General features: G+C 46.1%; 2 protein-coding genes and 1 pseudogene across 2 annotated transcripts; 2 read left to right on the top strand and 1 right to left on the bottom strand.

Annotated features, from left to right (window-relative positions):
• Window positions 1–41,842: 41,842 nt before the first annotated feature.
• LOC8030557 (UPF0547 protein C16orf87 homolog) lies at window positions 41,843–65,852 on the bottom strand. The gene is made up of 3 exons (XM_029984236.4): window positions 65,640–65,852; window positions 49,471–49,789; window positions 41,843–45,675 (listed from the first exon to the last, which is right to left on the bottom strand). The coding sequence occupies exons 1-3, from the start codon at window positions 65,715–65,717 to the stop codon at window positions 45,527–45,529; spliced, it is 546 nt and encodes a 181-aa protein (XP_029840096.1). The 5' UTR covers window positions 65,718–65,852; the 3' UTR covers window positions 41,843–45,526.
• A 41-nt stretch (window positions 65,853–65,893) lies between these two features.
• On the top strand, window positions 65,894–104,689 carry LOC8032220 (fatty acid hydroxylase domain-containing protein 2). The gene is made up of 8 exons (XM_029984235.4): window positions 65,894–66,090; window positions 77,374–77,536; window positions 79,599–79,702; window positions 86,212–86,333; window positions 88,064–88,269; window positions 94,801–95,073; window positions 96,520–96,690; window positions 98,764–104,689. The coding sequence occupies exons 1-7, from the start codon at window positions 66,066–66,068 to the stop codon at window positions 96,677–96,679; spliced, it is 1,053 nt and encodes a 350-aa protein (XP_029840095.2). The 5' UTR covers window positions 65,894–66,065; the 3' UTR covers window positions 96,680–96,690; window positions 98,764–104,689.
• A 3,956-nt stretch (window positions 104,690–108,645) lies between these two features.
• LOC115314483 lies at window positions 108,646–110,046 on the top strand (annotated as a pseudogene).
• Window positions 110,047–144,179: the final 34,133 nt, after the last annotated feature.

The following is a 144,179-nucleotide window of genomic DNA, read 5'->3' as shown; positions in this document are numbered from 1 at the left end:
GAGCAGAATTTTAGTATGCTTTTATGCAGGCCTTTAGTACTATAAATTGTACCCCGGATTAAATTTGGAAGCAGGCTTTCAAATATAATCGGGGGTACACTTAATAGAACTTTTAAAGCATTTCACCAATTTATTCCTGACCAATTCCAGATAAGAAAAGTAGAAAATTATATTGATTTAGCAATTGCAGTGGTTTGCAGTTATCGAAACTGAAATGCATTATGTTACAGGCTTTAATGTAGACGAGTTCAAAGTGATGACAAATTAAAGTAAGAACTTTTTATTAAACAAATATTTTTTTCAATATAATGAACATATGTTGCCTAAAACAAACACTTACGATGGAACAAAAAACGTAATACTTTTAGTGGCTTACAAATATCACAGATGCACTTAAAGCTTTATAAACAAGCTCTTATTAGAAGAAAAAAATAATTACAAACTATCATGATGAAGAAAAACGAGCAAAAATAGTATTGCACCTGTTAATATAAAACCTACAATATTTATCATCTACCATGACTGAAGTAACATCACCTACATGACTGAAGTAAAATGAATGAAAAAAGTTAATGCACTTGTTAAATAAAATCTAAATTAATCGCTAATCAGATTTAAGAGAAAAAAAAAGCCAATGCGCAAAATAAATGAAAATGAAAGCTAATTTTTTTTTTTTTTCATTCTGCAGTTTTCTTTTGTGTGTTGGAGGCTTTGTTTTGAGTGTAGGAAGCATTGCTGCACTTCCTTTACAGGTATTCTTTCACGGACTTCCGAGTTTCTCCAGGGAATTGGCAGTAACAAAAGCTGAAAAGAGAAGACAATAGACAATTAAGGAACTTGCCTTAAGACTCCATATTTACTTAATACTACTTAAAATTATACTTCAGGTCCACATAATTTTAGAAAATTTCACAAAAAGAAACCAACAACAAAAAGTTAATCATCTAAATATATTGAGCACGGGGACCAATGACTATGCTTATTGGCAACTGTGAAATGTTGCTGCTGTGAAATAATGTAAAACAAGGCATTTCGTCAATTTGCAATGCATTAAAGGGATCATGAAACAAGTTTACTGTGGAAACAGTCTGGAGCTCGTTACTTTTATTTCTTTTACCTTATCACAAGTACGACAAAACACACCGTGATCCCTCAAAATGTCGCGAGTGCACTGCGTAATCAGAAAGGAAAAAAGGGTCCATTTTTCATCATGCAGCTTATGGTGGCCACAGGAACTACTGGCTTGGCGCCAATAGTGGTTGAGTTTACGGGTTGAGCAGGTATCTGCCCAATTTGAAGCTAAGGTTTTTATAAAAGTTGTCATTCACTCATTTGGCCCCCAATTCATGTCACACGCACGTGACCTGGAAAGGACTCTAAAGGTTGAGGGGCCCCCCAAGCTTAAGTCTATTTAATTTTTTTAATAAAACTAGTGCACCTTGGAAAAAATTGTTTTCTGATCTTCACTGCACATGCGATGGTGAGATACTGCCACACTTACTTGGCCGAAGTCTGAGGACTATTTCATAACCCCTTTAAAAGCCTGCAAACATAACATTCTTTGTGACAGGGACTCTCAAACTTTCCGACATCAGCGAACAAAAATTTACTAATGTTATTGTTAGCCGAGGAGCCCCTTCCACTCTTGGCATTGTTGCAATTGAGTGTATGACAATGGTATAGGAACGATTGAGGAAGTTCAGGTGCTGAAAGAACCCTCAGTATACTGTACTAGGCACCCTGTTCAAGAACCAGTGCCTCAGGATATTTGGCTAGAAAGTCGGAGATAGCATAGCTAGACAATAATTTTAAACACACAGATGACCACATTTTTTTAATTTTGATTCTGACATCTATTTTATATTATAATTCAGGGTTTACTGATATAAAACCAACTGAGGCCATACTGTACCAAACAATTACTTTAAGAACAACTGAACAAGCTGAAAGTTTTTGAAAGATTCAGCAGCCTAAAGCTGGGGTAAACAGTCAGCTATCTTCAGAAAATTGTACACAAAAGTAAACAATACTGAAGTTTCGTTAAGTTTAATCGCTGATATAAATCGACGATCAAAATTAAGCAGAAGGAACATCAGAGCGAATTATAATCTAGGCAAAAATTAAAGTATGCTAGAACTGGGGCACATTATTGCAAACCAGAGGTGTAGCGCAAGACGTAATGACACAAAAAGACAAATACCTCCCCCAACATAAGCCAAAAAGAAACAACCATCCATGAGTACCGAGACACAAGTCCAATGGTGACCAGACAAAAGCTCACCGGACAGAAGCTCACCCGTTTTTTTCTTAGACCCACACAATAGCTCACCCCCTTTTTTTTGGCTACCCGGTGAGTCACGAGCTGGGCCAAAGTGCGGACGCAATGGACATTGCACTATTTTTAGAAGAAGTGGTACCCCATCTCATGCAACGGTGTCGACAGGTAAGCCATAACAGGCGCAGAAGCAACGATTTGGGACAAAAATTTAGGTCACCAAAATGAGTGGAGCTGAAGCTGATAAGATCAATCTGGGTTGACTCAAGGTATGCCACAACCGTCTGGAAAATATTTGCAAGGGGCTCCAGGTACACCGAGATCTACCAAGACTGCTGGAAACAGCCTGTACGGGACTGCATTTCCTTCTAACCAATCGAAAAACTTGTTTCCAGTCTAATCAACAAACCATGTGCCTATCAGATTTAATTCATTGTTGTGTTTTAGTGTCGCACGCATGCACCTAAGTTGTCTGCACTCGTGTTAAGACCAACATGAAATTTTCACGTGGTGAGCTTTTGACCGGTGAGCTTCTGTCTGGTGAGCTTTTGTCCAAGATTTAAGTCCAATATATGTCAAGAGTAAACTTAGTATTTGTTCCTGTTAAGTTTGATTGCAATAGTGCCTTGCCATTTCCTCTTTATGGCAATTTACTCACCTATCAAATCCTTAACTCCCTTTTTAGGAAGCTTTCCCTTCATTGCCGACCCCGTAAGGCAGCAGTTTGTCAGGGCCTCAGTTTCAAATACCATGACCGCGAGTTCCTGAACGTAAATGGATGGCTGCTTCGTGTCGACATGCTTCAACTGCGCTTCAGGAAGCGCAATGTCTCCAAAGGTTATCTGAAACATAAAAATAGAACCGAATACGGTCATTACATCCCTATGAATGCCTTTTAGATGAGCGCATGTGCACGAATGGCCGTGACATGCTGGTGGTAAGGAAGTGTTTGATGAAGAGAGCTAGCTAATAGTAAAGAGGGTAATAAGGCTAGTTTGAACATTTACTATATAAAGTCCACTGGTCAGGCTAGTCACCATCACATTGGCGCAAAGCATTTTTGTTTAATAGGGCGATTGATGCCTCACTCACACGCTTTTTCCCTTTTTCCCAAATTTCATATGCTTCATGCAGTTCTCTGCTTGTTCTGTCATTGTATTTGCGAGAATCTTAACATAATGCAATACCGGGGAACAGAGGCATCTGCTGCAGTGAATGGCGAGGTGGCCAGACAGGCTGGCTGGCATGGCAGCCACATGCTCACGGGCAGGGTCATTCCCACATCTGGCCCATATACACTGCCCCTCACAATATTGGTATCTGATACACAACGCCCAAAACTCACCCAGCAATTTTATCCTTGTGTTTTATGCTGCAAGGCTAAGACGGCGGGGCTTGGGCCTGTTGATTCTGTGGCAGAGCCAAGCCATCCTATTGTGTGCCGAAGACATCACAGTAGTGCGGTACCGCTGACCGACTTCCTTGAATTGTGTGACACTGAGTGTACATACCTGCCAACCTGTGGAATTTCAAATTTATAAAAGTCGCGCGGCTGCGGCCGGGGGGGGGGGGGGGTTACGCGAAGCGATGTGCAGCTTAATGTCAGCCTGGCCAGCGTGCGAAACGCTTACATCACACGTGTACGTGCTACACAATCCAAACTTCTCTTGCTTTTTGGGCGGCATGAAGCACGGAAATTTCGACGTGTAGGACTTCAGGAACACCTGAAAGTACCTCTTTTGAGGTTTCGAGTTCGGCATTGCGCCGCGAAGCCACAGTGACAAGGAGAATGCTACAGTTACACGCGCAACAAACACAGACGCCATACTTTTTGCCTCGAAACTGGCCGAAACAACGAGGCCCCAGCAACGTCTGAACACGCCGAACCAACTTGCACCTCTGCACCGCCGAACACACGAACAAAGGCTTTGAGCTTTGGATTGGTTTTCGATTCGTGGCCACCGGATAGACGGATAGTAAAAACCACGACGCTGCTGTGGACGGTACCTATCGCCCTCTTGTGGCAATACAAGATACCACCAACAACGGAGTTACAAAAACAACAACAAAAAAAATAAAAAAATTTTTTTGTAAGATTTGAAGCAAGATTCGTAAAATCGTAAAATTAGTCCCAATTTGTACATTTTACGAAAAATTCGGAAGAGTTGGCAGGTATGAGTGTAGGTACGGTACCACATCTGGTCTCACATTGGGCCTCTCACGAGCAGGCTTGTTTATGCCTCAACTTTATTTAACAAGCTTTTGGCGACCTGAATTATACACATCTGCAGGTAGCTTGCTTCTGGATAAACAAACCCACTCGTGAGAGGTCCAATGTAAGACCAGCTGTGATACCATACCCTCAGTTTCACACAATTAAGGAAAGTCGGTCAGCGCCACCGCATTCCCGTGGTGTCCTTGGCATCCAATAAGATGGCTCGGCTCTGCCACAGAATCAACATCATAGAGCAGCCGTCTGAGCCTTGCAGCATAAAACACAATAATAAATTTGTGGATGCATGAATGAACGTGCCCATGAGCACGTGGCTGCCACGTGAGCTAGCCTGTCTGGCCACCTCGCCATTCACTGCAGCAAATGCCCCTGTTCCTTGGTGTTGCACGATGTTAAGATTCTTGCCAGATACAATGCCAAGACAAGCAGAGAACTGCATGAGGAATATGATATTTAGGAAAAAGGAAAAGAGTGTGTAAGTGGGGCATCAATTGCACTATTAAACAAAAATGCTTCGCGCGAAGTGATGATGACTAGGCTGGCCGAAGAGGCCTACATAGTAAATTGTCTTTCCAAATAAACAACAGTTGCGAGTGTGCCAAGGCTAATAGTAATCAATATTATTGATTATTATTAGCTATATTCCTAACAGCCATGCAAGTGTCCCTTTAAGAGAACATGCACATGGACTGTAGTAAGTGCCTCCAACTATAATTACGCTTCACTCTGTGATTGCAGCCTCCGGAAGTTCTGAATTGGCAATCTTGCAGCATGCAGCAGTCGACTGGGGAAGTGTTATCGAAGCTGAAGAAAACATCCGCTGTCGAGCACATTCCAGGCTTAATCTGCGTCGTTTATTAAAGCAGTTTTCTGATTGTTTTTTTTTTATTTTGAAAATGCCAGTCCTTAAAGGCAACGCCCAGAAATTTTTAAGAAACTTCTACACATTATGCGATCGAGAATGAAATGTGTCCCACAGTGGATACAGTAAAACCCCAATTATGCGTCCCCGGTTTATGCACAACTGGACGAGTCAGCAGAAACTCACTGATTTCTTTTGAAGTTCCAATGTGATAATAAAGATTGATTGGCACCTCTATTACACAATTTCTAGGTTACATTCATAGTTGCATGAGGGTTCTAGCTTCTTCAGATTCCAGCAGATTATCAGCTTAAAGGCTGTTTGGAAGTTCTGTATGTCTTTGACCCGTAACTGTTGTTTTTTGGATTATCCAATGTTGTCGCGCAGTCTCCTGAAAGTCACATAATCGAGGCACCACTATATCCTCCAGCTTTGAAAACGCCTCAACCGATTGAATGCTGCGCGCCCTACAGTGGCTGAATGAGAACTTCCGCTGGCCGCATTCGTGGAGTGTGGCAGCATCACTCGGAAAATCATCGAAAGATAGTGGTGAACCTAATACACTATTTCCATCCAGTTCCCAGAATTTAGAAGGCGTGCGTAGAGGCAATGAGGGATATATCTGTTGCAAAAATTGTTCCCTGGGTTCTAACTGAATTATATTTAGGTTATGAAAATGATCAGCAGAAAGCAGTCCTGACATTGTTGGGATGGCCTAAGCCTGCATGAACAGACACCCCATATACAGCATCTAATTAAAAAAAAGAACCTTTTAAAAAAGAGGACGGGTCTGCTGAAACCTTGCAAACCACGAACAAAGCAAATCACTGAGATTTAAGGACACGACAGAAACAGAGACAACACAAAACAATTCAGAAATGAAACCAACAATACGGTTAGCACTGTTTGAAGAACCATTACCTTTCTATGCCTCAACATTGCTAAGCTTCTTCCATAGATTCCAATGCTTACCTCTTCGCACATCCTGGTGGAATGTGGAAACTTAGGCCTCACATTAAAAGGTCAGTAAGTATAGCTATGGTTCTAATAGTTGAACCTCTCTAATAGACACATTTTTTGCTAGAACATATGGTTCGTTCACACTTTTAAAAAGCAGTCTTGCTGCCGACCGAATTTGGTCACCAAAAAAAGACCGAACTGTTCAGGCTTAGCAGAATGGACAATTGGGCGAGTTTACGGTAGAGATCATTATAACTTACAGTGCGACTAGGACAAAGAGAGACAGAGGAGAAAACACAGGCCAAGTGCTTAACGAGCAACTGATTCGATTGAAAAGGAAATACATATGATGATGCTGCTGCTCGTCCAGGCATGCCCCTCCGTGGTCCTGGCGCTTTTTCTTTCACTTAACACGATACCAGCCGAATTATCCGAGATACAAAAAGCCGATCTCGCTCTTTATCAAAGTCACTGTGGGCTGGCTCACACACAAGGATCCGTTTTGTGTTATGTAGTACGTCTGCATCATTTCTCGGGGTAGTTTCTGGTTGTGTCGGAACATCACTGTCGTGTTGTTCAAAAGGGGTTGGCATCCGCAATCCCGGCAATGCATTGTGAGATGTGTGTGAGCGGTTCCTTTCATAGAACTGTGGTGTTTTCGTAGTCTTATGTTGAGGCAACTCCCAGTTTGTCCTATGTAGGCACGCCCGCAGGAAAACGGGATCTTGTAGACCACACCTTTTATGCAGGCGACAAACTGCATTCCGTGTTTGATGCTGCAGCGGCTGTGAGATGTAGGATCGTCATTTCTCGCACGTTTGTTGACTGTGGAGCACACAGATCTAAGCTTGTGGCGGGCGGAAAAAACAACATTCACATTGTATCTCGTGGCAGCTTTCTTGAGTCCGTGGGAAAGACGGTGGATGTACGGTATGACTGAAGTTTTCCTTTTCTCTTTCTGCTCGAGGTCACATTGCTCGATCTCTGGATCTGTTTTAAGGGGGGACATGGGCCTAAATTTTAAATTTTTTTGAAAAAATTCATTTTTCAATTTTAATGTTTTCAGTTATATAAACTTATTATACACCCTTACACCAAATTTGATAACTATACGCCAAACAGTTATGTTGATATAAAATATTTTCAACACATTGTGAGGCAGTAACAAAGTAAAGGAGTTCAATGTTCGAATGCATTTTTCTCAGTTCCACTTTTTGCAGCAAAATTCATACGAAGGAATCTTTTGTTCGAAGGTAAAAGTTTTCTGATACCACAATCAAGATGTTTCTGAACTGAAATTTACTGGGGAATCGGGCTATCTACTTTGTTTTGTTTTAAGTTGAAGTCCTCAGTGATAAAAAACTAAGTTTTCAAAAATTGACATAGGACAGATATGCATCTCATATTTTGAGGTAATAACTCTTCCTGAAATATTTACATTTAAGTTATTAAAACTAGATAGCCCGAGGTCCCATATCCCCCACTTTATATTCAAGCAGTCAAAGTGATGCTTATTAGCTTCATTTCAATGTCATAGATTTCTTAATGAAAAGTGACACATCATCTTATGCAGGTATGTAAATTTGTCCTAGAGAGCTGAGAGTTTTCACAGTACACCTACATCTGAAGCTAAATCTCCCCTGAAAATTTCATTTTGATCACTTGAGTAGTTCAAAAGTTTGACCTCTAGCCAGTGTCCCCCCTTAAGGTATTTCATGATTTTTTCGCAAGCTGAAGTAATGACCGAATTAGGATACCCCGAATCCTTGAACCGTTGAATTTGGGACATGAAGCTGGAACTCAATTTGTGGATGCATGTGCTTGTTAAATCTGTCCTCAGACAGGAAAATGCGATGCCTTGTGTGACGAGTTTGGAGTGGGCTGAAGTCCACATTCATCGGATGGCAGGACAAGGTGTACCTACAGAAGTCCGGAGTATGCATAGGGTCGAGGGTAGCCTCTGTGCTCAGTAACATCTTCCTAGGCAAGATCCATCGGGATCTGGAACCTTGCTTGGAGAAAAACACCAAAAAAGTGTTTAGGTACGTAGACGATTATTTGGTCTTCGTTGAGAGGGCTAATTTCCATCAGAAGCTTGACGATGTGCTGAAGATCTTCACGAAAAAAAGGCAAGGACTTTGATTCACCTATGAAGCCCCAAAAAAGAACCTTATTGAGTTCCTGGATCTCCGCATCAAAGAGGGGGATGATCATGTTTGCTGGTGTTACAGTCCCAGAACAGCAAAGGCTCTTCTAAACTTTCAGTCAGCCCACTCTAAACTCGTCAAACAAGGCATCGCATTTCCCTGTCTGAGGACAGCTTTAACAAGCACATGCATCCACAAATTGAGTTCCCACTTCATTTCCAAAATTCAACGGCTCAAGGATTTGGGGTATCTTAATTCGGTCATTACTTCAACTTGCGAAAAAATCGTGAAATACCTTAAAACAGATCCAGAGATCGAGCAATGTGACCTCGAGCAGAAAGAGAAAAGGAAAACTTCAGTCATACCATACATCCACCGCCTTTACCACGGACTCAAGAAAGCTGCCTCGAGATACAATGTGAATGTTGATTTTTCCGCCTGTCACAATCTCGGCTCTGTGTGCTCCACAGTCAACAAACGTGAGAGAAATGACGATCCGACATCTCAGCCGCAGCAGCATCAAACACGGAATGCAGTTTGTCGCCTGCATAAAAGGTGTGGTCTATAAGATCCCGTTTTCCTGCGGGCGTGCCTACATAGGACAAACTGGGCGTTGCCTCAAGATAAGACTACAAGAACACCACAGTTCTACAAAAGGAACCGCTCACACACATCTCGCGATGCATTGCCGGGATTGCGGATGCCAACCCTTTTTTAACAACACGACAGTGATGTTCCGACACAACCAAAAACTACCCCGAGAAATGATGGAGACATACTACATAACACAAAACGGATCTCTGTGTGTGAGCCAGCCCACAGTGACTTTGATGAAGAGCGAGATCGGCTTTTCGGATCTCGGATAACTCGGCTGGTATCGTGTTGAGTAAAAGAAGAAGCGCCAGGGCCACGGAGGGGCATGCCTGCCTGAGCAGCAGCAGCATCATATGTATTTTCTTTTCAATAGAATCAGTTGCCAGTTCAGCGCTTGTCCTGTGTTTTCTCCTCTGTCTGTCTTTGTCCTAGTCGCACTGTAAGTTATAATGTTGAGGCTTACTACTCCCTGCCGTTCCCATATGATGTATCTGGGAAATCAGTTTCCTTAGTACAACCCTGCCGTGCCAGTGTGCGTCGGCGGAGGAGGTTAGGAGGTCAACTTTTGACAAACACCATGCATTACTTTGAGTAGGTTACCTATGCTCATTGCTCAGTGACAACCAAGAAATATGCGAGCACCGAACGAAAGCTGTCCACAGCACGGGGTCTGATTTTCGTCTTGGCGAGAGTGAAGGAGCTAAAAGACTGTTTGCAAATATGTTGCCTGTCAGTGCGAGAAAAAGAAGAGTTTGGGAAGTCAACGCACTGGATTTTCTGTGACCAAAAGGGGGACCGAGCAGAGCACAGATTTAAGATTAATAATTAGTGAAGCATCATCAATCAGGTGCGACTCGTGTTCTCACCGAATGGGCAGTCAAGGCTGACATGACACTCGTGTTCAATCCGCGCTTCACACTGACTCCTTTTAGGTAACATGGAAAATCGGTGCTAAAACCTCAAGTTCGTCTAAATTGTGTTGGTTTCGCCTGCCATGAAGTGTCAATCACCGACGAAAACAGAACAAAAAAGACATTGATGTATCGTCTGCTAAACGAGATTTAAAATGATTTGTGAACGTCTGCTATATCACAAAGGATGCAATAGACCTTTTTTAAAAGCTGCATCTACCTACCCTGGCACCAAAAGGCAGTGTGCTGTCGCAAACCAACTGTAGCTGAGGACAGAAAAGGCCGAGCAAGACAAGGAAGGCAAGCGGCAAGGCCATTGCAAGCTGAGGAGGCATGTGACAGAGCCTTGCACGAGACATCCTCGCGCCGCCGAAATTCATATTCTTGCTGCACATAAGCTGACATTCCCTGGTGTGACATATGGCAATAGAATTCCTGCTTTTTGTTCTAATTAAAAAGTTTTCTCCAGCAAAAAAGAAAAAAAAAGATCAAAAAGGTCTTTGATCGATCCGCTTGCCACAGGATATTCCACAGAGTTCTGACACCCAGCGTCAAAAGTCTGCGATTGTGGTTCGAGCATCAAAATAATCTGATCAAATTTGGACGCCCAGCGTCAAAATTTCGTGTGAATGAGCCATTACGGTTAGGAAAAAGACAAGATAAAAGATTCACACCTTTAACTGCGATGTGAAGAAAAAAAATTGTTACATACCATATTCTACACAATATCCTCTTGAACCACAGGGCCTGCCACTCCACGAGTCTCCATAGCCGCAACAAGGGGTGGCACACCTGCCGGTAGGAAGCATCAAATTATAAGAAAATTACTGGTTCAACAGTCAACACTGAAATCACAGGCGCTTTGAAGTTACACACATGTGACACCTGGTTTAACATTAAGGAAAATTAAAAGTGCACACGATTAAAGCAAACACTGCACCAAACTTGCTCCTAGACTTCAAACTTTTAATATGAATGGTGGGAAAGCATGAAGCTGTGAAATCCAAGCCTGAAATCCCATGCTGGACATGTGTATACTCACCATAAAGAAACCATTTGTGAAATTATCCGAGCCCTTTAACTTGCACTAGAAATATTGCTCTCCCTTCAGACTGCTTCGCCACCCCAATACCCCTCAAATCTCATTCCCTGATCTTAGTCAGCTCAGTTCAGAGGCTGTCACTTTTATTTTCAAAATTTCTCTCCTAGTGCACATTCAGTATTTTTGTGCATATTTCACTGCTTTCGACACGGGCACTCACTGTCAACACGCCGCTTCACAAACCACTCCCAAATCGAGTAAGAATGCTGCTGCCACTCTATATCATACTATGAGTGGCCCCATTTCACCTATGTACAGCTGCAACTTTAAAGAGAAATGCACAAGCTATTCCTGTAAGGAGAACAGCAAATTGAGGCATGAAAATTGACACTGTGTGTAAACATAGAGACAGTCAAACTCCAAACCCAAGCAGGGTCAGCTCTCGCATCACGATTCAGTGCTTTACCATCACAGATATTGCCTACCCTGATTTTGAAAAAGTCTCTCCTGTATCAGCATTCAGTTTAACGAAAAAAACTTACAGAATCACAAAGAATGGTAGCAGCAGTAGTACTCATTTTGGGATATGAAGAAGCTTGTTGACCATTTAACGCAGGGAATTAAAGCAAAGTGTAGATAAGAAAAATGTTTTAAACTTTATTTTTTTTGCTTTGTATACATCTTTGTAAGTATGGCCTATGGGCGCCGCCATCTTGCTTACTGGGGGGTACTTAGGTACACTGTGGGCCGCGCCATAATCTGACTACGTCTTCTTCTCAAGGCATCGTAATTAGGTTATGGCGCAGCTCACGCGCTCTCCAGCTAGGAAGATGGCGGCGCCCAGGGGACGTACCTGCAAATGTGTATATGTAATCGATCACTAAAGTTATTTTTGGTGCAAATGAACTTCTAAGCAAAAAATCTTTTAGGTTGCAAATTTGCGACATCGAGCAGTTAGGCCTGGACAAATAGGTTATACTGTTTCACCTTACATCCGGATGCAGAGGACGCTACGTTACAACCTCGACCTCCTGTGCTCTGGCCTCGGCCGCCCTAGCCTCAGCGTCCCCCAGTCAGGTCGGTCCTGGTCTCAACCTGCTCCATGCTGGCTTCAGCCTCGGTGGTCCTGCCCTGGTTTCGGCCTCGTTGGCCCAGGCTTTGACCTTATTAGCCCTGGCTTCGGCCCCGGTCTGAGGCTCACTGGCCCTGGTCTCGACATTGTTGGCCCAGGTCTCGCCCTCCTTTATCCGGGACTCCTTGGACCTAGCAGAGGCCTCTTCAGCAGAGGCCAGGGCAGGTACAGCGAAGACAGGTCCTCGAGCTTGTGATGCAACGTCCTCAGGATCCCCAGAAGATGCACGGAGCTATAAACAGAAAATATAAGCAGTAATGATAGATTATCAGAGTTGTACAACAAAGTATAACATTGGAAGTCCTAAGCAACTGCTTCCCAGAAGTGACCTCTGACTGACCCGCAAAGCTGCATTCCCGTTGCCACCAACTTTTTCTAATGCTGAGGAAAATAACATCATATGTCATCTGCCCTCACAGTGCAAAGGTTACTGAAACAGTATATCTAGTCTCCAATTACTTCAGCATTCTGAACAGCTTGCAGTTTGCATGAATGAATAATTGATAAGTACACTTGAAAAAGCAATAATGACATTGATTAAAATATATCTAACCAAGCACCAAAATGGCAACATTATATAAATCTGATGCGCTCTCCATAAAGCTAACACTTTCTAACAAAAATGTTGTTATACATACCCTGTGACCTTTCAGCTCCTGGCGAAGCTTTTTGAGAAGCTTGTCCTCCACAGTGTCTTTTTTTTTTTTTTTTCTTGTGGGCTGCTTGTTCTGCAACGAGTGATTTCAAGAAAAAAAAAATCAGCAAGTTTTTGCAAAATTTCGAAAGACGTTGCGAACGTCGCTGTTGAAGCCGCAGAATCACAGCGTGGTTCATGTTCCGAAGTTCCGCGATTATAAGCTGCGCCATTGTAAACTCATTTCCTTGACGTCACACTTCGAGCAGAAGAAGCTCTTGTCGAAAAAATAATCAGCGACGGACTCACCCGGTCTGTGTCCGCCGGAGCATCATCTCGTAGAGTGCGAATCGTCATCATCGGGGAACACCATCTGTAGTTCTTCAGCCCATTTCGACCAAGTTTCCAGTCGCTTCCCGGTCGTTGGATGCCACTCAAGCCGTCCCGCTCACCTTCGATGAAGCAACAGCGAGCGTTATTTCATCGCTCCACCCGGACTGCGTTGCGCCGCCACCGTGTTGATATGCGCCTTCCAGTCCCGCGCACTTCATGGCGCTCGCTGCCGACGACGAGTCAGAGAAGGCGGGAATGGACGCCGTCAAGTCTGGCATCGCGGTCACCGATACGAAGCCCGATTGCGACGCCAGGGTCCGTACGAGCTCACGGTCCGCAGCCATGGCTGTGCTTTCTCGTCGAGTCAACGGGAACACTGAACGGCCTCTCGTCGGTGGCGGAAACAATGGACGCGCACCACCGCCCGCGAAGGAGACTCACGTTCGTCGGCGTGAACGTGGCTGTCGCAGCCACCACTGTTCCGGGGAGGCTCAGCGGTAATCCCACTTCGGAATGCTAAAGTTTTCGAAGTAACATCATCGAACGTTCATAAAAAAAACTGGTTTATTTAAAGACAACAAAACTGACGGCTGATCAATCCGGCACCATCTGGATGATCTGGATGATTGTATGGGTATGGATACTACTGCGGCACCTTGCAACGCACTTTGTAACGGGCGGTAGCTTGCGCCACCTAGCTTAAGTCTAAAAAGCGACGTATTTGCAAACGTGGTCGGTCACGCTCGCGACTGATAGAAATACCAAGAACTCAAACGCGTCACGACAGCAACAGACCCCAAATCATTCGAATTTTAACACTGCAATGAAACCACGCGGAGCTCTCAGACGCAGACACGATGAAGCTTGTTTTTTCTGCGTCGACGAAACTCAGGAGCATCGATTTCGCGACCCGGTGCACCACTACACAAACTGCACTGCTTTATAATCCGACTGAGAACTATCGACGACAGAAGATTGCTCGTCGATGTTGGTGGGGCAAATAACACGTAGCACTGATGATTAAACGATGGAATCACAGACGTAGTCGGTCATGCTCGCATATTTGTTGATTGTCACCAAGCAATCACTTTCTTTGTACGCGGTGTTCGGATTCATCCGCCAAGCGCCTGACTTTTGCGGGTTGCGATGTGATATCAGCCTCCCGAAGCTGGTGGATCAAACGGTAATAGCGTATCTCACTCGCTGTTGCAGGCTGCTCACCGCGTCCGTGTAACCAGAACGAACTGGAAACGACAACAACTACGCTGAGACTGCAGCGGCTACCTTTCATATTCCTGAAGATATCAACTAAACGTACCTTTCACAGTTTTTCTTGCGCTCTTGTGAGGGGTAACCACTGCGTCAACGCAACTATTGTTGTCGTTTCCAGGCGGCTCATTTCTTGATCGCCACGCCGGGAAGCTACGCGTCCACAGCGTGTGCGCAACTTATAATGGTCACTACACTCATTCTGGGACGGTGCAATCGCAGACGTAGTCGGTCACGCCTGCCACCGGAACGCTGAGAACTTGATCAGGGGGCTCACGTACAGCACTGAAACGCCACAGCGCTCGAAACAACGCGAGCTGCTGACGCCATTTCATGACACAGACACAGCGACGAAGCACAATGTTGTCCTCATTTCATGGTGAGCGCAGCTAAGCATACTCGGTGCATGCTCTGATTATCCTTTCAGCGCACTTCCATAGTAAACTTTTCGTTCACTAAAAGAAACCTTAGAGAGGCAACTGATAAGTCACTGCACGAATACTTACAAGATCCTTCCAGCTTACTTCCATAACATTCTTCTAGTGCACTAAAAGATACCCAGGACAGGCTACTAGTAAGACGCTTCGCATGAACTTAGAGGCTACTTAGGTCTTAGCTAGTTTACTAAAAGTATACTATTACAGTACTTACTTCAAGCATACTAAGAAAGGACACTAATAGTACAAGCCTACTTCTGGCTAGCATCCTTTAAGGACAATTTTAGTATACTTCTTGAGAATGAGTATCTTAAAAGACCGTAAAGTATACTTAAAGTAACCTAGTTTTCGCTAAGGGTAGTAATTGAATTACGTGCAACTCTGCCCTCAGGGCCAGCTGGCGGCGTCGCCGGAAGAGCCCGTGGATGAGGATTGGCTCAGATCCGATGAGGAGGCTCCCCTCTCGCACTCTCAGAAAAAAAGGTGTATTATTACACCCCTTGTCCCATATAATACACCCCAAAACTTCAATTCGACGTACAGCTCCCCGTAATCGAACAGGCGGCCCCAAAGTTTTCGAGGGGCTTGATAGCCGTGTGGTACAACTTATTAAGATAGCCTGATGTCCATATTATTGACTACAAAAAAGATTACCGGAGTTTTCTTGGCCGTACTGCAAAAGCTCCGTGTTTTCTTTCTTTGGTCTTTGATACGTACTTTAGCAATTTAATAAATTATATCGCGCCGTTATCAAGCCCCTGGTAAAATTTGGTGCCGTCTGTTCGACTATAGGGCGCTGTACGTCAAAATGAAGTTTTGGGGTGTATTATATGGGACAAAAGGGTGTATGGTGATACCCTTTTTTTTTTAGAGTGCGGGATCAGAGTCCTCTCTTGCTGCCCCTACTACATCTAGTGGGAAGCAGATAGATCACGCGAAAAAAGAAAAACCAGCAACCTGTTATAGAGCGCAGCTCTCTGCCGTTTTCGCGTTGTCACATGTTTCAATCTGTTTTTATTTTGTTAAAAAAAAAGAAAAAAGAACTAGGGCACGTATCGAAAAACGGTTTTCTGTTCCGTATTCCACGGGTGGTATGGGATTAACTCCCACGCCTATCGACCTGAGGTCCAAGAATTGTTACAAAGCCCCTTTAAGATCGACACCTCTGAAACACAACAGTCTAGCAAAGGTTATCCCATCATCAGTGTCGCATACTTCATAAGTGGATATGTGCAGATTTTGGTGTCTTCCTGTAACCTCTCCAGTTGTGAGTGGCAGTTACAACTTACAATCAATAGGTTGTGTAGGTGGGCAGATAAATATGACCACATTTTTCTTGGAAAAACAGCGTTCCTTTTTCGTTGTGCCGGGGATTGTCTCTTGATCCTTCCTTGCACCTAATAGCATTGATATATACGGCCAGCAAGAACACAAGCTTTTTTGTGTGATCTTTGGCGAGAAGCTTACCTTCGTGCTGAATGTACTACTTTTTCAGGTCCTCCATGAGTTCTTCGCTGGTTCCCGCGTAGGCGTGGAGTGTGCGCGTCAGTTTCTGCTAGACTTTACTTCTCAGTTGATGGTCACATAGAACGACCGGAGGCTAAAATTTCGTTTGAAGATTTCTCTGGTGAGAGCTGATCACACCGCGGTGACAAGGTTCTTCCGCGATGATTCAAGAAGATTGGACGCGGCTTTTCGGAGGAACCGGAATGACGGGTGGGACGCGTTGTATACGGAAGAGAACGGGCATTTGTTGTGGCAGGATCGTCCCCATTAGGCATAGCTCTTGGGGCACCTCCCTCCTTGAGATATGTATAATTCTGTAGCTTGAAGCCCAGTTGCGGCAACGGAAACCTAGCATAGCTACCACTCCGGGGAGGGGGATGCCTTTGCGATTGTTCCTCAAAAAAGCTGCATCCAATTTTCTTGAATCTTCGTGGAAGAACGTTGTCACGGGTGGTATCAGCTCAGCTGTTTAACTAGAGGAACCTCCAAACGAAATTTTAGCCTCCGGTCGTTCTATGTGACCATCAACTCAGTCCTGGCACCTTGGATCTCCTTTCCAAGGGACCCAAGTTTTCTCTAGACATTTTAACTACAAGGATCGGCCAACTGACTTCAGTTCATTGTGGTGCGACTCACATTTTAGAGCAAGACCTGCAAGCATTTCTTGATGCTGGAGTCTGATCCGCATGCTTCCATCCTCCTCCCCATACAGGCAATGTTCGAATCCGGGGCTACAGTAGAATTGCAGAAAGTTTACCTGAAAATTCTGGAATCAGATAAAACCGGTATTTTTGCCATCTTACCTGAACGCAGACTTGTACAAGTTACTGAAAAAAAGTAACCGATTACAATTACAATTACTTCGCTGCAAAAGGTAACAGATTACAATTACAATTACAGCCTCAAGAAAGTGATTGAAAAATTACTCTAAAGTAATCGATTACTTCCCACGTTACTTTTCATGCAACTTTTTTTAATTACGGTAGCGTAATCCTTGGGACCTCGCGCTCTGTTTTTCTGACAAAAAAAAACAGAAAACCCTTGACTGTTTATGTTTAGAGCTGAGTGAGTGACGCCAAAACACCCGATCCCGCTTGCGAAAAAAAAAAAAAAAAACTAAAAAGAGCACTGTTTAAATACATTACTCACAAGAGGCTGGGTAAGGTCATTTTTCATACCCAGACGTAGTCTCCGGTGTACCAAAAAAAAAAAAAGTACCCAGGAGACGAAGCCTAGTGAAGTAGCCTATTAACTTACGAGGCCCCGTGCTTAGTGGTTTCGAAAAAGAAAAAATATATATTTGCCCACAGCTGAGTGACTCCAGCAGATCTACTCCCCCCCCCCCCCCCACCACCCAAAACGAAAAAAAAAGAAATCGAGAAAAATTATAATGGGTAATTTGTAATTGATTAGAGAAAAAAGTAATTCAATTACAAGGATCGTTACTCCTTGAAGGAAGTAATTGAAGCGTTACAAAGTTACAGTAAAATAGAATCGATTACAAGTAATCCCGTGCTTGTAACCCGTTACGTACATGGCTGCCTGAAGACTCCTATAGACCAAAGGTGAGGCAGGCTTTAAAAAAATGTTTTGATACTCTTAAGACTAGGCCTTCAGGTTCTCTCCGCTCAAAGGCAAAAATAATTTTGCAATTCCCTGAACCTCCCGGCTCTTAAAGCTGACATGGGGGCTCCTGCCAAGCAGTATCTAAATCTTGTTTTATGGCAAAAACCTAAAAAGAAGGAAATCTTCTAAGAAGCATCATTTCAGAAAATGGATGTTGGCGGAAGCCTCTTGTCCTTTTTCTACAAAAATATCTCTCTTCGATTGGTCCAAACCAACGTTTACGAGTTGTCAACTCAACAGAACTAGACTCTAGTTTCCATGACCTCTATTCCACTTCCGAGGTCTATACTATATTTTCTTTAGATATTGAGGAGTTATATTACCAATTCGATCCATACAGGAGTATGGATATGGTGTCGTCTCTGGCTTGTCAGTCGATATCCAGGATATGTATTACTCAATACCACACTGAGACCTTTTGCTAATTCTTCGAGCAGCCATCGAAGAGCAAGGAACAAAAACATTCCAAAACGCGGCTAAGATTAGCGTGGACACATTCCTTGAACTAACCAGTGTGTACCTGGCAGCGACTGTGGTGGCCCATCAAGGGCAACACTTCGCTCAAAAAAGCGGCGTGTGTATTGGCTCCCGGGTCTCCCCTTTGTGATTTGTTCCTGGCAGCATCCAGCAGGAACATCCACGAAGAACCTGAATGACGCGCGGGTGAAGGCCATCTTTAGGGTCGATTTCTTTTTGGTGCTATGCGACACTGAGGTAGAAGATCCAGGGAACGGATGTAAAGAGGTGGTTGTGACGTGTTTCCAAGAAATTTGCTCGGAATTTGGTTTACCGTCAAACTACCACTGGATAAGTCAATTCAGTTTCTGGACCTCATTTTTGAGTTCAAAGGAAATCACGTTTGTTGGCGGTAAGAACCCCGATCATGTAAGGAGTTTCTTCCCTACGAGTCAGGTCATTCGAAGACCATCAAAAGAAGTGTTGGCAGTACTGCTCTTGTCTTTGCGCTAAGCAAGTCCTGCCATCATCAAGTTGAGACATGTTTTAAAGAAAAGATCACCCGACTACGCGACTCTGATTACCCGAGTGCTCTTCCGGTATGTGAGAACATCTCTAAGAAACTAAAGCGTAAAACAGCAAGCGGCGAGGAAGCGATGAATCTACCAACGCGATGCAAAATTGCAATAGTGCCCTACATACATGGAGTGACCCACAGGCTAAAAAAAGATAGCAGGCAGGCAAGATATTCAGGTCGTTCGTTCGGCAGCCAACAAAGCCTACTTCATATGCCGCAGGGTCAACAAAGGACTTGACCAACAGAGGATATGTGTCACAGCCCATAGAACATACAATGCCCCATGTGAAACAGGGGTCATGTATTATATTCCTCTCTCTTAAGGGAGGAATTACATCGGTCAAACTGGCCGATGTATACACGAAATAGCAAGAGAACGCAGCGTCCGTGAAGGGTACATCAGCGGGACATCTGTCAGGCCATCGCCGGACCTGTAGATATGATGCAGAGCTTACCGTCCTTGATGGGAACAACTTTTTCGTACGTGAAGTGTTGGAGCCCTTGGCCATTGAAGAAACAGAAGGTTGCGTGAGCACCTCATTGATTACGGTTCACGAAAAAGAACGACAATATTTGCGGTTTGTCACAAATCGATGAGTGGTAGGCCAAAGGTTATTTAATCGTTAACGCATACCCCTAGGAAGAAGAACAAAGTGCCTAGGCTGGGAAGAGGATGAAGTAAAAGCCATTTGTTAGTCAGCCGTGAGTTTGTCCACTTTTTTCTCTGTGTTCTCGTCTTTTCGTGTTCAGCTGACCCAATTGTCAACGGTATGCACCAACTAGCTCAACTAAAACCAGTAGCTAAATCCCTCTTTCCTAATGGATTCTGTATCAAGTGCCATTCACAAACATGGTCCACGCGACTTTCAACGCTTATCTGGTGTATGTGAACGGGGTTTTCTAGACCTTTCGGCCCCCTATCTGCAATGTACACTAATCGAACATAGAAGGCAAATTTACAGGCAAAAGAAAGGTGTTCGTATAGACTCTTAATTGCTTGCACCGATCCTCAATGAAATCTTTCTCCTATATGTTGACCATTTGATAAAAGCACGCCTTGAAGAGTTGACACACATCTACCCCATTTTCCGTTATGCGGATGATTATTTATCAATCACCCAATCTCCGCTTCTTCCTACTCGGTGGTTAACGCCTTTACCTCTTTGTCTTCAGGCCTGCATTTTACAAAAGAAGACACTTCAGCCGACGGTCTTTAGTATCTTGATTTTCGTCTCCGTCTTCTTCTCTCCGACATTTAGTGGGCGCTCCAACAACGCCCCTCCCCCCCCCCCCAAACCCCCTCTCCCACCAAAAAAACAAACAAAGAAATTCTTCCATTTTGCAGTTTTCATTTCACACTGTTCAAACATGAATTTATCCGGTTCCTCCTTTCCTCTTCTCGCTCCAAATCTTGTCACTTAGTCAACTTAAGTATTGCAAAACAACAAGAACGCCTTCTCAATTGCTTCACATCCACAAAATCTACCGAGTACCATACTTGTTCAGCTAATTGTAGGTCCCAAAAGACCCCGTGCTCCCTGAAGTACAGCTTCACATGTTATCACCATTCTATATGTGCGCAACTCTTCACCCAGACTGAATGGAATAGCATCAAGCTTCAATGCTTGAGTTGTTATCTGTGCACGTTGCGCCTAAGACAACTTTGCAGAAGAGTTAAAAACACTAAAGCCCACAAAGGATGTGCCGTGAAACATTTCAATCTGACCGTTCCCTGTGAAGGGCGGGTGGTATACTCAATCCCCTTTTTATTTGATTTTTTTTTTTTTTTGCTGCAGATATTGGTTATTTACATGTGTTCACCTTCTCGTCAGAGACCCCTTTGCTTCTGAATTCCGTTGCACCACCTGTGTGGTAGGCTCTCCATGCCGAGCTGGTACTACTTTTTGGGAGTACACACTAAACACCATTACACCCTTCAGGGCGTAAATGGGTTGTCCTATAACTAACACCCTCTCTGGTGCAGCAAAATGCCCTAAGGGTGTTATTTCTAACACCCCTAAAGGAAAGCGTCATTCCGAACACCCTTAAATTAAGGTGTGATACCACTGTACACCTTTTTATTAGGGTGTTATGACGGCGCAGTACGCCCTCTAAATTGGGTGTACCACCGCCAGAAAGGGAAGTAAAAAGGCGCAATGACGAACACCCACAGGATAGGGTGTAATAACACAAAAGACTGCACGAAGAAATGACTGCAAATAAGTCGAAACATGCCTGGTTCACTTTTTATTTTTCGATCAAGATTCTACTAGGTTCTACTAAATTTTCTATAGACGATGGCAAGCAGATATCTGGCCGCAGCCATGTCTCTGCTTGTGCAGGCAAGTGCGTGCATTTAGAGGCTTGCAAAAGGGCAAAACTGCGTTCACGCGCACGTCATCAAGCTTGGCGACAGCGAGACTGAAAGAAATAGTTCCCTTTCATCCTCGCAATTTCACCATGACCAAGACGCTTCTGAGTCGGTGGCAGTCCGTGCGAGTATACTTGGGCCAGACTAGGACCAGTTAGGGTGCCTTCATGTGCGCTTCACATAGGGTGATGCCAACTGCCTGTTTCCCTTTCCCACACCCTCGTCCACCGCCATTTTGTTCCTCTCATTGTTTTCCCGTGCGCCGGAAAGTGGCCTTTGTGTCCATCGGTAATCCCATCCGAGGGGGAAAATGCTAATCCTCCCTCCGTGGGTTCCACAACGCTGCTCCGAACTTCTGAGATAAGGCGTTTGTTTCCGGGAGGGTTATAAGCCCCACGGATTATCGCCGAGGAACAAAATGGCTGCTGGTTTGTCGGCGAGTGGTATTACAAAGGATGGCATCACCCTAGCAAAGCGCACATGAAGGCTCCCTAGGACCAGTACGCCTCTGTAAGGTCATGAACATTCCAACCTGATATTGTCTCACGACCCCTTTAAATTTCACAACCGAAGGCCCTAGTCAAATCTCCAACTTTACTTTTCGTGCAGCATTTATGCTTTCTAGCACTGGTGACGTAAGCAAAACTCGGCAGGCTTGCAGAGACGGAACGACCGGGAGTTGCTCGAGACGCAGGCGGTAGTTCATGTTTGTAGACAGTAAAATGGCCTATTATGACGGAAGAAGGACTACTATCAGAAGTATGCTTGCAAAGTTTTTACAAATAAGAGAGCGATCTCATGTAATCCGTGATAGATGCATAATCCGATTCGGGCAGCACAGAACCATTCGCAAACACAATGTCGAGGATGAAGGCGGTCGCTCAATGTATTCAACGGATGTCTCGCGGTCGCCGATGAGCCGCTCTCTGTCGTGATAGATGCATAATCCAATTCGGGTAGCACAAAACAACGCAAACACAATGCCGAGGATGAAGGGGGTCGCTCACATTCAACGGAGGTCTCGCGACCGTCGCTGAGAGCACGAAACAAGACGCTGAGAGCACGAAACAAGAGACGCGGTTTCAAGCGTTCCAACGAAAAAAAAAAAAAAAAAAAAGAAAGCGTCGAGGCGCTGGACATTTTGGTGTCAAAACGCAGAGATAAGAATCGCGTACCCTAACGGGGGTGTCATGGATCCGGCACTTTCGATTGTCTTGCGGCATTGTTTCTTTAGAACTACACAGAACGATAAAATCTCAGTAAAGATGCTATAAGTAGTGCGAGGCCCAGTCAGGTGAGTTTGGAGTACCCGAAATGAGGGGCGTCACAGTTTGTTCAAAGCTTCATCGCAGGAGGTCTTTCTCGGGTTAAAAGTAAGCAGATTCCATCTTGTTTAATGTTTTTTTTTTAATTTCGTATTTTAAGCGGACAAGAAATATAAATACCTCGCCGGCATAGCCGATTCACGCGGGATACTTTTGACACTCAACCAAAAACGGCGTCGCGAACGGTATGTCAGAATGGCGTCGGCACGACCCATCTCATGCGTTAAATATTGGCTAGACCAAAATGGTATGGGCACAATCTTTCTGATTATGTCCAATATCGGCGCAATAGCGGTGTGCTGCTGGGTTGTATATTTACACGTCTTCATTCACCTTTTGCGAGGGGAAATGTTCTTTGTTGTTTTTTTTTTAACCGAAGTCGAGCTGATAAAACTGATGCACGCGTGACACATAATTTTCGGCTGGTGTCGGACGGAGAGTACAATCGGAGCTGCAAAAACTATTCTCTAGCACTTCCTAATCATTCGCGCCTTCGTGTGGCAATTATTTATACTGGATGTTTGTACCGCCGTACATCAGCAACAGTTTCACCAAAGCAATAAACAAGAACGACTATGAAATCATGGCTAAATTCGACAGCATCAACATTACGCCCCTTTCACACCGTGCGAATGAAGGGCGTAAAATTCGCCCGTACACCCTTTTTACACGATTTCAAACACCATCGCTACAAGTGTGGCGTAAAAAGGGCGTGTAAGGGGTGTAAGACGTCACCACACACCCTTTTTACACCCACTGATATTCAGAAATCGTGTAAAAGGGTGTAAAAAGGGTGTTGTTTCTAACTTGCACCCTTTTTACACGATGATGGGTGTTACAATGTTTAGTGTGTACCCTCGCCTGGACAACTGTTTCCAGCATCTCGATCACCGCGAAATGGCGTCCTCGCAGGGTTTTCTCCTGCCGCCGAACAGGTGATAACCACTGGGATTTCGGTCGGGCCATACTCATGTACGATCGAACGACCGACTGGTCGTAACTACACTCAAGAAAAAAGGGTGTAAAAGTGTGTATCTTTACACCATTTGTCCCATACAATACACCCTCGACGTACAGCGCACTACAGTCCAACAGACAGCCCGAAATTTTACTAGGGGTTTGATAGCCGCCTGGTACAACTTATTAAAATAGCTCATGTACGTTTTACTGACTACAAAAAATTATCGGGGTTTTCTTGGCCCTACTGTAAAAACTCGGTGTTTTCTTTATGTGGTCTTTGATGCGTGAGCCATAGGGCTCACGTCAAACTGAAGTTTTGGGGTGTATTATATGAGACAAAGGGTGTAACGATACACCCTTTTACACCCTTTTTTCTTTAGAGTGTAGTGTGACAACCGAACCCAATCAGGCGCCGGTCAATCACGGCTACGCGTGAATACACACGACGCAATGATTGACCGGCGCCTGATCGGGATCAGCCGTCTCTCTGACACGTCGTACAAGGAGTCGGTCTTTTGGCAAAGGTCCGGGTAGGTTCTATTTACAATATGTCTTAAGAACGCTCGAGAATTAATCATAGCGTGACACTAGGGAATTGTAGTAGACCGTTCCCGCAGCCCGCTAAGCACCCGGATAGCGCTCCGTAATCCGCCACAAGACCTTGAACTATGCAGAAAAGGCTGGCGGCGCGCATGCGCAGTTGCGGCGTTTTCTTCGCGGATACCGTAGCGGAGGAGAAAAACGATCTACTACAACTCCCTACTTAAATCGGAATAAAGCCGCTTCACCTTTCAGTTTTACACTCTGTGGTTTACTTAGCCCGTAAATAGGCTTTCTGAAATATTCTACGAAAAACCGGCATGTCAGCTGAAATGACCATCAATAAAAATGCATACCTCAGGTGTCAATAAGAACCTACCAAACTCAGGACTTTAATATCATAAACAGTAAAAACAACTAGACGGTGGATCTGAAAGCGCAAAAGACTGAGAAGAGGAGGGGACAGGACAGAGCGCTTACTTACAACTGTCAAATTTAATAGAGCATCTTGAGAACGACAAGGTGGAAGTGAAAAGAGAAAAGGAAGAAAAGAAAGATGAAATTAAAGTCACTGCTGCTAAAAAGAACATATTTAGTATTATAAATTGAAATAAAATTATTTTAACCTCAGCCGAAAGCAAAGTACTTGTCACGTAAAAAAACCCAAAAAACTCTATACTACAAAAGCGAAAGAAAAAGAAAAACATGAAATAGAAGAGAAAAAAATTACGCTGCGCAAACGGCTAAAACGTCTTCAGATAAAACACCGCTAGAACTGAAGTTCTCTCTGTGTTTCAGGTCTTCAGGGGAAACACCGCAGGAACTGAAGTTCTTTTTGTGTTAGGGTCACTGATGGCGCGCTTATGCACTTATGGCCACTGGTGAGGATGACTTGAGCTTCGTACAGTTCTCTGGTGTTTTTATCACGGAACCGCTTTAGAACTTTGGTGTGGTTGAATGTTGGTGAGCATTTGCAGTCTCTGACATGCACCGCAAGATGTCCCGATGGTGCTGATTTTAACGTTTGGGCATGTTCTCTTAATCTGGTATTAATACATCGCCCCGACTGACCTACATACACTTTGCCGCATGTAAACGGTATTTGATATACTACTCCACTTTGACATTCCACATACTTGAGTCGATGTTTTACACTGCACTCTGCCTGTTGATGCTGTTGGCAATTGATCTTAGGGCAGAGCCTTTTTAGTTTGTCCGGAGCTGAAAGCACAACTTCGACTTGAAACTTCGCAGCTGTTCTCTTCAAGTTGTGGGACAAGCGGTGTATATATGGAAGAACAGTCGGTCGGTGTTTCTTTCGTTTTTCAGTGTCACGTTTTGTATTTGAGGTCATCAAGGATTCTGCGACGTCATATATTATGGAATTCGGATATCCCGACGCTTTCAGTCTTTGCACTTGAGCATCGAAGCTTTCCCCCGCTGAGTGCATGCAAGATTTTTTAAGAGCTGTATTCAGGCAATTTTTTGCGATTCCTCTTTTTATAATTTTGGAGTGAGCCGAATCATACTGTAAAAGACCTTTCTTCGATCGAGGGGAATACATCCAGCAAGCGTGGTTGTCGGAGAACACCAGTCTTAGATCTAAAAAGTGGAGTACGGAGTTCACTGGTGACTCTTGGGTGAACTTGAGACCTTGGCCATTTTCTAAAAAGTTAGATTGGATGTTGTTGAATATTTGCGTCTCATTCTCACTTGGGCGATGTTGAAGGAGAACGAGGTAATCATCAACATATCGAAAAATATGAGACACATGGCTGTTAGAAAGTGTACTGTCTATTGCCCGATCACATTGGGACAAGTAAATATCACATAGTATAGGTGCCACACAGGAACCTATACATATACCTTTCTTTTGTAGGAAAGAATTACCTTCAAATGTGACGACTGTAGCAGAAAGGTAGAACTTTAAAAGTTCTAAGAAGGCCTCTACCGGAATGCCGCACTTGTTTTGAAATGAAATAGTTCCATTGGCTTCAATACATTCACTTACTGCTGCAAATAACTTTATGTGAGGTACTGAGTAAAACAGATCCTCCACATCAAGTGAGAAGCCGAAGCGCACTGTCATTGCATTTAGTTGCAGATACCTAATAAGTTCCTCTGAATTTGTTATTAGGAATGGGTCATTCAGCTGGAGATTCGACAAATGGCTTAAGAGGAACCGTGACATTAAACCCTGCCAAGACCCTTTTTCAGTGACCACAACTCGGAAAGGACATTCGTCCTTGTGTGTTTTTGCGGTAAAAAACATCTCCAAATGGTCCTTTTTCGTAGCAGTAATTGTCTTCCTCAATTGCTCCAGCTCAAGCCTGTGGCACAGTTGGAGCGCTTTAGCCTTCACTCTCTTGGTTTTGAAATCATGCAACTGGTTAAAGTTTTTCTCTAGGGCCTTCCCTGCTTTTTCGAGGTAGAGTGACCTAGGAGTGACAACGAAACCTCCTTCTTTATCAGAAACTAGAATGCTTAGGTTATTCGTTTTGAAATAATTGACAATAGAAGGAATTCTCATATTCTTGTCATTAACTTGACCAGTATGTAGCAGCACATCAACACAATCGTCCACACATCGAATTCTATCAGTTTCTTGGGCATTAGCCGCTATGTCGTGTATCTTAGACACCAGCTGTACGCCCTGCATTTTTGGTGGTGTGCAAAACTTCGGACCTTTCTCGAGTATCTTGCCTATTATATATCATATATTTCGCATATTAAAAGTCTCCGTGCCCAAAATAACCTACGCAAGGGAGAATATGTAACCTTGTTGGGGGATGCTACGATACCTACAGATATAGGCAAGATACTCGAGAAAGGTCCGAAGTTTTGCACACCACCAAAAATGCAGGGCGTACAGCTGGTGTCTAAGATACACGACATAGCGGCTAAGGCCCAAGAAACTGATAGAATTCGATGTGTGGACGATTGTGTTGATGTGCTGCTACATACTGGTCAAGTTAATGACAAGAATATGAGAATTCCTTCTATTGTCAATTATTTCAAAACGAATAACCTAAGCCTTCTAGTTTCTGATAAAGAAGGAGGTTTCGTTGTCACTCCTAGGTCACTCTACCTCGAAAAAGCAGGGAAGGCCCTAGAGAAAAACTTTAACCAGTTGCATGATTTCAAAATCAAGAGAGTGAAGGCTAAAGCGCTCCAACTGTGCCACAGGCTTGAGCTGGAGCAATTGAGGAAGACAATTACTGCTACGAAAAAGGACCATTTGGAGATGTTTTTCACCGCAAAAACACACAAGGACGAATGTCCTTTCCGAGTTGTGGTCACTGAAAAAGGGTCTTGGCAGGGTTTAATGTCACGGTTCCTCTTAAGCCATTTGTCGAATCTCCAGCTGAATGACCCATTCCTAATAACAAATTCAGAGGAACTTATTAGGTATCTGCAACTAAATGCAATGACAGTGCGCTTCGGCTTCTCACTTGATGTGGAGGATCTGTTTTACTCAGTACCTCACATAAAGTTATTTGCAGCAGTAAGTGAATGTATTGAAGCCAATGGAACTATTTCATTTCAAAACAAGTGCGGCATTCCGGTAGAGGCCTTCTTAGAACTTTTAAAGTTCTACCTTTCTGCTACAGTCGTCACATTTGAAGGTAATTCTTTCCTACAAAAGAAAGGTATATGTATAGGTTCCTGTGTGGCACCTATACTATGTGATATTTACTTGTCCCAATGTGATCGGGCAATAGACAGTACACTTTCTAACAGCCATGTGTCTCATATTTTTCGATATGTTGATGATTACCTCGTTCTCCTTCAACATCGCCCAAGTGAGAATGAGACGCAAATATTCAACAACATCCAATCTAACTTTTTAGAAAATGGCCAAGGTCTCAAGTTCACCCAAGAGTCACCAGTGAACTCCGTACTCCACTTTTTAGATCTAAGACTGGTGTTCTCCGACAACCACGCTTGCTGGATGTATTCCCCTCGATCGAAGAAAGGTCTTTTACAGTATGATTCGGCTCACTCCAAAATTATAAAAAGAGGAATCGCAAAAAATTGCCTGAATACAGCTCTTAAAAAATCTTGCATGCACTCAGCGGGGGAAAGCTTCGATGCTCAAGTGCAAAGACTGAAAGCGTCGGGATATCCGAATTCCATAATATATGACGTCGCAGAATCCTTGATGACCTCAAATACAAAACGTGACACTGAAAAACGAAAGAAACACCGACCGACTGTTCTTCCATATATACACCGCTTGTCCCACAACTTGAAGAGAACAGCTGCGAAGTTTCAAGTCGAAGTTGTGCTTTCAGCTCCGGACAAACTAAAAAGGCTCTGCCCTAAGATCAATTGCCAACAGCATCAACAGGCAGAGTGCAGTGTAAAACATCGACTCAAGTATGTGGAATGTCAAAGTGGAGTAGTATATCAAATACCGTTTACATGCGGCAAAGTGTATGTAGGTCAGTCGGGGCGATGTATTAATACCAGATTAAGAGAACATGCCCAAACGTTAAAATCAGCACCATCGGGACATCTTGCGGTGCATGTCAGAGACTGCAAATGCTCACCAACATTCAACCACACCAAAGTTCTAAAGCGGTTCCGTGATAAAAACACCAGAGAACTGTACGAAGCTCAAGTCATCCTCACCAGTGGCCATAAGTGCATAAGCGCGCCATCAGTGACCCTAACACAAAAAGAACTTCAGTTCCTGCGGTGTTTCCCCTGAAGACCTGAAACACAGAGAGAACTTCAGTTCTAGCGGTGTTTTATCTGAAGACGTTTTAGCCGTTTGCGCAGCGTAATAATTTTTTTCTCTTCTATTTCTTGTTTTTCTTTTTCTTTCGCTTTTGTAGTATAGAGTTTTTTGGGTTTTTTTACGTGACAAGTACTTTGCTTTCGGCTGAGGTTAAAATAATTTTATTTCAATTTATAATACTAAATATGTTCTTTTTAGCAGCAGTGACTTTAATTTCATCTTTCTTTTCTTCCTTTTCTTTTTTCACTTCCACCTTGTCGTTCTCAAGATGCTCTATTAAATTTGACAGTTGTAAGTAAGCGCTCTGTCCTGTCCCCTCCTTCTCTTCTCAGTCTTTTGCGCTTTCAAATCCACCGTCTAGATGTTCAACCAACTAGCCCCCCAATTAATTCTGAAGTAAAAACAACCACCGCCAAATACAAAGTCTACACTTAAGTTTGAATTCTAACATTTTTAAGCGGCGTTGGAACCAAACTAGAGTAAAAGTTTGCTGCCATATTGACCCTCGCTTCTTTTTCTTTCTCGGCAGAGCTTTTTTTTTTTTTTTTTTTTTTTTGAGGAGGAGGACATTTTTGACATTTTAGCACTGAGCATAATTGCCGAGCCAATTAGGCTAATCCAGGAGCACCCCCATGTCAGCGGCTGCTCCTAGCACTCCGGTGCAATGCGGTGAAGCTCGACACGCGCGTTCTGGTGAGGCAGTGTTGTGCCAAATACTCAACAAAGGTATTTTTAACAGTTTTGGACGAGCCTAGCTTGTCCACCTAGAGCTGTCCCCAAACCGTTTCGGACGAGCCTAGCTTGTCCACCTAGAGCTGTCCCCAAACCGTTTAGGACGAGCTTAGCTCGCCCGCGCACCCTCGCTCGCCTCTTCGTTGTTTTGGACGACCCAGGCTTGTTCAGAGCATGGTTTGCGGCGCCGCCGAGATGGTAGCACGTTTTTTGTTTTTTTTGTTTTACTGTACACGTTTTTTAAAAATGGTGACCAATGGCGGAGACACGTGCGGCCCGGGCCGCACGTGCAATAAAACTTCAAAGAAGCTGTCAAAATAATAAAAAAAAATTGACAAAAAGAAAAAAATACGGCTAAGGAGTTAAGATAAGGTACTAAACAACCATGCGAAAATTTATTTATAGTAGTATTGAAGTTACTTTTAGTGCGAACTATCTCGAGTAGAGTACAAATACTTTGAAAAAGTAACTCATTTACATTCGAAGATACTTGCATGTTGCAAGCTGGTAATCAGACTTGAGCCTATCTTAAATACTTTGCTCGGTATACTGTATGTCATAGTCGTTCACGGAGAACTGAAGGCAAGGAAGAGAGAAAAGCCACGGGAGAAGTTCGCGTGAGTGGGGGCAGCGACGAAGCCCGGAGTCACAGCTGTATGGTGCCTGGATCGCGTCTCTGACTGATCTGTTTAGCGTCCTATCCCGCCCATACATCAAAAGTGGTCCCGAAGTGGCAACAAATGACGTCACAGAAGCCGGAGTGTCATGTTGTTGCCTGTCGTGATCCTGGCGGTTGGTCGTAGAAATGCTGGCGAAAAGCACGAGCGAACGCAAGTGTCGCTGTCGTCATGGCGTCCCAACTTCCGGCTGCTTTAGCTTCCGTGGACTGTCACAGTGGAGAGCGACCTGAAGCAGAAGAGGCGTCTGCCATATACACCACAACTGTTGGGACGCCGCCAGGATCGCGATCGGCGACAGCATGACGCATTTATGACGTCATCAGGCGGAAATCGAGGGACCACTTTTTTCGACCCGGTAAACACACTAGTCGGAGACGCGTTCCAGGCACCATGCATAGCTGTGACCTCCGTCGGGGTGCCCAGACCCCGAGAGTCTCACCATCGCTACCTCCCAAACGGTTTAAGCGCCGACCTACGAAAGGTCGACTCGATTGCGCGGGATGCATTTGTAACGAAAGCCACCGCCCCTACCAGGCACCTTTACCTCATCACATTTCAGTTTATTGACCGCCTGACGTCTGGCATCCCGATGACACCTCCATCAAGTTGCCGTCATCATCATGAAGCAAACTGTCAGCATCCTCCAACCGGACTCTAAAAACCTCCAACCCGTGAGCTTCTCCGGTTCGAATCGTAAGGGCTAATACCATATTACCCATTCTTTAACTGACTCATGTATATAGTCCCTTGTAAATACGCTTTCTATATTCTTCTCCTATATTGCACACTGAGTATTTCCCTAACGCTTCTAGGTGTCTCGCACAGTTCATTCCATTTATAATCACAAGTATCACACTGTATTTCAAATATACCTTTGGTAGTACCTTGTAGATATATTTCGTGTAGAGTATTTGCTACTCTATCTTAATTACATTACTCAATATCGTCTAGTCAGAACCAAGTACATTTTGCAACCTTGCAAAAAATATGCCGTCAGAACAGTTACTGAACTAGGGTTCATCATACTCCATGTCAAAGCTAAACCGATTGCAAAATTGAAGCCAGGCGACCGAACACACAACAGGAAACAAGGCACGAACAAAACGCAGTCTCCAAATTCCAACAAATGATCAAAAGGGCAGCCCCAAATACGCCCACCTCTATGTGTCCTCTTTTTTTTTTTTAAATTGTTTTTGAATGACACTTTACAGTTGGGGCTAGCAAAGTGCTGATGACGTCATCCGGATTCTACACTTAGACGCCACCTTTTGTCAGAAGTCTGGTTCCGTCAGGCGTCAGCGTAGGATTCTGATGCCAAAGCTCGGTATGATCACAATTAACCCTTTTCAGAAATCGCTGGTTCAGGAGGCTCTGGCATGAAAATGCGCGAACATGTTTTCATGCGAACACAGGCACTCCCTCGGCCAAGAAGGCTAGATCCCACTAGCTTTATCGAGCTGCAGTGACCTAGATTTGGCTTCCCCAAAACCCCTTGTGTGCTTATTGTTGTTTAACCTTTTCGTCCAAGCTAGTGCAAAAGTGCTCCTTTCACCTGCTTACGAGAGCGCGCATTGTTTCATCTTCAAAATCTTCTAAACCAGTTTTCCGACAAGTGGAGTCAGTTCTTCCTACACAGGTGGATTCTGATTCTAGGATCTTGACCAGTGTTGCCGTTGCTGGCTACTTTGCGCCAAATTGGCTGCTATTGAGCAAGGTCAGGCGACAAAAATTTTAAAATTGACTCCTTGTCCTTTTTGGTTACTTTTAATTTATTCTGGAGAATTTTTGGAACAAAGAATATTTATACTAGGGCAGAACGATGACAGAATTTCTGACATTACAAATACCTTTAAAAGAAAATTATGAAAAAGACGCGACACGTCCTGGTCATCATACTGAAAGTGTGGCCAATTACAAGTCCACAAACATAATATAAGCGGAAGCAACAGCTGCGTTAGAATCTGTCTCTTTTGGCAAACTTACTTGTTTACTTTTGTTTTCTAACAGGCCCAGAAATGATACGCTATATAATTTCTAGGCATTTCCACGGGCTTTAAAAATGGTAATAAAACTCGAGAGTCCGGAACACAGAAAGGACGAACACAACACAACGTCTCGTCCCCTTCTGTGTTCCTGAGTTTCGGGTTTTATTACCATGAATCATCACCAGCTCGCTTGTTTATTATTGCTTTAAAAATGATAGGGAAAATACTTGACACTTCCCGGCTATTACGATACTGAGCGGTCGCTTACAGGAGTGTTTTTGGAGTGTGCCCTTTTCCACATCTCGCAGACGGTGCGCTGAGACTCCTGTCTCTTTCAGTATCGAATGCGGATTCTGAGCGCGTGTTTTCTCACGTTTAACTAACAAAACCCCCATTGAGAAGCATGAAGCTGGACGTCCTTGTGGCGATTCTGAGTTCGGGCTGCGGCTGCAAGGCCACATATGACGTGCCCATTGAGCTCCTTAAAAATCTTACCCTCAATTACTCTAGATGTGGGAGCATTTATTCACGTTGATTAAGGTATACCCTCATTTTATCACTTCGTATGACGATTCCTTTTAAGAAAAACCGGTGGCGACATTTTAGGCGCCAAGATAAATAAAATGGCTCCTTTTGACGTGTGCTTTGGCTACTTTCACCAACTGCCCAACGGCAACACTCACCTTGACCATCCTAACCTCAGTTACTCTCTAGTTCACTGTACCTCAGTGCGTCAAGAATGGTTTCAGTTGGTGCAGAAGAGGGCGGGGGAAGGGGGTTCAGACGCGGTTTCGTGGGCACTCAAGTGTTACCCCTGTTTCCCTCTTCACCTCCTTATTTTTATTTTATTTTTTTAACAGTGTGTAGGTACAGTTTCTTTTTCTCGCCTTTGACTGGGGGGAGTAAAGTACTCGCTCTTGCCATGTTTCTTCTGAGGATGCGTGAGTTAAGTATGTAGAAATCATGCTTATTTATTAAGGTCTTTTCTTTTGTTAGAACTTTCCAGAGTTGCGTCGGCATTGTTTCTTTTTAGCTCTCTTTGCGGGTGTCGGCGTTTTGGAGGGAGCGTTTGCGTGGGCAGAGCGGCCGAGATGCGGGAGAGGTTCCCCTGCCGGTCGTTATGAAACGTCTCGAGTTTCGGGAGTCTGCTTGGACCAGGACTGAAACAGCCCGCGCTGGAAGATGCTTGTGGCTTATAACCGAATGTGCGTGTATGCAGAGGGTTTTGCCGCTTAGTGTAAAATTGTCCTTTTTGCCCGATGCAATAATTTAGCGGTTGGCGCCAGTCAGGCTGGGAAAATTGCAGAGAACAACTCTACAAGGAATTTAGGTTTGGCGGTTGGAACGCCAGGATGACAGCTCGCCGACCATTGGAGAACAGTGTACCACGTGTGAGTGGCGGAATTTGAAGAGATTGGTCGGTTCCTGAGGGGAAAGGAGGCCCCTACGGGCCTACAAAAAGAGCGCGGAGAGGATTTTGAGGGATTCGGACTTTGGATTTGATGGAGAGAAATTGGGGACGGGGGGTCGAGACTTTAGACGAGGCGGGATGGTCTCCCAAGTTGGGACTTGTAACTAGAGTGTAAATAAATGAACATAGTTCTCTACAAGCAGTGAGTCGACCCGTCACTCAGCGACGTTCGTGCCACCACGCTCCAGACCATCGAAGCGGAACCTGCCTCCTACACCACCGGGAGGAACGACAACACACAACTTTAACTGCGTGTGTCGTTCACTCGCGTACTCATCAACAAGTATGGCTGCCTGATCGATTTCTAGTTTTGTTATAGGGGTATGCAATGCCGGACTACAAGTCAAGTCCCCCGAATCGCGGCGAGACATATCGCGAACTTTTTGCGGAATGCGTCATGATCCGAGCCTGTCTCCAAACTAAAGCACGGCAGGTGCCATGTGCACAATACTTGAGTCCCATTTGTTCCTAAAATATTTCTGCGTCCTTCATGATGCACCCCCCCCCCCCCCATCCCAAATTATTTCAAAATAAACTTTAATTTCAGCAGCTAGCTAGGGCGCTTCCTGAAAGTCATAAAGATCACAGCAAAATGTGATTTCCAGCGAATTATCACAAATAGAGCACCCCTTTCTGAGATTTTATTTATTTGTATACGTGTATTACCAGCTGAACCTACGTGCCAAGTATCTTCGAATGTAACTGAGTTACTTTTTCAAAGTCTTTGTACTCCACTCAAGATAGCTTGTACTAAAAGTAACTTGAGCACTACCCTAAATACATTTTCCAATTAGTATTTAGTGTATCAGAATTAATTGGGGGGCTAGTTGGTTGAACATCTAGACGGAGGATTTGAAAGCGCAAAAGACTGAGAAGAGAAGGAGGGGACAGGACAGAGCGCTTACTTACAACTGTCAAATTTAATAGAGCATCTTGAGAACGACAAGGTGGAAGTGAAAAAAAGAAAAAGGAAGAAAAGAAAGATGAAATTAAAGTCACTGCTGCTAAAAAGAACATATTTAGTATTATAAATTGAAATAAAAATTAAAAATTATTTTAACTTCAGCCAAAGGCAAAGCACTTGTCACGTAAAAAAACCCAAAATAGTCTATGCTACAAAAAGCGAAAGAAAAAGAAAAACATGATATGGAAGAGAAAAAAATTACGCTGAGCAAACGGCTAAAACGTCTTCAGATGAAACACCGCTAGAAACACCGCTAGAACTTCAGTTCTAGCGGTGTTTCATCTGAAGACGTTTTAGCCGTTTGCTCAGCGTAATTTTTTTCTCTTCCATATCATGTTTTTCTTTTTCTTTCGCTTTTTGTAGTATAGAGTATTTTGTTTTTTTTTACGTGACAAGTACTTTGCCTTTGGCTGAAGTTAAAATAATTTTTAATTTTTATTTCAATTTATAATACTAAATATGTTCTTTTTAGCAGCAGTGACTTTAATTTCATCTTTCTTTTCTTCCTTTTTCTTTTTTTCACTTCCACCTTGTCGTTCTCAAGATGCTCTATTAAATTTGACAGTTGTAAGTAAGCGCTCTGTCCTGTCCCCTCCTTCTCTTCTCAGTCTTTTGCGCTTTCAAATCCTCCGTCTAGTATTTAGTGTTTCTTATAGTTTATAAATGTTAAGGAGTAATATTAAGCTGTAAGTATATTAAGTACAATTGTTGCGTCGCCCTTTTAAAGGGCCCCTGAGAGAAAAAAAAAAGGAAAAAAAAAAAACGTTTTTCTTTAACACTCTGGTTAACAGTTTTTGACACGCGTGTCAAAAAATTAATCTTACGCGAAAAAACAAACAAAAAACTTTTAGAGCAATATTGACGGCGCGAAACGCGATTTAGTCACCAGTCACCTACTTTCCACCTGTTTTCTCTCTTCATTTCGGGCGCGTGGAGGGGAAGAGGTGGATCGGCTTCGCCTTCACTTTGAGGTGGAAAGAGTGAATGCCCCAGATGGTCATTCCAGAATGACAAGTGACGTCATAGAATTTGCGCGCAGAATTTCAAATAAATCTTCCGCCGTCAATATTGCTGTAAAAACATTTTCTTCTTCGCGTAAAATTTATTTCTCGACACGCGTATCTTAACCAAACTGTTCAAAAAATAGTATTTTTGTTTCTTTTCAGGGACGGGCCTTTTAAGGTTGTCAAAAAATCATTTTTGTCCCATTGTTGGTCCCCACTCGGCGCACATGTGGCGCGATTCTTAGCAAAAAATGGCATTTTGGCGCAAGACGTAGCAAACTTTCGCTCATGGCGCAAATGGCACGGCACTTCTAATCTCAAATTAAACACAAACAGCTGCCCCCCCCCCCCCCCCCCCCCTCCCCCCTGAAAACATTTCCATCCACCTCTGCGTGTACGTTAATACAACGGAGGTTTACGACACATGAAGTGAGACCGCACGGTGCATTCAGACCGACTAATGAAGGCACAATATTAGAAAATACGCGATGCTGTGGTAGTTGTAGAACATGGAAGTATTCTACGAAGAAAATGTGTAGTTCTGTGCAGCATACAAGCCTGACAAGCTCCATCGCCTTTACTGCCCGCAGTGATAGAAGCGGCATTTGACCTTTTGTAGAAAATTCTGTAGCAGGCCAAATCGTGGTTTTGAGCAGCCGTGCACTGTCGCTTTTGGAGAAGATGCCAACATCTGTTTGCAATTGAGCATTTACTTATTATCTTTTAAAATAAAGATAGTGCGAAAAAAAAAAAAAAACAGAGCATGTTTCATTTGCACTGCATATTAAAAAATTGTAAAGTGAATCATAGCTCAGCACTTTATTGGAATAAAATCTCGCTCCCCTCCCTATTTTACCCTCGGTAGTTTATTTACCCTGTAAATATAGTTTCCGTAAAATGCCAAAAAGAATCAGCATATCCGCTAACACGTCTATCAACGAAAACGCGTCCCCTAAGTTTAACGACCATACCAAACTCAAGACTCTGATTAATATCCATGGGCGTACCAACCGGGGGGGCAAGGGGGGCACTTGCCCCCCCCCAGTTCTCAGAGTGGGGGGGGGGGGGGGGGGGCAAGGCATGCGTTTTGCCCCCCCTGAAACGGCCGCCACTGGGCAGAGCAGACACAGGCCGGCGGCGCCCAAGGAATACCAAGGGCACTGCCCCCCGAACCGCGCGGGCATATTTTTAACGCGCAGGCGATACAAACCCTAGCAACGGTGCTCACGCACGCCGGATTGGCTGGTTCGTAAAGTCTTGCTCCACGAACAAGGCTACATGGTAACCTTACGGAATCCATCCGCGAGACATGGGCCGGACGGGCCGTCCAGACCAGGACGTAGGCCCTTACACAAAATAAAGTTTTGCTTGCTTGCTTGGAGATAGGCGCTGCCGCCGTCAACATAGGCAGCGGATGCAATGCGAGTTTCCGAAGAGGTAGCGTAACTTAGTGGTGAGATGTCTGCCTCATACGTGTCAGACCCGGGTTCTATTTATGGTGTGGGCCGGCTTACTTCTTTTTATTTTTTTTTCTCGAACATTTTGTTTTGTCGAGGCATTTGGCAATATTTACATTTCTTTTTTACCATTAACACTAAAAAAACGAATGTTGTTGACGAAACATCGCTAAACTAAATCGTATCGACTCTATTTACGGAAGTGCATGGGGGGCAGCGGGGCTTGGGTTGCCGACCGGACGCCGCAAAGCGGCGTGTACGGGGGTGGGGGGGGGGGGGGGGGGGGGGGGCTAGGTGGGTTAATAGATTTGTAATTAGCAGCCGCACACCGTCACCGCGAAGCGACGTGAACGCAGGCGCGGGGGTGGGTTAACGCGCTTCGAGTGATACACTAGCAGCCCATCCGGCGTGAGCGTCGTTGTTAGGGGTTCTATCGCCTGCACCGTAAAAGGAGCAGTGTGTGCACCTCCTGTAGTGGGCAAGAATTCCTACATTGCAGAGAAGCGGGGACAAGCCCTTTCTTCAAATGCGTCAAGTCTCCTTGAGCTTCGGAATACAAAGAAACGCCACTATTTGGAGCTAATCCCACAGTTACTCGACCTCTCTTGCGTCGTGTCTGTTCGCTCCCCGCGCCTCGTAGCAGTGTTGTTGCAGTGGGGGGGCTCGTTAAAATTTTGGGGTTTTTTGGACTATCTAAATCACTTTCTTCCTTCCCATCCCCCCCTTTTCTACTCCGCATGCTTCCCCCTCTGCAAATATCAGCTGACCTTCCGACCTCTGTTCTCTGTTGATAGGCAAAACAACCACTAAAATTAGAAAGTAATTTGTAATTTGAGTGGAAGTCACTCGGAAAAGTAGTTAAAGTAAACTACTGATTACTAGAATAGAAATGTAATTAAAAGTTACTAAACTACCCAGAAAAGTAGTTAAACTACAGGAACTTGAGTAAAGTAGTTGAACTACGTACAAGTCTGGCCTGGCAAGCGCTCTGCGTAAGTGTTTTCACTGATCTGCCTAGCCCCGCACACCATCACATGGGCCAAGAAAGGTGTAGTTTTACTACAGAGGAGAAATCAGCAGGGTCCAAGATGGTGACAATGGAGGATGGGGGACTGTTCCAGTGGCTGATGGCTTGAGAAAGGAATGACCAATTGAAAGCGTTCGTAGAGCCAGAAGTGTGTTTGATGGTGCAGACGTTGTTGAGGCGAGAAGATGTTCGGTCGAGGGGTAATAACAAAGTGGTTTTGAGGTCGGGAATGTGGTAGTAGATTTTGTGAATAAGGCACAGCTGAGAGACTTTCCTGCGAAGCTGCAAAGAGGACATGGTTAGTTCAGTTTTTAGCGCCGAGACACTGAAAGAAAAGTCATAAGTGGATGAAATCAAGCGAGCAGCTCTGTTCTGAACTGCCTCTACAGCGTATTGATGAGGTACAGTCGATGGGTATTCCAGATGGTTGAAGCATATTCTATTTTTGGTCTGACGTACGTGTTAAAGGTTAGCTTAGGGACAAAGGGTGGAGCGATTTTTTAAGTTACGTCTGCTTAGTCCAAGAGTTCCAGATGAATCGGCGGTAATGACTTCAATGTGGTTATTCCAGGGAAGGTCAGATGTTAGTCTTACACCAAGGTATTTATACACAGTAGCGGTCTCAATCAGATCGGAGTCCAAGAAGTAATTAAATGACAGAGTGTTTTTTTTCTTGTTGAAGTGGATTAGTTTGCGTTTATACTTGTTTAGTGACATAATCCACTCTTTGCACCAATTGTTAATTTTATCTAGATCTTCCTGAAGCTGCATGGTTATTATTTTGCACACAAGTTACTTTGTTATGGATGACGCAGTCGTCGGCGAAAAAGCGTTTTTTTTGAAGAAATCCCAATGGGAATGTGATTAATAAATATTAAAAAGAGTAAGGGCCCAAGTACGAACCCCAGGGGAACACCAGGAGATACATTTATTAAGGAAGATTCATGATCATCATGGACGTGACCTGTACACGGGAAAAAAGAAAGTCACGAATCCATGCAAACGGTTATTGGTCGAGGCAAAAAGATGATAGCTTAGAAAGAAGGCGTTGATGGAGAACACGGCCGAACGCTTTGGGAAAAAAAAAAAAAAAAAAAAAAAAAACTGCGTCACTTTGGACGTGACATTCAAGGTTAGTGTGCAAGTCATGGATGAAGTCGCAGAGTTGCGTTTCGCAGGAAAGTACCTTTTGAAAACCGTGCTGCTATTTAAAGAAAAGAAATGGGATGATAGGTGCCTCATGATATTGGAGTAGAGGATATGCTCAAGTAGTTTGCAAGAAATTGAAGTCAATGAATTAGGGCGATAATTAGATGCGGAAGAGCGGCTGCCCTGTTTAAAGACTGGGAATTACCCTTCCCACCTTTTGGTCAGATGGAAGGCAGCTTTGAGATGAGGACTGAATGAAGATGAGTTTCAAATACTCACTAGAAATAACACGGGTGTTTCTTTTAAATTTTAGGGTTGATGTTATCGGTTCCAGCGGACGAAGTAAGTTTTAGTTTATCAATCAATATTTTAATACCAGCGGAGTTAACGTTAATAGGATGCATGCGCTCGTAAAGCTCTTCAGGGAGAGCGGGGACGAAGTCCAAGCACTCGTTAGTAAACACTGATGAAAAGTATTCGTTAAACACAGAACTATCATGCTCGACGTTGCACATCCGACATTCCTAACTCTCCCCATCTTCCTAAACGTCCGTGTGTGTCCTAACACCAGAAACCGGAATTTTAAAGGTTAAAAACGGCACGTTGCGAATATGGAACGCGCACTTTCATGCAAAGCTGACGTCAAGTGACTCAAATCGAAAAACATGCATATTTACAGTATTGTTATCTCTTCTGGTGAAGGCTAAGCAACCGTTGCATCCATTTTCGCGCACGAAACGGTGACTCCCAGAGAAAGTAAGAACGCAGTGATTGTCTTTATTTTAACAATGTAAACACACTTGCAGGCGTGCGCTGATGAAGCCTCAAAATCAAAACTCTCGTGGTGTGATTCGTGACTGCTCCGGCTACTACCCAACCTTGTTGTCACGCCACTTTCTGCAAGCAAACACTAAAATTGCCAGTAAACACACAAAAGCGACATCGATACAATTATCTTGTAGAATATCACCTTATTTAATCATAACTGTTTCAATAGGCACTACAAGTTGTATTTATTTTAAGAAGAAGCAAAATTTTTTTCGTGAGAAAAAACAAAATATCAATGTTAAGTCTGGTAACGTTGTAATTTTGCCGAATCATTGCCATATCTTTAGAAAACTTCGACAAAAGTTGCGCCGAATTTTCGATTAAGGGGGGGGGGGGGGGAAGAGGGTCGGGTTTGCCCCCCCACTCAAAAACAAGTTGGTACGCCACTGTTAATATCGTAAACTGCAAAAACAACCATCCACAAATATTATGAAAGCGTACACTTTCCCTTTAAAGGTGACACTGTTCTTAATTCCCTGCTCTTTCGATCGACATCTGCGCGGGAACTACCGTGACACCCAGGACAAAGAAGGTGGACTTGTAACAATCCTGAGCATAATTTGCCTGCACTATCGCGATAAAATCTAACCCAAGCGCTCCCCCGTGTCAGCCGCTACTCCTAGCACTCCCGTGGAAAGCAGTGAAGCCCGTCGCACGCGCGCTGGTGAGAGGCGGTGAAGGTTCACGCTAGCGGCGCAAGCGCCATTGTACCCTGCGGCCACGCCACCAAGACACGATAATCAAGTGATCCCATCAGTACTACTACTAGGCTCCGGTTCTGTCTTATCACAGTAGCAGTAATCCTACCATTTTGCAAGTTTTCTCTCGATTCTTTTAGCTTCCAACATCGCCGCCGTCACGTCTGGGAATTTAGACGATGTCGGCGATCGACCGGCCAACGGAACCGGCCAGAGCGGTTGAAGCGCAGTGGCTGATTCGCAACATTCGTCATTTCCCTGTACGTGTATTTTCATTGGCTAAATTAATCAAGTGCAGCAAATGTCCCCCGACTAGCGCTTTTGTTGTGCGTGTTGTATGCGCCGAGCCTTCGACTGTGCTCCGTCCCAAGAAAACAAACTGTATGGTGAGTACATATGCTGTGAAAGACATATTTGAACCATTTTCCTTTTCTTCTGCTTCACTGAATGCTAGAGTAGACCAATTACAATTTTTCTAAAGCCCATTTCGGCGCAACTTTGAGCAAAAATGGCATTTTGGTTCAAAATGTAGCGCTTTCATTCATGGCGCAAACGGCGCAGCACTTTCATCACTGTGCCAGTTTTAACGAATGGTTAGGAGAGTCCCAAGCACGTTCGCCGGCGATTCTACTGTATATTTCGACTGGAGCGCCACGTCTCACCCTTGCGGCATTTTACGTCGTCAATCTTCACGCGGGGCATTATGAGCTGCCTCCGCTCTTTTCCCAACAGCTCCTCTGGAACACCGTAATTTAGCTTCTTCCGTAAAGCCCTTCACTCTTCAACAGAACAAATGCTGGAAAGGGGGCGAGTCCGTCCTCATCTCCTCTCCACCCCTGCAACAGTCGAAAGAGTGGAGGGCTTTCCTGGGGACAATTTGTCAGATGCATATTCTCAAAGAAGACAACTCACAGAAAACAGTATTCTGTTTATGTGCTCACAGTATTAACAAAAAAAAAAAAAAAAAAAACATTTTTGCGACCATTTGTTCTTGTAGTCAACCGAATGAGGCAGAGCAGCAAAAATCAATGCACACAAAATATGTATCAAAGATAAGGCTCCACACACATTGTTTAAGCAACAGCAGTTCTTTAAGCTAAAACACACTGAACGAGGTACACTGCACAGTATTGTTAATATAAAAAAAAATATCCGAAGTTATTGACACTACAGTAATGACTACGAGGACAAAGGAAAGCAACTGAAATGTTGCGCGTCTTTGCGCTATTGTTACCGAACCCAATGATATCACAAGGAGCGTATGCACCCGGCTGCACTTCGAGCCTGTCAGAGCATGTGCCCTATTCTAGTGCAACTAGCCAGGAAGAATGTTGCGGCTGAACCAGTAGTGCTGTTTAGTCAGATTGTTTATCTAGGAGGATAAAATGTTGCAGACTTGGAGTGCATGATGCTAATTATAAGAAAGGATAAGAGGGGAAAAGAGCCCCGCAGGACATTCTTGGCACATAGCCAATATAGCTGACCAAACAAATCCTAGCATGCTGCTAACCCAGGTAGTCATTTGAAATGCACATTGGTAAACAAGACCGTTACCCTCCATCTACCGATTACACTTTTGCGATAGTGCTGCCACGATTCACCAAGACGAGCTCCATGACACTTTTTGGATCTCGCAGCAGTTACAGCCTTTTAAACATTCTTATTAACCTCGAAAATTAATTAGACAATATGAGGCCACGCACAACTCTGGAACAAAATTTTGTATGAAAATTACCACCATGTGCTGTGCAGGCATGCAGTTTTATCATCGCAGCTTTACAAAACAACAGACAATGCTGGGTTAGTTGCAACATTTCTTGCCATTTTCATCTGCCCTTGGACAGGATGTTAGACATGGTTAAGATATTATAAATGAGCATTAGTGAACTTTCTACTCAAAATACATGCAACAAAATCAGCCAGACCCCAAAACACTGGTGTTTAGAAATGATCAATCACATATGCAACGAGAAAAAAAAAAAAAAAAGTGCCAAAAGTGGCAACACATGTGCAATGACTTTACAAACATATCTTGCATCACACATCACATCAGTGTCGCACTATTGCACAAGTCATCGAGTCTCTCTGACCTAACTCCTACCAAGGCCACAGCAGTTTTTTCCTTCTCAGGTTCTCACACCCAAAGTAGACACATGTCGGTTTCTAAGGTAAAGACAAATTAAAACGTGACTAATAGTTGGTTTCACTTTGGAGCAACCAAACCTACTGCTTGGTTATGCAAACACAAAGGTTTAGAACTTAAATTCACCCCCAGAGAATGCAAGAGGGCACAATAAAATGCATCACAGGTGTTTTTTTTTTCTTTTTTTTAACGTTTCACTCTGCTACATACAGGATTAATTAATGGACTTTAATGTCAAGATTTATTTTTAGACAATTTATGGGTCTATCAGAATTTCTCGGATATTGTTTCACCTGAACTTGAATGTGCCTTACTACACTTTGTTGGAACATTTCTAGTTCCATGCACCATCATTTTCCCACAAAAGTTCACCATTCACCATGTACCAAACTCCTGTAATATTGTCCACAAGTGGACACATTAAATCTCTCACCAGGAAAGCCGTTGGCTCACTCCACTCGCATACATGTTTTGCTGCAATGCAGCCTCACCAAGATTGTCCCAGATATTAGGAAACATTCTTGCATTTGTTTCCTACTACACTCTGCCTCAGTCCAAAGCCCATTTCACATGGTACAATATTTGTCCAATCGCAGCGAGATTCCTATCATTTTGCGATTGAAATCGCAGTCGCGCTGCCAATGTCGCTGTGCTGCAGAGAAAATTTTGTGGAGTGTCACTAAAATGTACGCTGCAGAAAAAAAAGAAATGTCCAAATTTTTTTTTTTTTTTTTTTTTTGCAGTTGTTTTGTGTGAATTGGGTATGTCATTGCAAAAGGCTAACGCTGAAGAACGAAACTCGCGACAGCTCTGCACATAAGTACACTACGACGGTTGCTTGCATCGCTTCCGACGCCAACTGACTCACGGGGGCTGTGACCTTCGTCTTTTCCAAAGTCAGACCGAGACAAATTATAGCAACACTGAAATGGGGCGACGTCACACACAATTTGTTTGCCAGGTTTAAATCAACCCCAACTGGCCGTTCGCACCAGTCAGACAGAGAAACAAACATTCCAGACTAAGTCGGCCTGCCATCCTGGCAACTGTGTGCAACCAACTTGTCTCGTCAAGGTTTGTACAGGGAAGCTTCTCCAACAGACACTGTCCATCGATCCTCTGCACTTCACTGAAATGGTGAAGGGAAAACTCACCGTGGCACACCAGGCAGTGCAAACACAGCTCCCACAAGACAGAACAAAAAACGGTACAATTTCGAGAATGTAAACGTGTGATGTGAACCGGCAAAAAGAACGCAGTTTCAGACTGTCCACTGCGACTATGTATGGTAGCGCTTGGCTGCTCCTGCCAATGGAAGGATGTAGGAGTGCCAATGTGATGCTGGATCATACTCGGGAAAGGTAGCTCTCACATTCCTGCTTACCTATTTCCGTACCAATCCAAAGGTAATACGAGCCTGTTTGCGATGCAGGGACAATCAAATTAGTTCACTGTCATAACGACTTTACAGATGCAAAAGGCCAAGGCCCACATTTATCATGCGAGTACTAGCAATTAGGTTCTTGTTCTCCCTGGTCGGCACTGGTTGTTTTGATTTTTTCGCCGACGACACGATTGAGCAAGCGCGTCAGAATGGTTCTGTTGGACTTGCTCCAAGGCTCGTGCCCCATGGACGCAAACGGCGCAAAGAATCACGCGCAACGAGCACTGACCTAACAAACTGTTTGGTGCAGGGAACCCATCTTCGATGCCAAGTATAAGCTGCGCTCTACAAAGCAAGTGTGGTGCTTGCAGTCAAAGGTAATGAGTGAAATTCAGAAGCAGCTAGTCAAGCCACTTCCGGAATTGTTGGTTCAAGCCACCTTCCCACAGTGCCAAAACAGCGTGGAGTGCTCAAAATATATAGGACAGCGAAAGCAGCTTGTACATACATGACTGCAAGTGTGGCCTAAGGGCGCCACAATTTTGATCAGTTGGGGTGCACTTGGGCGCGGCTACGATCCAAATATGGCGTGATAATCGGATCGTAGCCGCGTCCAAGCGCATCCCAAGTGAGCAAGATGGCGGCACGCTGAGGCCAAGCTTGCAAACGTGTCTAGCAACATACGCACACCACTGACAATTTCTCTGGTTCAAGAATGGCTCGGAGGGCAGATGCAAACATCAAACTGAAACCTCCTTAAAGGGCGTACTGCGTCCGAACGTTGTCAGTGCATTGCGGGTGAAAAACAAACATTGATCTGGATGCAAAGTCGGCGCAATAAAATCTACTCTACTCAAGTTTCTCCCTTCAGTGTTTGTGTTGAAACTCCAGGACACGCTTGTCGACTGAAAGCAACGGTTTTAAAGGCCGTTTTTGTTTGTCTTCGGGAAAGGCAAAACCTGGTCAATGTCCTTCCTCCAGGCAACCGAGATGCACAACCACAATGCGCAACCGGAACTGTGATGCACAACCATGACTTGCAGTGTGCTCGTCTTCTACGGGTGCCGCCTTCAGAGCGCCAGTTGCTGCTGGAACATCTGTGAGCAGATCTTGCGGTTGATGTCCGCCAGGATGTCCGAATACAGTTCCAGCTTCTCCTTCGAGGCTCCCGCAAACATGTCCTCCTCTTCCTCGTCCGGCATCTCCGGTTCCACCGGGGCTGAAAGACTGGTTATTGTCAAAACTGCGGTGCGGAGCCCAACCAAAACCAAAAGCCGAAACCGTGCCGTCATGCCCAAACATTGCTTGCAAAATGACAGGGAGCAGCACACCAAGTGAGCACCCTTCCCTTTGTTTTAAGGATGTCCCTCAGCTTTTTGTGCGCAACCAAATAAATAAATTTTTAACAACGAGTAATCTGATTAGTATCCCCCAAAAATGAGGACGCTGCTGGCAGAAAAGTAAAAAGTCCACGCTATTAGAAGCACGAAGACACACTCATCTTCCTAAACAGTAGTTCATTCCGGCGGCCAGCTGTCCAATACAACCAGACACAAAAAACCGCCCCCAAGTTGGGCAGGGCTTTACATACAGTCAAACCCGTTTATAACGAACAGCAAGAAACGCTACGATCAATTCGATATAGCAAGTAGTTCGATATAGCAAAAAACACTTACAACGAACTTCCACGATGAGTTTGTTGTAAGGCGAGAGCTTCTCTTTTTTTCTCATCTCTTCACTTCCGTCTTGTAACAACGTGCTATATAAAAAGTTTTTTTTTTTCCTTTTTTTTTTTTTTTTTTTTGCATGCCTGCAGAGTTTGTTATTTTAGCTTATCTCCCCTTCTGAATTGCTTCTCTTCGTGGGCAAACGCTTTGGAAAGTTTACCATTTTTAGACCACCTGAGACTGGGTGGAAGAAACACGACGACGTTGAGACGTCGTCGTGTTTCTTCCACCCAGTCTCAGGTGGTCTACCAAAATGGTAAACCTACACCAGCTCGCCTGCACCCTAATTGGTTTTTGCTTTGGAATGAAACTTTTTTTTTTTTTGTGCCTGCGTGCAGAGTGGATCTTTAGCTTCCTCCCTTTCTGAATCGCCTCTTTGCTCAAATTCGTTTGCAACTTGAGCTTTTGGAATTTTCTTTCTTTCCTACTTCTTTTTTTGGGGGAAGGGACAGGCTAGGAGACGATTGTTAGCGCTTTTTTGGAAGCCTTCCCGGGGGGAAAAAGTTTGATATAGCCAATATGTTATTCGTTATAAAACATACTTTTTACACATATTTTTATTTAAATCTTCCGTGAGTTCGATATTGACAATAATTCGCTGTACATGGGTTCGTTCTAAACGGGTTTCACTGTACACATATGCACAGTGTTGCTAGACTAAAGCTCTATCGTAGCCCCCTACCAGGCAGCATAAGCAACACATGCCGCTTAGATTGTGATAAAAATCGTGACTTAGATTATGATATAGATCACGTCCATTTTTTCTTTCCGCCCTGCTACGAAGTACCATACCACAGGCAATTAATTGGTGGATGGTAACCAGCCCACTCAAGGGTATCCTTGTGGGCAGTGCAGTCTGTGCAGACTCCGAAATTAGGGCATACAGGCTGCTATACGAATCGAGGGGATTGACGCAAAACGAGCCGGAAAAATCGGCGCTTGCAGGTAACGAGCTCAAACTTCCATCGAAGGTATAGACAATTCCACTATATAGAGCGTGGAGGGAAACATCCACCCCTCTCACTCTGGAGCGCCATCTACTTTGCAGACTGGGCAGCATCCAACGTCTGGTTGGCGTGCAAACACGGCTGAAAATCGTATCGTTTTGGCAAGATTATGAGCAAATGATTTAGACGTGCAAGTTAATGTAAAATGTTATACTTAACAAAGAAACGAACCGGGCAAAATTTTGCCGTCACCTGCCACACAAATAAAAGAGAAAAGGGAATATAACCCTGTAAACAATGTGAATGATCCGTCACCTCCGGCGAGTCGTGAATGCGGTTGCAGTAGTTTCTTTTGAGATAGTGTTTGTACCGATTTTTGGGCCATGTGTGAAAAGTCCAGATTAAAAAAAAAAAGTAACCAAATATAACCCAAATGTGCTCCTTTTTTTTTCTTTTTTTACAAACAATGAATTTGCACATATTTTATTCCCTGCTAGCTCTGGATATGAAGACCCTTACATTATCGCAGATTTTCGTGGTGGTCTATTTGAAACCAAAATAGCTTTTCTTTATGTTTAACCATAGGTGGTACCTAAAAAGCGACTAATGAGAACGCAAGTGACTTTAATGCATCGCCAAAAACCCAATGACGGGTGGCGCTGGCAGCGGCATTTGCAAAAGGTCGTTTATACTAATGAATAAAAAATTATAAGCCAGCTAACCTCGACAAAACGGCACTTCCTTGGTTAGCGAGATTCGTAAGGGAAACCGCTCTGGGTTTTAATGTTTCTGACCCCGGAAGAAAAATTTTACGTCTGCATGGTGTTTCCCAAAAACCAAGCAAGGCTTTTTCCAACTCAGAACTGTCAGGATTCTATTTTCTGCTCATGCAATAGATGCAGCGGTTGAGAGTAGTACTGCTGGTGAATGACATTGCTATTAAATTTACTAAGTGAATGAAGCTACGCTAGCTAATTATTTCCTGAAATAAAATAACAGAGCGCAATAGACTGCTTGTGGAGTAGTCATAAATGTTCATGAGACGTGAACCACTTCACAGCGGCAGGAGAGAGCGTGTGTTATACGTTCGGTCATAGCCTCCTCTATATTCCCAAAGCCTGGCAGTTCGACGACGGAGCCATAGAGTGCCCGGCCGCAGATTTGGAGTGCGAGGACCTGGTAGTACAGAGCATCAAAGAGTCACTTCTCGGAAAACCTGGACGTTAGTGCACAGCTTTTGCAGCGGCGAGGACCCTAAACACACTTGTTTGCTCGGGAGAAGTGTGTTTCGACGCTTCGCCGCAGTGGGGCGCCGGTGACGTGGCTCTCCTCTCATCTGTTATCTGCCGTTCCACCCATTCCATTTCAATGGCTGCTTCTCATGGTGATCTGCCAGGGTTTGTGAGTATGTAGGAGACAATGGTTCAATACAGCACCCAGGTATAGCCCAAAAATGGAGACTGGACAGTTTGTCATCTGATATCAGGATCAAAATCGGGCACGTGCCCTCTCCCTCTTTTGCCTCGTCAAATTCTGGCTCCAACCTGAGAGTGCCTAATAGAATGCAGAATTTCAAGCAAAGTTTCAGCGCGTCACATTACCCCAAAATATTTGTAGCAACTTTGACACATAATTTCCCTTTCGTAATGCCCCTGAATGCGTGAGGGTCACTCACGAAAACTTTTTTCTTTGTGGACATAAACAAAAAAAGTATGTACAGTGAAACCTCGTTATAACAAAGTTGAAGGAGCGGTCGTAATTATTTCGTTATAACCATTAGTTTGTTATAGCCAATGTCCATTTCTTCCCACTATTAGCAAGCAAGGGGAATTATGATTGCTTTGTTATATCCATTAGTTTGTTATATCCCGTTTTGTTATAACGAGGTTTTACTGTAGGTCAAAAGGATGAAGGCACAGAAAAGGACAAAAGACACACAGAAGTGCCGTTCCTTTTCTGCGTCTTGGTCCTTGCGTTCTGTTTTCCTCATCACATACTACGAGGAAACTCGTTAATTTGAACCCGAGGGGGACCAAAACTTTGTTTGAATAATGCAAAGTTTGAATTACCGGGGATTTTCCTTCCTCGAAACACATAGCACAAGACCTGCATGTTAGTTTGAATTAAGAGAGTTTAAATTAACGAGATTCTACTGTAGCTTCGTTCGATTTAGCTACACCTCCTACGCCGGTGCAGAAAAGTGTAGGGCAGTGCACTTCCGGTATGTGCGTCGAGATATGATTAAAAGTATGCTGCCCTACACTTTTCTGCACCGGTGCAGGAGGTCCAGGTAGATCGAACGCAGCCACTGTCTACCAAGTTGCTCGAGTCGCTACCCACCCGGGGGTGGCTTGGGCGGCCGAGCCTGGAGCTTGGCCCTGCCCTGCTGTCGGCGGCCTTCCTCGCTCGAGTCATCGTGAGAGGAGGGGTTGCGGGGCCGGCCCCTGCGGTTCGTGCCCAGGCGCCTGCGCTGGGCCGCTGCCCGCTGCCGGGCGCGCTCCTCCAGCACCAGGGCGGCCAGGTAGCTCTGCCGCTCCTTGCGCACCCGCTCCGTGCGGCGCCGGCCCCCGGGAGGGTCTTCCGCCGCACGGGACGCCTGGGTCCGCCGGCTGGCGAAGAACTCGTGCCCGCACGGGCAGCTCTTGCACGCCACGGGCACCTGGAGGGGAGGGGGGAGGGGCGTCGGTACGCTGCCCGAACGTGTCTCGGATCGGCGCGTTTGGCGTCCTATTCTGCCCGTGCGTCCCAAAGTGGCAGCAAATGACATCGCAAGAGCCAGAGCGTTGGGTTATCCAGGCATGGGCAGTCAAAAATACAAGTATCCTTGATACTATCCTTTTTTTTTTTTTAATACAATTTGTGTATCAGTATTTATTTATTTATTTAAAATATCCTCAGGGCCATCGGCATTACAGACGGGAGTGGGGGTTAGTACACTTTGATAATCAATCGGAACAGTATATATTATTGACGGCCGTTTTAAATAGATGATCAATGGCAATTGTGGCTATCGGTGCGGGAAGATGGTTCCAGTCCACAGAAGTGTAGGCATTGCTTGCCGGAAATTAAGGCAAAATTGCTTTTCAGTTCTTTATTTTAGATGTGACGGAGATAAACTCCCACAATCATATGACTGCGGTCTGAAAAAATGTACAGTCGCTGTAGCCACATCATCTGCAGTCCTTACTGAACAAGCTGATTCTTTAGTGAGAGACCGTTCAGGCAGCGAGCAAAGCTCACTGGCAAGAAAAGCACTGGGCGTTTTTAGATAAAATTTAACAGCCATGTCCAATAACCATTTTTAATTTGGATAAAAAAAAATATTTTGCTGGCTCCATGCCAAGAATAAAAACAATCCTTGTTTTAAAGAAAAAAGATTTGTCTTTGCGAAAAAAATTTGTAAGCACCCTCTCAGTCACGCATGCGTTTTGCGTATCGCGCAATGTTGGCTCTTCGGGCGGCGTCCCCCAAAAAACTGTTCTGGCTATGGGTCTAGAACTATTCACTGACAAATTAGGCATAGGAAAGATTGACAAAAAGTATTAATCACCGAGTATTTGGGTCGTTATTTTGAGAAACGAAATCGCAAATATGGCACATTGCGCAATAACGCTCTGGATTAAAGTTTTTTTATTTGTATCTATGAAAGCTAAGGTCTTCAAACTTTACCGGTGTGTTGCCCTGTACTTAGTTAATCTTTGCATGAAATGCCGTTGTCCTGGTTAGCGGCAGAAATTTACAAGAATTGCTCAACTAAAAATGCATTATTGTGAAAATCATTTAAAAAAAAGGCAATCTTTAATTTCCTTTAAACTCTCCCATATTAACATTCATAATATGTAGTAATAGAATCTGCAAAAACATAATGCAATATCTGTGTGTCTTTGAAGTTATAAAGCGAGAAATATGGCCAAATTCACGCTAACGCGGTTGCCATAAATAGGGCGTGCACATACCCATTCTTCACAATTTCATAATTATTAAAAAGCGTAAAAATGCTACGGCTAAACTGACAGCACAAAGGTGGACGGTAGTTTTGAAGGGAAAATGCCCAATACATTTTCGTACAACCGACTCGAAAAATGCCCATGAACCCGAGCGAACGAGAGGTGCCACCCTGTAACATGCTTCGCGGTGCCTGTTTCAACATCCTGCGCGAGACATCTGTCTACACAACGTAATTGTGCAGAGACTCTACATAAAATAAAAGGAGGTAAACATGTATTATCGATTACTAAGCAATTCAGAGCTTTATGGATTCGGTTCTTAAAGGGACCATGAAGGCAGTTTCGAAGTTTTATTCGACGATTGAAATGGATGTCAGGCACGTCTCAGATACTGTTGACCAAGTTCTAGCCCGAACAGAAGTTTGGGTGCCGCACCAATCGAGCAAACAGGCGCAGTAATAATAGCGCCGAGAACGATGCCTGAGACCCCACCGAGGCGGCGGCAGAAAGGTGAACTAAAGTGCGCCGAAGCGTGACGACAACGGGCTCCTCGTCTGGCGATTGGTTCAAACGATAGACGCGCTCTTGGTTTCGATTTCGGTGGTGAGATGGGATGAAAAAAGTTTATTTGAACGTTGGATAATCTTTTGAAGTTGTAGTTGGGAATTAATAGGTTTCATACCGTGTATAAATGCATAATCTGAAGCGATCCCTCCGTTTGTCACTGGTTGAACGCATCCCGCACTGCTACCTCGGGCGCGTAACAAGCATTGAGCAACCATGGACAAAAAAAAAGAAAAAGGTACGAGCGCCGGGGGCGGTAGACTTTTGGTTTTGGTTTTGTGCGTCGTCTCGTGTTCGCTTTGCGATTGTTGTCTCACCAATCATGCCGCGTTTATGTGCAGTAGTAGGTTGCGCGAAAGGTCGGCTAAAGACGTGCGGTCGATCGGGCGACGTTAGTTTGCATAAACTGCCGACCGATGCAGCAATGCGCAGCATTTGGTTGCGCGCCGTTGTCTTGCGTAGAGCTGTGGACAGCGGTGTCAGGATTTGTTTGTTGCATTTCCGACCAGAAGACTGAGCAGCACCTTCACGTCAGCCGGAGTCTGGGTAAAAGTGGGGCGGGGAGTCACTCTGAGGTGGTGACCAAGGAGTTGGTGGTAGGTCTAGGGCGCCCTCGTAAAGCGCCAATCCAGAGTTCTGCGTCCTTAGCAGCATCTCCCGTTCAGCCGGCATGAGGACGCTGAACGGGAGCTCAAACTCGTTTGCGAGCGCGGCGTTGTCGTCCATTTCTTCCAGGTTTTCTTCACAGACCGCCGTGCACTAGAGCGAACCACGGGAACCGCACTGAGTGTGCACTAAATCCTACCGATGCCGACAGTGCTCCCTGACGTCACTTCTCTTTCCAGAGGCGAAAAAGGGAAGAAATCTGGATGTTTGTTTCGGTTTCGCAAATTTATTTGCAGGTACAAAAATAAGAGTCACAATGTTCTAGAAAAAATTGTGTGGCATGCCAGGACCCCAATGCTTCCAAAAACACCTTTTTTTAAAAAAAAAATTAAATTGCCTTCATGGTCCCTTTAAAAGACTGGAAGTCAAATATTTTTAACATGATTGTGACACATTTGTTTCATTTAAAATAAATTGTCATTGAACCTGAAAACGATAACCTTTCTAAAAAAATACCCTGAAACGGAGACATGTTACCGATTCTGCAATGATTGGAAAATCAGTTTAAAATGAAGGCCATCTTAATTTTTCTTCTGCTTTTCACAAATCAAGGCTCATAATGTGTCCTTTCAGGCCCTTCAAAATTGCTTTGCAATATTCTTGTATTTTTGAATTTACAGAGCGCTAAAATGTACATAATTGTCATAACGGGAGTATAAAAAGATAGGACATTGCCGATTTCAAACAAGGGCAAGAAAGTAGTCGAAACATGTAGGAAGTCTGAAGAGAAAGCACAGCGACAGGAGTTCGTGAAAAATAAGAACTTCGCTAGCATGTTGCCCTGTATTTTGCTAATCATTGAGCTAAATATTTCTGTCCTGATCAGTGGGACAAACTTACAAGAAATAGTCAAATTGGACCATTTTATAAATATGTATAAAGTTGAAAATCAATAAAAAAAAGGGACACCTAAAATTTCTTTTTTCATCTTCTCCATTTTAACTTTAAAGGGCCCTGAAAAGAAAAAAATATTTTTTTTTTAAACAGCCGAATTGGGACACACGTGTCAAAAAATAAATTTTAAACAAAATTTTTTTTTGTTTGGGGGGACTGTTGAATAAATTGCGAGACGCGGTTTAGTTTGCAGTCACCTCCTTTCCACTTGTTTTCTCTCTCGGCATTTCGGGCGCGTGGAGGACAGGTGGAACGGCTTCCCCTTCAAGACCGAGATGGTCATTCCAGAATGACCAGTGACATAATGGACTTCGCGAGCAGAATTTCAAACAAATCTCTTGCCGTCAATATTGCTTTAAAATTTTGCGTAAAAATTGTTTTTTTGACATGCGTGTCCCAACCAGACTGTATTAAAAAAAAAAAAAACTTCTTTTGAGGTTTTTTTTAATGATATGTACGAACATAATCTGCAAAAACAGTGTTGCATTAGCTTTTTAAGTTATAAAGAGAAAAATCTGGCCAAATTGAGGATAATGCGCTGCCGTGATTGGGGTGTTTACATATTCATAGCCGTGAAGTTCATTACTTTAACACAGCATAAACATGCACAGGCACTGTCAGAAAGAAACAAATTCACGGCACAGGAGCAGACGGGGGATTTCAAAGCGAGAATTCTGGGTGCATTTTTGTACTAGAGTCTCAGAAAATGCGCTTCGCAGGACCTGTTAGCAATCGTCTGCGTGAAGCGCCTCCGTGCACGCCACATTAAAAAAAAAAGCATCCGGAGTGGCCCTGCTTCGCACGTGTTTATCTCGGACTTTTGCAGCGTGGTAACACGATATGGAGCGGCAGAACCGACAGTGCCTCCGCACGGCAACAGAACCGCCGTTGCAGTGCGTTGCAAAACACAAGAATGTTCAATTCGGCCAACGGAACGTAGGAAGCACTATACTGTTCCCCCCCCCCCCCCCCCCCCCCCCCAAGCCGGCAGTGTGGCGAAAGCTATGTGTCCGCTGATATCTCCATCTTTTGCCATGTGATCACACTCCCGCTTACACCACCGCAGAGAAAGCGGGCACAGCTGACGAAAAAGAGGACTGGTTCCACGAGCACCTAGCTCACGCATGTGGTACTCACGGACGATGCTCGAGATGAGTTCACCATATGGTCCCCGAGAAAGATCAGAGAAAGCAGTCATTGTTTCCAGTGGCGTACCAACTTGTTTTTGAGTGGGGGGGCAAACCAGACCCTCTCCCCCCCCCCCCCCAAATCGAAAATTCGGCGCAACTTTTGTCCAACTTTTCTAAAGATTTGGCAATGATTCGGCAAAATTACAACGTTACCAGACTTAACATTCATATTTTGTTTTTTCTCACGAAAAAATTTTTGCTTCTTCTTAAAATAAATACAACTTGTAGTGCCTATTGAAAGAGTTATGACTAAACAAGGTGATATTCTAGAAGATAATTGTATCGATGTCGCTTTTGTGTGTTTACTTGTAATTTTGGTGTATGCTTCCAGAAAGTGGCGGGACAACGAGGTTGGGTAGTAGCCGGCACAGTCACGAATCACACTACGAGAGCTTTGATTTTGAGGCTTCATCAGCGCACGCCTGCAAGTGTGTTTACATTGTTAAAATAAAGGCAATCACTGCGTTCTTACTTTCTCTGGTAGTCGCCGTTTCGTGCGTGAAAACGGATGCAACGGTTGCTGAGCCTTCACCAGAAGAGATAACAATATTGTAAATATGCATGTTTTTCGATTTGAGTCACTTGACGTCAGCTTTGCATGAAAGTGCGCGTTCCATATTCGCAACGTGCCGTTTTTAACCTTTAAAATTCCGGTTTCTGGTGTTCGGACACACACGGACGTTTAGGAAGATGGGGAGAGTTAGGAATGGTCGGATGTGCAACGTCGTGACTTTTTTCCCGTGTACAGGTCACGTCCATGATGATCATGAATCTTCCTTAATAAATGTATCTCCTGGTGTTCCCCTGGGGTTCGTACTTGGGCCCTTACTCTTTTTAATATTTATTAATGACATCCCCATTGGGATTTCTTCAAAAAACCGCTTTTTCGCCGACGACTGCGTCATCCATAACAAAGTAACTTGTGTGCAAAATAATAACCAGCTTCAGGAAGATCTAGAGAAAATTAACAAGTGGTGCAAAGAGTGGATTATGTCATTAAACAAGTATAAACGCAAACTAATCCACTTCACCAAGAAAAAACACAACCACTGTCATTTAATTACTTCTTGTACTCCGATCTGATTGAGACCGCTACTGTGTATAAATACCTTGGTGTAAGACTAACATCTGACCTTCCCTAAAATAACCACATTGAAGTCATTACTGCCGATTCATCTGGAACTCTTGGACTAAGCAGACGTAACTTAAAAAGGGCTCCACCCTTTGTTCGTAAGCTAACCTTGGACACGTACGTCAGACCAAAAATAGAATATGCTTCAACCATCTGGAATATCCATCGACAGTCCATCATCAATACCCTGTAGAGGCAGTTCAGAACAGAGCTGCTCGCTTCATTTCATCCACTTATGACTTTTTTTTTCAGTATCTCAGCGCTAAAAACTGAACTAACCATGTCCTCTTTGCAGCTTCGCAGAAAAGTCTCTCAGCTGTGCTTTATTCACAAAATCTACTACCACATTCCCGACCTCAAAACCACTTTGTTATTACCCCCCGACCGAACATCTCGCCTCAACAACGTCTGCACCATCAAGCACATTTCTGACTCTACTAACGCTTTCAATTGGTCATTCCTTTCTCAAGCCATCAGCCACTGGAACAGTCCCCCATCCTCCATTGTCACCATCTTGGACCCTGCTGATTTCTCCTCTGCAGTAAAACTACACCTTTCTTGGCCCATGTGATGGTGTGCGGGGCTAGGCAAATAGGTGAAAACCCTTACGCAGAGCGCCTGCGGGGCCAGACTTGTACGTAGTTCAACTACTTTACTCAAGTTACTGTAGTTTAACTACTTTTCTGGGTAGTTTAGTAACTTTTAATTACATTTATATTCTAGTAATTCGTAGTTTACTTTAACTACTTTTCCGAGTGACTTCCACTCAAATTACAAATGACTTTCTAATTTTAGTGGTTGTTTTGCCTATCAACAGAGAACAGAGGTCGGAAGGTCAGCTGATATTTGCAGAGGGGGAAGCATGCGGAGTAGAAAAGGGGGGGATGGGAAGGAAGAAAGTGATTTAGATAGTCCAAAAAACCCCAACATTTTAACGAGCCACCCCCCCACTGCAACAACACTGCTACGAGGCGCGGGGAGCGAACAGACACGACGCAAGAGAGGTCGAGTAACTGTGGGATTAGCTCCGAATAGTGGCGTTTCTTTGTATTCCGAAGCTCAAGGAGACTTGACGCATTTGAAGAAAGGGCTTGTCCCCGCTTCTCTCCAATGTAGGAATTCTTGCCCACTACAGGAGGTGCACACACTGCTCCTTTTACGGTGCAGGCGATAGAACTCCTATAGCAACGACGCTCACGCCGGATGGGCTGCTCGTGTATCACTCGAAGCGCGTTAACCCACCCCCGCGCCTGCGTTCACGCCGCTTCGCGGTGACGGCGTGCGGCTGCTAATTACAAATCTATTAACCCGCCTAGCCCCCCCACCCCCCGTACACGCCGCTTTGCGGCGTCCGGTCGGCAACCCAAGCCCCGCTGCCCCCCATGCACTTCCGTAAATAGAATCGATACGATTTAGTTTAGCGATGTTTCGTCAACAACATTCGTTTTTTTAGTGTTAATGGTAAAAAAAGAAATGTAAATATCGCCAAATGCCTCGACAAAACAAAATGTTCGAGAAAAAAAATAAAAAGAAGTAAGCCGGCCCACACCATAAATAGAACCCGGGTCTGACACGTATGAGGCAGACATCTCACCACTAAGTTACGCTACCTCTTCGGAAACTCGCATTGCATCCGCTGCCTATGTTGACGGCGGCAGCGCCTATCTCCAAGCAAGCAAGCAAAACTTTATTTTGTGTAAGGGCCTACGTCCTGGTCTGGACGGCCCGTCCGGCCCATGTCTCGCGGATGGATTCCGTTAGGTTACCGTGTAGCCTTGTTCGTGGGGCAAGGCTCCACAAACCAGCCAATCCGGCGTGCGTGAGCACCGTTGCTAGGGTTTGTATCGCCTGCGCGTTAAAAATATGCCCGCGCGGGTCGAGGGGCAGTGCCCTTGGTATTCCTTGGGCGCCGCCGGCCTGTGTCTGCTCTGCCCAGTGGCGGCCGTTTCAGGGGGGGCAAAACGCATGCCTTGCCCCCCCACTCTGAGAACTGGGGGGGCAAGTGCCCCCCTTGCCCCCCCGGTTGGTACGCCCATGATTGTTTCCGATGTCTCTAACCACTCTCAAACAACCAGCTCTTTCCCTTTTCTTTTTTTCAGCATTTTTCTTCTTTTCTCATTCTGCGACCTACCATGGCAGCAGCTCTATTTATGCTTGAAGCCATCTCCAGATCTGCTGTGTCACATCATGTTGCCGCCGAGGGAAGTTGCTCCGGCATGTCGTTTATATAAAAAATAGTATATTAAACTGGCTGAAGTTCGTTAGCTACAAATCTAGCAGCAGGCGAATTTTGCATCTGCTTTGGCCACTAGCCTTTAGCTAGACATAAGGTATTTTTGGTGAGTTTAGTGTCGCAAAAGCAGGTTTCGAGAAACAGATGCGCCACTTGAACGATACAAGTAAAGACGCGTGCATCGAAAAAGGATGCACACGATTCACCGAGGCCTGTCTGTCAGTCACCCAACAACAAACGCGGATGCCGCCAATGTCAGCTCGACACCGCTGTGACGTCTGGCCTTCAAGGCGGAGCAAGCTTTTTGAAGAGCCCAATTTCTGGCCGATTCCGTATCCAAGCTGTCCGAGCCAAAGCCGAAAAGAGAAAACAAACAGGGTGGAGATTAACAAGTGGAGGAGCAGTGCTTACGGGCGATACAGGTTGGCAGAATGGGTTGGAGGTGCGGTGCAGATACCTCAAAAGTCGCAACGAGTGCAAGCACTGCATACAAACATGCGAAAATAAAAGCACCAGAGAATGGGACAAGAAAGAATGAAGCGCTTGGTTTGCCTCGGCTGTCCCGTTTTCTGGCGCTTTTATTTTCGTAGCAAGCAGCAACTCGCCCGCCTTCACATTTTATAGACGTGATGATTCGGGATAACTGATCGTTTGGTGATAGAGAAGTTTCTTAAATTCTTTGAGATCATCCACCTGTTCTTTGATGTTCACGGTCTTTCCCTGGTTTGGCAGGCCTAGTAAACCGAGTCAGCCAACTCGGACGAAGTTTGTCGAGTGATATTAATAAAGCATACTTTCACTTTACACTGTGCATACTTCATATTGCTTCGCTGCAAAATGCTTGATATTCCCAATGCAGGCGACAAGTGTGGCGAAATTCTAGTGAGTCAATACATCACAGTTCTCGCGCGTTGAACCCGACAGTGTGAATTAACGATTGTGCGAAATCGTGGCTTTGCTAAACCGTTGCGCATTCAAAAGATGCACCGTGTGAATAAAGCTTTTATCCGAAACTCCTGCAGGGTGTTTATTCTGCCACACAGCCCATGCTCTCGGATGGTGTCGGATATCCCCATCCCGCGGCAGAGACTGACTGGGTCAGGAGTCAGACTTGCGTTCGTCCTAGCAAGCCACTACACTTCCTTCACGTGGGTGGCGTACAGACACACTAGTTGCACCTTACACACTGCCTATTCAAAACAGGTACTCCAAAGCATGCGACATGATAGCGCCTGTCAAACTGCTCCGGCGGCCCATGCCCATTCTAGTACAAAAATGCAACTAGAATTCTAGCTTTTCCTGACTCTGGAGGGTGTTACCTGTTGTTTGCATTTTCCGCCAGCCTGTGGCAGCATCTGGGTGTGTGTGAATACTCTTCTTACCACAATTAAAATAACTCTAGGTTTGGTTCCCGGCATGTTCGGCTTGTTCCATCTTTAGGGCTCGCTTGTAGCCCACTCAAACACCCGCACATTGTGTCAAGAGTAAATTGGATGAGTTTATAAAAGTTAAAGATGGCCCCTTATTTTTTTTTTTTAATGTATTGATTTTGAAAATATTCCATATTTAGCCAAATTTTATGGGACCGTTTTTCGTAAATTTGTTGACAACAATGTTTAAGTCAAAGATAAACAAAAAACGGGGCGACAAGCTGGAAAGATGTGAAAATCCTAGCATTTATAGTTAGAAAGAAAAGAAAAAAATCAATGTTTAGCATCATTCCGCTATGCGTTTGCAATTTTTCTTTGCTAACTAACGACGCCGATACTCTGTCGTAACTAATTTGGATCAATCCTCCTTATGTGCAATTTGCAAGCAAATATTTCTAAACCCAAAGCCAGAGCAGTTGTTTTGGGAGAGGTGCCCGATATGCCAAACTTGGTGTAATCTGCAGAAAACACTTGGGACTGAGAGTGTACTTCTAAATATTTTCCGTACAAGCAAAATATGTTTTTCAAAATATAGAAGTCAGTTTTGTCTTGTTGGGCACTGAGTCAACAAAATATATTCTTTTCGTCAAAATTAAAAAGGTTGCCAAACATGGTCGGCCAAACTTGTCTGAAAACCCCCTAAAGAAGTAAAAAGTGACTACCAAATAGAAACTTTGGTTAACGGTGTCATAAAAGACGATTATAAAGGCAATAAATCTCATTAGAAAACTAATTATAAAAGTTGCATAGTTCTTGGCAAGTTCCTGAATTGTAAAAAGCCTGAGAAAAAGAAAAAAATGTGACATGGCAGTTAGTTGTTAAAAGAAATCACGATAACAGTAATGGAAGTGGCATTTGATCTTTTGGAGCAAGTTCTGCAGCAGGTAAAATATAGGTTTAAAGCAACCACCGAGGCTTTTGGAGCAGATGCCAACATATGTTATCACATCACTTGAAAATAAAGAAAAAGCAATTGAATTGCTAAGCAAGTTCATCTTTGATAATGACTGGGGGTTCCTGTTTGATGTTGGAGCATATTAGGCTTTGCATACTATGCTCCCTTTGCAATAAAAAATAGCAAAGCTGCAAAAGAAACACAGAGCTTTCACTTTAGAAATAAGGCTATGGTCAGAGTAGGTTCTATTTACAATAGGTACTAAAAGCTTTTTCAAAAATTTAAACACTGCACAACACTTCAGTTGGGATAAAGCTTTACTCCTTTTCCCCTTTTACACTGTAATTTATTTTGCCCGTAAATACAATTTCTGTGAAATGCCAGCAAAAACCAGCATATTAGCTAACATGTCTATCAATAAAAATGCATATCCCAAGTATCATGAACCTACTAAACCCAAGACTTTAGTATCATAAACTGCAAAAACAACCACCCACAAATATTATGAAGGCCTATGCTTATGCTTTAAAGGTATCACTGCTCTTTAGCGGCCTTGGAACCAGAGTTAAGTCGAAGTTTGCTGTCCTTTCGATCGACAGCCACATGGGAACAACCTTGACTACCGTATTTAATTAAATATAGATTTTTTTTTTCTCGTTCTGACCAGAGTTCAACCTACAATCAAGAAGGTAGACCTAGAATAGCACTGAGCATAGTTTCCGAGCCTACCGCACCAATCCCAGTGCTCCGCAATGTCAGCCATTGCTGCTCTAGCACTCCGGTGCAAAGCAGTGAAGCTCAACGCGCAGGCTCTGGTGGAAGGCAGTGAACGTCGACGTGAGCAGCGCAAGTGCCACGGTACTCTACATCCATGGAATGGAGACATGTGGCAGACATGATAATCATGCGGTCTCAACAGGCATACAAGACCCTGGTTCTGTCTTATCGCAGTATCCACCACCTTACGTTTTTGCAAAGATTTCTCGCGAATTGTTGAAGCCCACTCGGCACATGTGTGGCACGAGATTTAGCACACTATCGTCCATGGCACAATTTGGCCCAAGTGACGCAGCACTTCCATCACTGCGATAATGAAAGTGAAAAAAAAAAGATGACTTACGAAGAATACTTGCACCTAACAAGAGTGCCTGTTTGTTTATTTTGAGGTGCCCTCAGTTTGTAGTTCTCAAAAGAAATTGCTAGACCGGGCTTGTTAATGGAGAAAGGTAGGGTGCCTACAAGTCTGTCTGTCTGTCTGTCTCGGGAATGAAGACATCCCTTGTTGCACTGAGTGGGCCAGCGCATGTGGTGCAATCAGTGTGTGACTTTGCATTAAAATGGCGTCTAAGCATTAGCCAAGGCTACGTGCTTGAGTTGAGCCAGGCCAGTCTGCACGCTCTTCAGAAGACATAAAAAAAAAAGCAAAAAACGATGGGGCAGAAAATGGTCGAGATGTCACCATGACCCAAAAACGCATGCTTGTATGAAGGCCCCCATTAAATGTCGTGTAGAAGCAATAGACCTTTTCAACCTCAGTCGCATGGGTGCTGCCATCTTGAAATCGCATGATGTGGCCGCCATTAAGTTGCTTCAACTCGTTGCTCTGCTCTCCCTTCAGCACCTTTGCGGATGCATTGTATTTGCGTTTTTGTCGCGTTTCACTGATCTTTCTTGCCTTACTCCATAAAGTATAGTCCGATACTTATATCTACTACTTAATAGCATTACGTCATAATGGGCACAACTTCTGCAGTCAACCTTGCAACACAATTTTACTATGCGCAAGGATGAGGCATAGGAATCAGCGCATAGCAGTGAGCCACATTGATTATGTAGATGACCAAGACAGCAAGAGGGATCAGAAGACAATTACTTACAACAACTCAGGTTTGTTAAATAATAGTGGGGGAACATTCGCTAATAGTGGCGGAACATTCGCAATTAGAAGCGCACATATTTATGATTGTACATTTAGGATTAGAAGGTGTCAAAAATAGTCAAGGTAAGGAGACTGTGTATGTTTTCTGAAAGCATCATTTTCTGTATTCATAATAAATTGAAAACATTTTGAACATGGTTAAAGCACTAAAAAGAAAAACATGAGAGAGAAGACAAACAACAGGGCTTTTCTCTTGTGGTCGTCTTTTTAGCACTTTTAACCATGGTTCTAAACGTTTATCACCAACTAGCCCAACAACAAGTACTTTTACAGATTGAAAACAGTTCCTGTTGATTATGTGAGGGAACTCGTAGAGAAGAAATACAACAAAAGTTTAACTTGCATTTTATCTGATGCCAGGAATAATTGTATGTGAACATCAGGAGATTTGTTAGTTCATAATACTTCACCTACATGTGTTCGACGTTCTGAAATGTTTTGTTGATTGAAACATTTGGTTGGTCGGTTTACTTATGCATTTTAAGAAACTGTATATAGTGCTCGATCCCATTTCGGCAGTAATTCAAGTGACTGATTGATTGTCTTTAGATAATCAATTCAATTCACTGAATTTTATTTTCACACAAATGTTGGGACTTCCCATGTACGAAACTGTCGCAAACAGTTTAAAAGTACAGATTTTTAGAATAGCGCATGCAAAATCTTTAAATACACAAAAGAAATAGCATTGTCTCTATGCGCCAATCCAAAATGCAGGTTATTTGACGCCAAAAAAAAAGCCGTCTGCGTAATAATTTGCCGAGCCCAGCACTGTCAATGGTAAATAGAGGTCTACTTTTAGGGCTGGCAACGCCAAAACTTACAAAGTTCATCTGTTAAAACAATAAATTTCTGCTTGCACAGGTCTATGAAGTGACCCCTAGCATTAAACTTCAGCCAGACTTTCAAAAGTACTTCTCCTGGTCCTATATTTATTTATTTTTTTTTTTTTGCCAATTTAATGGAAAACAAATGTCAGACCTAATTTGATGGGCATGCCACTTATATCTTCTGTATGCCATAAGCAAATATCCATATAAAATGTTGTTTATTTCCTAGGGCCAATATCGTGAAATGCTGCTTGTGAGTACTTCAGCAGGGCTGATAATTAAAGGGAAACTGAAGCGGTTCCGTAATTGAGTAAAAACACATAAATAGTCTCCATTTGGCCTTCAGGATCACAAATATTGAGATTATTTTTTCAATTTGGTGCACACAGGCCGCAGAAAATCATTTTAAAACTACCCCTGAAGCCCCTCCCTCCCGGAGCGTTACGTCATAAAAGGAGTTTTCGGAACTTCCGCTCTCGCTTATCTTTAGCGCCTATCAATGCTATGCATGGGCACTCCTGCTATTTTCAAAAAGGTAAAAGAAACAAAAGATGTTACGACTGGTGCCAGTGCAAAAGGAATATTCCTGGCGCGCTTGCAATTGCGTGTGCTGCTTACACGAGCAACACGCGCTTGGCGGTTTTTCGTGTTTTCCCGCGTTTAGTTCCATTTTCGAGAAAATGAATATGATAAGGGATAAAAATACTCTAGAATTCACCTCCAACTCTTTCTTTTTTTTTTTTAAGAACCTCTGAAGGTCGCACTGTCTAAATATTTCTCAAGTACTTAATTCTTTTTAATTAAAACAGGCCGAGACAATATTACTTGTTTTTATAAACTCACTGCATTATTGTACTAGACTCTTTTTGGTCTGCAAAATTCACTAAAAAAGATTTGTGTCCACAAAAACAAAACAGTCAGTAGTAAACTCGCAAGTTGATCTGTTTTTCCCAATTCAGCACATCGCTAATTCAACTCTCGACCTGCTTCTTCACATTCATGTATTAGTGTCTTCATTGGTATATTCTTCTGGAAACTAGTCATCGGGTATGGCCATAGGTGATAGGTATCTTCCCTGTACATCAGTCCACTCGTTTCGCTGCTGACCATAATGAGGTGCATCAAAGGTGTCTGTAAAAAAGCCCTCAATTTAGGCTCGAAACCACTCTGTGGTCCTCAGAGTGACTCAGTACCCCTGTTTCATTGGTTGCGTGCTACAAAAGAAACATTTGCATCACAAAATTAAGCAAAAACTACATAAAAGAGCAACACAGCTGCATGCCCGTTGAAACCGAAACTAGACAAATTAAAGCAACCTAATGGCAACAAGTGCGTCAGTTACTTCCATCTGCCGGTCAAGCAACTACCCAGATGACAAGGTCCATAAACAAGAACTCGAGCCTTCAACAAACCCGTGAATCTGAAATTCCACGAAAAATTGTAAAACAACGAAAATTTTAAATCAGGAATTGCGAAGTCAAAAAAGTTTAAAAGCGTAGCTGTAATTGAGAAATACTCGTTTAATAAAATTTTTATCATCGGCAGAGTCCCATGCAAGAGCAAGCCACATTTGCATCACATTAAATTTGCACCACCCTTCTGGATGAGGGTGATACACCTTAGATCGTGTCGATACCTATACCTAATAGACCTATTGCTATATTACCCAAGCATCAAGGAGAATGCAGGGATTGGTGTTCCACGCGCCACACGTGCTGGCCTCAGCAGTAGTAACTTTCCAAAGCAAATACCTAAAGCAAATTGTATCTTGCACGCGCGTTCATCAACACTTTATTTTGGTTATTTACTTCGGATCTTTTATACCGGGAAGGCGTGTGCGTGTGGCGCGTGGGACGCCAATCCCTGCATTCTCCTTGATGCTTGGGTAATAAGCAAATGATCTATCCATGCTTGTATACAAATAAAATAAATAAATATTTGTGTTAGTAGGCACTAAACAAATCCAACGGAAGCCTTAATTATTTTGTAAATGGCCAACAGGAGTGGCAACAAGGTACTCAAACTCCACATCACATTATTTTGATTCTCTTTGTCCTCCCTGCTAATGGAAGGTACTCTCGCTTTATGTGGGCTGCTTGTGTGCATAATGTTTTAGCCAAACGTAATAATTTTGAATCGAAAATTACTCCTAAATTAGTTAAATTACAGTTATTCAATTACAACCAAGTCTGATAAGGCGCCATATGAACTGGCTACAAACCGATGCACGCTACGTATGCCCAGTGTCACCGGAGAAGTGATCAATAAAGAGCGGCCCATCATTCCAGCAAGCATAAAGATGGCATCGATAATGCTCCTGGTACGGGGTTGCCCCTAATTGATCCAACGCGTACGGTGAAGTTATGCACGGAAGAAGCAAACGGGCCAGCTAATCAGCGCGACGAACAAACAAGCGCGACTCAGAACCGCCTGACAACGCAGCCCGTGACTGGTTGAGTCACGAGCGAGCTGTTGTCACAGCGAGCAGATTGATTGCCATGTTTTCATCTCGGAATTAAATAACAAACAAATATGGCGCCCAAAGAAGAAAGCGTTTCGCGCGAGTGAGCGAAACGCACGGAGAAAGGCGGTGCCAACGGGCCAATCGTCCGAAGCAGGATAGGTGGCTTCGATCACGACATTTTGACATACCCCGATGATTGGAGAGGACGAAGCGATCGAGACAAGGAATGCGCTCGAGGTTTTGTTCGTTCGAAAAAGCAAAAAACCCCGCGGGGGCGATTGGAATCTGTATTGGGAACCGAGACACCGTTTCTCGGGTGAATTACCTGCTGTTCGCACTTGGGACAGTGCTTGGTGACCATCCGGTTCTTGGCCATGGTCCCGACCTGTTCGCGCTGCCTCATGCACCCAGCAAACGAACTTTCATGATTAATGCAGGGACAAACAGCAACACAACAACAAAAAAAGAAACGCAACTTCCTATGTAAACAGCGTCGATGAGATGCGAGTGCGGAGTGTATCCGATAGATGGCGGCGAAACTCGCGAATTTTGTGCGTTTGTTCGGTCAAACGTAGAGGCAGTAGAGAACTGCGGGTTGGCAACCATCACAAAGAGAAAGCAGTTTCTGTTCTAAGGTTCTTGCTGCTGCGTACATTTCCACTCTTCCCGTTGTGACAGGCTGCGCGTCGCTGCCCGTGTCCCGTCTTCTCAAAGACAAGCAGAGATTGTTGCTGCGACCACGGTCGTCACGATGCACGAAGAATCCTGTAGCAAAGGTGGGCCCCACTCTGATCGATCTTTTGGCACCGTCGAACACACGGGCGAGCACAACAGCGACGGGGGATGCCGAAGGGGGCACACAACGATTCTTGTCTTTCATTTACACGGCGCAAGTTAATGAATGACATAGGCAAGAGTCTAACCTGTTTTAAAACCCGTGGAACTGAGGTAGTCATAATAACGAGAATGGCGTTTCTCAGGACTCATGGGGGTGGGGGAGCCGCAGTGCACTGCGCGACACCGTACGCGACATCGGCGCTTTATCGCATTTCGCATGACTATTGGCAGGCGGCAGACGTTACCGCTTAGGTTTATGTCCCGAGTGAGCACTTTCCATGACAGCAGTATTTTAATGAGCCATTCAATTCTAAGAAAGAAAAACAAAAAAGAAAGATTGCGTGTTTGCGTTAGCAGTGTCGCGCAGTGTTTACCTCAGAAAAGCAAGGAGCCCATAGCACAAAGGCCTGAGGCGCGGCTCGTAGTGACAGCGCGAAAAATGTGTATACAGGTGACTAAAGATCACGGGTTTTTCCGCCTTATGTTTTCTCGCAGTCTGTGCATACCTCTTTCCCCGTATTGCAACACTTTCACCGAGCACCGCGCCTTCTACTGACTCGTTCCCCGTATTTCAACACTTTCACTCGTGACCGCCTGTTTTCGCAATATTGCGCTAATAAGATTGTCTTGCAATCCCACTCAACGTAAGGCTGTAAGGCTGCGTGGAACTTCTATTTCTTACAAATGTATGTTCGGAGATCGAACGCGGGGTAATGTGAGTGGCTTGTTCTGCCGCAAATAATTATAACTTGTGTTTGAAAATATCCGTAAAAAAAGGAAGAAAAAAAAAAAGAGCTTTACACAAACATTTTTTACACGATTTACACCATGCAAGCATTAGAAAAGAGAACCATTTGAAGAGCGTTGATCGCCTGTTAGCATATGTTATATGTAAGGCTCCGTGTTTTCGGATAAATCCTAAAAACTCCGAAAACCACCCGCCGGTAAAATTTTTGGCGATTCGGATTTATCCGATAAACTCCGAATTGGTATGTTCCCATGCCTCCGCCCCCCCCAAACAGCAATTTTTTTTTTTTTTTTTTTTTTCACAATTTGAGCAGCGCAGGATTAATGGTCCTGTGAAAATGACACCATATCTATCTTTCAACCCTCGGACCGTTGTCAAAAGGGGGTCTTAGGCAGATTCCCACTGGCGATGTAAGCAGTCGCGCGATGCGACTAGATCGCATCACAAAAAAAGTTGGATGGTCACACCGGCGTACGCGATGAGCGAGCCCCAACGCCTTCGTTGGCGAGTTGTTTCTCAAAAGCTCGCTCTGAACGCCGTTGATTGGCTCAGCCGCTCCGCGACTAGATCGCATCGCAAAAAAGTAAGGTCCAGTAGCGACTGCTCAAATCGCGTCGCTTTTTGCCCGCGATGGTCGCTTTTGCGAGGAAAGTTATCGTACGACTAGATTGCATCGCCGGTGGGAACGCGCCTTCACGGCTTGTCTCGTCAAGGTAGGTTCAGGGAATCAGGTCATCGTACCATTCGTGTCACAACAAAAGCCGCTCATTTGCTTTCCAGTTTGGGCCATGGGATTTGGGATTTAGAGAAAGGAGAGAGGGTATGTTTCTGGGGGGGGGGGGGGGGGGGGGGAGAGAGGGAGAGATAGAGAGAGAGAGAGAGGGGGGGGGGGGGGGAGGGAGGGACGGACGGACAGTGAAAGCTATGGGCCATAGAGATAGTATAAAATAGAAAAGAGGGGCAGTGGAAACTTCTCTATTACATCCTTAACCACTCCACCTCGCATGGCCGCGGGATAGATTGTTGGGATGACTACGAGCTTCCTTGCGGCTACCTCCGACAGTTTATGGATTTTAAGGTATCGACGTGTATCGAAGCCACACTTGTGTGCGACTTTTGTCGTGGGACAAAATAGTATTGCCAATGACACCAACGCCAAATTCAACTGAAGAAATCTTAATTGATACAAGCCTGTTTTCTTTTTTATCTGGCATACATTTGCATCCAGTTATGTATTATTTTTAATAGAAAACACTGCGAAATTAATCTCAGAATTTCGGAGAATTGGGGATTTACGAAAAATAAACTCCGATAAACAACAAATAATTTCTACAAAAGAAAATCCGGAAAACATCTCTGTATTTTACGAAAAATACTCCGAAAACACGGAGCCCTAGTTATATGCTAACATATAAACGAGCGTTCTAATGATACCATACATTAGAACGCTCATTTTCACGAAGACCCACCGGTGTCAGTCCGTGCATCAGTTTGTCAGTGCCATGCATGACATTGCGAGGAGAGAGGGTGTGGTGAGGAGGTATCGTGTTTACACAACACCTCCTGGAGGATAAAAAGGATAAGGCCATAGCGCTCTTTGCCAACAGGGGTGCATGTCAAAGCACCCAAGTGAAGGCAGTGCACGTGGATCGACCGTCGTAACAGTACGCTTTAAGTCACATAAATAAGCATGTCTTATTAGCTAAAATGAAAGCTGCACATAAAAAAATGGGCTAGAAAAGAATTTAAGTTTAAAGCTTTATATGTCTTATCGTTCAGTTGACCTTCAAAGTCCTTGAGCGAAAACAAGTCGGCGACATGAAAGGTACCAATGAAATGGCGTCAAAAGTGTGTCATCATAGAGCGCTCTGTCTTTGGAGGTTCGCTATTATGTTTCCATCAGCGCTTGGCTTTTGCCTTTAAGTCGTCTTAGGGATAACATAGGAGATCCTGTGAATTTTATTACACGGGCAAAATATTTCACCGCTAAATAATCGGTATGAAATGGCACGAGGTATGCCTATTAGACGTCTACAGAAAAATATGATTGTTTTAAGTCGAAAACATTGAGACACACAATTATTGCTGTAGGAATGCATATTTTATACAGAAATACTTCGACAAAATGGCGAGACACGCAGTGATTGGACACAGCGAAACAGATCACACTTAAAAATCAAGCAGACGTAGCCAACACGGACAGAGCTAGACAAGTGTCACTTCCGATCATGTAAGCGATGTTATCGCATGCAGTCGCTGAATTCTTGCATTATACCCCGGCCACATATCAAAACTAATGTAATCTCCATTGAATATGATATTATGGGGTCGGAAAATCAACTCGCGACGTTTGTATAGTTACTTGGGATCGCGAGCTGATTCAATCCTATAGTATCATTTAATGAAAAGATGCAACTTTTTTGTGTGGCAGGGGTACTAAACTTGCGTACTGTTTACGATCAACTAATCCGCCTCTCTCTTTGGGCTCAAGCTGCCTTAAAACAAAATATAACTTATTTTTTATTCAATAATATTATTACTTTAATACAGCTAGGATTGTATTATGAACGTGGTAAGGGCAATAAAATAACATTACTATGAACAAACACATAAGCACAAACGACGCACTTTCAATAATGGCCCATAAAGATTGTTATTCACCTGCCAGTGAAAACTGAAATGTTACCACGCATATTAACAAATGTCGACTTAATTGCACATGGATAACGACGAAGAAGGAGGTTTCATTCTATCACGAGATTAAAGATCGACTGCAGCACTCTACTCGCGTCCTACATGACTAACAAAGCCGGTAAATAAGTTATTTTTCACCAGTCAATCGTATCTGTTTGTCCCGCAATATCCATCACAAAAAAAATTCAAGTACAATCTCCAAGGGCTCTCTGTCGGGGGAAACAGGTCTATCGATAATCGACTAGTGTCATCGTTGACTAATGGGCTCACATGCCACTCACACCGTAGCAGGACCACGAATTCACCTATGAACACAAAAGAACCACACACGAGAGCAGCGACTAGAAGCATGGAGGGGTCCTAAACTAATGGAGAGGAGTAAGAAAGAACCAATGCTAATGCATTTTCATCAAATAAATCCCATTGATCGTCGAAATTTTTTTTTTTTTTTTGAGAATTGATTGGTGACTTTTTTTTTAAATATTGTCACCTTCATTCGTGACAATATCTGGCCGCGGAAAATTCTCATGGCATCTTTTACTGCTTCCTAAAAAAAAAAAAAAAAAAACCTCCCACCATATTTGTTTCCCTTTTTTTTTTTCTTGTTATGGGCGTTTAGCATTGACCACGTGGCGCTGCCACCCTTGGCATGACACCCTCGTCTCCAGCTACACTTTTGCACTTCTAAGGCGGTAACCAACCCACTGTCCTGTGGTGCCAGCAGTCCATCGTGAAAGCATCCAGCCACGCCGTCATTTGTTTGGTACCAGCTGGGGCCATCGATCGAGATTGTTTTGCGCTATTGGGGCGGTTGCTAAATTACCGCAGTGCACTGCAGCTTGTATCATGAAACTTGAGTGCTTGAAGCCGATTGCATGATACTGTATATATTTATGTCATATTTTCCTTGCATTTTATTTTAACTTTTTGTTATATTTGTGTAGTCAACCAAGTAACAAAGCAAGTCTTTTTGTTATTATTATTGATAAGCACCCCCCCCCCCCCCCCCCCCTTAACTTTGTATATAAATAAATAAATATCTCGAGATGCTTTCCAACATGTAATTGTCTTTGCGTGTGCATTCGGTTTGGATATGGGGTGCAAAAGTATAATCAGTACTTCCTTAATGACATTTGTTTGGGTATTGTGAAACTATTGCATCCTATTTACCAAGCTCAACCCACAACCGCTGCTTGTCACATTGCTACATGTGTGACCTAAGTACGCGTTCTGCGTTTTCGGAGTTTATTTCTGAGCAAAATCGAAAAGCGTTTTTCTGGGGTGCTTTTTTTTTTTTACATCAAATTCAAATTATTTTTGTAAGCACTTTTTTATTATCCACAAAATTTGGTCGGATGTTTTGTGTCATTGACCTAGGTAGAGAATAGCAGTCATACCTATTGAAACAGAACCGCGTAGACACGGGTCGAAATAGAGCAACCATCTTGGGCAGCTACGCGATCATGCTAAAGGCGCAAACGACAGTTCATTCTGCAATCGGCGAAGCGTAGAAAACGCTCACTTCGGCTTTCGGTCACTACGATCAAACGTCCACAAAACGTCGTTCGACCAAGGTGTGTCCGCGGAGCAGAGAGCATTGAGAGTGGTGAAGGACTGATTTGATTCTAGAGTCATCGCATCGAATCCAAAGACAACGCTGGGCTTCGAGCGCAATAATTCCAAATATCAATTCAAATAGCGCATTTAGAAATGCATCTTAAGTGGGGCAATGTGAACAAAATGCTTATTTTACATGTTTTATGGCATTTATTTATCTCCGACGGCGTTGTATTTTTCACGGCCTCGACGGGAACTTGCTAAGCTTCCAGGGTTGCGACAGTCCGGCACGCTACAGTGCCTACAGCTTCGGCGTTTGCTCTTCTGGAACATCTGATAGCAATGTTAAGAGTAAAAGACCAAAATCGCATGAATTAACACCTTCAAATTGATAACACAAGCCCTAACCAGCTTCGGCAGATTGACATTTTGTACTGTTGATTTTGATTAATAAAGACTATTATTATGATGATGATGATGATGATGCTTGAACAGCCCCACGAGCAATCGGGCTGGCGAAAGGGCCTTCTGAGTGTTGCAAATATTTTGAGCTAGATGGCACAACATGTCACCAAACTTGACTGCCCGGAAGGTATGTGCACCTGGTAATTGTTTTTAAAAGCTCACTCTCTGGAATGTTTGACCTTGAGGTTATTTAGATAAATAAATATGTGGGTATATAGTACCTTTCTGAGCTAGAATGTTGGTTGCATGCCTGGGCTGAGCGAGGAAGTAGTGGCTTTGGGAGTCAATGTTTCTTTTGGAGAGGTTGACAGTCGAAAGGAGAAGGTTAGTCAAAATTTTGGTTCCTGCTCTCTTTTTTTCGCAGCCGTGGAAAGTGTCTTGGAAGCAAGGGCTGCTTGCAGCGTGAGCGATTAGCTAGTTGCAGATTACGGAGAATTGGGCAGTGTTATGTTTCCTTCGGAGTATTCGACGTTTCGTTTTACAGCGTCGGCTAAACTGGGCTTGTTGTCCTGGGTGAGTGTCGTGTTTGCGAAAACGAAGGGAGCATGCACGTGTTTATTGTAGGTGGCTTTGGTGCCGGAAGAAAGCAAGTAAAGCAGTGATACTCTCGCTCTTTAGCTGATAATAGTCGCGGATGAGGCGCAGCGCGTTCGGCTAATCGCGATTGCTCAGGGATCATGTTTTAATTTTAAAATTACAATGGCAAATAGAAAAAAGAAAGGGCAATGAGTTTGGTTAGAGCTTGTGGTCAGTGGTTGTGAGGAGAGGTTACTTTGGTTTCTTTTCGAACCTCGGATTATAAATTGACAAACTTGGGTAGGGGAGATGAAAGCTTGCAGCGGCGTTAGAGCACAGAGCTCTGATTGGAAGGATTAGTGGATAGGCGCACAGGCTAGCTGCCTTTGTCCTCTACCCACTGCCTCCCTCCAGTCAGAGCGAACAAGAACATCGTCTGCTCATTGCGCAGTCTGGCATTTGAACACCAGACTCTGCGTGATATATTTTGACAAAATGCGCCGCAAGACAGGGGCAGACAACAGAAGCGCTACTTTCAACTGAATGTTTGTGTTGTCTTACTCCGTCCCTGTCTTGCGGCGCATTTTGTCAAAATAAGTCATGTACCAACTGGCCCATCTGTCACTATTGATCTGCGTGATAATTGCAGCCTTTGCGTCGACCTACTCTCATCCCAATGGGAGCTTGGCTTTCGGATGTTACCACACATTCTTTTCTCCTCCTTTTTGCTCAGTTTCTCACCGAGGGGTTTACCGTACATCTATGGCTCATTGTTTTTCGGATAAATTCGATTAACTCCGAAAAACACTTGCCAGTATAAATTTTTTGGCAATTCGGATTTATCCGAAAAACTCGGATTTTGAAGTCACAATGGCAAGATACGAAGCGAAAAAAAGACAGCATTTTACTAATAAAGTGTGTCAGAGCGCAGGGATGGTAGCTCTAAGTAAAGACCACTTAAGGTTTTGTTGTTTTGCTTTTTGCAATATTGACAAACACAATTTGCACTTTGAAACTGTATATGGCGAAGTTAAGTCGTAACCCTAGACACAAGTCGCATCTCGTCAAGGTTTGTTTAGAACAACGGGCCATGTACTTCTGGACCACGACAAAGGTCCCTGTTCTGGTTTCCAGTTTGGACCTTATTATTTGTGCTTCTTAGGGCGAGAAGGGGTTGTGTTTTTATAACAGTGAAAGTTGTAAACGCGTAGATACCATACGATGGGGGAGGGCAGCTGAAGGTTTTATGCGTGTTTGGCCATTTCTAAGTACAGGCATTCATTGAAGTAACACTTGTCAAGATTTGTTGCGGGACAGTTAATACTGCCAATCGCAAGGGTGCCAGTGCCAAACGCAGCTGCAAAAATATCTTCCGATGCCGGTGATTTTTTTTTATAAATGTAGTGTATATTTTTGTTCTGACATTTTTATTTTATTTGAAAAGAAGTAATATTAGAGTAAAATTAAACTCGGAATTTCGGGGATTTGGAAATGTAATAAATATAAACTCCGATAATCCCCGAATTGGTAGCGAAAAATAAACTTGAAGAAACACCCTCAGAATTTCACAGAAAATAAACTCCAAAATACGAAATCCTACGTACGAGGTGTGATCAGAATGTTCCGAGACTGATCTTGTAGCGTAAAAAGGGAGGGCGGCACAGTGATGCGTGCGCAGCAGTCAAAGGAAGGGACCTTCGTGCCTCATTATACCTGGACGTCGCTCTGTGAACAATTAGGATCTGCGCTACGCGAGTTTTTGTGACCACGTGCAGGGGCAAAATGGCGATTTCACCATTGATTGCAAACCAGAGCGAGAGCAAACATCAATTTTGCATCAAACTCGGCAAATATAAAACGGAGGCCTTTGAAATGATTCAGCAGGCTTGTGTCAAAAAGCGGTGAATTTTGCGAAGTGTTTTAAAGGAGCTGTGGTACAATTTCGGTACTTTGCTTAAATAATTCGGGAGTAGGTGTCTCGACCTTTCTGAAGGTAAAGAATAAAAAAACGCTTTTGCCTGCATGTCCTAGTTTTTATTTTAAAGATGGACAAAGATTGAGGTTTTCAGCACCTCCCAACTCCTTCACCATCTTCAGACTCACGTGCGCTGCATCAATGGTCGTCGCACAGGGTTCCGGTGAAGCTCTCTCTAGAGCCATCAGTGAGCAGGGAGAACTCATCCGCTCGCGACCGCGTGACCACACACTGCCCTCTATTCCATTCGTAAAGGGTTTTTGGAAGTACGCTCAACTTAAAGGGGCCATGAAACAAATGGCGGGCTGAGATAAATGAATTTGGTTTTGTGGACCTAGGATAGATGGAGCCACTAAAACTTTGTGTAATAAAACTTTTGTCGATTATACCAGGTTTTTGACGCATTTATGTTGGAACGACAAGGTTGATAGAAAAGTTACCTTTTACCGAGTGGGTATTCGCACAACTTGCTGTCTTTCTACAGGACCCCCATTTTCCCTGACTGCCGCTCGCAACAGCAGGTCGGGGAAAATTTTAATTTTTGCATCGCGATTACGCGGCAGAATTGCAAGATTTGAAAGAAGGAGATGTGTTTTCAGTCCTTTGTGACAAGATGAACAATGTCAAAAGTAGAACATGCCAATTCTTTCAATGTTAAAATCGTTGCACAGCTCCTTTAACTGGCATTCGCACTTTAGAAACGGCAGAACGCCGATGGACGACTAAGAGCGGTAGGGCGACCTTATCCGACCTCTCCTTGACTTCAGTGACGTTCTGTGATTCTTGAGGTGCGAGTGCCACTCAAAACACCTCGCACACCTCACTGCTTTTTTACATAAGCCTTATAAATCAGTTGAAAGCTCTCTGTTTTAGATTTGCTGAGTTTGACGTAAAATTTGTTTGCTCTCGCTGTGGTTTGTGGTCTATGGAGAGATTGCCATTATGCTCGTGCATGTGGTCTAATAAACTCATGTATTGCAACTCCAAATGTTCACAGAGCAGACGCCCTTTGGAAAAACGAGACACAAGGGTCACTTCTTTCGACTGCTGCGCGCGCATCGCTGCGCTGCCCTCTCTTTTTACGCTACAAAATCAGTCTCGGAACTTTTCGATCACACCTCGTGTATCTTGTTGAAGTTCGTTCAGGACATTAGGCCGTTGCATTTCTGGTCATGGCAAAAGCCACTGTTCTGGTTTCCAGTTTGGACCCTACTATTTGCGCTTCTTAAAGGCGGAGGAGGGGTCGTATTGTTATAATAAGGAAAATTATGTAGGCAGTGACTATCTCGATGTTCACTTCCAAAATAATTCTGAATGTTATTTTGACCTTCTGAAGACATGAAATTATCCTCAAAAACATTTTGACCTCCCCTGTTAAAATATTTTTGTCATTATTTTGGAAACTTGGAGGTTTAAAGCTTTGAAGTCCAGACTGGGAAGTGATCGAAGGTGACGGTAAAAAAATATCTTGCTCGCAGGCTGCATCGCGGTTTGACACTTATTTTCCGAAAACAAATGTGATGCACTCGACTGCTGTTTTTATGATCTTTTAAGTGAGGTGGAATGCAAAGAGACCTTCTCAAAGTAAATCTGCTATCAGATCAAAAGTAGTGTTTGCTTGGTTGTGCCAAACATTACAGAATGTGGCATCCCTGGTCTTTATGATATAGACAGAGGAGCTGAATGCCATGTCATAAAAGTTGCAGTTGATTGGAACATGCGTGTATCTCGTACAACCGCGCCAAAACGTTTGTTCGTGCGCACCGGTCAAGAAGCATCAAGGAGGCAATGTTGGCTTTCACAACCTTTTATTTAACATACCAATCATTTCGTAGTTAACCCTCTCATTATACACGAATCAAACAAAATCTATACTAAACAACAAACTCACGAAACCTGGTTAAAAACAGGATGGGAGCCAGATGCAAAGCAAGACTGCAAGCATACAAAGACGCACTCGCACGATATAAAGGCACAGAAAGCATGCCGAATTTCTGTGTTAAGTTGTGTACGCACTTACATATGTTACATGCAGGAAAAGCAGAGGGATATCCAGCTCACCTTTATTGTAGATTTAACATCTTAACAGAGGTGAGTGCCGAGATGCGAGCTCAGAATCTGGGAACATTGCCACTGGGCGTGTCACGTCCATAAGGATAAACTGTCGAGCCAGTCCCGCTCACACACTGAATAAGACATGCCAACCGCCACCTAAGACCAAAACTGTCAGTCAAAACGCCAACACAACACTGACAACACCATCAGGAACTAACCAGAACGAAATCACAAATGGCTACCACGAAACGGCTGCTGCATTGAAGAAGGACATAGAAATAATAAAGTCACTATTTTACCTTTTACAGAAGTAACGTCACAGATGTCGAAATACTTTTTGAGATATTTTGACAATGGAAGTCGAAATAGTGACTGCCAAATATGAATGCATAAATTTTATAGGAAAGGGGGGGGGGGGGGGGGGGGGGCGGGGGGGGAGTGCAGGGCAGCTGGTGCTTCTATGCTTGCGTGCGGCTATGTCTTGGTGTTCAGTGGTTTAAAAACGTCAACATCTACTGCACTCGTGTTTTGAGTTTTGCTGTGGGGCAATTAGTATTTTCAATGGAAAGGGCAGTAATGCTAAATCCAGGTAAAGAAACATCATTCGATACAGGTGAACCTAGGGCATGTTTGTGTTTGGACATTATTTTTGTATTGGGTTTCGAAAAAATTAGGGACACAGCAAAGAAATATTCAGAATTTTGAAGATTTGGAAATTTAGCATTAATAACCCCAAATAAACGGGCGAAAAGTAAACTCGGAAAAACGCTCTCAGAACTTCACGAAAAATGAACTTCAAAATTACAAAACCCTTAGTTATGTGAACCATACAGTACATAGATTTAATCTTGCAAATACTGCAAAACTTGTATCTAGCGCTACCAGAATGGGGAGGGTTCCAAGGTCAGCCAATAGATGACCCCAACATGCCTTCTGAAGCGGCCGGAAGGCACGGGAGTGTACACTCCAATGCAAATGTGTGAACTGGCCCGTAGGCTTTTCATTGTCCTTGGACATAGACCTGACAAGGAAAAACGAGAAATTTATTTTAAGCCGCATCGGCAGATAATGCCGGGCCCTTCCGCGTGATTGTTGATAGCCGAGTGCACTAGGGAACTCACCTTTGTGCCTGCAGGGACGACACACGCGTCGTCGTCGTAGCGTGGGAGGAAATGTTCAGTTGGCGTAACTCGTGCCGCCTGCACTTTGCAGGAGATGCTGTGGGCGAGCGGGGAGGAGACGGCGAGGACTGCCGGGTGGCGCCTCTGGAGCCGCAGAACCCTCGTGCCCAGCTGTTGTCGTCCCTCAAGAGCTCAGTCTTCATCCTGGGCACGGCCATCGTCATGCTGGTGGCCTTTCGCAACACGCTCACCTGGTGAGGACTGACCGCGACTGCTTGTGTGGGAGTAGTTTGGGTTGAGTTCGCAGAGCCCTGTGGTCATTGGTTTTATTTGTTTTGTTACAACATGAATGTGCAAAAACAGTTGAGTCGTCTGGACCACCCGTGGACCATCTTCGGTGCGTCCACATTCAAATGGTCGTCCGATCGTTCAAACTGTCGTCTGCTCTTTCAAACTCGTCTGCTCGTACAAACTGTTGTCTGCTCGCTCAAACGAAAATGGCGCGTAAACCACAAGTTAATGCAGTAATTGTGATGAGAAGTAACTGCGGGCGCCGAAACACTCTTAAATTTGAAGGTTGTTTAGGATAAGTAGGCTCAGCGTAAACAGTAAATACAAGAAGATGCGGATCATGTTACCGGTAGCCATCACTGGCTTGTTATGCCCCATTCACATGGTCCGCTCTGCGTGCGATTTTCAGTATCGTCGTTGAGCATCGCAGCTACCATTCACACTTTTGTGGCTCGAGCAACGTCGTGGATAAAACTGGAGAGCAGAACCTCATCGTGTGAATCGGGCTTTAGCGTCCATTGCGTGGTGTCCATGCAGAATGAATCGCTGCATGGTCACATTATTCACGCGAAGTTGCTGTGTACGAAATTGCAGTGTTCTACGGTTGCCCAATAGATGGTGCAAGTGTGTTTTCTTGGCATGACACATTTGTAGAGGTTTTAAGGAACACGATCGTAAGCAGTCACAAATGTGTGAATTAGCCTTAACTCGCCTGTTTCGCGAAACATAAAATATTCTTCGCATACTCCCCATTTAGACAGGACCGGAGGCCAAATTGGGCATCGTTGGTCTCACTTTGTCGGTGGCACGGCTAACCAAGGGGTGCAAGCACTCGAGCGAGTTTCCATGCAGCGAAATGGACGAATGAGCGTGCGTAGTGCGCTGCTAGCGCCATCAAGGTGCGTTGGGTGCTCATTACAGCACCGAGTGCATCGTCGAATGTGCCGCTTGTCGCGTCTGCATGTTTCTGCGGCTTGGTGGGTGTGAAACTTCGCTTGCCTGTCTGTCTCAAAGCAATATAACAGAATTAGATTCTAATATTTGATGTGCCGTTTTCCTAGGAGAACTTCATTGTTTTCTCAACTTTCAAAGTGAGGAGTTAGGTTTCGATGTGTGACCATGCCCTGGTTTCATATCAGTTCCATCTGGTGTCAAGGTACATTCAACTAGTTTTTGTAGCTAATTGGGAGCAGTTCACAAATAATATTTTAAAGGTCTGCTTTTCCATGATCTCTTATTATGTCAGTTTTCAAACAGGGCTCCCAAATGGTCGTCCTGAGCTCCCACATTTTCTCAACCATCCTCTACCCCTAAGTAAAGCATTTTTCTCCATTTAAACACTATTTAGCAGATCTGAGCTTGCCATTGATGCTTAACTGTGAGCCAAACACTTCCTAGTTTGTGCACTTTTGTTTACAAGGTATGTAAGGTTCCCAAATTTGCCAGAATGAAAAAGGTATAATCGTTCAGACCCAATAAAAGGGCCGCATCGGTAATAATACAGAGCAGCATGGTCCGTGGTGTTTTATAGGATCTAAAATAACCCCATTTACATTATGACAGTGGCTCTCTTAAAAGGCCGACAAACCAATTAGGAGAGTTTCTCCAGTGTCCAACCTAATTATTTACCCCCAAAAAAGTGAGCAACAGACCTGAGAATGAAGAAAAGATTTCCCGGTGAGGATTCCACCGTGGACTTTGTCCCCTAGCGCGGGACGAGACATAGCGAGGAATGCTTCTGGGTGAGCTGTATGCTCTCAGTTTCAGGAAGCCCTCCTCCCTGAAGAGAGAAGGAGATATTGTGTAGGATTGGGTGTCTTGCCTGCGAGATTGTGTGTCAGTCTCAGAAAGGCTAGCTGCTCTCCTCTTCAAGAAAAGACTGATTGTGTCCCATTGTGTGCCCACCTGTTGGGCCGGGGAAGGATGCTACTTTGTTCTGTGCCTGTGGCCAGCGTGTCTTGACTGGCGTGTGCAACGGAAGATGCAGCTGGGGGTAATGGCCGAGTCCTTTGTTGTTCTGCCCAGGCATCTGCAGAGATTCTGGGGAGCCTCTGGGAACTTCTGGCAGGGCCAGTGGGACAAGGTGGAGGCCTTTTTTGCCGGAGACGAGTTCGCCATGGGGGTCTGGGGTGAGTGCTTCCCTGCCACACTCTTTTGTTTCATTTAATTTATTTTACCTTGAAGGCATCTAGCAGTACATTACATAAAGGTGGATGCAAGTAAGTTGGAGGAGTAGTGATATCAGGGGTGGAAGCGCTGCGCCAATTGCGCCACCCTGCGCCAATTCACTTCCCTGCGCCAGCCTGCTCCAAAACGCCAATTTCAACTTTTTTTTTTTTTTTTTTTAGTGTTTTCTCTAAATTTAGCGGAAAACGGTTGGCCACGGGCCACCATGTGGTGTGTACTTTTGCTTAGGTGTCACTGCGGGTGACTCGTACCAACTCGACTGGGGCTCTGAACCATGTCTAACCTCAGGGCGAGGCGCCGATTTTAGTTCATCGAGAGTGCGATGTCGTTTTTTACTACAAAGAGCTTGATATACGAACACATCGGTTTGGTTTCGGGCATAGTTGGTTGGCGCGGTTGGAGCGCGCATGCAGTTGCCCGTGGTCCCGATTTGCCGTGATCGTGGGAGTTGGTGCCTCGGCACCGGTGGGCTACCTTGGCCATTAACATGAGCAGAAGTAAGTGGTCTTTACTAGCTTTACCTGTTATTTGGTAGCCTACCATATTTGGACGCTTAGCCGTGAAGAATCGCGAGCACAGGCACATCCGTTCTCGAGCTCAATTTGTCTTATCAAAACGAAACCAAAACCATCATTGTGTGTGCGAATGTGCACGCTGTCGTGTGTTGTCTCCCGCCGTCAGACCACTAGCGAAAACAATACCCGCGATCTTAAGCGAGTTGGTTAATTGGCAGTGCTACACACTTTTTTGTTTCTTTCCTTTAGCGTGGAGGAGTGGGGGTGACATCAGAAATGCCGTACAACACCTGCGCTGCCGATTCCTGTCAAGAACGTACCTTAACTTGCTATAGCCACCCTACTCGTATAAGTTTCGGGTATAGGTGTATCTGGTTGGGGGGGGGGGGGTTGGGGGTTGGGTAGGGTAGTGAGAAGTTGATGGGCTTTTTGTCACGTAAGAAGGCAGCCTGCCCCGCAGGGATCAGCGCCTGATCAGCTACATCTTATTTTCAGTCTCGTTCAAACTGTCTTCTCTTAAAGCACTTCTACTGAGTGCACAAGAACTCATAAGCAAGGGTGAGGCAGTTAAGGCAGTCTTGGGTAAGTTACTTTTAAAAAGTAATTCGTTACAGTTACAGTTACTTTCAGAAAAATGTAGCGAAGTTACCGTTACAGTTACCGCATCAAAAGAGTAACTCGTTACAGTTACAGTTACTTTTAAAAAGTAACGACGTTACTTTTCAGTTACTTTTCTATAACACAAAAAATTTAGGAAATACTCGAAAACGCCCCTCACCAAGTTTTATTGACTAAAAGTAAAAAAGTATGCTTTTTACTTTATATTGTATCATAGCAGCAGTTGCTTCTCGAAATTAGTGACCAAAAGTTTTCCTCGTTTGATGGTGAACACGTCCCTGCCCTTGCTGAACGGAACTCGCGCAACCAGAGCAACGAGCAAACCTCGGGCAAACAGCAGTAAATTTTGCCTCGACTGTTGACACCCTGTCGGAGTGGCGCAAATCAAAATACGAAACATGCGCAGTGCGGAGCAGTGACGCTAATCAAAATACAAAACATTCGCAGTGCCCTTCGTGTGTATTGTTGTTTCACGGTTGATTCACCCGATTAAAAAGTGTTTGCGCAGAAAAAAGAACAACCGCAGTATAGATGGTGCTTCAAGAAACTAAGATGTAAGTGTTCGGTCATAAAGTACACGGTCGTGCGTAAAGATAACTGGATATTTTTATAATCCCATCAACACGTGGCTATATTCGGGTCGTGACTTGCGAGAAAGAACGTATTCACAAGTTTGTGCATGGCCAACTTGACACTCGAAAGTCGGAACAGACAATTTGGAAAGCGCAAGAATAGCTAGATTGTACTCGTTCAATCCTATGTTATTCATAAAAAAAACTGGAAAGTAACGACCAAAGTAACGTCGTTACTTTCATCGTTACCTCAGAAAAAAGTAATAGAACTACAGTTACAAGTTACATTTTTAAAAAGTAACTCGTTACAGTTACAAGTTACCAAAAAATGTAACGAAGTTACAGTAACGCGTTAATAGTAACGCGTTACTACCCAAGACTGAGTTAAGGACATGGACAAGGTGGGTAGTGGACACCTCCTGCTAAGAGATGTGAACTCTAAACTGCCCAAAGTACTCGAGCGCATAAAAGAAATTGACTCTGCTCTTCAAACTGTGAAAAAAAAGGTGAACTTCAGTTGTTTCTAAATTACACAGATTCAGCTTAGTCACAACCCCTTTTTTTTTAACATGGAGCCTGTGGGCTCTTCTAGTCAGTGTTTATGCTGCATATGTATTAGTGGCTGTGATATCTTTAAGACAATCTATTTTTCCATCCAAAGTAATATAGATATAGCTTTGTATGTTAACTTGGGTATAGGGATTACTGTACTTTATGAAGAGGGATTAAGAACATTTGTATTTAATGAAGACAGGTCAGCAAGGACTGCTTTATTCTGAGACATGTTGTGGTACCTTAATTTTTTTATGGAGACATGCAATGCACAGCATTTTATGGAGTACATAAGGTTGCGTTGCTCTTCTAGTCAATGCTTAAAGCTGCATATGTACGAGTGACTGTGGTAGTCTGAAGATATAAAATACACATTTTATTTTGCATCTGAATTTTTGTCAAATGTCAATAGCCTTGTATTTTGTTACTAAACTTGATATAGGGCTTTTTAAGTAGTGATTGAACATGTGTATTCTTTATTAAACAAAAACTAGTCAGCAAAGGTAGTTTATCTGACACCTTGCAGTGGTTTAGTTTTCTGGATACATGTTTACAATTGGTTCATTAAGTAGACTGTTTTGTACTGGCGTGGCTCAAGCTAGGCTTTTATTGTCGGGGCCTCCCATATAAAGTCTATCATGACTCTGCCTGCTGCCGGAATGGTTCTCAAAGCCTTTTTTTTGCATAAATTGCCAATATTCCATATTTCAATGCAATAGAAATAGAAAAATGTGTATGTATGTTGCTTGAAAATTATTCTGAGATGTGCATGCATATATTTTTGCTACATTTTCACATTTAGAAACAACAAGTCACTTTTAGACATTTGTTTGACCTCCGTGACCTGCTGCAAAACCTACTTCGACGGCTACAAAACTTATTTTTGCTGCTCCCGAGCTGCTCTAAAGCGAGCGTTTTACTGCTCCAAAACTGCTCCAAAGTGGGACTTTTGCTGCTTCCAGCCCTGATACAAAAGGCTCTAGCCCGCTTCCACCCCTGTGATATATATATAGATGTAAGCAAAATAATAACTAGCGATAGATGTCTTGCAACCACCTTGCGGGCTGCGAGTTTTGTTGACCCCTGTTCTAAGACTCCCGAGCCTGACTGGCAAAACAGACGAAATGGGGCGAAACAGGTTGACACAAACACGTGGCGCATTCTGTGTCAGTCCGCTTAAGGCTTATTCACACAATGCATCTTTTCAACGCGCCACGGTTTAGAGAAACCAAGATATTGCGAAATCGGCCTATTCACACGTGGAGTTCGACGCGCGAAACCTGTGACATATTGATTCACGAGAATTTCGCCAAACCTTGTCATCTGCACCGGGAATACCAAGCACTTCGCATCGAAGTGAAATGAAGTATGCACAGTGTGAAGAGACAGTCTTTTATTAATACCACTCAATGAACTTTGTCAAATTCGGCTCTCTGGGTTTACTAGTTCTGCCAAACCCAGTAAAGACCGTGAACGTCAAAGAACAGGCGGATGATCTCAAAGCATTTCGGACATTTTTGCACCGCTAATAAAGAAAGTTACCCCAGTCATCATGTTTATATGTGTTGCTTGCACTCACCGCGACTGTTGATGAATCTGCACCGCGCCACCAACCCGTACTGCTAAAGCGCCATTCACACACCTGCAACCGAGTAAGACCAAGACTCATTGCCCGTACGCACCCCTTCTCGCTCGCCATGTTTTCTTTTTTTTTCTTTCGGCTTTGGCTTGGATACGGAATCGGCCAAAAATCAGACTCCTTCAAAAGCTCGCTCCTCCTCGAAGGTCAGACGTGAGTTGAGCAGCCATTGGCAGTGTCTGCGTTTCTCCTTCGGGTGATTGACAGGTCTCGGTGAGGTTTCAGTGAAACATTGCTCCAGAAGCGAAGAACACACACCACTTTTTCCGGAGGTGCACCACATTTTCGGTCGCATTCAGACGGGGAATCTGTTTCCCGAAACCTAGTTTCGCGACACATGATTCGCCAACAAGATGCATAGCGTGAATAGACCATCAGGCAAAGTATCGAGGTAAGCATAATTTTTTGTCGTAAGGGTTCCTGGCCATCTTTTTATGGTTTTGCAACAATTTTTCATGGTGGTTTAGACTTGGCAATCATCTCTGAAGTATACTGCATGACGCAGTCAGTGCAAACACATCTGGTCATTTTTGCATTTTACTTAGAATTGGCGAGCATTAAATTTTGTCGGTTAGGTTAGAGCCCTAAACGAGCAGTTTGCACCACGTTAGTAATTTTGTTGACAGCCTTTTGATTGTAAGGGGAAAACTGGAGAAACCAGCAATTGCCTGTTGGTGCTAACAGTGTCATGCAGTGTACATTCTGTGTGAAAGTGAAGTCAATTGGCCATCTCGATGTGAGCTTTTTGAGCGCTGCCATGTTAGGTTCGGCTTCTCTCTAGCCCTGCCCTGCCCCCTCTGAGTTGATAGGGTGGTGCCACCTTTGGTAACACCGGGCTTGTATTGAATAAAAGATTCTCGGTGATGTGATTTTTGTTGCACTTGTTCTTGTCTTCAGACAGTGAAACTTGAGAAACATACTTCTAATTTGGGTGTGTAATTCTACAATCTACTCACTACAACCTAGTGAAGCAGCCACCACGCTGCTTCAACTATACTATTTAAGTGGTAAGAACTAGCATTTAGTAGGCTTGGGACCGCGGCTGAAAGGCCAGTGGCCTATGCCGAGAAAGTCCACAGTTGTACCAATATAAATAAAGTGACGTTCACGCACTTGAACAAAGGTCTATAGTTCTCGTTATCTTGCGGTCCCTTGTAACCTCGTCACAAGGCTCGGGTGTTTATCACGAGAGCGGCATATGACTGGTCCGATAAATATTGGAAACGCGAACGAGACGAGGACAGAAAAAGAGACACACATACGACAAGAACTTTCAACTGTTTTTTTTTTAAAAGCCTGCCCCCTTTGTTTTTGTCCTTGTTTCGTTCACACTTTTTAATAATTATCGGTATGAAAAGCAACTAGCTGATGAGTCACGAGTCCTGCTGAAACCACATCCCTGACGACGATGCCAGTCGTTTGTTACGCATCAGTCAATCGTTTTACAACGAGAGCTGTTTTGGGTTCTTACCACTGGAAATGATGTCTGTTGTTGATGTTATAGTATTTTTTTTAGATGCGGAGCATCTCTTGCTTGGGTCTATGTCCCGCGGCATCGTAGTCCGCACTCACACTACGCATGCGTAACTCTCCTCCTTCCCTTTCTCAACAGCTGCGCGTTACTCTCTCCGCTCTCTCTCTCTACCAGCTGCGTGCCCTTCGCGTGCGTTCGCTTCTACTCACACCGCGCGCGCATGCGCAACTCTCCTCCTCTAGTCTCCTCTCCTTCAAGTGTGAATATAAGCAGCGGTAGCGCGCTGCGCGCGTTCAGTTCACCGCTGTTGACTCTACTTCAGTCCGTTCTTCCGGTGAGGTGTGATGGAAGCAACAGTTCCGTCAGTTAGTGGGTTGGCGCAAGCAAGCGTCAGCCACCACCCCACAAACTAACATAATAACACTCAAGTTAACAACGATACTAAAAACGTTACTAACACCGTTAATAACGATCCGCGATGCTCCGCATCACCCCATGGTTCCCCTCGAGAAGATGGTGTAATTTCTTTCTTTTTGTAGTACTTGGCATTGTAGGGCGTCCGTCGTCGATGTTGCCAAATCCTCGAACAACATTGTCTGCCGCCCGCGGGACTCAAACCTGGGTTTGCTGCTTTCGAAGCAAGGACGTTACCACAGAGTTACGCTACAGTGTTAGTAACTCTCACTGTACTTTGTGTTCTTTTAGTACCCAAAGCCCACTGCACAAACTCTGAAAAAAAAAAAAAAAAAGAATAGTTGATAACAAAATATTGTTGTAGCGCGCATCACTGCCGAAAGCTCGTGCCGGGAGACGTGCTTTCACATGCCTTGGAACAAAAAAAAAAAAAAAAAAAAAGCGTTGGGTACAAAATAGTTGGACGTCTGTTTTCTTCCGCATGCGTTTGTTTAACGCACCCCACAGTGCGTGAGTGCAACGTTAATGCTCAACGACTTCGTCATGACGTGTCGCAGCCATCGCTGTGACTATATAGTGGAAAATAACACACGACTGCTCCATTTTTGTTTTTTATTTTCTAAGTCTGTAACTATTTTTCTTAGCAGTTCATGTTCTCCTTTTGCAGGCACCTTTGCTGTGACCTTCATGGTGTACTGGGTGGTAGGTGGTCTGTACACCATAATGGACCTGACGGGAAAGCCTTCCTTCCTGCTGCGCTACAAGATACAGGACAGTGCACCTTACCCCGTGAGTCGGAGAACATGAGAAGTTTTTGTAGCGTGAGCTATACTGGCCGAGGTTGAGCAGTTTCGCATAGTTCCCAAAGAGCTGTGCTTCGCATGCGCGAGGAGCAGCGACGTCGCACGACGCACAGCTGGCGCGCCGGAGCCGCCGCCGCTGCAAAGCGCGCCTCGCCGGTCTGCGCATTCCAGAGGAGTGACGCCATAGCCGCGTGCCCAGCTGTGCGCCTCCGTTGCGAAGTAGTGAAGTCTGACGCTGCACGGAAGCCGCTTGATAGCGCCTCTCATTTTGTGCGCATAAGCTCACATTACGTATGTCATAGCATAGCCGAGCTAAGCCACTGCAATTTTTTTAAATTCGTTTTTGCACACTGCTGAAAGGATGTTCGAAGTAAAAATGTAAAACGTTAATTCAGTTGTGACAATTGACAACCAAATGTTTCAATTTTTTTTTTTTTTTTATTTGAAAAGGTTTGGAGACAATCTTGGTAGGATCTGGAGAGAGACACCGTGTCCAGCGGTAGTGTCACGTTCCCACATTCAGGAACTTTTTTTTTTTCTTAGTAAAATTTAACTAAAGAAAAGAAGATAAACCCGAGCTCAAGTCTACCACCTTGGCGACAGCTGAAGTTATTGAAGTGCTGCGACATTTGCGCCAAATTGCACCATGAACAAATTTCTGCTACCTCTAGAGCCAAAATGCTGTTTTTGCTAAGAATTGCACCACTCCTGCACCAAAACAACCTTAACACGAAGCAAACAATACAAATATTTTAATGTTGGTTGATTCTTATATATAGACCAGTAGAAGAGAAGAAAAACTGTGCATATGTATTTCACGGCGTCTCTTCTCACCTTGTTTCATCTTGGGTTAGAGCAACGTCAAAGGCTTAGGCGCATCCAAGCACGAATATGTGTTTGCTGAAAGTGCAAGTCGCGGGTCAGTCGCTGTGCTTAATTGATTTGGCGGATGGATGAACACGTATCAAGAAGGATCACAAATGCCCCAATGTAGCGCTTTTGACTCAGCTCGATTGGCCCCATTGGCTCGTAGCATAGGCTGTTCTTTGAATTAAAATGAAACGAAGTAGAAAGATTGCTCGTCGACCGCGCCAACCCCGTCATCACCCGAATTTCCTCGTGATGTCTGGAGCTAAAAGTTGCGAGGCTACTGCTATAAACGAGAACCAAGGTATTTTACTCCCGATAAGATTGCTCCATTATCGTGCCTGCCACATGCCTCCGTGCCGTGGCTACGGTCACAGTTCAGAGCTGCACTCGCTCTGTTCACTTCATTTCTCACCGCCTCACTCCAGCGCGTGCTCGTCGAGCTTTGCCGCTTTGCACCGGAGGGTTGGGAGTAGCGGCTGACACGAGGGGCGCCTGGGTCAGCGCGGTTGGGTCGGAAATTATGCCGAGTACTATTACAATTCGACCTTCTTCGGTCTTGACTGTAAATCAACCTCTAACATAAGAAAAAAAAGAAAAAGACAGCTCATTTACGTTGATAGAGACCAGGGAGCCCAAAAGGTGTCGAGCTCAAGCTACCTCCCGCAGAACCCCCTCGAAGAAATTGACGCCGCACGATGCGTTGACGTCAATTTCCGCGCTAAATGCAGCAGGGAAACTGACGTCACGTGACTCTCGTGTATGATGCTCGTTCATAAAAATTTTCTTCTAAAAAGAGGAACCTGTAAAAGTCTAGAAGTAAACAAACGAGCACCCCCCCTTTTGCAGGTGGCCGGCCGGCGTGTGGGGCAGGTGGTGCTGCAGGTGCTGTTCAACCAGGTGGTTGTGGGCCTACCCTTTGGGTTGTTGGCCCACCACCTGCTCCTCCTCAGGGGCTACAACCGGTCGGGGGAGCTGCCCACCTTCCACTGGGTGGTCTTCGAGCTCACCGTCTGCATCCTGGTCGAGGAGGCCGGCTTCTACTACTCCCACAGGCAAGGGGGCTCCCACCCTCGCGCAGATGTCGCCATAGATCGGGGTTGGCCGTACGAACGTGGGCAGAGAGCCACAAAAGAGGAACCGGTTTAAGTGTGACTCGCAGTTAAAAGGGAGCATGGCAGTTTTTTAAACGCACCGGCATTTATTGCCTCGGTGCATGCTGCCGTCTTTTGGTTTTCACGGTATCGGTTTGGACTGGGACTAATTTTGTGAGGGTGTGCGGCGCGGTTTCCGCGCCGCACACCCTCACGTAATGAGCGTTAGCTCATTACGTCCACTTTTTGTCTTACGTACAAGAAAAAGAGCCTTCTTGCGCGCTTCCAACGACGCGCCGCCGTTAATGCCCACCCCTCTTACAACGCCACTAGGGCGTAGGCAGGTGGTTTCATTTCCCAAGTGAGCACAACATAAGGGACAACGTAAAACCGAGAGGCAGCAACGACGCCGTTTCTGCAACACCGCCAACACCTAAGAGGAAAGGTACTCTTCAAAAACAACAGTATGCGAGCACCTCGAAGTTCGGCTCAAACGATGTCAGTGCGGTTGCGAGTAACTCGGCCGTGACGGTCCCGAACAGCCACGGCTAAGGACGGGAGTGCCACCTTCTGTGTTGCAAAGCAAATGTGCATGCTAAAGGGTTAAGTTGCAGTTAGGTCACCCCTGTTATAGACCGCCGCACTGTTTACAAACGAGTCTGCGTTTGCCCGTACCAAGTGTGGGCATCGCGTGTGCACGGAAGCCTGGTTCGCACGACGTGATGCGTCTCTGCACGCACCACGCAGACAGTGGCGGCACTGCGGCAGCGTGACGACGGGGCATCTTTTTCAGCTTTGGCTGTGCGTTGAAAGATTACGGAAGCCAAGGAGCTTGTCTCGATCGTTGCAATGTAACTGGAGATCACAGGAATCTGTTGTGTGTGTGGCGCATCTGAAACCACCCAAAGCTCTCCGCAACCAAGCATTGCAAATCATAACTAAAATTTCATATTAAAAAGGGAGGGTCTATTTTTTTTTTCTTACTCTTAATGTATTTATTTTGGTGGGGGGTTATTTTTTCCTTACAGATTCTGCATTTTTTTTTTGTGTAAATTGGTTATAACTTAAGGCAAGACACTGGTTCTAAAATCGACTTTTTTGTTTATTAATGGATTATAATGAAAATCAGTGTGTATATGTGTTTTGGCTTCCTCTTTTCAAATACTCAATTAGTTCTGCAATATCTCAATTCCTTTCTTTTTGAGTGACGAAGAAACTAATGAAGCCTAATTAGGTCATTTCTTACGACTCATTAAGGAACTTTCTAATACAAATTTTTTTGCATAAGTGATATGGATTTGTAGCTAAAGACCTGCCATGCAAGATGATGCTATTTATATTTTTGTAAAGATAGATCATTGTATAAAACTAGTCTAATTAGGTCAAGTACACTATTTACAAAGCCTAACGAGGTCACATTATCACTAATAATAAAATTTCGGGCCCATACTGTCATACAAAAATAGCATCACCCTGCAGTTCACTTCTTTCTGAATCCAACGGTATAAAGTTCATAGAAATCCTTGAAGAATAATCTCATGAAAACAACCGTAAGGCTAGGCATGTAGACGAAAAATGCGAAGCTGAGAAAATTGCAGTTGAAGTTTTGACACTCATTGCATAAAATTGAGTAAGGGATCTCATGCAATAATGTTCAGCAATATGAAGCATAGTTCTATCTGAACAAATTGAGATAAAAAATTCTGCGATCCGTTCACAAGAACCTTTAAAAAATAATATAAGACTGAGAAATAATGTCTGCAATGTAAAATAAAGTTATAAAAGAATGAGTAGACTCTATAAGGGACAACGGGAGGAGGCACTAAGGGTTGCACGTTCCAAAAGCAGATTTTGTTTGGCCCTGAAAAGGGCCTTTGTTCATGTAGCACTCGAAAGGGGAGCCCCTTCACAGCTGTCCAGGACTGTAGTCCCCAGCTGTTCCAGTCCGGTGTTGCCTGGAGAACCTCTGTTTTGCATTGCTGCTGCTCTGGTGGGCAGCGTTGGCCTTACGCAAACGCAGATTGTCCTTCTCCATGCTGCGGCGTACGAGGCAGTCACCGGCAGCATAGCCCAGGCTCGCAGCAACGGACTCGCTCATTGCCCGCCTGCCCTGATTGTGGACGGCAACAGCTTCGGCGGCAGCCCTCTTGACGCTGTCCAGGGAGGCATTGGCGTTCTTCGAGGTTTGCGTCCAGATGACCGAATGCAGGCTCTCGCTGGCATTTTGCGTCTTGCCTTCGCTGCACCGTGCCAGCAGGTTTTCATCACTGAGCCTTGCAAACACTGGCTCGAGGGCGGACCGCACACAATCTGGAAGAGGGTTCTTGTGCGCAGGTGGACACTCGCCATTTGCCAGGGCTCTGTTGAATTTGCACCACGACTCAGCTCCGTTGGGGCACTTGCTGTGGTCTGGGGCACTGTCCGTAGACGTCATGTGCAAGAGGGTGGCTTCCACTGCCCTCTTCATCCCTGCACATCGTTACTGTTGCTCCTAAGGGCATAGCTGTAGTAGTTTTGAATCTTCTTGATTCGGTCCTGCGTCAGTCTGCCCTTTCCGCCGAGTGCTTCACCCTGGGCCTTCTTTTTCTCAAGGAGGTTACGCAACGCAGCCCCCATCCGCTTGTGCACATGATTGATGCAGTCCTTTTTCTCGACCTTGACGAAGCCGTAGACTTTTGCCTCGGTCAACGCATGAAAGGTTCGGCTATCTCCATCCGAGAGAATTGTGGTGTACCTCAGTCCGTGCTTGGCCAGGGATCTTTGAAACATGGTCAATGCAGCCTCCACTTCCATCCGACCTGAATTGCAATCTATGTTCCTCTGGCACTCGTGGGCTGCATACCAGTCGCCGTACCCCTCTTCCTCCGGCTCCGGTCCCAGGGCACACCCAAGGCAAAAGTTGGAGTACACGACATGGTCAAGAACTAGGCCGGAATACAGCTCGACAATGCAGCCCACACCAATGTGGGAGCTGCGTCCTCTCGTCATCCAAGATCGGTCAAAGATCACGTCGATGTTGCCGACAGGGTTCAAGAAGTCTGCATACAGTCTCTTGACAACTTCTGAGCTGGCAGCTTCACTTGCGCTTGCTGACTTTTCGCAGGCTTGCACATAGGTCTTCAGGTGTCCCTGGAAGGTCTTGTGATGCAGGCCGCGGTGTGACAAGTTCATGGACGCACAGAAGTCTGCGAGGGCAGTGACTCCTTTCCCAATTGACTGAATTCCCTTCATTGCCCTCATGTTCACTTCGAAAGGAGTGATCTTCGCCGTTCCGGCAACTCTTGGTAAAGAAAACTGCTTCTTCTCGAACTCGCATGTGGCACAGACGAGCAGAAGCTTGACTGCCAAGCCATACTCTTTGTCCGTGGCCTTGCTAAGTGTCAGGGTTCCCGCACCGCAGCTTCCGCACTTCGCCTGCGCGAAGAGGTCGTTGAGAGCTTTCATGTCCACTAGAATGAACTGTGTCCCAGCGTCGCGCGTCTGGCCTCCTGTGGTGACGCCGAGAAGGTCGAATTTGCGCTGGGTCGCCGACTTTTCCGATAGCGCACGCTTGCATTCGTCCGATCGTGCGACTTGTTGCGCCTGCTCGGCCGTGGAGTAGTATGCGGTGTCGACACGAACCGCGCTCGCAAAGCTCGACAAACTGCCGCTGCTGCATGGAGTCGCGATGTCTCCGGCTGATGTTTCCGGAGGATCCAAGGCATCCGGCGGTGCCGATCGCGGTGGCGCACTTGCAGCAGACAGCTTCGGCTTCTTGTTCCACGGTCGCTTCCTCTTCCTTCCGAACGCTTGCCGCGTGTTCGATTTCAACCGAGCGTCGTCCGGCATCTCGAGAACTCGAAGCGAAACAAAACAAAACACGCGCGACTTCTTAGGAAAGCGAACCAACAATGTTCAACGCAAGCGCGCAAACGGGAACTAAAACGTGCGCTCGGTAACGGAAGAAACAAAGCAGACAGGCCTAGACGGGCGGAGACGGGCCCAGGAGCAGACGACGCACCTCTCGCCAGCGCGGGAACGGAAAGGAGGAAAGGACAAAAAGAGCGGAGGGGCGCGTTTAGGCCAATAGCAGGGGCGCTAAGCGCCGCGCGTGCTCTGACGTACGGGCACCTTGCTAGCCGGCCAATGAGCGATCGCAATTGGGGCCTTCGAAACCCGCGGAATGCGGACGTTTCCCGATGTTGTCGCGATAATGAATGGCATGGGGACGTGGGGAAAATAAGCGGCTTTCCAACAAGACCAAGATGGCCGCGATCCGACGAGCGATCGCGAAACGCGCGGGGCGCGAAGTTCCACTTGTTTTCATTGAACTCGCTGTGTTAGGGCTCTGCGGGGACATCGTAAATATCATTTTTTTTCATGCTTAGACATTGAATTCGACATTGAAACTTTGCAGGCAGGTACCTCAGACTACAATTAATCCAAATATGTGAATTTTGAAAAACGTAAAATTTCGCGTTTTTTTACCATTTTAAGACCCGCGTCTCCCCTTAACCAATTTACTCGAAGGAACACAAAATCTGTGGGGAAAAAAAAAACCCACCCCCTTCCCATTTCGAAAGAGAAAGAAAGAAAACATTGAGAAAACAGAATTTTAATCAAAATGAATGCATGATACATGCATGACACATCCCGTGTTTCTCGGGTCTATCAGAATAACCAAGTCAAGCTTAAATGTTTTTTTGCTAATTTAAGTGTCTTCTGAAATGTGATGAAATTTCGAGGAGAGTCTGGTACCAGAACCCTTTTCCAATCTTGGAATGCTGGTTGTTGATCGCTTCAATTGGGAAATAAGAGATGTTTCAATTTGCGTCCGATCTCGCTTAGCTGCAGCGCACAGCTCAATCGCATGATACAACTACCGTAGAATACCACGCATCCGCCCTTTCCACATTAAGCGCCCATTTCCAAATCTGTAAGGTCTGAGAAAATATGCACTGTACATTTATATGTAAAATTGATGATTGGAAAAGCGTCCATCCCCTATTTTTTTGCGATTACCGTATTTGCACGAATATAACGCGAGTTTTTTTCGAAATTACGTGTTCCAAAACGCACCTCGCGTTATATTCGGAATCGAGTTCAGCCACGAGGCGTGCGAGTCAGGTGAAAGCCATCCCTCCGGCTCAATGCAAAATATCCGGTGGGAAAAGAAGTGGGGGTGTGGAGGGGCATTTTCTAGCCATGGGGTCACGTGAAGGGGTGAATAGAAAACATAAAAAAGCATTTTTATCGCTTTTGTGTTTGTACAACGCGCGCACGCCGCAGAAATTGCGTGCCTGCGCGCCATGCGGGAATGCCGGCACTGGCCAATTCGAGCCAAGCCAAGTCAAGCCGGGCAAGTCAAGTTAACACAAGCTAAGCCAAGACCACCAGCCGCGTTTAGGCAATCGTGCAACACGAGGCATTTGTTTATGCAGAGGGACCAGAACAAGAAGTGTGATCGTGTATCACAGGGGTTCTCAAACTGGGTTCCGGGGAACACGGGTGTTTCATGAGCTGGTCTCATAGGTTCCGCGAAAACCCAAATTGCAATCCCCCCTCCCTCCCTCCCTCCCTCCCCTCCCCCCCCCCCCCCCCCCCCCCCCCCCCCCCCCTATGCCGCATGCTGCGCGGCAGGACCATGCAAAGCGCCTTCAACTCACTTTATACTGACATCGCGATTGATATGGTGGGGATATATGGGAAGGAACACAAGCAAAATTGCCTACAATTGTGCATCTGTTGCTTCTCGGTCGGCAAATATGGAGGGGAGGGAGGGTTCCGCGGCAGTTTTTGAGGCTTCCTGAGGTTCCGTGAGGCCAAAAAGTTTGAGAACCCCTGGTGTATCGGATTCAGCAGTCTTTTTTTCTGCCTGCGTATTGTTTAGTTTCTGCTCCAGAGTGATCTGGTGCTTGTGTGTTGGTGCTTCTGCTTCGTGCCTCGTTTGGATTGTGGGCTGCCGAGGAGCTCGCAGGAAGAAAAAGGAACTACCAGACAAGCAGGTGCCATGCTGCTGCTTCAACGAGGTGCTGTTTATCTGCGTAGTTGCCAAGTGGATTGTAAACCGAAGGACCTGAGCAGTGAGGATGAGTGCAGTCAAAACATAAACTGATAATTCTTCTATTTCCATTGACTTTTCACATCTGCTATGCCCCCGAGTGCGAGAAATTGACGCGGCCTCGGTTCGCCTTATAATAGTAACAATTTTTTTTTTTGAGGGCATCAAAACCTGCCCTCGCGTTATATTCGTGGTCGCATTATATTCGTGCAAATACGGTATCTCCAAAGTTTGAGTGGGCGCTTGCCCGGCATTTTACGGCATTTTCGTACGACGTGAAGGTGTTTTCTCCTAATTTCATCTGATAGTGACACTTTGCATCAAATGGAACCCATTCTTGGTTCGCACTGGCGAACGAACCGTCCGCCGAGGACGTCGTAGCTCACTCGGCGAGGGCCAGATTAGGTCTGGCAGCACCCAGAGAGCCGCCGGGCATGGCTTGGGCGATGCAGGCTGCTTCACCACCCGCGGCTATACAAGCACGTGCACAAGCAACACCACGAGTGGACAGCGCCCATCGCCATCACGGCGGTGTACTGCCACCCACTGGAGCACCTGTTCTCGAATCTGATGCCGCCCCTGCTCGGGGTGCTGCTGCTGGGCTCGCACACAGCCACGGCCTGGCTCTGGTTCACCCTGGCCATCCTGTCGACCCTCAACGCCCACTCAGGCTTCCACTTCCCCCTCCTGCCCTCCCCGGAAGCACACGACTACCACCACCTCAAGTGAGTGCCCTAAGGACGTGCATATAAGACATAACGTAATGCATAATGCAATCCGAGACCCAAGGAAAGAAATAATGAAAGTTAGATGTGCACATAATGAGACCCAGGAGCACGTAGGTTCATAGCCTTTACCTGCAGCAGCTCGGTGCTTACGGCGAGGCGTGAAGCACGTTTTTCCGTGAATCGGTCTCAGCAAAACTTTACTTTCTTCGGCCCTTGAAAATGGCTTCTTGCGTCGCTGCGTGCGGAAAGGGGCTTGTTTTGGTCTTCTTTATTCGTAAATGCAAGCTTTGTTCGCCGTAAATGTTTGTCCCGCCGCGAAGCTGCCGATGCTCTCGTCCGCTAAGATAACCTTTCCCGCATCAAATGGGACCCGCATCAGATGGGGCAGGCGTACGGAAACGGTTCCCTGTGTTTATACTTTGCCTAATTACTAGGAACGTGGTCACCTTCAAATATAGTGCCTGGAACACTTCTCCGACTGGTCTGCTTATCGCGTTCAAAAAACTTGTCCCCCTGTTTCTGCCCCGTGACGCTGCAGAAGTGTCACGCTGTTGCCGGCCCTAGCGGCGCTACAACGGCGGTAGCGGGTGTGGCAGTCGCCTCTTCTGCTGCAAGTCGCTCTTTAGTTCGATGGCCCACGGGAGCTTGGGCAGGCGGTAGTTGGGGCGCTGCGACAGTGTGGAGCGCAAGTTCGTCTGCTTCTTGCACACGGGTTACGATGATGTCAGAACACTGAGCTCTTATTGGCTGATTAAAAACGGTGGCTTGGCTTGGCTATGCTAGGATATACATAGCGTGAGCTTATGCGCACAAAATCAGAGGCGCTATCAAGCGGCTCCGGTGCAGCGTCAGACTTGGCTACTGCGCAACGGAGGCGCACAGCTAGGCACATGGCGGCGCCAGTGCGTCTGCCGCAGCTATGGTGTCACTCCTCTGGAATGCGCAGACCGGCGAGACGGAGCGCACGGCGGTGGCTTCGTGTGGCTCTCATAACGAGCCGTGCTCATTATGCGATCTGTGCCCATTATGTGGAGCGCGCGGCGCCGTGCGGCATGCTCATTATGCGGAGCTCCACCGCCGCGCGCTCCACATAATGAGCACGGCTCATTATGAGGGCTACGCGAGACTGCTCAACCTCGGCCAGTGTAGCTTACGCTACAAAGAATAGTGAGTAGACCCCAAGGCATCTAGCATTGTGGTTTACCCCCTATCCTTTCAATCAAAGCCAATCAGAGCTCGGTGTCATTCTGACGTCACCGCAACTCCAACGCAGGAAGCAGCTGACTTGCTCTATGAATAGTGATGCTCTGGCTTTTGTGATGTCGTTTGTTGTTACTTTGGGACCACTTTTAACGCACGAGTGGCATAGGATGCCAGCCGGAGAAACACTTCAAACAGCGTACCTGAGCTGCATCGTGCAAACCGGGCCCTGCTCCCTACCAGGTTCACGCAGAACTACGGGGTGCTGGGGGTCCTTGACCGGCTGCACGGCACGGACAACCAGTTCCGCCAGACCAAGGCGTACCGGCGCCACCTGCTGCTGCTCAGCCTCGTGCCCCTCAGGGAGCTGTACCCGGAGAACAGCAAGCGCAAGGACTCCTAACTGCACCCGAGGTACTCTGCGTGGGCCCACTCCATCGGCGCACGTTTTCGGGGTTTCTTTTCTGGCCCGTTTCGATATCGGTCCTGATGAACTTTGGCTGCTCTTGAGTGCCGATACAACGAGCTTGAACTTGCAACAGGTATGCTACGGTCAGAATGCCACCGCCGTGGCACGATTGTTTAATGGGACTTGTTGGTTTAGTTGGTGCTGCTGCTCACTCAGCCTTGTGCCCCTCAGGAAGCTGTACCCAGAAAACAGCACGCGCAAAGACTGCTAACTGCACCCGAGGTACTCCACGTGGGCCCATTCCATCGGCGCACGTTTTCGGGGTTGCTTTGTTAACCCGTTCCGATTCGGGAATCGAGCCTGATGAACGTTGGCTACTATTGAGTGCTGACACGGCGAGCTTCGACTTGCAACGGGTACGCTGCAGTCGGAATGCCACCGCGATGGCACGATAGTTTAACAAGACTTGTTGTTGGTCTAGTTAGTGTATGGTGCTTGGAAAGTCGAAGTGCCAACGAAGACGGACTTGAAGAAGGCAACATTTCCCCTCCATGTGTCCACATCGGTTGGCACTTACGAGGTTGTTGAGCACAGTGGCACTGTACATTGAGCAGCGTCGACTCTGCGGAGTTATTTGCTGAGGAAGCGCGTCAACCGTCCCGCTCCTTTAAGGCCGCGTTCACACTGCCGATACATCGTACAAGAGGAAGCCTGTAGACAGTGCCAGAGGCATTCCTTATTCCAGTGGTCCTCGACTGCTGATGTTTCAGGGATCCCTTCTTAATCGGCGGAGGTGATTGGGGGACCCCATTCGCCTGGGTGCAGAGGGCGGTATTGAGCGATTGCAACAAAAAAGTCTGAATGAAGGAAACTAGACAGGGGCGAACTGACTTTGAAACTCTGAAATGGAGAATAGTCGACCCTGCTCACTCGGTGCACGCAGTTTAGGCTTTGTGGGATAGCCAGCATCAATAAAAAAATCATGAGTCATTGTTAAACACCGCACACTAAAATGAGTTTTGAGACCCCTGCTATAGATAATAGTCAATATTGTTTTCAATAATATCCTTTTCCGTTTTTGTTTCAAACAATAACAAACATGGCTGCCGGCATTCACGGTGAGCAGTTTCTCTTACCGCGTAGCTTGTTGAGCTCGCCCGTTTTTATGAGTATGAGTCGTTTTGCGCTCGCCGAGAGAAAGGTGTCCTCAACTGACGTAGTTTGCAGCAAACAGCTGTTGCAAGTACACGCCTTTGGAAGCGCTGTACAGGTGCTTGTTTTTATGGCGGGACTGGCGTAAGCATAGGCCGGAAGTTTTCAAGTTCCAAGGGGGGGGGGGGGGGGTTACTGGGGCCTGACAGGTCCGCCTTGCCCCCCACCTTTCCTCTCTCCTCCCCTTACTTTCTGTCTCTCGCACTCTCTCTCTTCCAGGCAATATGCTGAGCCCCCATGCGTTTGGCTCAAGGCCTACTGAACTGGCAGACGATTGTATTAGACCGTGGCTCGTGTATAATGGAATGCTAGAATGCCATTTCATGGTCGTGTCTTGGGATCATCGCAGACGGTTCTAGACTAGGGTGGAATAGCAGACAGATGCAAGCGATGGTGGATGTGGACGCACTGCTTTCATGGCCGCGTTTTACGGGTGGTCCATGGGTGGTATTAGAGTGTGTTGGAATACCAGACGACGGCGTACGCTCCTGCGCATCTGCTCGCACAACTGTCGGACGGCAGACTAATCGCACTGGATGTCACGACGGGGAGACATCAATCTTGCGAGCAGCCAAGCCTATCTAGAAGTAATGGGCAGGGCCACCATTTTGTCGGCGGGGCCGAGAGCGGGTAGTGAGCTCCACCTAAATTGAGCCCAACATCGTAAATGTTGCGCAATTTTTAAAAAAAAAATATATATATATATTTAAAATTTGTTTTGTTTTTTTGCATTTTAGTTTCTGTTTCTTTTAAGACACATGGTTATGAGTGGTTGCAACTGTGTGAACCAGCCTTTAGAGCGAAACGGAGCATAGGGTTTCCTCTCTGGAGGTGACCGAGGCGTTGGGACGGTTTCTGGGTTGCAGGGAAGGCAGTTCCACGGACAAGAGGGCCACAAGAGGGCAGCCCCCTCGGAAGGGCCCCCCATGGGACACCTCCCCCCACTCCGGACCACGAGCTTCTTTGGACTCATCCCTCACCGGGCAGCCTTCGGCCCCGCTTTGCTTGCCTGCCCGTGCGGGAGCATTCGCGCACCTTACGGACAGCCTCCCGCGACTCTGTTGTCGGCTTTGTGCCGGGCTCTTTTTCCAGTCTTTTTAAGCACCGTCGAAAGTAAGGACGAAGCTACGGTTTCAGGGACGCGTCTCCGACTGGTGCTTAAAGGGTGTCCTCAAGCGTGGTTTCTGAACATCTTCCCAAGGACGTCGTAGCAGCGCCGGCATGTTGCCTGGCGCAGGTCGCTCCCCAGTTCGAATGTGAACGGAACCTTGGGCAGCTAGGAGTTGGGCCTGACGTACTGGGATCCGCAACATCGCTTGTCACCACTTTTGGACCACTTTTGAAGCTTGGGCAAGGTTGGACGACAAACGCACCAGTCCGAGACGCGTTCCAATTGCCGTAGTCGGGAACGGGAAATGTGGCGCTTTAGTTCGAATGGGGGTTGCCGGCACCATACTTCTGGCACAAGGTACTGTGCTGCGATTTGCTATGGTTTGCACTGTTGCGACGACTCGGGGGCGAGAGATGCGGCGATGGCAGTAGGAGGGATTCATTTAACTTTTTTTTTCCCGATACGCGCATCTTCTCGATAATCGGTAGATATTGGTACGCCTTGACGTTGTGTTGCCAGGATCTGCACCAGGTTTCTCCAAGTTGGGGGTGTGCTCGACCCAAAAGGTGCTGGTGTGCAAGAAAGCAGTCACCTCCTCCACACGACAGCGGGCACATTTGGGACTCGCACACCTTCAAAGCTCGGAGGCTGCTCCCATCCTGCTCCAGGACCAGGATTCAGTCTTGGTCGCCTCTGAAATTAGAAGACGGTTTGAGAAAGTTTCATGTCTATGTGCACCTTGGGGACTATCCCAAACAAATTAAGCCCCTCTGGTTCCATTCAAAGTTGGGATTCCCCGTTCAGGGTGTTGTACGAAATTTCAGCTCGGCATTTGGAGGATCATGCGTGGAAACGCATCTGCGAAAAAACAATATTGTTTTTCTTTTATTTTGGTAGGTTAACGTTCCTTTGTGCCCACAGTCGACTTCCTTTATTTTGACGTGGGCCGCCTCGGTGGCTCCGAGGCGAGAGCGCCGGCCTACGGGTCCCCATGTGGCAAGTTCGAATCCCGGCCGAGGTGCCCGCAATCTGATGGAGGCTTATTGCGGAGAAAGCGCCGTGTAACCGAGCTTTCGGTTGCACGTCAAAAGATCCCCAGGTGGTCGAAATTAATCCTCAGTCCTCCGCTGGGGCGTGCCAGATGCCCGCCACTGGTTTGGCACATAAAACCTCCAAATTTGACTTTTTTTATTTGGACGCGGACGTAGCGTGCCTAATCGATTAAAATTATCCAACATATAAATTGAAAAATGCTCAGAAAATTTTCATCAAAGCTGCAATGCAGCTTCGACATCGGGGTGCCGACACAAGTACTACAGTTACCAGCAAAACGAGAGGGCTTTGTGGTAATTTCATTTGATAGAATATTACAGGTCATCTAAGACATGATTAGGAGAGTCTCCAAAGAATGAGCAAGAATGAAACCCAGTATGGCAGAAAAAATAGTTCAAGGGGGAGGGAAAATAAAGGATTCACAAATCGAGTAAACAGGGTCTAAACGATGCAGTATACTGGAAACGAAATAAAACATCAAGCAGCACGAGTCTTTATCATAGTGTCAAAAGCAACATGATCAAAGTGAATCAATCGGTGGCGTACATGGGGGTGGGGACCGGCCTATTCCCGAAATTTGCAGGCTGGTAGGGGAAGGATTGGGATCCATCCAAACAAAAGAATGATGAAAGAACCAGCATCGCTCAGTTTTTCTGTTTGGACGTTTCGAATGTTAATCACCGCCGAGCCTCGTCCTTCTGTCGCTCATTGTTAGAAAATGGAAGGTTATCACCATTTTGAAGGAAGGCAGAAATGCAGCAATATACAATTGACACAAAATGAAGTTCCTACCGAAAGCAAACGCTCTTCTCTCATGCTCCTTTCTTCTTTCTCTTTCTTTATTATGCGCCACCTCCGACGAGTTAGCTCAGTGGTTCATTCAAGTTCAGAGCACGTGCCTTTCTTCCTTTGTTTTTCTTTTTTTTCTGACCTTCCACAGCTACAAAAGAAACACCGACCCGTTCCGCCTTCGTTTTGCAACCCTAGCTGGCCACCTGGACCACCTCTCTTCTGCTTAGGGCAGGGGGTGCGATATGCTGCTTTTGTTTGTTGCATGCATGTTCGTGCTGCCGGTCAGCGGAGCACACGGTTGACTTCGTAGTAACCGTGTGCATGCTCATTTTTATTTTTTGGCACAGTCCTGCTTTCTTTCTACGGTATGGACAGGGTAAAGGCGTTAGTTCACAAAATGTCGGCACCACTCTAGCCCCTCTCTAAAATTTGCCCTCCTCCCGAATCCTGCCGCCCAAAGCTTTAGGCAGCGAGTACGTCACTGAAGTTTCGGTTGAGAACTTTCGCTGTGAAGTGTGCAGGCGGCTTGAATATTCCCACTCAGAAGTTGCACATTCTTGTGTCTATCATATCGGTACGATTTCAAGAAGGGTGCATATTGGAAGACATTGACAGTTTTGGCCATCATACAGCAACAAAAAGGACACTGCTGGACATATGGTTGCGGAATCCCAAGTAAGGGGCTGTTGGGAAGGAAAAGCCACAAGAAATTTCGGGAAACGTCGGGAATGCAGCAGTAGAGAATCTTGAACGAGGGACCAGCCAAAAACCCGAAAAATCTCGTAAGCGCTAGGCAGCACTACACTGAAGTCCTGAAATGAAGTTAGTGTGGGTGAAAAGTTTGAGAGTAAGGAGTTCAGTCATTAATACTAGGAGGAAAGAGGCTGTATTTCATCATGTAACTGCAAGCAAAGATGGGGGGGGTTAGGGAAATTGGATGCCTTTGCTGCAAGCTTCACTTGGAGCTTGCGTAACTGCTCCCAAAGGAATGCAGAAGTCATCCCAGCCTTATTGGCAGCATGGTTTTCCAACAATGAGTGCAACAGTCTTGGCACTTCCGATGCACCTGGGCTTTTCTGCCTTGCCCGTACGAGAGGCTAGCATTTTTTGGTGCCAGTCGTGGTCGCTGTCACCAGGATGCTCGGAGCGGGGAGCGGAACCAAATTAATACAAGTCGACTGTATTGAGTTTAGAACAAGTTGGAAAGTTCGAGGTCACAGTTTCACAAACAATACCGTGTTCACCAAAAACCTCTCGTGAGAGCATTCTCAAAACCACCTACAATGGCTGTTGACAAAAAAAAAAAAAAAAAGCAATGCTGAGAAGTTTGCATTGATGTTCGTCCCATGCCTTCTTCAATCGTTCCTTCGACATTTTTTTTTTGTCCCTGTCTAGATTGAATTGAGTCCTCCTATATTGTGAGGAGGTATTCTGGACCGTAAAAAACTTACAAATGGTGACTTCAAAAAAAAAAAAAAAAAGTACTGTTTGCATTTTATGCTACAAAAACCTTACTATTTCTTTAAAAGTGGGTTCGACATCCTGAATTTCTCATAATGCCGGTTCTGGAGATAAGACTGCAGCTTTCTCGTTTTGTTTCACCCAGCAATTTTTGGAGTATTTTGTTTTCTGTTCTGTTGTAAAGGAGCCGTAGAACAGTCCTGGTCTTTTTTGTGCGGGAAATTGCTCTTGCACAGTTAGGGTATATTTTGAATGACCTATATGATTGTGTGCTGAGGTAAAACTGATTTCACCCAGGATTTGCACGCTTGAATCAAACTTGGGTCCAATTTAACCTGGTTTTCAGCCAAATGTAGCGTTTTTAACAAAAACCCCATGTAGTAGTAGCAGTTCCCGCTCCAAATGCTTGTTCAAAATTTTTTTGTTAGCGAAGTGTGACAGAGCAAGTCTTGCAATTTTATGCGGTAGGTACTCACGTTGGAGAATTATTTTCTCAATAATGAAGATTTTTATATAAAAGATAATGAAAAAACTCATGGTTATTATTCTTTCATTTTGGCCCTTTACTGGCCGGCTCCTTGTACCTTGTGTCGTACAGTGCAGCACGAAATTGTGTTGTCGAGTCACACTTCCATTACTTAGTTTACTGGGAAATTTATAGTTTACCGGCTCACCCTTCTGGAAAGTTGACGACTTCTGCTTTTACGGAGACTATCCGGGAATGCACTCTAGTACAGTGACATGCAGTGCTTTCGTTCTGAGATTACTGTATCTAATTTTACTCCAAAGAAATTGGGTCTTTTCACTACTGGAGCCATCAGTAATTGCTCACGTTACAAAGGCAGGCCTGCTCATTTTGCTTTGGAATGCCTTACTGTCTTCAGGTATGCTTACTGATGTCTTTTTGCGCTCACTCTCTTGTATTGCTTTGTCTTGGAGGAGGTTCTGGAGCGATTTCCAGAGTTCATTGTTACGCTTTTGACACACAACCCCCAACAACACATGATTCCTAACGAATCATCCAGCTTTTGTTGTTTAGCTGGCTTCACTTGCAAAGAAATACTATGTCTAGAAGCAGTGGAAAACATTGGGTGGTATATCTAGCTATAGAGGAAGCCGATCAGCACCATTGTTAGTAGAGTATTGAAATTCCCTAATGTCTCTACGTGTAAGCACATTTTCTGCACGAGAACCTTAACTACCACGTTGAACGAAGCTCCATCTATAACCAAGTATGTAATTGAAGGAACTCTTTGGAAGTTGCATTACCTCATTTGTGATGGACCGCCGAAAGGGATCATATCCTGTCGCGACTTTCAGTAACCCACCAACCCATTTGCGAGTCTCTTGGATCCTCCTGCTTGGACGTGTGTGGGGGTTATTTAAGAGGTTCGACAACGCTCCACTGTCGGAAAGTTATGGGTGAACTAATGGTGTTCTCCACTGTATCAGGTTCTAGTCCGTTTAAAAAGGATGGGGAAAAACCGCCAGATTTTGGGCGAGGCTCACTGTTTGTTGTCACCCTTGTGACAGACTACCGCTACCAGCAACACTTTTTGCTAACGGTTTTTAGCGGCTTTGACTGTGTTGGCACGCAACCTGCCGAACACGTTTCTCGAGGACACCGTTGTGAGTTTAACCTGTCAGCCACTTTAGCCGGTTGGTGCGAGGGCATTGCCAGATGTGGTAGGTCTTTTGCGTTTCCTTTGTTCCAGTTTAAGGTGCTTCAATGACGAGGCTTTATTGAGAAAACTGACCAGTCATTGGTTCAGTGGTTCTGTTGTGTCGCTGCAGTTGCACACGCGTTGTGCCTTCGCTTGTGTAAGGCGAGAGCTGATTGTCATAGCTGCTAAGTCACCGTTGATTGTTGTCTGCATTTTGTTACTTTGGGAGCTGAGGCGGTCAAGGGAGATTTCTACCAAAGGCCCTCGGATCCTTAGAGGAGGAAATTTTAAATGATTCGACGGGGGTGGTCTGATTTGTCCCATTTATGCTTCAAACTTCCACTTTTTTTTTTTATCTTCCTTAAGAAAAAGGACCACAAAATCGTGATGTTCTTGTTTGTTTGTTTTTTTCACACTTTGACCAGTGCTCGGAGTAGACGCCTCGTGCTCAAAAAGCGTGGACCAGAAATTAATTTCGGTGTCTGCAAAAGTATGTTTATCTTCTGTTTCGTAGCCCCTTTGAGTTGCGCCGTTCGAATTCGGAACTCACCTTGCCCCAGTTTGTCTGGTGCGTGTATGTGCATGACCTCGAGTTCCCGATGCCGGTTCAGTAGTCTTATTGTCCGACACCGGTGCACACTCGCGAAAGAACGAGCTTTTCGATAAAATGTATCGCCATTTGTGTGAATAAAGTTTGTTACCTATGTTTTGCTTGCCGCGCATCTTTGATCGCCTCGTTCATAAACGGCAAACGAAAAAACTGCCGAAAAATACAGGGACACAGACAGGGAAACAGGACAAGGTGCAACTCCGGTTCATACTTTCGATTTTGGGATTATGACTGTTTTTAGTGCAGTCAGCATCTCTGAATTGCAAGATGTAATTTTTTCTCCTTATTGTGCGTAGTTTTAAAGGGACACTGACAGGGTATTTATGCTCGCCGAGGTTTTTAGTTGTACGTGACATGTGAGAGCTCAACTACCCAGAACAGAATTTGCGGCTCGAAATTCGGTTTCTTTCCGCTCGAAAACCGCCGATCCAGTATTGGCCGGTTCGAGTCTCGCTCACTCTCTTTTTCGCGGTCACGGGCCGTTTTCTAAGGTATCGATGCGACCACCAAATTTAATCAAAGTCGTGGGTCACTGAAGGCACACACTCAATATTAAAAATAGAAAAAAATATGAAACCCATTTTTTGTGGCTTCTAAAAAGCTATAAATACGTTGATTTAAAAAAAGAAAAAAGTTCCACAGACAACCGGAAGCATTCTGTGCGTTCGTCGTTTGCAGCGGATGACGGGCGTGGGACCTTTATTTCAGAACTGTCGTTCGCGGTACCGGCGAATTCTGTCTACCGTTAAAAGAGAAATTTGGGACTGATCAAAAGAATTGGTATTCATCCCGTACGACACGCCCGACCACCAAGCCGATTTGCAAGAAGACGTCGCCGAGCCGTCGCTCCCTTCTCGTGGCTGAAGACAACGCTCGCGCAAACGTCAAGCACGACGTGTCTACTTTGAGTTGAATGTGCACGCGTACGATTTCTTTACTAGCTGCAAATGTCCCCAAAGCCTGGTGCTTCCCGACTTTGACCCGGGAGTGCTTTTGCTAGAGAAAAATCGACAGCAAACTTTCCAACTTGCAGTTTACCGGCTGAATTATTACTAAGGAAAGAGATCCACCAGAAACGAGATGCCCCAGTAGCTCAGTGGGAAAGGCGTCCGTTTCACACGCGGTAGGACCGGGTTCAATCCCCTGTGAATTTTTTTTTTCAAACATTTTTCGATGTTTACATATCTTTTTCTTTTTTCTTTTTTTTTTACAATCATCACTGAAGAAACAAACAAAAACATAACACAAATGTGGACGATACTTCGCTGAATTAAATGGTATGGGATTTCCGTTTTGACACCTGCGAACTCAATGTAATAATCACTTTCCACAAAATGCAAGGAGCATATAAATCAGGTAGCGTCCGCTTTCCGAGGTGCCCGTATATGTGTTACAGGAATTGCAGCCAGCCATTGGTCCCAATCCTGTTGATCTTTCGGAAACTCTGTCGCACAATGCCACTTTTTTTCGGATGCAGGACATGTGAGCCAGCTCTTCACGCAACATCTTGGGTGTATTCTTTTCGGAGCCGATCATGGAAATTCACCACGGGCACTCACTACTCATCTCCAACTCCTCAATGTACAAAACAACTCATCTTGGAGTACAGAACAACGAGCGGAACAAACATGACTGCAAAACAATCGCACGGCAAGCAGTTCCCGCACGCCGCATCGCACGCCGCATGTCGTGTCGTCTGCTACCGGAGAGGGGGAAAAAACAAAAAAAAACAAAAAAAACGCACGGTCGGGTGTAGCCACGTGACTTCCGCCAGTCACTCTCTTCTCTCCACTTCTCCGACCTCCGTCGGGTTTCGGTTTCGGTTTCGAGCAGTTGCGTCTTTTGGCTTTATTAAAGAAATACGCTACTCTGTTGCAAAATATTAATTGGGTAGTCCTCCGACACCATAATTAAGCGCCTGGCAAAAAATAAAAAAAAATTTTTGGGGGGTGTCAGTGTCCCTTTAAAGTTATCGACGTTTAAAAGTTCTGCTTGGGGCGCGGCCAACAAAACCGAAACTAGCCGCTTGAGGACCCGGCAACGCTGGGAATCGGCTGCTATGTGAATGTGACGTCAAGATCGTTCTCGATCAACGAGTGCGCAGGCCGAGCGGCACCTACCTCTGTTGCGCTAGCCGTCTAAAGATAGGAGGTAAGCTGATTTTGTTTTAATTCTGTATACGTGGTAGTTACCCAGCCCATGTAGCAAGAGTTAGTGCGTATACCCAAAAAGCTAGCGACTGAAAAACCCGTAAACTCGTGCGGTGCCATACTCGGCGGCCGCCGCCGTGCGTGCGACTGGAAAACGAGTGAACTCGTTCGCTGTCGTACTCGGCGGCTATCGCCGTGTGTGCGGTCTTTCGTACTCGTAGCTAGGCCTAAATTGTCATCGGGGCTCCGTGGATGGAGAGGCGTTGCTCTACGCCGCGCTGCCAGTGACGTACAGTACTGGGGGCCCTCTCACTTTCGCGCTGCTGGTCAGTCCCAGGCACGAAGCTTTGAGGCTCTCCGGCGCGGGCCGTGGCGCCCGAACACACGTGTGCTGGATTGTACACGTCTGTTCGTTCTTTTTTCCTCGCGCGCGTAAAAGCCGAAGTCCAAAGTCCACTCGTCGAACAGCGTTCACCCACACCTTCTCCAATTTTCGGTCCATTGGGAACTTGTGAAAAAGCACCTCCGTGTTGCGCAGCGGGTTGTTTGAGCAGCCCACAGCGCTACAAGTTGCACTCGGCATCTCTCGAGGAACAGCGGGGCAGTCTTGGGCGCACCGAGTTGCTCGCTAAAACGAGTCTTGGGGTCCTCACAAGCAAATAAACAAAAGGCTATTAGCGGCGAGATGTTTTGGTGGCGCCCTCCTATGGTTCCCCCTTGTGACGTCATTACCTTGCAAACAAGTTCGATGGTGTTTGTTATTAGCATGGCGGAAGCTTGAAATCCTTGCGCTCTCAAAGGAACACTGCCAACAACGTCAAAATTAAAGTTATTCCATTCCTCTTATTTCTGTCGATGATAAATCCCCTTTAAGACGTCATAGTCAGCGTTCGGCCAATCGTGGAAGGCCGACCACAGCGAAGCTTTCGGTCGCGCACGTCGCCAATACCGAAGCTACACGGGCTATAGATAAAAGCAACGAGTAAACACGCCAATCACGAGCCGAAGTAGCGGTGGTAGCGGCTCAAAGAAGCGCGCAACGCCCGGACCGGAGGGAAAAAAAGAGAACGATATGGACGTCACGGCCCAATGTTGCTTTAGCGATCGGCAACCCGCTGGCCGCCCGCTAAGGAGCAGCGGCTCGCGGCGGGTCGCATTTTTATTATCGGCATTAGTTGAGAATGCGGCGTCCGACGGACGTGATATTTTGGCTGGGGTCGTATTTTGTGTCACTACATCGATACCAATAATTTATTTCATTTTGACTTTTGGCCGGAGTTGCCCTGTAAAGGGATGCTGAACCGAAATCTGGATTCCCCAAAACACTCGGCAAAAGCGCGCAACGGGATGCTACAAACACCAAAACGTCACTTATACAGCGATCTCTCGAACGGACGACCGAATTTTTCAAAAAAGAGGCGCATTTGGCAGGAATGTTGACGTCATGTTTCTCCGAGAAGGAGAGGGAACGGCCTCGCGTCTTCTCCGCCTCGCGGCCTTGAGGGAGCGAAGCGAAGAGAGGAGGGAACTAGGTATCTTGAAGGTCACGCGCCTGTCGGCCTGGTTCAATCTCGACTTTTTCCAAAAATACGGCCGTCCATTCGAGATAAATAAATAAATAAAAAAAATAACTGAAGTTTATTGAAATTGACAAGCTAATATAGTCACAAAAAACCTTGTTATTCTTATCTACTCGGACCGCATTTCAGAAATCGAAACTAATTTTTAGATAAAGACAAGGACTTGTCATACATTTCTTATCCCTGGTGCCAATAGAGGGGGAGGAAGAAGAATCCTATTTGACTAGGTCGCCATTTTTTCTTCTCTTGTTTGAATTTTTCGACACGTATATTTTAAGACGCCCATTCAAGTCAACCTTGGCCTTTCGAGGCAGGGGTACACCTGGTATGTCCTGTGCCGATGGACATCCCCCAGCCACGACCTCGGATATTACCGAATCAGACCATACCTACAATGGAACACAAGTAAGCCCTCAAACTAAGCGACGTACGGGAGACGGTGATGATGAGGAGATATCAGTGAACGACCACCCGGAAAAAATGGAAGAGACGGAAGCCGGAGAGGACTCTGAGCTCACCTTAGTGCAACATCGTCGACAGAGGACGACAGGGGTTCCAGTCCTGCTAACGCCCGTGCAGGAGGATAAGCGGTTGCAGCAACAAAACCCGCTGAAATTGTCTGCTGAAGTAGAGACACTGGCTGGCGCGCCCATCGTGAGACATCGTTTCACAGCGAGGGGAGGTCTTTTACTTGATGTCTCAGAAGTACCGACTGTGCATCGACTTCTCAAAGTGCACTCCCTTTGTGGGATCCCGGTACAAGCAACAATACCCAAAGCGTACCTACAAAACTTCGGTCTAATCAAAGGGGTACCAAAGTGGTACACTGATAATGACCTTAACGAATTTCTGGGACCAGCCGGTGTGATCGCCGCTCGTCGGCTCTACCAGCGACGCGAAAATGCAACAGATGTTGCCCAACCGACCGACCGAGTGGTTCTAACATTCCGTCCAAACACCGAGCGACCGGACAAGATCAACCTCGGCTTCACACGGCACGAAGTAACCGAGTACATTGCAGCACCTCCAAGGTGTTTCAACTGCCAGGCCCTCGGCCACATTGCAAAGTACTGCAAGGGGAAAACAAAATGCAAAAGATGTGGAGAACCACACTCGTCCAAAGAATGCCCTGGCACACTTCCCACCAAATGTGCGAACTGTCTCGGTGACCATCCTGCTTCTTATGCAAATTGCAAGGTACGCCTGGCAGCACTTACAAGAAAAAAATCTTTCATTCACGGACCATAGCTTGTTGAAACACAACGTGAACTACCTGTAGCACAAGAAGAATATCCTGCGCTCCAAAAAGAAACAACGCACGCAGATCGTTCCCATGCGCAAGCAGGACGAAAAAATCAACCTAAGAAGGACTCGCCAAAAAGAGCTGCATCGAGGTCAATGAATATTTCTTCTAAACGTTCTCCAACCACTGATAAAGAAAACTCAGGAAAGTCAGATGCGAAGAAGGACCAACAAGAAATGACCCAGACTAGACCAAATAGAAACCTTGCATACAGTGATGTACTTTCTGGTCGACGTGTGTCTGAGGAGCCAGCGCAAGAATCAGCCACATCCGCCGATAGCTTAATAGGCTTCATCTTCTCTGCACTGCGGAGTGCCATCGCACAAATGCCACCAAGCACATTGAAGACAATTTTACAAGGAATGATGCTCTTTGAGACAGCTATCGTCGGAATCATGAAAAATTCTCAACACAGCGATGCCTGAGAGCAACGCTGCAGGGTCCCCTGTGCGCGCGCCGGTAGCGCCGGGTCGTATCAAGATGCTTCCATCGATCATCCAGTGGAATGTTAATACTCTCCGACCTCGACTTTCCGAACTTCGTCGCCGCCTCCTGGAGCTTCAACCAAATGTTCTTGCTCTTCAAGAAACGTATGTGCAACCAGGACCTCATCGATTATCCCCATACGTCCAATATCACAGTAAGACACCGCACCTTGACGGGAAGTCTAGGGCATCTATATTCGTGCAGAATCACCTCAAACAAATGGAAATCGACCTTAGCGACTTGAACACTCTATACAGTGAGCATACAGCCGTAACAATAAGAATGGACAAGCGTGATATTACTGTTGTCTCAAGCTACATACGTCCTCACCAACCATGGGACCCCGATGAAATGAGAAAGATCAGAAAACGCTGTCCTGGGCCAATTATATGGTGCGGAGATTTTAATGCGAACCACCCTGTTTGGGGAAGTGACACAACCACACAAAGGGGAAATGCGCTCATTGATGTAACAAAAGATCTAGGCTTAAGATGCCTCAACAACGGATCGCCAACATTCATTCGTCCTCTTCTTAAAACAGACAGCGTTCTCGATCTAACATTCGTATCACCCGAAATACAAATGGTCTGGAATGCAGAACCTGATACATGGGGAAGTGACCACGTGCCCATCTTGCTCCTCCCCATCACGGCCATTCCACGGAAGATCAGAACGCATCAGATTACCAACTGGGACGTTTATCGCGAAACCCTTAGCACGATATTAACAGGCCAAAATCCTCCAGCAATTGAGGAGGCCGTAACCACCGCCTTCAAAGTCGCCACTAAGCAAATAACGCTCCCAACAACAAAACCAGTCCCAGACCTGACATATTTGAACCTTCGCGCCGCATCCCGGCGAGCTCAAAGAATAGCTAGACGTTCTAAGCGACCCCAAGACTGGACAACATCACGACGAATTGAGGCCAAGCTTCGCAGATATACCGTACAACTTGGCCGTCATCAATGGCAACAGAGAAGTAATTCACTAAACACTGACGCTGGATCCCGCCTCCCATGGACGACAGTCAAATGCCTACTCACTGCAGTCCCACCTAAAGACCACTTCGCAGCAATCGCCATCAAAAACAAAATCTCATTCGCTACCCTCAGAGAACGATTTGCAGATGAATTCACCGCTCACATCAACTCACCAAAGGCGGTTTTTCTTGGACCCAGGCCTCCCGTTCTACACTTCCCTAAAAAGTCAGTTGATGACGACTTCACATTATCAGAGTTAAATTACGCCTTGTCAAACTGCCGTCGACGGAGTGCCCCAGGACCTGACGGTATAACTAACCAGGCCCTAAAAAACATCGACGAAAAAGACCGACCGAAACTACTCGCCTACTTCAACGACATTTGACAGAGAGGAGTTCTACCCGATGCCTGGCTACAATCGACCGTGATAGCTGTCAAGAAAGCAGGAAAGCGCGCGAATGACTTGTCCTCATATCGCCCAATATCACTGACGTCCTGCACCTGCAAGCTAATGGAAAGGATGATCCACCGCCGTCTCACTTGGCAACTTGAACATACAAACGCGTTCCCACACGAACTGTCGGGCTTCAGAAGAGGTCGTTCCACAGCAGATGCCATCGGAGATCTTGCCTCGTCTCTTGAAGAGGCCAAAGCACAGAAACATGTTCTACATGCTGTGTTCTTGGATATACATCGTGCTTTCGACGCTCTTCCTCACGACATAATAATAGAGAGATTGCAATTAATCGGGGTAGGAGGTCGGGCCCTGGCCTTTGTGCGATCTTTTCTAAACAAACGAACGCTCCAAGTTAGACTGGCCAGGCATTTGAGTACGCCACGCGAGTGCACACATGGAGTGCCACAGGGAAGTGTCCTCAGCCCGCTACTTTTCAATGTTGTCAAGGCAGCACTCCCCCCTGCTTTGCCAAAGGAAAGTATACTTCCAGTCAAATGTGCAATATACGCTGACGACGTCGTACTGTGGTGCGCTGGCCCAACGCTCCTCTCAACAACAGTTGAAGCACAACTCCAAAAGGCTCTTAACACCACCTCGGCTTTTCTCTTTCACGCTGGCCTCACATTGTCTACTGCTAAGACCTCCGCACTCACCTACAGACCACGAGGGCGATTACGTTCCGAATTCTCAAGACTTCGCGTGGAAGGAGAACGTATTCGAAGGCGGACACAAGTTAAATACCTTGGCGTCATTATAGACGACAGAGTGAACTGGCGCCCTGCTGTTAAGCACGTCATGAAAGAGTCTCGCAAACTATGTGGTGCTCTTCACCGCATCGCGAGTCAAAACTGGGGTCCGTTCCAGTCATCACTGTTGACGCTCTATCGGGGTCTCATTGTAAGCAGAGTGCTCTACGCACTACCCCTACTCGACATAGCAAGACCGCAATGGACAACTCTTGAAACTTTCCACCGAACGGCGCTAAGGTTCTGCCTCGGCCTGCCCTGCTCATCACAAAATGTGCCCACACTCGTAGAAGCCGGCGACTCCCCACTACGGAATCAAGCACAAGAACGAGTGCTTCGACATTTCACTAGGCTCTACAGTGCACCTAATGCAATCAAACTCATCGAAGGTATCATAGCAAGGCATAATTCTTTTTTGGGAAGGATGGGTGAAGCATTTCGTTCAACAATCGGCTATCCTTCTAACGTTCCAGAGACACTTCCGCCTCACTGTGACGAAGAGAAACTGCAAATATTGGCAACTATTCCTGACCTGCCTCGGCGAGGTAGGGTCGCAGATTGTGTAGCACGGTCTATTACTGAAGAGTTGATAACCACAGACTACGCAGGACAAACGCACATATATACAGATGGTAGCATACGTGGGAATTGCGCCACAGCTGCCTACTGCATTCCCCAACTTAGAATTCACACGAAAGGTCGATTGGACATCTGCATGAACACCGCATGTGCCGAGCTTGCTGCCATCTGGCTTGCCGTACAAGAAATTTTCAAGCACGCGGAGCTACACCACTTTGTCATCTTCTCCGACTCCCAAGCAGCTCTGAAGCAACTCACGAACCTGGAAAGAGCATCTCCGCTAGCTCGCACTATAGCCTACCTAGTTCAGAAGGCAGCTGTCGAAGGTGCATCCATCCAGTTTCAGTGGATCCCTTCCCACGTTGGCATTCAAGGAAATGAGACTGCGGATTCTCTCGCACGGGCTGCTCATGCGAATGTCACACCAACAATCTCCGTACATCCATATAATTCGTCAAACAGCCTTATTCAAAAAGCCGTTCAGAAACTTCACCCTGACCCTGAAACTGCGGCTGGAACACCGCCGTACACAATTCCCAAGAAAAGCTTCAGCAGGCTGGAACAAGCTCTACTTCATCGGATAAGGGTAGGCTGCGCCCGAACCGCTTCTCGACTGCATCTCATCAAACGCCTGTCATCCCCAGCCTGCAGTGCCTGTGGTGCCACGGAGGACATCGAACACATTCTCTGGCATTGCAGTGCGGTGAGCAACCACCGAGAAACACTTGTGACCACCCTCAAACAGCTTAACATTCCTGCTGGCAACACCAAGTCACTCCTGTTCCCCACCGGTTCGCGGCATTCGAGAACAAAAGCTTTAAGAGCACTGCTTGACTATTTAAAATCCGCAGGCTATAGCAGCCTGTAATACGTCAGGAAAGGACCAAGACCACAATTAGCCACGCAATTCGTTTAATATTGTATCACAGTGTAAATAGTGTATCATAGTGTATAATAGTGTATCATAGTGTTTGTTGCGCCACCTCTCCTTCAACCACTCTTGGTTCCCCCTATCCCCCTAGCAAGGCGAGAAAGCTGACCCCACCACTGGGAGGCTGACCTTTCGCTTTGCTTCTACCCCCTTTTCACTTTACAATAAACTACTACTACTACTAATGCCAATAGACCCTTTCCGGAATTCAGTCTGGCCACTTTGATCACTATCATCATCATCGTCTGAAAACGGCATATGTGCTATACTAATGGCGGCCTTCTGTTTACTGATGAAGGAAGAAGTTGAAGATGCTCCTGAGCAGATGATTCAAGGCAGGGCCGTAACCAGGGGGGGGGGGGGGGGGGGGGTAGGGGGTTCTGACCCCCCCCGAAATTTTTTTCTGGGTACGGCCCTGGTCGGTGCACAGGCAGCCAGCCGATTTTAATCTCCACCTCTGCGCACGCGCAGTGGCGCCGGTCGGCTACCGGGTACCAAACCGGGACCGGTTCTCCGCGGTTTGCTGTAACTCTCCATTATATGCCACCGATGCACATGATTCATAGGCGAAAATAAGACAACAGACACTTTCAAAATGGCCGCCGTTATCCCCGAAACCCCCCCCCCCCCCCCCCCCCCCCCCCCGAAATTTTTTTCTGGGTACGGCCCTGATTCGAGGCCTATACATTCTAGGTGTTAGCGCGACGTGAAGCAGGAATTGGAAGCAAGAGCTGCGTAAGCGTTCATTTCTAACTCAGTCCCAGTCAATCTGTTAGTAGTAGCACTCAATCGGCTTCAAAGCCTCTTGATGTATAGGACTCTATCAAGGCGTCTATGTGGGTTGGCGCTTCGTTCTGACTGGCTGCATTTGTTTCGCCATCGACACTAAAATAGATTGAAAAATAATTGTGGTGAAGTAAACATTCTCGGTTTACCGTTGACCTTTAGGTGACGGTGCCCCATTAAATACTGCAGACCAGACTTGGACGTAGTTCAACTACTCTACTCAGACTACTGTAGTTTAACTACTTTTTCGAGTAACTTGGTAACTTTCAATTACAACTTGATTTGGGTAATTAGTTTAATTTAACTACTTTTTTCAGGTAACTTCTACTCAAATTACTAACTACTTTCGAAATCTAGTGCTAATGTTGCTTATCACGAACGTTTGAGCGCAGAAATGAATAAGACGCCGCGGCAGATGAACTGGCATTCCCGAAAAAGGGGTCCCCTTGTTCGGGAAGGCGTCCTTGGGCCAAGGTGGCGACGAGCAGCCAAAGCATAACACCGGCGCGCACGAACGAAGGAAGAGATGCTTTACAAGCCTTGGTCGGGTATTCCTAATCCGGTAATGCACGCAGGCGCCGCGTTTCCAGCTGCAACCGTGAAAGACCGGGACACTCCGAGGGCTGTTGTTGTTTTCGTGTTGTTTGTCTTTAGTGAGGTCTGACTCAAGCGCTAGGTTCCACGGGAGGTGCCACTTGAATGACCTCGCAGCTGGGCGCCTGTCCAAATGGTCGCCTCGTCGTCAGCGCATACGCCTTTGCAAAGCCGGACTCCCCCGAGAAGAAACCCTGGCACGGGTAATTCGTTCATGGGAGCACGTTCGCGCTTCCAGCTGCAACTGTACGAGCGACGACGCTTGTTCACGTAGTCGTTCGCGTCCTTCTGACCTTCCATGCCTGGGAGACCTCCTCTTTGTTAAAAACGATTTACTTGTCAGGCGTGCGCGTCAGAATATTGTAGTCGCCTGCGAAGATCGCGAGTTACCCTTGGGAGATCCTTTTGTTGGACGCGGCGTCAGCGGAGAAGTATTCTTCGATTCATCTTCCGTTAAACCAAAACAATTTTTGTTTTCAATAGCGTAGCACTATAGCACTACAACGAGACGCGCAGTCGTCCGGATGATCTCATTGTCGTGGCGCGAGACTTGAACCCTTCACGGTCGGGTGCACTCGCTCAGCGTACTCTCAGAACGTTGTCGGAACAAAGAGGGGCCAGTCATAACAAACTTAACTTGCCCAAGAAAAAAGAAAAAAAAGGAGGAAAGTTCGTTATAAAAGACCCTCTACCCGAGGCAAACCTCACATGTTTCGTCATGGACACCTAAGATGCCGTTACTCGCTTACCTGACCCTGCACAGCCTGTTTCTCAAATTCAATGGTGCCGTTCCATTCAGCGCGTCGGTGGAACGTCTGTTTAGCTTGGCTGGGGACGTCTTCAGAAGGAAAAGGGGAAACTTTCCTATCAAAAACTATGAAAGTCAATTGCTTCTGCGAGCGCATAAACTATTTTGGTGAAAACGCAAGCCATAAAAAGACTGCTTTTATTTTTGGCTCGCAGGGTTTTTCATTGATCAAAACTGCTGTTCATTTTGCTACCACAAAAATATAAAAAAGTAACTTCGAAAGTAACTTCAAAGGAACTCGCTACTTTTTACAGTAGTTAGTAGTTTACTCAATTACTATTACAAATTCGTAATTTCTACTCTACTCCAATTACTTTTGGCGTCGATACTCAGTAACCTAACTTAACTACCTTTTTTGAGTAATTTGTACATGTCTGCTGCAGACCACAGGCTCATTGCCGCCATTAGTATAGTAAAAGATAAACTGCCATTTGAGTCACCAGATGGCACTGAATTCCGGAAAGGGTCTATTTCAAATGCTTCATGTAATTCTCGCAACACTTTATCTTTGTATCTAGCAAGGTATGCGTTTTGACCCCCCTGAAACGCTGGCCGGCGGCGCCCAAGAGATACAAAGGGCACCGCGCCCGGCTCTGGGGGGAGGGGGGGGGGGTAGAGGGGAGAGCTTCCAGTTTGCCCCCCCCCCCCCCCCCCCCCCCACCCACTCAAAAACAAGTTGGTACGCCGCTGCTCTCGGACAAATGCATTGCCAGCAGGCAACCATGCCTATACTTTGTGATTCCCACCTGTGGCGTTGATGATGACACCCTACGGGCAACACTGCTAAGTCGCGTTTATTATTATGCCGGTGGTCATCGGTGCTTCGGATTCGCAATGCAAGATCGTTCGACACGTTCCAAGTACGCTTCTGGCACCAAGGATTTCGTAACTCTGGATCTCGATTTTGAGTAAGTTCTAATGAACGAAGTGTATAAACACGCACACAATTTTGTAATGTTGAGGGGCAGGTTCTACGTTGAATCGTCCACCAACACGGTGTCCGTTTACCTGGACGAACGCAATCACTACAAGAACAAAACGCATGACCTGAGACGAAGCTTCGCTGTGCTTTACTGGAATGATCACTTCGGGCGAGCCAGCACGTCGGTCTCTACGGAGGCCCAGACTTGAAGACAAACAGTATGAAAAAGTTACCGGTAAATAAGTACCTAGCTTATTTTAACTTTCTTATACAATTCTTGCTCTTCACTTTTTATGGTTTTTTACAGATCTTTCAAACGCTGTGTCTATACTCCGTTCGCCATTAAGCTGAGACATGCAGCCAAAGCTACAAGCGCGAGCTAGCCCGCGCTTCTGGCTTTGAGAAGTGCATTTCTAGCGCGAGTGCTCGGTCTGCAGGAGAACGTTTCAAAGCAGCGACCTCGTGTTTTCGTGCTTGTAGCTGATTGCCGTCCGATGGCACTCATGCGGAGCGTTCAAGTGCCGTCCGACGGCGCTCTTGCGGAGCGTTCAAGTGCCGTCCGACGGAACTCTTGCGGAGCGTTCAAGTGCCGTCCGACGGCGCTCTTGCGGAGCGTTCAAGTGCCGTCCGACGGAACTCTTGCGGAGCGTTCAAGTGCCGTCCGAGAGCACTCTTGCGGAGCGTTCAAGTGCCGTCCGAGAGCACTCTTGCGGAGCGTTCAAGTGCCGTCCGACAGCACTCTTGCGGAGCGTTCAAGTGCCGTCCGAGAGCACTCTTGCGGAGCGTTCAAGTGCCGTCCGAGAGCACTCTTGCGGAGCGTTCAAGTGCCGTCCGACAGCACTCTTGCGGAGCGTTCAAGTGCCGTCCGACAGCACTCTTGCGGAGCGTTCAAGTGCCGTCCGAGAGCACTCTTGCGGAGCGTTCAAGTGCCGTCCGACAGCACTCTTGCGGAGCGTTCAAGTGCCGTCCGACAGCACTCTTGCGGAGCGTTCAAGTGCCGTCCGAGAGCACTCTTGCGGAGCGTTCAAGTGCCGTCCGAGAGCACTCTTGCGGAGCGTTCAAGTGCCGTCCGACAGCACTCTTGCGGAGCGTTCAAGTGCCGTCCGACAGCACTCTTGCGGAGCGTTCAAGTGCCGTCCGAGAGCACTCTTGCGGAGCGTTCAAGTGCCGTCCGACAGCACTCTTGCGGAGCGTTCAAGTGCCGTCCGAGAGCACTCTTGCGGAGCGTTCAAGTGCCGTCCGAGAGCACTCTTGCGGAGCGTTCAAGTGCCGTCCGACAGCACTCTTGCGGAGCGTTCAAGTGCCGTCCGAGAGCACTCTTGCGGAGCGTTCAAGTGCCGTCCGAGAGCACTCTTGCGGAGCGTTCAAGTGCCGTCCGACAGCACTCTTGCGGAGCGTTCAAGTGCCGTCCGACAGCACTCTTGCGGAGCGTTCAAGTGCCGTCCGAGAGCACTCTTGCGGAGCGTTCAAGTGCCGTCCGACAGCACTCTTGCGGAGCGTTCAAGTGCCGTCCGAGAGCACTCTTGCGGAGCGTTCAAGTGCCGTCCGACAGCACTCTTGCGGAGCGTTCAAGTGCCGTCCGACAGCACTCTTGCGGAGCGTTCAAGTGCCGTCCGAGAGCACTCTTGCGGAGCGTTCAAGTGCCGTCCGACAGCACTCTTGCGGAGCGTTCAAGTGCCGTCCGAGAGCACTCTTGCGGAGCGTTCAAGTGCCGTCCGACAGCACTCTTGCGGAGCGTTCAAGTGCCGTGCGAGAGCACTCTTGCGGAGCGTTCAAGTGCCGTCCGAGAGCACTCTTGCGGAGCGTTCAAGTGCCGTCCGAGAGCACTCTTGCGGAGCGTTCAAGTGCCGTCCGACAGCACTCTTGCGGAGCGTTCAAGTGCCGTCCGACAGCACTCTTGCGGAGCGTTCAAGTGCCGTCCGAGAGCACTCTTGCGGAGCGTTCAAGTGCCGTCCGACAGCACTCTTGCGGAGCGTTCAAGTGCCGTCCGAGAGCACTCTTGCGGAGCGTTCAAGTGCCGTCCGACAGCACTCTTGCGGAGCGTTCAAGTGCCGTGCGAGAGCACTCTTGCGGAGCGTTCAAGTGCCGTCCGAGAGCACTCTTGCGGAGCGTTCAAGTGCCGTCCGAGAGCACTCTTGCGGAGCGTTCAAGTGCCGTCCGAGAGCACTCTTGCGGAGCGTTCAAGTGCCGTCCGACAGCACTCTTGCGGAGCGTTCAAGTGCCGTCCGAGAGCACTCTTGCGGAGCGTTCAAGTGCCGTCCGACGGCGCTCTTGCGGAGCGTTCAAGTGCCGTCCGACGGAACTCTTGCGGAGCGTTCAAGTGCCGTCCGACGGCGCTCTTGCGGAGCGTTCAAGTGCCGTCCGAGAGCACTCTTGCGGAGCGTTCAAGTGCCGTCCGACGGCGCTCTTGCGGAGCGTTCAAGTGCCGTCCGAGAGCACTCTTGCGGAGCGTTCAAGTGCCGTCCGAGAGCACTCTTGCGGAGCGTTCAAGTGCCGTCCGAGAGCACTCTTGCGGAGCGTTCAAGTGCCGTCCGACAGCACTCTTGCGGAGCGTTCAAGTGCCGTCCGAGAGCACTCTTGCGGAGCGTTCAAGTGCCGTCCGACGGCGCTCTTGCGGAGCGTTCAAGTGCCGTCCGACGGAACTCTTGCGGAGCGTTCAAGTGCCGTCCGACGGCGCTCTTGCGGAGCGTTCAAGTGCCGTCCGACGGAACTCTTGCGGAGCGTTCAAGTGCCGTCCGAGAGCACTCTTGCGGAGCGTTCAAGTGCCGTCCGAGAGCACTCTTGCGGAGCGTTCAAGTGCCGTCCGAGAGCACTCTTGCGGAGCGTTCAAGTGCCGTCCGAGAGCACTCTTGCGGAGCGTTCAAGTGCCGTCCGAGAGCACTCTTGCGGAGCGTTCAAGTGCCGTCCGACAGCACTCTTGCGGAGCGTTCAAGTGCCGTCCGAGAGCACTCTTGCGGAGCGTTCAAGTGCCGTCCGACAGCACTCTTGCGGAGCGTTCAAGTGCCGTCCGACAGCACTCTTGCGGAGCGTTCAAGTGCCGTCCGAGAGCACTCTTGCGGAGCGTTCAAGTGCCGTCCGACAGCACTCTTGCGGAGCGTTCAAGTGCCGTGCGAGAGCACTCTTGCGGAGCGTTCAAGTGCCGTCCGAGAGCACTCTTGCGGAGCGTTCAAGTGCCGTCCGAGAGCACTCTTGCGGAGCGTTCAAGTGCCGTCCGAGAGCACTCTTGCGGAGCGTTCAAGTGCCGTCCGACAGCACTCTTGCGGAGCGTTCAAGTGCCGTCCGAGAGCACTCTTGCGGAGCGTTCAAGTGCCGTCCGACAGCACTCTTGCGGAGCGTTCAAGTGCCGTCCGAGAGCACTCTTGCGGAGCGTTCAAGTGCCGTCCGACAGCACTCTTGCGGAGCGTTCAAGTGCCGTGCGAGAGCACTCTTGCGGAGCGTTCAAGTGCCGTCCGACAGCACACTTGCGGAGCGTTCAAGTGCCGTCCGAGAGCACTCTTGCGGAGCGTTCAAGTGCCGTCCGAGAGCACTCTTGCGGAGCGTTCAAGTGCCGTCCGACAGCACTCTTGCGGAGCGTTCAAGTGCCGTGCGAGAGCACTCTTGCGGAGCGTTCAAGTGCCGTCCGACAGCACTCTTGCGGAGCGTTCAAGTGCCGTCCGAGAGCACTCTTGCGGAGCGTTCAAGTGCCGTCCGACAGCACTCTTGCGGAGCGTTCAAGTGCCGTCCGAGAGCACTCTTGCGGAGCGTTCAAGTGCCGTCCGACAGCACTCTTGCGGAGCGTTCAAGTGCCGTCCGAGAGCACTCTTGCGGAGCGTTCAAGTGCCGTCCGAGAGCACTCTTGCGGAGCGTTCAAGTGCCGTCCGACAGCACTCTTGCGGAGCGTTCAAGTGCCGTGCGAGAGCACTCTTGCGGAGCGTTCAAGTGCCGTCCGACAGCACTCTTGCGGAGCGTTCAAGTGCCGTCCGAGAGCACTCTTGCGGAGCGTTCAAGTGCCGTCCGACAGCACTCTTGCGGAGCGTTCAAGTGCCGTCCGAGAGCACTCTTGCGGAGCGTTCAAGTGCCGTCCGACAGCACTCTTGCGGAGCGTTCAAGTGCCGTCCGAGAGCACTCTTGCGGAGCGTTCAAGTGCCGTCCGACAGCACTCTTGCGGAGCGTTCAAGTGCCGTGCGAGAGCACTCTTGCGGAGCGTTCAAGTGCCGTCCGAGAGCACTCTTGCGGAGCGTTCAAGTGCCGTCCGAGAGCACTCTTGCGGAGCGTTCAAGTGCCGTCCGAGAGCACTCTTGCGGAGCGTTCAAGTGCCGTCCGACAGCACTCTTGCGGAGCGTTCAAGTGCCGTCCGAGAGCACTCTTGCGGAGCGTTCAAGTGCCGTCCGAGAGCACTCTTGCGGAGCGTTCAAGTGCCGTCCGAGAGCACTCTTGCGGAGCGTTCAAGTGCCGTCCGAGAGCACTCTTGCGGAGCGTTCAAGTGCCGTCCGACAGCACTCTTGCGGAGCGTTCAAGTGCCGTGCGAGAGCACTCTTGCGGAGCGTTCAAGTGCCGTCCGAGAGCACTCTTGCGGAGCGTTCAAGTGCCGTCCGAGAGCACTCTTGCGGAGCGTTCAAGTGCCGTCCGACAGCACTCTTGCGGAGCGTTCAAGTGCCGTCCGAGAGCACTCTTGCGGAGCGTTCAAGCGCCGTCCGACAGCACTCTTGCGGAGCGTTCAAGTGCCGTGCGAGAGCACTCTTGCGGAGCGTTCAAGTGCCGTCCGAGAGCACTCTTGCGGAGCGTTCAAGTGCCGTCCGAGAGCACTCTTGCGGAGCGTTCAAGTGCCGTCCGAGAGCACTCTTGCGGAGCGTTCAAGTGCCGTCCGACAGCACTCTTGCGGAGCGTTCAAGTGCCGTGCGAGAGCACTCTTGCGGAGCGTTCAAGTGCCGTCCGAGAGCACTCTTGCGGAGCGTTCAAGTGCCGTCCGAGAGCACTCTTGCGGAGCGTTCAAGTGCCGTGCGAGAGCACTCTTGCGGAGCGTTCAAGTGCCGTCCGAGAGCACTCTTGCGGAGCGTTCAAGTGCCGTCCGACAGCACTCTTGCGGAGCGTTCAAGTGCCGTCCGACGGCACTCCACTAGCGCCTTCAAGTGCCGTCCAAAGGTGTTAAGTGCAAGTCACGCTTATTCTGGCATATGTTCCATCAGCCGCTCGCCGACAGTATGTTCTATAATAAGGTGCGCGCGAGCAAGACAAACACTGCAGGAGGGAGCCGCATGCTTTCTCATGTATATTTGCGCCTACGCGATGCAGGCGTGCGATTTTCTCAAATGTTGCGATTGTGATTGGAAATAAATTTCAGTTCAAATATGGCGTACTCAAGTAGCGGCTACAGCTTCTACAAAATACAAAAAAAAAACATTGAAAGAACGCGTTGTGAGCTTAAATATTCGTGAGACCGTAGAGTACTAGCCAGGCATGCTATAGCCATTGCGCTATTGAAACGAGTCAGAGATGTCATTCTTTGGTTTTTAGATATTACTTTCAGCCTTTCCTCTCTGGCGAAGAAGGAAGTGAAGCTGTACTATGGTGGAAATGAAGTAATGGCCGGCCGCAAGTCGGCAAGCCAGAGTGGAAAGGCTGGAAAGTTTGCCCCTATGAGCAAAGGCGGTAACCAGACAACCGGCAAGCCGATTGTCTGGTTTCCGCCGTTGCTCATAGATGGCGGTAGCTGTCCAGAGTTTCGTCTCATCATTTATTTGGTGACGGACACAATACAGGAGAAACTAGCCATTAACAGCTCCGCTGTACAAGGTACAGCGAAAGTAGGCATACTAATTGCGGCGTCAAATTGCCAAAAGCAGGACATTCGTCGCAAAGGACGGCATTTGCTCGCTGGGACGGCACTCGAATGAGGGCGTAAAGGGCCGTCGGACGGCACTTGGACACTCAACAAGATCGCGTCTTCGGACAGCACCGCGTAAGCACTGCTTTTGTTGAAAGCGTTCTCTAACTAGTGTGCCAAGCCGCGTGTGCGGACAATGCGGCCTCGGCATGCTGTTCCTTTATCGCAGGCGACGATAAAGAAAAGGTAGGATCAAAATCTAGATTTCTAAATATAGTGCAAGATTCAAATAAGTCATATTTTAAGTCTGTCAATTGATTCAATTTCTACCATATTTAAGTTTAGGCACTCGACAACGTCGAAGGCAACACGAATTTCACTCTTGGCTTCAAAAAGCGCCCAGTCAATGGTCTTGCGCCATAATATACTCCCTGGACTCGACCAAACATCACACCCGAAACGCCTTGGAAAAATTAATGTTTTCTATTATTTTATGATTAAAAAAGTCAAATTTTCTACTGAGTATTATGACCTGTGGACTCCATGGTCCTGTAGCCGAGATTGGTAGTTTAGAGCTTTTCTGGATGGGGAAGAACGACGAATGCGATCTTCCCCTGGGAAGTCCTGCTTTGACGTTGAATTCTATGTGAAATGGCATTTGCACATATTATTGCACGATTCCGAACTTTTTTTTTTCTTTTTCTTCGGAGTCCAGTCGACATAACCAAGCATATTCTACAGATGCTACGGTTTTTCTTTTAATTGAGGGCATGCAGCGCAAAAGACAAGTGCGAATATAAGCAGCACAGCACAGCGCTGTTTTCGTAATGCATTTGATCCTTCTTTCTGTTTTTCTAGGCAGTTTACTTTTTACTCGGGTAAATTCGCTCGTTGCAAATTTTACAAAAAGAAATGCACCACTTTTGGGCAACGCTGCACAAAATGGTAGCACGATAGATTAAGAAACCGAATTTTGCGGTCGATTTAAAGAGCCTGGCCGCTACTTGGGACACCCGGTATATTGAAAACCGGCCGCCATATAAGGCTCTATATACGCCAGATAACTAGATATATACCACAGATAAGGCTGTATATATGCCAGATAAGGTTTTATATTCGCCAGATGTGGCTGTATATACGCCAGGTAAGGCTTTATATTCGCCAGATAAGGCTGTATATAATCATATAATGTTTATATGATTATATACCAGATATGGCCCCAGATATAAGATTTTCATACGGGCTGGAGGCCTGCAGACACCCGAACAGGCAAAAGGAAATGCACTTGGAAGCTAAAGTTACCGGTAAATAAATACCTAAAGTCGGTTGCAAGCTAAGAAAAAACCGGAAATGCCTCTCAGAGGAAAATGTAATCCTACGCCGAGAAACGCCAGCCAATTGTTTTCATGACGTCACGATTCTGTAAACCAATCGCGATCCTTTTGAAAAAAAAAAAAAAAGCTCAACATGGCTGCTGGCCTTAGCAACGCGATGCTATAGTTTCTCGTGACAATTATTCTGCTTTTTTGCATCGTGTTTTACGTGCCCGAGGTTACGCCACGAAATCTTGATGGTATCGGCTTGCGTTTGCAGCAGTTTTTGCGCGACAACGTGAGAATCCAGCGACGCTATCGCCAACGAAAATTTCGAAGCGGGCGCGAGGCTTAGCACTGCTGAGAGGTATGTTAGACGGTATGTTAGACAGTATCTTGGACAGAAAATGAATTGGGAAGACGGTACATTGGACATGAATTTCTTTCTCTCTTTACTAAACAGCTATTTTGTTGACAAAAACGTATTCTAACTTATTTAAATGTCCTGAATTAAATAAATATTGTAGTAGTTTAAGACAGGTTTCCTGGAGGACGAAAAAGCAACGTTGCTAGCGAACTACTTTCTCGACGGCGGAGGCACTTCAGATGGGCGCAATGCGCTTGTGGGTGGAGCTAAAAGATTGTTCTTAGGTTGCATCCGACTATAGCTTATTTTTACTTTCTTATAAAATGATTGCGCTTCACTTTTTATGGTTCTTCTTTACAGATCTTTTAAACGCTGTGTCTATACTCTGTTCACCATTAAGCTGAGACATCCATTCAAAGCTACAAGCGCGAGCTAGCCCGCGCTTCTGGCTTTGAGAAGTGCATTTCTAGCTCAAATGCTCGATCTGCAGGAGACCACTCTAAAAAGGGTGTAGTTGGTACACCCACAGGGGTGTAAGTGCTGCCACATATACTACACCCATAAAGGTGTACAAGTACAGCCCCAAGACGAGGTGCATACATACACCCTTTTTAGGGTACATATGTGCACCCTTTTATACACCTTCAGCATTCGGCGGTGCGCAGATACACACCATATTGGGGTGCGTCACTACTCCTCTCTTATACCCTCACTATCGTGTCGGTGTGCAGGAACATCCCAATTTAATGTGTACAAGTATTGCCTTCTCTACACCCACGCAATTTTTCGGGACTAAAGATACACCCACCAACAGGGTTTACTATTACACCGTTGTTTACACCCACACCGCTCATAGGGAACAGAGATATACCCGCCAACAGGGTTTACTATCACGCTGTTTTTTACACCCACCCCGCTCATAGGGAACATAGGTACACGTCATTCTATATGGTGTACCATTACACCTCTTTGTGTGCCTACCTCAAGGAAACCCGTAAAAAATGCACGCGCCCAGGTGGTTGCAAAAAGGCAGGTAAACAGACACAAATACTTGTTTTCAAATCTCATAGAAGTTTATTAGACAGCCTATTCCGCAAACAAGCACAAACTTGCAAGCAATCCGTGATTCGTGAAGATCTACAACGAAGTTGTTACTCAACTGAGAAGATTACTGAGCAAACAAGAACCGGGGTGATTCTTAGGTAGTGTCTATTCTCCCAGCTGCCGGCAGAATTATTTACCCGAAATTCTGCCGACAGTCGGCACTCATTGGCGATACAATCACTTCATCGAAAGACGTTTTATCGACACGCGATGTTTCACAGACAGCTCAGAATAGCTTTCCTATATTAGCCTTTTCTCTTTTTCTTGTAATGAGCCGCCCCAGGTTATATGCGCAAAGTGACATCTACGGGTGGCACAGGTGGGGTAAAATATTTGTAATGAGCCTCCCCAGGCTGCCCCACGAAGCGACGTGGACGGGTGGGCTTGGTCAGTGAGCACGCGCCTCAGAGATACACGCGCGACGAAATGTCCCTACAGCGTGCATTTCGTGTAACGGGTGACGATGAAACGTTAGTGTCGACGAAACGTGTCTGCAAAACGTGTATCAACGAAAAGGGGTCCATGAAACGCGTTTTCACAAAAAGCCGGGAAAATAAGTGTTGTATTCTACCTGCAGTTATCACATGATTGTAGACAGCTAATGGCAGGGCGCTGCCGAAATAATTTCGGGGAAATTATTCTCCCAGCTGCTGGGAAATAGACACTGCCTAATTTTAGAGGTAATCCCGAACGGAACGGTCAGTCGCTGCGAAGGAGTAGGTAGCAGCGCACTTACAATGAAAATACCTGACTTGAAATATGTAATCCGAGAGATACCTCGACACGGGCACTGCAGAACAACCCGACAAACACAAAAACTAAAAGAAAGGGGTATGTGAAGATTCAACACGATGTGGCAGATGCAGTAATTTGCCAAACCGAACACTAAATGCCTCACATGAATTCTTGGGCATTTTTGAAGAAATCGCTTGTTGCCAATGTACGCGTAGGACTTTTCAAGTAGCCTTGGTACACTCGGATAAGTTGTCGCGGACGAAATCTCCGGCAGCCTCGCTGGTCGCAGCACAGCACACGAGAAACTAGGCCGGGAAGCGGACATTTCCGGATCGGAGAGAGCTACTACGTCATCCGTGAAACCTTTACCACATGATCACGCCCCTGCCGTTACCCGCGCCCAGACAGCGGAGTAAGGGATAAGAAAACCTCCGGTTCATTAGTCCAGCGACTGCGCACCTTCTTCCACGCTTTTAGCTTAGGGAGAGAAAGAGAAATAGAGGAGCAAGAAAATAGCAGCTCCTTCAAGGCTAAAAGAGGCTGCCCTCGCAAAGGCTTCATCTTCGGGGTTATCCCAACAATAAACACAAGGAGAAAATGTGTCCCTTATATCATCTTGAAAGTTTGACCCAAAGTTAATAGTGCAGTGGATGCTATCCGTGGCCTTGGCCTTCAGGTAGGTGCATGCCGTGCTCTGCCTTAGCTCTAGCATGGAGACTATAGTCACGTGATCCTACCCGGAGACCCGATTGGCCTAAACCAAACATAACGTCTACTCTACTGTCAATACCCAGTGAACAGAACCAGCTCCATACGTCCTAAGAAACTGCCCAACCCAAAAGTGACCTCCAAGGGAGAATCCAAGCACAAGCTGATCGGGGCGCGTGGCTAGCGTTGTGGTGAACTTATACACCTAGAGGTTTTTGAGGGAGAGGGGGATGCTCATTGTCGGTGTACACTGGCTGGGCAACGGAGGGTGCATCTTTCAGGAAAACGGGTGCATGTGCGCCTGATACACCCGACTACACCCTTTTTTCCTCAAGGCTCGTTCACACATATATGCAACCAGACCGGTTTTTAAGCCTCTCGCGACGTCTTGGGACCCAATGCGCTGCAGCGGAGCTGGTCCTAAGAGATCGCAAGAGGCTTAAAAACCGGTTTGGTCTTTCTCGGTCGTACTCGGTTGCAAGAGTGTGAACGGGCCTTAAGACGTCGCAAGAGGCTTAAAAACCGGCCCGGTCTCTCTCGGTCTTACTCGGTTGCATATGTGTGAACGGCGTAGAGTGAACGTTTCGAAGCAGCGACCTCGTGCTCTCGTGCTTGTGGCAGAGTGCCATCCTACGGAACTCTTGCAGGGTGTTCAAGTGCCTTTCGACGGCACTCCACTCGCGCCTTCATGAGCCGTCCAGAAGTGTTAAGCGCAAGTCACGCTTATTCTGACTAATGTTCCATCAGCCGCTCGCCGACAATTTGTTTTATCATATAATGTGCGAGCGAGACAAACGCTACAGGAGAGAGCAGCATTCTTTCTCGTGTATGTTAACGCCTGCGTGATGCAGGCGTGCGATTTTTTCAAGTTTGCCGAAGCAACACTCTCTCCAATGTTGCGATTGTGATTGGAAATAAATTTGAGCTGGAACCTCACGCACTCAAGTAGCGGCTACAACCTCTAAAAAGTACAAAAAACTGACCCCCTTTTTCTTAAGGTACGCGTATTGAACTTAAATATTCGTAAGACCGTAGTGTACTAACCGGGCATGCTAACCATTACGTTATTGAAACGAGCCAGGGATGTCCTTTGGTTTTCAGATAATGTTTGTTATGAAGAATGTTTTATAGAATCTGAATATACACATAACGAAATTATGAAAAACAAAGAAAAAAGCTTTCATCCTCTTTATTTCGGTGAAGAAGGGAGGCCACCGAAGCTGTATTGTCGTGGGAATGAAGTAATGGCCAGCCGCAAGTCGGCAAGACAGAGTGGAAAGGCTGGAAAGGTTGCCACCGTCGCTCATAGATGGCGGTAGCTGTACAGAGTTTTGTGTCATCATTTGTTTTCTGACGGGCACGATGCTGGAGAAACTAGCCCTTAGCAGCTCCCCTGAAAAGGTACAGCGAAAGTAGGCATACTATAAAAGTGCCGTTGGACGGCACCACGTAAGCACTGCTTTTGTTGACAGCATCCTCTGGCTATATATATAGTGTGCCAAGCCACGTCCGCGGACAACGCGGCCTCCTCGGCATGCGGTTCCTTCATGTAAGACATTAAAAAAAAACGTACACTATAACAATTCGATCTCGTCTCTCTCGGTCTCCTTGCTGATACGCAGCATATTTGTCGGCTGTTCAATTTTCAGTTACGTTTGTCGAGAAAAACTAAACGCAAGTTTGACCTGAACCAATTTTTCAAACTGCTGGAGATACATGCCGGGGCGGATCCAGAGGATCCCCCAAAGAAAAGCCCTAAAAAAATAAAAATAAAAGAAAAGGGGGAGGGGGGGGGGGGGGTTGTTTGGGGTAGGGAGCCTTCATGTGCTTCATGCGCACATGAAGGCACCCTAGTTTAGGGGGGGGGGGGGTGGGGAGCACACTCGCTGCACACCTCATTGCGTGTTGGATCTGTCTAAACGCACGTATAAATAGTAGAGAGAGGTCTTTCCTTTCAGCGACACGAAGTGTCGCCATTCAAGACACGATTGCGATATCTCCCGCTTCGAAGCAAGAGATAACGGAATCTTGATTTAACTCTGTGCCCACTACGCACGACCCAAGGATATAGTTTAGGTTTATTGGCACATCCTCATAAACCACAAAAATGAACCCCCAGTCGGTTTCAGCAAAATCGGTCCTTGAATAAGAAAAACCCAACCTTTGCGGGTAGAAAATATTCATCAACAGTTTTATTTTGGCACAAAACACTATACCTCCAATTAACTATCCGCGAGGTTGGTTTTTGCTCTGGATCCCCACATTTCGTTTCTTTTCCCTCTTGGTACGGGGATGTCTTTCGATTATTCGGGTCACGCGAATGTTCCACGGTGTTTGGGAATCACATGCCACAAATTTTCTTCTAGCAACGAAAGCTTTAGCTAGCTAGACGGCGCCCTGGAGGTTGACCAGGCTGACTCGCGAGAAAATAGGAGTTAATCAGGACAAGGGTGTAATATAGACAGGTGGGGAAACGAGAGCCAAGTGAGCGACCGCATTGTGTCCCCCTCGGTGTTCTCTTTTTCTGTGGCGCCACCTATGTGGAGCACAGCGAACTCTCACTTTGGGGGGGCGACCGGTGGCGACCGGCTAAACTGACGGAGATGATTTCTCGTGGATTTTCAATGGGGGACTGTCGTGCTCTCGGTTTATTTTGTGCACTCTCCCATAGAGTTCCACGCTATCCCGATTCCGATTTTTTTTCCTCTCACCGCAGCGCCATCTGTCGCAAGTCGAGGGTATTCGCAAGCAGACGAGTACACAATCCGGTCACGGCGCTGCGGTAGGCTTCTATGGGCCGTTTCCCCACCTGTCTATCTTACACCCTGATCAGGACTTATGTTGAAAAAGAAAGGACGTAAGATTCCCTTACCTCCAATAGAGCATGCGCGTGAATCCCGTACCGATCAGAGATTGCCATCCAATCGTCTGGAAATGACTTCATAGTTTGCAAGATCCAATGATTTCAAAGTAAGTATAATGTTTTTTTTAAACTTTATTGACAGGAACCTATGACGCATTCAATAAAACGGCGTTCGGTGAGATCTCCGGTCCCATGCAGGTGCGGTTGACCTTCTACTGCGCAACAGAACCTTAGATGCCTCGCTTTGTGAAAATATGGTGATTAAAAACCGACATCCTCTTTCAGGCAGGTGCGATCTTTTGCGGTTCCGATTTAAAAAAGGTACAGGTCGATGCCAATGTCACGAATCTGGGGAAAAAAGCCAATAGAAGGAAATCTCACCAAAAAACCGACCGATGCGGAGAAAAGCTCGACGGCCTCTTGATGAACCGTGTGGAAACTTACGATTCTCGTTTTCGGAAATGGCATTCTTTTGGTATCTGGAGAATAGCAGTATTCTTTTCCATATCTTTTGTTTGTTGTTGTTTTGTAGTAACCTATGACCTGTAGTGTTGATGTTGCCGAAGACTGTACGGCCCTGACACAATTTGGGGGCTGTCCGTGATGTTCCCGTGCAGTGACGAGGTCACTTCGTTAGTGTTCATAGAACTCATCATTGATGCAATGCCTTCACGGAAAAAAGACGTGTCTATCACTTTGTTACTTGTTCCCATCCTGCAGAACTGCTGACTTGTGCTTCTTTATATACGAATTTTCTATATATTTCCATTTGTGTTCCCTACAGGGCCCCCAGAGTAGTGCCGCAAACACTAAATTTAAAAGGTTGATCATATAATTCTTGGGTGGGTTTATCTCCGTATCTATCAGTTTTGCGGTGAACTTTTATTGGTGAGCTTTTCTCGGGTGAAGTTCTCGGTAGTGCGTTGTCCTCCGGCGGAGAAAAGTTCACCGAAAAACCGGCGGATGCGCAGAAGAGCTCACCATACTTTTGATAGATGAGTAGGAAAGCTCACCTCTGCGGACCGATCTAACATTATTTATTCGCACTCTCGATATTTAATCGAACTTCGTTCTATCAAAGTAATTTAATTGAACGCCATTTAATTGAATCCAATTTCATCGAAGCCGTTTCATAGAACGCCGTTTTATCGAACAATATGGTTTCTGGCCAGATCGTTTCTCGTTTTTTGTAAATAGTGTTTTTTCCTTTGCATCCGATGGATAAAGGTGTGTTCCGCTTTTCTTTTACTTTGTATTGACCAATGCCCTCTTTCGGTGATGCGGCCTAAGACGCACTTGATACTTTTTAGGTCTGTAGTCGTCGGTTGCTCATTGTTACTGTTCGCAGGACTCAACTTTGAGGCAATGTTCTGTCTCCATGTAAAAGATAACAGAAAAAAGAATAAAAAAAGATCGTCCCCAACTTTTTTTATTGTTCGCTTTCTGCAAAACTGTGGATTCGTCTGCCCCTTCCCCATTTTTCTTAGAAAGGAAGCTAGTCTTCTGGGGCTGAACGAGAACACTTGGTTTTACAAATATACGAACATGGAAAAAAGTGAAAGCCGTTTGCAACTCCCTGTAACGCCTAATTAGAGCGCAGCTCTTGAGGAGGAGGGAGGGTACTGGGGGGGGGGTCACGTGACTTTGGGGGGTCACGTGACCTCAGGGGGCACGTGACTTCGGGGGGTCACGTGACCTCGGGGGGGGGGGGGGGCTCGCGCGGTGCATTATGGGACATTTCCCATAATGCACCGCGCGGTTACGCCGACGGCGACGCCGACGCCAACGCCGACGCCGCTCAAGCCGGAAACGGGCGCCTAAGAGCTGCGCTCTAAAAGCACAGCATCAGCGGTAAGCAAAGTGCGGACGTGAGTTTTAAATATAAACACCGCAGTGTGAACAATGCGAGAATATTAAATTTGAAATATCGAATAAAATATTTCATAAATGAGCTTTTCTCCGCATTTGTCAATTTTGCGGTGAAAATTTCATCGGTGAGCTTCTCTCCGGCGAGATTTTCTTCGCAGCCCAACAGCAACAGCCGACCTCGGGCTCATCGCAGTCAAGACACTCCAATCGACGAACACCACAAGAAAAGGTGTGCGGGTCCCCCACTGGATACATGATAGACATCGTTAATCGATTCACTTTTTAGGGAAGTTTGATTTTTACTGTTCTTAGTTGCTCCAACGAGGCGGCGGTTACTTAGAAGGCAGCTTTAGTACAAACAGACATATTATGTGCTAATAATGGTCAGGCGGTGTTTATTTTTATACATGTCTATATTGGCCAAAAATGAAACTCATTTTAGATGCTTTGCCTTCTTATTCCGGTAATTTAGACTTGTGTTTACCCATGATTACTACTTAGAACAAGAAGACGAATTATCTATACAATCACTCTTCAATGCGCCGTTGTTAGAACGACCAAATCGAAGCTCTCAGGGTAGAGCTTTAAGTCCAAAACAATGATCACGTTTTTTTGTTTTGTTTTTTTGCTCTACAGTTTAAATTTTGTTTACAAAAAAAAAGTTGTTAAAAAACTTAAAGACGTTTACGCCTTTAAGTTCTTAAAACCTTTTACTGGACTTTAAAAACCTGTAACGCCGATTTAGAGCGCAGCTCTTGAGGAGGAGAAGGGAAGGGTACTGAGGAAAGAAGGTGGAAAGTCCCCCACTACTAACATGGGTGTGGATTGACGCGCGCTTCACGCGAGTCGCAGAAGATGCACATCTTTGGTGAGAGCATTGCGTGTAAATTTGGCGGGAATTTAGCGGGGCAATTTTTTCCCCTAACTTTAGAGGGGAATTATTTCCACTAGATTTAGCGGGGAAATTTTTTCCGCTAAATCAAGCGGGGAAAAATTTTTTCTCTAAATGTAGCGGGGAACCTTTTTCCGCTAAACTTAGCGGGGAAATTTTTTCCGCTACATTTAGCAGGGAATTTCTTCCGCTAGTGACGTCACACCTGACGTCACCAATGACGTCATCAGTGACGATGACGACGTCACGCGTCCCTTAATGCACCGCGCGGTTACGCCGACGGCGACGCCGCTCAAGCCGGAAACGGGCACCTAAAAGCTGCGCTCTAAAAGGAAAAAAAAGAAAAAGAAGAAAAGAGTTAGTCTGTAGTTTGCCCTAGTTTGCCCCCCTTCCGAGTCCATATCAGGTCTGCTAAGTAATCCCTCTTGTTCGGGATTGAGGCAGAGAATCTGGAAAGTTCACAAAGCTTTCTTCTAGGGGCCGCTAAACCCCTACTACTCATACGAGATGGACGTGAAATGCGGGGAGGAAAAGAGGAGAGGAAGGGGAAAGAGGAAAGGAAGGAAAATAAAGGGAATCTTCTGCGTGAAGGTGAAATGTTTTGCTTTCAGCCATGACCGAATCTCCGCGCTCTAAAATTTCATAGAGCACACTCTTTCGTCAGTTGATGATCAGAAATCTTGCCTGGAGCCAGATCACTCACAAAAGTGACAAAGCCAGTTGGAGCAATTCCAACTTAGGCCCTTCGCTTGATCGCGCGACTTGCATGCCGATAGCATGTCACTTTTCGTCCTGAGATCACTAGTATTTTGAACGTATATTTTGTGCAGTCCAGAGCTACACGAGTGGCGAATATTTTTTTAAATGCCTCTGGCATGTACTAATCTACAATCTTCCTTATGCGTCAAATAGGTCAAGGAATTCAGCAGGAATTTAATCGAGGAGGAAGAGGTTCTGCTGATAGAGCTTCGAACATTGTTATACCTAAAGAGAAAGTCCAAATCGAGCACAGTATTCTCACGCAGTGTTCAGTAACACTATAAGTACAACGTTAAAGCCTACATAAAAGGGAAAAGTAAGTTGTAGAGGTACGTTATCGACTGTCGTTCCTAGATAGTGCAAGCAGTGAAAGTAGCGAAAACTACCCCCCCCCCCCCCCTTTCTCATTTTACCCTTTCGTCTGCTTTTAAATTCCGCGTACGTGAAGACACGAAAGCAAAACTACACGATTTTCACTAATTTATTTTTCATGATAACGAAAAAAAAAAAAAAAAATAAGCACAGAGGGAACAACGTATGCATGACACGCACAGTTAGTCCTCCAAATCACGAGATACTTTTCAAAGATACTGACGTAATAGATTAAAGATTCAAAATTAATACCGGAGATGAACGGACAAGGGGACAAGCCCACACGTTTTCGTAAAGTTTCACGTGAGTGTTTGTCACCTTCCTTGTCATCAGCTCGTTAACTTTCAAAGATGCTTAATTCTTGTAGCTTAAAATAATATTAAAATATAAGCTTGGTAGAAACAAGCGTGAACAGGGGCGGATGCAGGAATTTCCTGAGGGGGGGGGGGGGGGGGGGGGGTCAGGTGTTGGCGAGCGTACCATATCTTTAGGAACCCCCTCCCCCCTCCCTCGTTTCACGCCCTAAATTTTACACATGCAGAAATCAAGAGGGGGGTCAGGACATCTGGACCCCCCCTCTAAATCCGCCCCTGAGCGTGAACTACGTTGTCCCTGGTGAACAACCTTGGCAAACAGCACAAGCAAAACATCAGTCGTCTTCCTCAAAAAGCCTGACTCAGATAATTTAATTCTACTTCTGATTTAGTTGTTATGACGTCGTGCACCGCAGCTTCCACCACGCATATTTTGACGCACGAGCGACGTCACTGCGAAATCAAAAGGAAAAACGCAAGATGTGAATCGGGCATTACCGCTCCATTTCACGGCGCGGTATCGCCCGGGCATTCTCACGCACTCTGTTACACCATGCCCCCGCTTCACAGTACAAAGTACAAAAATGAAAAACGACAAGACGCCACGATGTGCGGCGGTCACTACTTGGACCCTCTTTTAGTGGTGTTCGAGCTGCCCTCAACGGTATATCTCCGAACTCCTGACTGCGCCTGCCCTAGCCGCCCAGCAGCCAGCGGCAGAGCAGCGTGCCTAGATCCGGGAGTGGTTCAAAATTATTACTCTGGGTCACGTGGTATATGGGGCACCTTTTTGTGTGCAGGTTGTTTGCGCGGAGGCGGTGAAAGCGCCGCGCGTGCCCCGCCTCTGCCGTCTCTACGCACGCTATCCACCTTGCCACGTGACAACTTAAGTAAGCGCGCGCTCAACCGCTCAACCGATCCGCTCCCCACGGTTTGAGTTGCTCCCTCTCCGAAAGCGTTGCTTCTTCCAGCGCGCCAAGTGTCGCGCGCATCCGCGGCGGGGCGCCACGGGCGAGGTCAACATTTCCCAGCTCGCACCGCGCTCCTGGGGAGAGAAAAGAGAAACGCCATTTTCACGGGGTGTACTGGAACCCGCTGTGACGGGAAGCGATAATAGCCTGTGATTGGAAATGCATTCCCGCGGTCCGTGAAGACCAACCCCCGATGGTGCGGGCGCCATGTACGCGCCACTGAGCGGCGACAGACTCGCCAAGGAGCCGGTGCTGCCGCCCGAGTGACGGATGGATAGGCGAGCGAGCGGCTGCCCCCGCTGGATGGCGAGCGCCTAGGCCTCGGCTGGCATCCGCTGGCCTCCATTGGGCCGACCCTGCGTGTCTCGGCAGCCCCGACCAGCGAGCTTCGACCGAGTGTGTGCTCGGCGACGGCCTCAGCATGAGCAACCGCATTCCAGCCGATAAGGTGAGCCGCCGCCGCGAGCCGAGCGCGCTGGCCGAGGGGGACCCCTCGGAGCGGCTACGCGACCCAGACTGCGTCCTCGGGTTCCACCTGGGCTCGGGGACAGAGCGCGTGATCAATACGGGCATCGATCTCTGCCTGGAACTCGGTGTGCACGCGCTCGGACCTACCCGACCCCGAGCAGCGGAGAGGGACCGCTGCCCCCGTAACGTCGTCGAGGGGCCGAGCCCTTCGGGTGTCGCAACAACAGGCCCGAGAGCAAACGCCTTCTTTCCGCTGTGGCGTCGTTCTCGGCTCTGCTTCCCCGGCTTTGTGCGGCAGCGCAGCCGCGGGCACTGCGAGGTCGCGGGTACCCTACTCCTCATCGGTCTCCGAGGCACGCGGATCGAGTCGAGGCTACCCCCGCAGTTTTCGGATAGCCCTCGATTTCTTTTCAATTACTTGTGTACCGAAAGGAGCGTCGTATCGGTGCCACGAGTAGGAAAACCAATGAATACCGAGAAACAAACGAGGGCACGTGAGCGGCGGCCGTCAAAATTGGTGCAAAAGCGTTTTCCTGAATTTGCCCCGAAGCGACGGACGTAGCGGCTCATTGCAGTGTTGGGAAGCATCCGGTGCGACTTGACGAGCGAGCTGACCGAGAAGGGGGCAACTCTCGGACGACGAGCCTTTTCTTTCTCCTTTTTTTTTTTTTTTCCGCATTCTTCGCACGAGTTGCGTGTCCTGAGACGTAAGAAGCAAGTTCTAAATAATCCGGCCGAGTTATTAAAAGCCTGAAATAAACGCTTCGGGCACGTAAGGAATTTCGGACTGAATTCGTTTCGATTTGAATGCTGGAGGGTTCATGAAGTTGCCCCAAGAATGTTCATAAAGCACACGATTATTGGGGTCAGAATATACCTTGGTTTTGTGTTTAGATGCTTTGGGATTTAAATGGGTCCAGTCACATGCAAGGTGCGTTTCTCATTCCACAAATTTCTTCCTTTAGAAATGAGGTATACAAAACGGTCGACTAACAACCCCACCATCACTTTTTCTTGCACGTCTGGATGACCGTCACAAGTAGGCGTCCCGTTTTGCCGTTAAGGGAAAATGTTTCGTAGCATTCATTTCTAGAGCTTCTAACGAGCCACTTATATCAGTTCTTGGTAGTGCTCCCTTCAAGTTTTAATAACCATGTTTTCCGTCTTATTGAGCTGTTGTGTTGTTTCTGCCATTAGTTTGCTTCTTTGCCATTCTCCCCTTTAATGCACCTGCCCCGTGGGTAAAATAGATCGATGTTAACTGGGACGAATTACAGAACGAGGCACCTACCCTCATTTACTCGTTTGAGAACTCTGCCGTACTAAGCCCTTTAATTGGATCGCCAACTTCGGTCCTGGAACCTTTGCACACGGTGTTAATCAGCTGTGCAAAGAATGCCAGAAAGAAAACAAAACTGGGCTGTGTTCTGCAATGCTTTGCTGCAGACTACATTGAAATTAGATAGCATTTTGATGTTTCTTCTATACACCTTTTCCACAAGGGCGCAGCCATCTTGAATGTCGTCATATCTGGTATGCGGTAAAACATTGTTTTCATTTCTCCATGCCGTTGGAAGGTGTTAACGAAAAATGTGTGATTGTTACACATTATTCTTTTGCTTGACCTATATTTTCTCGCATATTCCAGGTTGAAATGTTCTGCTATTTTTTCGTCTCTCATACCAGATACGAAACCCACGTGACTGAGAATGACAGGATACAGAAAATATCTATAGAAACTATGGCCCACCGATTAAGTTTCGAAGAACCTCTTTCCTTCATCGAACGCTTAGTTATAGCTGAATGTGTCCACCTTGCTTCTCTTTCCCTAGCCAAACACTTTTTTTTTTATATATAGGCGTCTTATTGGCACGATTACCCCGTTGGGCTGCCGCTTCTGTTTCGCAATTTTCTCATCAGTCTGCTTTATTTCCTTTTTAACGAGGCATTGTGGATATGACCAGAGTATGCACTTCCAGCAGGTGTGTGCCTTCTATCATCGGTTGGATCAATGAATAGATGGGGATGCTTTACCTTTTGTATCGGGCGGTAGCTTGCGTCACCTAGGTCAGACACATTTGCACCCTCCACTTTGAAGTTTTCTACAAATTCCGTCTGTGTTTACCCCAGCCAATCTGCAATCCTGTTTTTTGTAATTGTAGTCATTCGTTTCTCCGTTCTTCCGTCGTCCCCAGCACAACCCAGTGCTCCTGCCGAATCTGTTGCTCCTTCAGGGAGGGCAGCATGAAATCCCGTGCACGTCAAACCTGCATGTTCTATCATCTCTCTTTCACTATGGTGCACGGTAGGGCCACTAAATGAGCTGCGCGTAGAGTATCGGCACTCCGTTCACCGACAGTGTTGTGGGTGCCGTCGTTTTGGCTCGTCTGTGGAGCAGACGTAACTGCCGATTGTAATGATTTTAAAGTGTGTTTCCTCAGCAATAGATTCGGTGTTTGTAAGCTCATGTGATGTTATTTTGCTATGTCGCGAACTGTTTAAACATTTGTGGAGGGCGGAAAAGCGTTTCCTGTGATTTCAGGTAATGCGTTAGATAACTGGCAACCATGATTTTAAGACACAATATGGCCAAGTGTCGTTACTCTGAAGCGTAGCTTATATAGTGGCACAAGTGCACAGCACATACATGTATATCTGTCGAAATTTATCCCTATATATCTTCGTCTTTAACACTCCTGTTCTCGCCTCAAACAGTAATGAGTGTCCCAATGAATAAACAACTGCCTGTTCTTTTCTTATGTCTTTTTTTTGTGTCCTGTACATTGTTAATGCCAATTTTTCTTCCATTATTTCCTGCCACATTTTCCTTTTTGCTTCGTTCGCTCTCTTTCCACTGAGCTAGGCTGCTCGGCCCCATCACTGTTGTGTGGGTATTTAAATGTCCCCTTTCAAATCTTTCTCCATTTTATGTTTCTCGTGTATAATTGCTTTGCTTGTATACTTTTCGTGCCTACCTCATATGCTCCACTTCAGTTAACCTGTGTTCAAAATTTAATTTACTAATTGCCTCCTCTGCCTTCAAAGGATGACCAGCCGATTTGCCCCTGTACGCCTTCATTCGCCGTGTTACCACACGCTCCCAGTTCCAATGTACCCAGACTTCTTTGTTGAATCTCCAATCATGATTGAACCTCTGACCTCATGCACAGTACCCTATTGCCAAAAGATAATCCGGGCACCGTTACTCCTTTCCATATAGCCCTGGCCACTTCATATCTATTACCATTTCACAGAGGTTCGGGTTTCATAGGATCTCAATTTACTTATCCTTTCCTAATTATATTTTCTTCGTGTTCCTCTAAATGGTTTCCTTCACTCATTGAGCCATATCTCAAGATACTTGATTTTTTTGCATGGTCTATCTATACAGTGTCTGGCCTTTTCAGGTGTTATTTCTTCGTTTTTAAATGCCATTATTTCGGGCATGTAACTACTAAAACCCAGGCCCAAGCTGTCCCCTTCCTGTCCACATAATAGTTCCTGTAATGCATCGTGGTTATCTGCTATGAGCACTATGTCGTCTGCATATGTTAGTCCTGGGATTACTTGTATTACATTTCTCCCTCCTTCCATATAGCTCGCATCTAAACCTAAATTGCTCTGCTCTAATTTCTTTTCCATTTTACTTGGGCATATCACAAAGAGCAGGGGTGACAGTGGACAACCCCGTCTGAGCCCCCTCTTTTCATTGCTGCCAGTTGTGTGGTTTCTGCGTACCATGTTATAACTAGCTTATTGTCTGTGCTGATCAAATTTGGACCTAAGTTATGCCCCTTAAGCTGACCCCAGAGCTTTTTCCTGGTTCACATAATCATACTCTCCCTCAATGTCCAAATAAACTAACCATAGAAGTCTTTGACCCTTCCTTGCTAACTCTACACATTGAGTGATGACGAATAGGTTATCTGCTAGCCTTCTTTTGGAAGTGGTGTTAGACCTGCACAATGGCGGACACAAGGCCAAGCTCCTTGTGTTCAGTTGCGCCCTAGGCTGCTCGAGCCTTCATGGAGTGGGACCAGCAATCGGAGCCACCCGCTGACGCCACTTGCACATTCCGCGTTGTTTGGCGAACGAAATGTCCCATTTAATAACCATCGCTTCACAAGCCTCCCCTATGTCGTTTTATTAAGACGTTTCAAACTTCGAAACCATTGTTTCTTCCTTTGACACCTTGTGAAAACTTCTTCGCATAAATAAAATGAGAGACTTTTTTTTTTTTTTTTTTTTTTTTACGAGTGCTCGCTTTATACAGTATTTATAATGCTACTGAGGTTACTTTCACCTCAAAGTGTTGTGTGGTATAAAAGACTTGGATTTGTAATTCAGTTGCCTTGAAAGATACTTCCGCATTGCGTGGTTTGCATCGACTCCGGTGGCTAACACCTTTATACAGCTGTGCAAGTCTGGTCTAGTAAAATGCTATATCTGCACGCAGCAGAAGCAAACAAAACAAAATGGCAATGCTGTGCTGTCCAACGAAAATTGGTATTTCTAGAACAATACCATGTCACTATAGCTAAAGTTCCCCCATAACTGGAAATCGCAGCTTGCGGTATTATAAAGCTTACCTTAGACGCGTCTTTTAATAAAGTTGTCACTTATTTGGGTTACACAGAAGGAGGACTTACGTATGCCGTGCCTTCCTCTACTAGGCTCCTAGAGGCATACCTACACACTGAGAGTGATGGGATTGCTGCACCAAACTGCTTACCCTGCTACATACTGCTAAATTTCACCAAAATGCGGGTAATTTGTGCGTAACGCCGCGTCAAAGGCTCATTTAATTTTATCAAAACGGGAACTAATTGTTTAGTCGTCGCTACACTCCCAGATTGTTACGGTAAGCCCGCGCGGATTTTCAACGTTTTTGCATAATGCCCTGAATAACGTGCGATTGGATATGGTCTTTGTATCGAACGCAACACAGTACTCCAAGGTTTCGAAATATATCTCGTTGTTTGTGGTATGTTCGAGCAGTTTAATTGGCATCTGTTGAGTGCGCTTCTCACAATACACTGGTGTACTACAGAGAAGCTGCACCGGCGGACTAAAATGAGCAATTTGGTGTTTGTGGCTTCGCCGCAGCGCAGCCTTGTGTTGGGAGTGAAACATTCTTCCAGGATGGACCGAGGGTCACTCATTAAACAAAACGATGAATAAATAAAAGTTTATGAATTCTGATGGACAACATATTTATGCTCTCGACACTCATTCGGATCATTACAAGAGAGTTCTTCCTCATTTGATCTACTGGATCAAGAACGGCAGCCTTAAAAGAACAGCACAAACACTCACGTTGATAAAAATAGCCTGCATCATTCTAGAACAATACAAACACCTGCAGTTTGAAAAGACCAGCAAATAAAGAAAAAAAAAAAAAACAAACAAAAAAACACGAATATGTTTAAAAAAAATGTTTTAACGTATTTTACTCAATGCTTCCAAGAGAATACAAGAATCAGGTATACAAACGCTCCAAATTGTGTAGATATGCTGTTTGGAAATATGAAATAACAATGTCTTGGGGAAGGTGGCTCCATTCATCTGTCGTTTTAGGAAAGAAAGAACAACTAAACACATTTGTTGATGAATCTTAGTGATTAAGTGTGACTGGGCTACACCACATATTTTTTTTATGTTAACGTCTCTAAATAGGGCGCCAACTGTTTGTGAATGCAGACAACAAAGTTTCAATCGAAATTAAATTAACTTGGCGGTGAAATGAAAACGCGGGAATACCGTGTTTAGCCTATTTTTATGCCACGTTTATTTATTTTTTCTCCACCTGCTGACTTTGCACCATCAGAAATCTCCATATGCAAGGTGCCACTGATATACAGAACTAAATTACCCTTGAAATTTAGTTGTGTGCTTCGCAGTAGACGCAAGTTGTTGCGCAGAAATGGGAAGGCGAATTCGAAGCACTGTCTTCTACTTGGAGAGGCCAACGCGTGAACCTTGAAATAATGGTCGCAGTGGCATAAAGCCTGCTCTTGCTCCAACACTGTTTTCTGCTACTCGAAAGTGCCTCGAACCAATCCCATCACTGCACCGCATACAGAAATGCCTCGACTTCAAAATGAGGTTCACAAGGGGACATCGAGAAGCACTGCTGTCTTTCTCGGGCTGTGCATCTTTATCTCTGCTTACTCTCACCTCCTCTTTTCAGCATTCCGTCTGCTTCCTCCTCCCCAGCCAGAAAACTTTTCTCAACCTGTCCCTGACTATAGGTTCAGGAGGACTTTGGGAGGATTCTGTTTTCAACCTGAGAGCTCATCCTTCTCGGAACGTTCTCGGGCTATCGCCGTTCCAAATAAAAATACTAGGAAATAAATTTAAAAAAAATGTTAGCATTTTGATTATGACGAATTTAACCCGAGATAGGAAAAACAAATGGCAGTGCTAGAAAAAAAAAAAAAAAAAAAAAAAAAAACTTTCGGCCTTTTCACTCTGGTAAAGAGGGAAAAGCTCCGCTGTAAAAAAAAAAAAAAAAATGGGATTGACTTTATGGATTTCCATGTCTTGCCAAGATGGATTTCAAGTGGTTAATTGGGGAGCCCGCGCTCACTCGAAGGAGCCCGTCGGAGCAGAATTCCGACACAGAAGACGTGTGGCTCCTGCCCCGTGGGCCCACCTGTGGACGCGACGAGCCGCCGAGGTCGAGGGCACCCGATCACGCGAGGCAAGAGTTGCGTTACGCGCATTTTAAGGGGTGGGGTGACGCAGACTGGTGCCCGTTAGAAAGGTTACAGCCGTTAGCATCCATCCATCCAACTGAATCGAAACTTGAGATTACACGCAAAGCGTTCAGAAGTAATTCGAATTAGGATCAACAGCACCTGCAAATGATCATCGCACGCTTCTATTTTGAGCGGATGGCTATGTTTTTGTGACCGCTTGAAGGTCTGCCATTGGAGAGCGTGTTCCTCTCGCGATATGCGTCGCGCCAGGTTGCGCCCATGACGTCATCGGATATTTTGGGGGCCAAGCGTACCGTAGGTATGAGCTTTGCCGCTTAGCGGCGTCAACGCGTTACATCCTTCAATTATTCGAGGTACCCGAGGCCTCAGCGACCGCGTGGCAGCACCATCTCCACCGCCACCACCGCGTTCGGGAAGTCCTCGCGCTACAGGGTTACCTGCGGTTGTGTGTATATAGGATACCACGTAAAAACTGCGATGACGACGTCAGGTCCGCTACTCCGGAGCCAACGCGCTTGCAGCGAGATTCGGTCAAAGCGTGCTGCTGTTTGGTCCACGTACTACCTTAGCGCCTTTGCGCTCCTTTCGTAGTAAAGTCCTTACTGCAAAAATGATTGCTGCACAAGTGTGGGATACGAGGGACTGGGGGGCGACGGACTGGGGGACCAAATGGAGGATTAAGCGCACCGGCGCCGCAAAGCTGCCCAAGCCCTCTGCAGCAGTCTAGCACGGCGTCTCGCTGCCAACGCGCAGAATGATCGCGAACGTTTGATCCATTAAACGAACCATACAGTCTTTTCGAAGGGAATGACCGCTCGGGCTTAGCTTCGTCGGCACGAGAACGACTGTGCGCAGTTTGCCGACGCAGCCCAGGGTGGCCTACTCGTTCTCCGCTTATCTCTTGTGCTCGTATACAGGCCCGATTCGTATACCTTATATGATCGGTGACAGGTTAAGAGTTCAGCGGAAGTTTCTCCCACATCCTTCAGGAAGGTTATTGCATCGCATGGAATAGCCTTCCTGAAACCATCGTCTGCGTCACTGATCCCGTTCTTTCGCCATAAAGTCGCGAACAACGCGATTGCAGATTTCTTGTAACGTTGTGTTTTACTTAGCCAATGTTTATTTTCTTTCTGTATTTATGTCTTGTTTCTTTTTCTAATTACCTTCGACCCTTTAAGGTGTAAAGGAAATAAATAAATAGTTAGCAGCATATATAATCGGCTCCAGATCACCTGGCTGCGAGTTGAGCGGCTGGACGGCGCGGAACTTTTGCCTTTTTTTTTTTTTTTTTGCGGTTATCTTTGTTTTTGGGGGAAAGCTAACGCGTGTTTCGTAGGTTATAAATGTCACGGAAAGCGCAAAAAAATGGTTCCCACACCCTTTGGATACCCCTGGCACAGGGCAAGATTTAACGACATTCCCGGTGAATGGATCAGCTTGCGATTCTGATTACGGGCAGGCACCGCCGTTTCCCCAGGAGTGGCGCGCGTGGTGATTGGCCGATCAGATGATGTTATCCCATGGAAAATTGGAAATTACGTTAAATTGTATCGCGGTGGAGGGGTGTTAGTGTGTTCGGAAACCGCGACTCTAACGATATGCATCTGGGCAAGGCAAGTGCTGGGACGCGTGTACAGCTTCAGCGAAGCGGGCACGGCGCGCGTTTCAACGAGGCCATTTGATTTCCTCGTTGGTCGGTTGGGCGCGCCTTCGAATGCCACGGGCCGGCAGCGGAAGCAGACAGGACGCCAAAGAGGACGGATGGGTGGATGTTAACGGCTATGCCCTTTGTAACGGGCGGTAGCTTGCGCCACCTAGCCTAAGTAACAAACAGCACTTTTACGGACGCCAGGTTGCCGGCCCCGTTAAGCGTATGTTTTTGGGGTGTGAAAACGCAGGTTGGCGATTTTGTACTTTGAAAAACACGTTGTCTCGGAGTGGGGCAGGGCAGGGCAGTCTCTGCAGGTGATGCCGGTGACCCTTAAGAAAAGTCCAGTTTGGGAACG

The sequence above is a fragment of the Ixodes scapularis genome, unplaced genomic scaffold, assembly GCF_016920785.2.
Source record: "Ixodes scapularis isolate PalLabHiFi unplaced genomic scaffold, ASM1692078v2 PGA_scaffold13__105_contigs__length_92229423, whole genome shotgun sequence".
NCBI classification, from domain to species: domain Eukaryota; kingdom Metazoa; phylum Arthropoda; class Arachnida; order Ixodida; family Ixodidae; genus Ixodes; species Ixodes scapularis.
Note: the sequence above shows the minus strand (reverse complement) of the source record. Positions and strands in the feature narration are given on the sequence as shown.

What these genes read in the sequence shown, in the direction of transcription:
- LOC8030557 (XM_029984236.4), bottom strand. Translation starts at nt 65,717, where the DNA reads ATGAGGCAGCGCGAACAGGTCGGGACCATGGCCAAGAACCGGATGGTC. An exon ending in GTCCCAAGTGCGAACAGCAG is followed by an intron (nt 49,790 to 65,639) that starts GTAATTCACCCG and finishes CCTCCCCTCCAG; the next exon opens with GTGCCCGTGGCGTGCAAGAG. An exon ending in GCCGCCCAAGCCACCCCCGG is followed by an intron (nt 45,676 to 49,470) that starts GTGGGTAGCGAC and finishes CCAGTCTTTCAG; the next exon opens with CCCCGGTGGAACCGGAGATG.
- LOC8032220 (XM_029984235.4), top strand. Translation starts at nt 66,066, where the DNA reads ATGCACGAAGAATCCTGTAGCAAAG. An exon ending in TTTCGCAACACGCTCACCTG is followed by an intron (nt 77,537 to 79,598) that starts GTGAGGACTGAC and finishes TGTTCTGCCCAG; the next exon opens with GCATCTGCAGAGATTCTGGG. An exon ending in AGGACAGTGCACCTTACCCC is followed by an intron (nt 86,334 to 88,063) that starts GTGAGTCGGAGA and finishes CCCCTTTTGCAG; the next exon opens with GTGGCCGGCCGGCGTGTGGG.